This window comes from Miscanthus floridulus, chromosome 14 (genome assembly GCF_019320115.1).
Source record: "Miscanthus floridulus cultivar M001 chromosome 14, ASM1932011v1, whole genome shotgun sequence".
Classification (NCBI taxonomy): domain Eukaryota; kingdom Viridiplantae; phylum Streptophyta; class Magnoliopsida; order Poales; family Poaceae; genus Miscanthus; species Miscanthus floridulus.
Window position 1 is genome coordinate 69,656,207 of NC_089593.1, and position 107,972 is coordinate 69,764,178.

At 48.0% G+C, this 107,972-nt stretch overlaps 1 protein-coding gene and 3 pseudogenes across 1 annotated transcript; all 4 read right to left on the reverse strand.

Annotated features, from left to right (window-relative positions):
- Positions 1-11,192: 11,192 nt before the first annotated feature.
- LOC136505456 (G-type lectin S-receptor-like serine/threonine-protein kinase At2g19130) lies at positions 11,193-13,835 on the reverse strand. Its single transcript, XM_066500609.1, has one exon. It carries the CDS (start codon positions 13,806-13,808, stop codon positions 11,325-11,327), a length of 2,484 nt encoding a protein of 827 aa, XP_066356706.1. The 5' UTR covers positions 13,809-13,835; the 3' UTR covers positions 11,193-11,324.
- A 27,801-nt stretch (positions 13,836-41,636) lies between these two features.
- Positions 41,637-56,527, reverse strand: LOC136505732 (G-type lectin S-receptor-like serine/threonine-protein kinase At2g19130; annotated as a pseudogene).
- An 8,200-nt stretch (positions 56,528-64,727) lies between these two features.
- Positions 64,728-78,246, reverse strand: LOC136503676 (uncharacterized; annotated as a pseudogene).
- Positions 78,247-80,617: 2,371 nt separating this feature from the next.
- Positions 80,618-91,996, reverse strand: LOC136503677 (G-type lectin S-receptor-like serine/threonine-protein kinase At2g19130; annotated as a pseudogene).
- Positions 91,997-107,972: the final 15,976 nt, after the last annotated feature.

Consider the following 107,972-nt stretch of genomic DNA (forward strand, 5'->3'; position numbering starts at 1 on the left):
TGCAACCTGTTTTCCCGCCAAAAAATTTCAAATTCAAATTCACAATTTCAGATGTGACTACATAATATATATAATTGAACACATTATATTCACAGGTCACAAACAACATAATGCATATATTCAGATCCATAATGTACAGAAATGACATAACCCATATATTCAAAGTCCAGAAACGACAAATCAAAACATATAATTAATCATCAGTCCAGTCCAGTCCAGTCTAATCCAGAGAGTCTGATGATAACATTACCTACACATGATTCACAAGTCCAGTCCACAAAGTCCGATAACATTAAATACACATTGTTTTCAACGACCCATGCTTAGTCTTTCCCACTCACGAAGAGCCTGGTACCGAGGTTGATGTCCTAATAGAGACTCTGGTTCATGGTACAAACCTTTGACGTGTACAAGCTGGTCCATTATGAAGCTGCAAATGTCCCCGACGAGCTCCAGAGGTTATCAGGGTCGAGTGGTGTTGCTCTAATTCATTTTTCTTGAGGCCACTATAAGAAAACTATGTTAGGTTTTGAATTTCAAAACATATGAAGGGCCACTGCGAGTGATGTAGTTCTAACTTACCTTATAGGGGTGTCTCCTGTATGCACCGATGTTACTCATGGTAGTGCACACGTAATATCCATAGTGTACACTCCTAGACTCCTGCTTGTGGCACTGTTCGCATATGAAATTGTTAAGTAATGGTTGTGTTAGCAACGTAATAGAAATACTAAAGTTACACTTACCAACCACTTTGTTTTGATGTATAGGTTACTTTTCCTATCTGAATGATGCATGCCTCCAAGAGTGTTAACGTAGTACCTGTACGCCGTGTTCGAATGAATTTAACATATGCAAGTTGTTAGTATCCAAAGGTCAATGTTACAATTATATATACAAATATATAAGGTAATGAGGATGGTTGAAATGTGTACGTCTTGAGAATGCTTATGAAGTCTTTGTATCTCGTCTCGTCGATATCCAATGGATCCATGACCCATGCCATGCCTAGCGTGAGATCGACGCCTATACAAATCCAGTGGATGTTGCACGTATTTAATCATAGAAATAGATAAGCTCTTTCGCATCTACCAAAATAATGTGCATTTTTTAATTTAAAGGACATAGTGGAACTTACTCGAAGTTGTAGGGAAGATATATAGGACTTTTGTCTTGCATTCTAAAGAAAGCTCTTGAAAGGTATGCTGCCACCTTATAGGACTTGTCCCTTATTCTTTTTTGCCAGATTTTCTCTTTCTCCTCAATGGTCTCTCCGGCGGCTAGGTTTTCGTCATCCAGTTTCCACTTGTTGGGGTAAGTAAACAATGTATGGGCTATTAATTGAGGGTCTAAGTACCCCGATCGCGCACTTGGCATTTGATTTGAAATGTGCACTTGCATTCTACAAATCAAGCTGTGGGTTAGTTATAAAGATGACAAGGACTTGCATTCTACGAATCAAATCAAGATGATAAGGACTTATAGGAACCATGTTTTGATAAGATTGGTTTCCATTTCTCCGAGGTGAAACATTGTCTGGATGTCATCAAATTTAAAGGCAATTTTTCCTTTTGGTCCTCCAAATGTCTTGCTAGGGTACCTTGCTTCAATGACTTCTATGTCTGTTTAGAGAGCACGCAAGTACCAATCATGAAACCTTCTCATTCCAAGTGGTAGGTACTGGATCGACCGGTAGGGTAGGAAAGGTTTGCCTCTTTCATATTCTTTCGGGCAATCCATTGGCCATTTGATGCACTCAACATTTACATACTTGACTTTGCTTGGTGCCTTGGCTTGAACTGGTTGCTGTTTGCTGGTGATGGCCTTCTCAGATCCTGCGACTTGAGTGACTCAGTTCTCAGGCTTGAACTGGTCATGGGCAAACCACTTGGCCGCATTCGTGACGTCTAGGATCGGCACATAGGGTCGCCTTTTGTACATTGGATGCAATTTTTGAATTTCTGGCTCCTTGCGGGCACCTTCTTGTGCATGAACTTCTTCTGCAGGCACTTTTTGTTGTCATGAGGCCTCTTGTTGTGCATGTGTCGGTTCTGCTTGTAGTGAAGATTGTCGCACCTCATCATGCACATGCTCGCAACGAGGCGGTGATGATTGTGCCATCTCATGCACATGCTCGCTACGAGGCGACGAGGATTGTGGCATCTCATGCACATGCTTGCTACGAGGCGGTGAAGACTTTGGCATCTCAGGCACCAGCTTAGTACAAGCGGTGAAGACCATGGCATCTCAGGCAAATGGTGGTCAAATATCTCCCCCTCCTTAACAACTCCCTCCAAATGTAACTGTAGTGCCACAGGCGGCGTACGAGCAGTCAATATGATGTCCCGTTTGTGCCAGAGGATGAACTGATTCATTACTTCTCCAAGTAACTCCAGTCCCTCATGAGTTACGTGGTCTATCTTCCACTTTATGAATTCAGGCATCACGGTATGCACCTCGACCCTAGTGTAGTCCATCGGGATCCTATTATTGTGATGCAAGCCACCAGGAGGATGTGCCACACCCATTGCCACCTCCATCGTAGTGTTTTGCCTACCGATGAGAACCACCAAGGTGCAACTAGTTGGTTCCCGTATGCGATCGACGGAGATTGTGGCTGTAGTGGAACCTTGGCAGCTGGGAACTTCCGGAGGGCAGTCAACTATTGCCAATTGTCCCGGTGGCGCCATTACTATCCGTGGCTTCATAGACAGTCCTTGCTCCTCCAACGCCTTCACAACTAGAGCCTTCACTTGGAGCTCCAGATTAGACTCTTGGTCTCTGCCATGTTTCTTGTACATGTCTCTGTCCTCTTCGAATCCATACTTCGATGTCGTTCTTTTCCCCATCCCCTTGACGCAGCCTGTGTACTCGGGGTTTCCCAAGGCAAGGCTAAGCTCGTCCCTCTCTCTGGAAGGCTTGAATGAGCCCTGCAGTTTCTCTTCACCATATTTTGCCTGTTTGGTCTGCGGGTTATCAAACTTAAGCGCATTTGATGCTTCTAGATTCCTTCCTAGGATCCAGTGCTTTGCGCGCTTCGAAACCCCCTTCAAGTTGTATACCCTGGATTCGGCGGCCTCTTCCAGTATCTTCCTAAACTCAGCTTCCTTCCTACAGTAACCACCTGGACCTAGATGATGGTGGTGCATGTTCCTCTTCGCCAGCTCCTTGTTACGGGCACTGAGGGCCAATGCCTCCGGTAAAGTCTTCTGAGCCACAAGATCCGCCCACATTCCATGAGTTATCTTGTTGTACTCATGAAAGGGAGTTAACCCCTTTTGAATGTATTTGACGTTGAGTTCCGACTTCCAACGTCGGAATGACTTCCACTACTAATTTTTGACCCTATCGCATCGCTTCGTCTTGCATCAAACGCAATTTTGATGCAATAGGTGGCTGCTATTGCATCAATTTTGCAAATCTGATGCAATAGGTGGTCATTATTGCATCGAGATGGAGTTGCATACGAGACCATTTTCACTAAATTTAAACAAAATTACCAATTTTTTCAATAACCACGAGACAATTTGCACTAAAGCATTATTATTAATTTGACTAAAATTTTCTGAATTTTTTATTTTGTACGACATTAGGGGAAAATCCAAATTGGACATGAAAACGAGAAAAAGTTCGTACATTTGTCAGATTACAAGAGAAAATTTGTGTTAAAATGATGCACCAGGCTGCACGGAGGTCTAGCTTCGCCCCTCGACGGGCTCCTCTATCCGATCCTCCTATCGCGCTCGCGCGACGACCACGCACGCAACGCAACGCAACGCAAAGGAATCGTACGTGAATCCTAGCTGGTGACCTCTCAGGACCCATTCGCATAATTAATGGCATGTATATATCGTGCCATCGTCGTGACACCTCGTTTCATAGTCATGGTCCTCCTTGTCCTTACATTGCACGACGACCCTGACTGACGAGAGATTAGAGGTGGAGACACGCCACACCAACACATGCATGATGCGACAGACGGGGGGATGTACGGGAGCAACGCATGAAACACCGTTTCGGTCTACTCGCGTAGTGTGTGTTCCCTTGTAATTTTTTGCGTGGATGGAGCAACAAAGTATAGGAGCACCAACTTCGTAAGCTGTTCAGCTAATGGTTTTTGCGGCTGATAAGCCGGCTCATGCTGTTTTGTTGTGAGAGAAAAACACGGTATCATAGTTGATAAGTTCAAACGATGTTACCTTAGCTATCTCAGTTTGCCTCACTGAATATGATTGCTATCTGCATTCTGCCTCACTGAATGTAAACTCTGCCATTGGATAACGGCTATCTGAATCCGAATCATGCAGTGTGAAAATAGCCCTCTAAATGTGAATAATGCAGTGGTGGAAATAGCTCTCTGAAATGTGTTCACGTGTGAAAGCTTCATCTACTCGTTTCAAAAAAAATTAAATTTTCGTTTTGAAAGCTTCATTTACAATGTTAAACAGCTCTGAAATGTGTCCATTTCATATCCTGTGAATATTGAAGATAATTAAAATATTTCCATCTACAGTTTAATTTGCCATGTGACAATTCTAGTATAATACTAATATATATAATATCAAATGGCTACATAGTTCCATGACATACTTGATCACAACAAAGTACAGAAATTAAATGCTACAGCTAGCAAGCCTATGGAACAGTGAAATAAAACTGTACATTGACAGTGCTTGTTTCATACTCGGTTTCTGTTAATTAGTGTCACATCTTAGAAACAATGAGATGAAACTGGCCTTACAACAAAGGATCTAAGGACTCTTTTCTTTGGTCATGGTTGGGAATATGGAATCGGTGGTTTTGTTTGAAAGAAGAAAAAAACACTCTATCGTATAAGCATGGTGTATTTTAATAATTCCTTAAAAACGCAAGGTCAGGCTCCGTAAACTTGACGACGATTAGTTGAATCACGTGCTTGTCCATGGTACAAAAGTAGTATTAGTTATAATACTATATTACAATCATCTAAAATACTTTTAAGAATGATGATCTTGTAACAAGGGTGTGGCTAGCATCCGAACGTCCGGACGCCTGCGCCTGACCCGCCCTTGCGCCCACCCTGCATGTTTGTTGAGTCTGACCGTATGCTGCACCTGCCTCGCCTGTCCTGAATGCAGCTGCAACTGTGTGCCTGCCCCCACATGCTGCTGCACGTATGCACGCCAGCCCGTGCCTGTTGCTGTGCATTTCGCTTCGCTTCTATGTTGCGCGCCCGTGCCTGTGCATGCAGGTGGGGACCACCTACACCTGTGCCCCTCGCCTGCTGCTGCGCCTGCTAATAAAAACACTCACAATATAAAGCACTTGCTACGACATATGTCTGAAATAGGTGAAACATTTGAAATATACACTTGCAACATAAGTGTATATCTGCTGCAACATATGCAACATCCAGATAATACACTTGCAACATACGTTTGAAATAGATGAAACATTTGAAACATACACTTGCAACATACGTGTATAGCCATTACAACATATGCAATATACAGATAAAAACACTTGCAACATACGTCTGAAACAGATAAAACATTTTAAAACATACACTTGCAACATACGTGTATAGCCAATGCAACATCCAAATGAAACGACAGATGCAACATCCAAATGAAACACATGCAACATACATCTAAAACACATGAAACATACATAGTTCGATGCCATGGAGTGGCGGAAAAATTTGGGCCAACACTCAGCTGCAAACAGTCAACCGTCTCGAAAGCAGCAAATGGCGTATGCAGATGTGGGCCCGCGCTCGTCTCACAAACAGGCAAGCGGCCTAGCCGGCCCTACAACTGGCTAAGCTGGTCAACCAAAGCAGCAACGTGGCAGGTAGCATGGGGCAGGGGCAGCTTGGGCTGGGCACAGACAACACAGAGGGAGAAAAAAGCATGACAGCAAGAACAGCAAGGCAGCAGCGGATAGGGAGGCTTGCGACCCTGGGCGCGTGCGGCTAGGGGCTGGCAGGCTGGTCCAGTCAGCAGCGGACGGAGCAGAGAGCCAATCCTCTCTATGTGGTCACGCGCATGCACTGTTCCCTACACGCCACATGCACCTCAAACGAGTAGCCGCACACGCTCCTATGCGCTGCTCGCAGAAAGGACGGGTGCGGGCCCGCATGACTGTAAGTGGGCACCCCTGTTTTTTTTCTTGGGTGTCACACGCGTGGGGTTGGTCCATTCGTCCATTCTTGGGTGTCTTGCCATAGGTGAAAAGTCGAAAGCATTTCATGTTTCTTCTGCTGAAAGCAAATGCTTTCGAGATATTCAGCAGAAGAATGAGCCCAGTTTGTCCCCTCGATTTTCTGAGACTTCAAAGTTTTGCCTCTGGCCCCAACGTGCCGAGACAGGATAGGAGGGCCCGGGCACCGGCGCACCTCCGATCCGGTTTCCAGATGCTGTGCCTACCGTGTTTTGTCCGGTAAGCCAAGTGACGAGTGACCTACCGAGTGACTGTCGCTGTTCTTGCTTCCCGCTCTCTCGAAGGCTCTTGTGTGTGTGTGTTTAACTCTGAATTAAATTATTATTAAAGGTGGTTCATTAGGGATTGTGTGTGTGTGTGAGCGAGTGGGTAATTAATCATGGTGTTGTAAAGAAAGTGGCCGCTTTTGAGCAGGTAAAATAAGGGGTGACGTAGCGACGTGCGTGTTAAAGCTTAGGGTGATAGCCAAGACTAAGTAAGAGAGGGTAAAATTGGGGCCAAATGGCCTAGCTAGCTAAATTGACCAGGATGGTGCCATCTCGCGCTTCTGTGGGCGTACGGAGTAGCTGTCAAGCGAGATCGCGCATCAGGTGGTGCAGTTTATTTAGCAATTAGCATAAAATTCCAGCAGCGACAAAAAGAACTGAGGTCGTGAAACCGACACGCTGTTTGGAGTTTTTGCGGTGGATTGGTTGAGTTCAGTTGATTCTTTTCACCACGCTTGGCGCGTGGACGTACGTACGTGAGATCAGTAGGATTTTGCACCTACTCTCTCGCTGGCGTGTGCACGAATTTTTCCGTCGCGAAGGGGTAAAAATGAGTACATGAATTCATCCGACGTTTTTTCTGTACTTTTTTCTCTGATGGAGGGAGAAAAGATTACATTAGACAAGTCAACTGTCAATAGGCAAGTGCAATGCAAGTAGCACTCCCGCCGCACTCAGACCCCGTTTCGTAGGAATTAATTCTGGACAGCTCCACAAAGATGTTTTCTAGCTTTCCCTACCAAACGGTGACTTTGAAAACTGCTTCAACCTTGAAGTCCCCTAAACCCCGCTCTCGCAGCCGAAGGACCACCAGTGAAGCTAGAAAAACCAGCTTGACCTAGCTTCTTCTGACACTTGTGGGGATGAGCGTGGCCATGGGCTCTTTTGTCCCTAGTTGGGCGGAGTTGCCGGTGGGCGGGATGGCCAAACGAGGCACGATGACAGTGGAGGGGAGGGGAGCGTGGCGTGGCGCTCGGCGACAGGTGTGGGGGGGGGGGGGGGGGGGCTGTGGCGGGTCAGCTGTGCGGCGGTTGCGGGTGGAGGGCTGGACAAAAAACTCGTTGAGCTAGCTCGGTGGCTCGGTACAAGAGTACTCTGATTTGGAATGACTTTCGACTTCGGCTCGGCTCGTTAAGCTCAGCATGAAGTTGGGTCTTCAACAATTCAAGAGACTATGATAAATAAGATTATGCCAATTTCCAAAAAAAGCTCGAAAAAACTGCAGTTGGCTCGATATCCAGGGTGGCGTTGGTGGTGGATGGGGCGTGCGGTTGTGAGGCTGGGTCGCGCGGGGTGGGGCCAGTGGCGCACGGCGGCAGCGTGGGTGGCGCGTGGATGGAGGCGTTGGCCGTTCGAAGAAGAAGGGCTATGCGATCAAATTGTGGCGAGTGGGTTAGAAAAAAGAAAAAAAGAAGAAGGTTATTTTGGTCATCTTATGGTTGTCTACCAGAGAAGTTGTTTTAACAAGTGGTTTATAAGAACAGATTCAACCCTATCGGTAAAGCCGTTTTTTAAGCCAAATCCAATAAAAACCTATTAACTGAAGGTGAGGTGTACTCTCTCCGTCCCAAAATAAGTGACGGTTTTGACATTCAGACTATTTTTTTTACCGTTCATCTTATTATTCAAGATTTTTGTGTTTTCTTCCGGTAACTATAGTCACGCGTATCAAACATGCTGTAAGAGAGAGGTTAAAATGGAAGTTTACCTTGGTGCGCTTGGCGTAGCTGTAGCATGTAGCTGTCACGTGAGATCCCACATCAGGCGGTGTTGTTTACTACTACCATAAATTCCACTGGCTACAAAACAACTGAGGTCGGGAAACCGACACGCTGTTTGAAGTTTTGCGGTGGAGTAGATTTTTCACCACGTTCTGGCGCTTGGATTGGATGTATGTGAGATGAGTAAAAATCTCCACCTACTTTGAGCGCACGATTTTTTGCATCGCGGGCGGAGGGGTGAAAATGAATTCATGAATTTTGGTGCGCGAATCTATGCCAAGTTTACCCGTACTCATTTTTGTTTCATTTAATTTTTTTGAATTAAAAAAGAGAAGGTGACGTACGAGGCAGAAGGACCCAAGGAGAGGTACGAATACTCTAAAAGACAAGTCAACTGTCAAGAGACAAGTGCAAGTGGCTTTTCCCGCAGGCCGCACTAATTAAACGGCCGCGGTGGACGGGCCACGGGTGTTGCGGAGAGGCCCCACCGGCCATTGACGCGGCGGCCTCCTGCGAGGGTCCGGGTGGAGTCGCGTCGACTCTGTAGTAGATTGGAGCGCGCGCACACCATTCACGAACGACACATAATAAAAGGGGAGTGGGTCACGAATTTCTCTCGGCCGACACAGAGCACACTCTTCCTGTCTTGGAAACGATCGCATGCAATTCCGGTAGCGGCATGCACTGCACGCCATGCATGCACGCGCGCGTCGTGCAGCCTCGACGGCGCTCCTCTCCCTGTCGCGCGACGACCACGCACGCAACCCGCAAACGTGAATCCTGGTCACCTCAGGACCCATTGCCGTCCTTCTTCGACACGCAACAGAGAGACGGGAGTAAAGCTGAAAGCAACACCGTTCCTACTACTCGATCACGTACTACTCTTTGTTCTTGCATGAAAATTACTATGAGCACTGATTTCGAGCCACTTTGGAACTGGAAACATTTTTGAAGTCAGGGCACGTTTAGTTGGTAAAATTTTTTCGTTTTAGCTACTGTAGCACTTTCGTTTGTATTTGACAGTTAGTGTCTAATTATGGATTAATTAGGTTCGAAAGTTTCGTCTCACGATTTCTCACCGAACTGTACAATTAGTTTTGTTTTTCGTCTACATTTAGTACTCCATGCATGTGCCGCAAGATTTGATGTGATACTTTGGGGTAAAAATTTTTGGAATCTAAAAAGGGCCTCACTTTGGCTCCCCTGCCCCTGAACTTACCATAAGTCAACGGGTAGAGCAACTCCAGCAGTTCCGCGTCCAGGCCACAGCAAAAATGGACGAGCTCTGTCACAACAGCGCCCAAATGTGTTTAACCAGGGGATAGAAACTATTTCTTTTTCTGAAAAAAAATTCTAATGAGACTGCTAAAAATATACAAATCTTTAAAAACCTATTAAAAATAAAAACACATGGCTATCTATTATATAAACTATAATACTATAACCTTCACAGATGATAATAGGAATTGGATCTATTTTGTTTTTTAAAAAACTAATACTATCATGTAGATAGTCTAGCTTAATTTACCACAAAATTATTCACCACTAGCATTATAAAATACTCCCTCGATCCATTCCAAATAATAAGACGTTTTGTTTTTTTAGATACATAGCTTTTGCTACGCACTTAGATATACAATATGTCTATATACATAGTTATAGCAATGTCTATTGGATATATATAGTGGCGGCTCAAAGTGCAAGGGTGGGGTCTAAGATCGCGGCGAAGCGTTGGAGCGCTCCTAAAGGTCCTTGGCTTCATGGTCGTGACAGTCGGTCAGGCGGCCTTCTCCTGCGGGTACCTGTCCATCATCCGTCATCATAGGGACGGATCTAGCGGTGGGGCGCGGAGGGGGGAGGGGGCTCAAGCCCCCCTATTGTCGCTAATCTCACGGAGCACCCTAGAGCACCTCCAATAATTTTTACCATGGTTGCTTTAAGAAGGAGAGGCTAGAGGTTAAAGATGAGCTTTCAGCCCCCTGAACTTCCATCCCAGATCCCTCACTACATCGTCAAGTCTCGTCATCGATCAATTTACGTCATCAATTTAGCTTTCATCGATCCTGTCAATATTTGATCGAGAGCAAGTGCAGTACCATGCATGCATGGCGACTGGGAGCAGAGTTAATTTTTTATGCATGTTTGTTGATTGGTACTCTGGGAAGTGAGAAGTGAACTTATAGAAGAGAAGGGGGTATCTCTGTGAAGTTGACTTGCTTCGGAAATTCAAGTATATATAGAATGTGATTTGCTATATTTCAGATGCCTGAAATATAACTTATTTTCTGGCAACAGCTAGCAGCCACTAGATTAACATCCAACACCTACAATCTATTGATATTGGTTTACTAGTTTGTGTTCACATTTAGTCAAAACTTCGCCTGAACAGAAGCCATAATTCAGGCCGACTGACACCTAGGAAACGTGAGATAGAACTGTACCTGCATTAGCAAGCTTTAGGTTTTTATGCGTCCCTTTGCCAAATTTTCGGCTATAAATGCAATTGTATTGAACCTCTGGGATGCGCTCTCTCTCTCTCTCTCTCTCTCTCTCTCTCTCTCTCTCTCTCTCTCTCTCTCCTGTGCCATCAAAGCCATTTTTTTCTTGTTTGTCTGAATTGTTGTGATCTTCTTCTTTATTAAGACTAGTGTTTTTTAAATAATAAACAATCATTCACCGGCCGTTTAGCCATTGTTTCAACAAATGGACATACTAAACAAGGGAAATAGTCATTTAAATGGAATAAATAACCACTTAAATGGAAACAACTGCGACGCATCATTGTATAGAGTTTAAACGATATCTAAATGTGCTAAACAACTAGATAGACGAACAATGATTAATACACACTGCACAGAACACTGCTCCTGCCAGCCACTACTTTCATTTATGAAGACAAAAACAGAGAAATATCTCACCACGGATCATATGTGTCCGGACATACGAACGAGGCACAGAGGACTTCACTGTCCGTGTAGTTAGGGAGAGACGGACAAGAAAATTTCCCTGTTTAATATTATGTATACATAGGATAGGATACAAACCACAATCTTCCTCTGAATGGCTGAAAGTTTTCTTAATAATATGTTGAGGTGCATGCATGCAACTAAATGTTACTACCTCCAGGCAAATAATATTATTCACTTTGCTTGTCTGAAAGGACAAGTTCTCCTGAATCGAGATAGTACACCGACGCCGGCGACCCTCCCGTGATAGCATTGAGCAGCCTTGGCACCGAAGGCACGTCAACCTCAGAGAGTCCCTCAAGAAACTGCACCACCTCGGCCATGGCCGGCCGATCAAGCTCGCTTTCCTGAATGCACCAGCACGCAACCTTGCAAACTCTTTCAACCTCCCCAAGATCCGCTTTGCCGTGCAAATTCGCATCCACCAGGCTTCCAACCGTCTCTCCACTCTGATGAAGCCTGCGTGCAACTTGCAGAGGGAAAAATTCTGAGTAGTCGCCATCCTCAAGGTACACTTGGCTTGAGTTCCTCCTCCCAGATATCAGTTCAAACAAGACCATCCCATAGCTGTAAACGTCCACTTTCGATGTGACAGCTTCTCCGCTAATCCATTCGGGCGCAAGATATCCGATGGTTCCTCTCATCGTAGTTATTACATGGCTAAATTCTCTTCCCAAGACCTTTGCCATCCCAAAATCAGCAATCTTAGGTACGAACGACGCGTCGAGAAGTATGTTCTCTGGCTTGATGTCACAGTGTATGATACAATCCCGACAACCGGTGTGCAAGTAGGCCAAGCCTCTGGCAACTCCAACGGCTATTTGGTACCTGAGGTTCCAAGCCAAAACTATATCACTGGCCTTTTTGAACAAAAGAACATCAAGTGAGTGCTTTGGCATGTACTCGTACACAAGCATCCTCTTGTCGCCTTCGCAACAAAACCCGATCAGTTTAACTAGATTGATGTGCTGGATGATTCCGATCGAACTCACTTCTGCTCTGAATTGCTTCTCTCCTTGATGGTTGCCGTCGAGCCTCTTCACTGCCACCAAGGTGAATAAGTCACTCAGATTTAGGTACCCCTTGAACACGGAGCCGAAACTTCCTCCCCCTAACTTTTCAGAGAAGTTTTTAGTCGCACGCTGCAAATCGGCGTATCGAAATGCAGTGACCCCAATGCCGCCTTGAGCAATGCCCGGTATGCGACTGCGAGCAAACCGCTTCCCTTTTCTCCTGCAGATTATCAGAGCAAGCACCATGAGCCCGAAGACCGCAGCGCTTGAACCAATGGCAGCACCAATGTCAATTCCGCTGTTCTTCTTCTTCCTCGCCGCACTTGGATCGTCTTTTGCAGCAAGGCGGATGTAAAGCATCTCCCCATTGCCATCATCAGAACCATCAGACTGTTGTTTTACATTGGTCAATTTGCCATGCCAGACAGAGCAGCCTCCTTCCCAATAGGAATACGCGGTGCAGGAGCAGCTGCCCAAGCAGACCTGTGAGCAATGATCTCCACTCGTTGCAGCCTGCACTGTCTCTGCGCCATGGGGCAACCTGACGCGTTGCACGGCGTAGAACTTATCCGTGGGACCTGCAGTCTTGTCGTCGCCGCTTCCACAGTCTAATGGAGTGTTCCTCATGCACCCGTCTCTCCTGTCCTCCAGCTCCCAGTCCTTGGGCGAGCTAATAGAGAAACCCTTCATGCAGCTGCAGATTGGATCGGCAGTGTCGTTGCAGACCGTGAAAGGTCCACACGTCGCGTAGGTGTCACACTGATGCACAGGCTGCCTGTAATGTATCAACCAGTCCTGCAAGCCGTCCATCCACACACCCACGAAGGCCTGGCCAGACACACCCAGCTTCGTGAGCACCATTCGCGTGTTGTTATGCAGCGTGTACGTGAGGTAAACCTCCTGGTCGTTGTTGACGAACTTGAAAGTCGGCATGACTGCTCCGATCATCTCCGGTACCAAGCTGAAGTACTGCCCGGTCCACTGCCCGGTGGACACGATTTCCACGGTGGAGTTCCACACGAGGCGCCCAACCCCGTCGCGTTCGAACCCCAGAGTGTAGAGGCCGGGAGCCTGGTCGATCAGGCTCTTCCTCGAGACGAGGCGGCGGTCGAGGCCGGTCACCTTGTTCCAGCCGATCTTGGCGCCGGCGAAGAAGTGGTCCGTCGGGTAGTCGAAGCTCTGCCAGAAGACGTCGGACGAGTTGGAGGAGCTTCGGAGGACGAGGTTGCCGTCGTTGAGGAGAACGGCGACGGTGTCGTTGGTGGTGGTGATGGCGCGGGTGGACCAGATGACGGACTTGGTGGCCTGGTCCAGGATGACCAGGTTGCCGTCGCCGGAGATGGCGAGCTCGGGTGAGGAGGGGTCGACCACGGGGCTGTCGCCGTTGGCGCTCCAGAGTGGGGTCAGCTTGGGGACCTTGTTGAACCATATGCCGAGGTACGTGTTGGGGTTGCTAGTGGTGTGGCGGAAGGGTGTGCTGTCCGGCTTGAAGAAGCCCAGCGCGAACTTGCTGTTGTTGGAGACGAGCCTGCTGCTGCTGCCGACGAGCCCGTTGCCGGGTGACACCGTGTCCGTGGCGGCGGAGCAGGACGCCTGCAGGGAGAGGAGTCCAAGAAGGACGACGACGTGAAGGAGAGGCATGGTTTTGGCGAACCGAACCGAGGAATGAACGAGGGGAAGCGTGGTGATGTGTGCAGAATGGCAGGAAAAGAGTAGTTTTGGACTGTCACGACCGCTCAGCTCAGTCCAGCTCACAGGTACAGTAACGTGATGATGTGCGTGGGTGCACATCTCAATCAGTCTGCTGTTGGCGGAGCCGGACCCTATCGGCGACGTGGCCCAGCCGAAGCACCCGAGATTAGCGCCCGTCAGCGTCGGACAAGACAGAAAAAAGTCACTGCAGCTTGGCTTGTTTAATTGGGTCAAGCACAGTGGCAAAGAGACCTACTCATGCGGCTATGCAGTAACGTGCCAGTGGCACTAGCAACTAGCAGGTGATAACCCAATGTGCTAACAACTAAGAACGTTTGAGTCGATAGATTCTACACAATTGCATTCACCTAGTAGTAGCATTGTGTTTGAGTGATTGATGATTGTCTGGTATCCTTTGCTGAAGTATATGATATATGTGACTATATGGGTTCTTTCTTTCTTTCTTTCTTTTTTTGCATGTTTTTAGTTTAGGTCATGTATATATATTACTTCGCCCCAGCTAAAAAAGTTTTCTGGCTCCGTCATCAAGTCTTCTCTTGTCGTATCATCGTCGTGAAACCTCAATGTTTGGGGGAATGAGAATTTTGTCTTGTATGAGAATCTAAGCGAAAACTTTGTATTTTTTTTTCTGTATGTGCTTTTTCTGTGCTCAGGTATTTCTCTAGCCCTCAGCACTCGAATTTGACACCATTCGATCCATACGCTGGCTTCTCTGTCCCATCCGATGATGTGTCCCGGCCGCTGCATGTTGTTTTCTTTTTTATTATTATTTTGCTGTTTTGTGGGCCCTAACTGTTAATGTGGCACTACTTTTACCTGCTGGGTCTTTCAATTCGAAGCGTCTCGGTTGTCCGGCCATTTTGTATTCTGCGTCGTCGCCGATGCTACCGAGGTGAGGTCAAGCGATTTCAGGGTCGCTGCGATTTTTGCCCCATCTCTTATTTGAATCCGTGAATCTCTTCTTTGATTTGATTACGTCTGATCTGCTTTGGCTGAGTAGTTCCAAATTATATCTTATTATAGCATATTTTACTATTCATGTTTGCGGCGTAAGTTTTATGTTCAATTGGTGTAAATTGTTTGTTCATTATTGAGAATGCTCATTGGATTACATGAACAGTTATCTGTTTAATTTTTGTTGTTATTTGTTTGTATGTTTTATTTGGTTTCCTTTGAAATATTCCAATTTGGCTTCCATAGAAAAAATTGAATTTTTTGATTATTTTTTGTATTTATTTGAAATGTTTTATTTGGTTCATTAGATCTGTATCCCATGATCATGACAATCGAGTGTTTCATGGATCAGAAACACTCAATTTTTGTTTTTTTCTCAATCTGGTGTTTAGGTGGCATCCAACACTCGGGTGTTAGACGCCATTAAAACAACCAAGTGGTGAGTAGACATATTCTTTTAAATTGTCCAAACTGATGTCCAGAATAGAAAGAGAGAGTTGAGGCAGTCACTCAAAACACTGCGGCCACACCAATGCCCACGCTAGAAAAACTGGGAGCGGCACAACTACTTGCCACGGTGCTATCTTCGTTAGAAATTGTCTCTTACACCATGAGTCACAAATGCTAAGGGATGAAGACGAGGAATGAGGAGCGGGTTTACATCTTTTTTAATATATTCTACCAACCAGCTGGGGGTGACTGCCACGTGTCGCACGTCGTCCGTTGCAGCTCACACCCCCCCCCCCCGCCCGCGCTTCAGCTCGCCTGTGGATGCAGGATGGTTTCCATGTGGTAGAGAGCCGACGGTGGTGGCGCAGTCGGTTTGTAGACGGGCAGGGAAGTCACGCCCGGTGCCACCAAGCCTCGTCGGCCTGTGCTCCCACATGTTTGTCCACGGATCACGTCGCGACGCAATGCCATTTCCCCTCACGCTGTCTACATCGTAGGAGCACGGAGCACTGCCATAGGGCATGCAAGCGTGGAAGATCGCCATCCAGGGCCTCGTTGCAGTTGGGAAGGCGATGGGGCACGGGGGCTCCGCCGGTTCCTTGCTCGCCGGCCTCCAAGCCCTTCGTCATCTGTCGTACCATCTCAGGGCGGTGATGTTCCACCGGCCGTGAGATGTTCACGCTTCTAATCTGCCCGCGCGACGTGCCTTCTACACGGGGGGAGTCTAGCTATGCCCACTCTCCATTACCGGTAGTGCCGTTGTGTTCACCTCCTCTGTCGCCTATGTTGGGAGATGCTGCTCGGTGACCAGCCTCCAAGATAGTAGTCATACCGCATTCGTCGGCGATTGATGTGGCAGAGGAGGTACTGTCTCTAGCATTGGTCGTGCTTATCGGCGAAAACCGTCCTGCTATTTCACCGGCGGAGGTATGGATCGAGCCACCTCATGGATGCTACCATGCGCTAGAGGACTTTATCTGCGAGGATCTGATGGACGTTCTCCATGCTCCATCTCCGAGGTGTGGAAGCATTGGTGTTGTCAGTCCATGGCTTCCATGGGCTCGCTTTGCTTCAAGGTGCTAATCGGCATGAATGGGATCCCCTTCCAGGCTTCAAGGTGGCGGCATTGCGTCAGACCCTGTGCTGGGCCTGGGGTGAGGCCTGACCTTTTAGGAAAGTAACGGTTCAATCCTAGTTGACAAGTTCAACTGCTCGCTTTGCTACGAACATGATTCGTGGCCCAACGCAGGTAAGAGCAAGTACATTGCTACACATCAGCGGTCTCATACTCCATCTCATGCAGTGACACGTAAGATTTTTGATGATGTGGAAAAAAAGAGAGAAGGGAGAGAGAAAAAGGTCGTTGTTTCGCGAAACAACCGCCTCATGAGCTAAAATTTAGGATTACGAGACAACTATTGTACCATTGTATGAGCTGTTGTTGCCACTGTTTAGGAAAGAGAGAACGAAGAACGTCGACGGTGTCGTTGGTGGTGGTGATCGAGCGGGTGGACCAGATGACGGACTTGGTGGCCTGGTCCAGGATGACCAAGTTGCCATCGCTAAAAATGGAGAGCTCGGGTGAGGCGGAGTCGACCACGGGGCTATCGCCGTTGGCGCTCCAGAGTGGGGTCAGCTTGGGGACCCTATTGAACCATATGCCGAGGTACGTGTTGGGGTTGCTGGCGGTGTGGCGGAAGGGTGTGCTGTCCGGCTTGAAGAACTTGCTGTTGTTGGAGACGAGCCTCCTGTTGCTGCTGCCGACGAGCCCGTTGCCGGGTGACACCATGTCAGTGGCAACGGAGCAGGACGCCTGCAGGGAGTTGAGTCCAAGAAGGATGACTGCGTGAAGGAGAGGCATGGTTAGCGAACCCAATCGATCCAGGAATGAACGAGGAGAAGCGTGGTGGGTGACAAAGAATCGCAGGAACAGGATTGAATGCAATAATGCTAGTATACTGCTCCCTCCATTCCAAATTATTGGATGTTTTGGCTTTCATAGATATACACTATATCTAGATGCATAGTAAAATCAATGTATTTAGAAAAGCCAAAATGTCTTATAATTTAGAACGGATTTAGTACTAGCTGGCCCAGTTGTTTTGGAGTGTCACGACCGCTGCTCAGTCCAGCACTAAAGCTCGCAGGTCAACGTGATGATTTGCCGTGTGCGTGGGTGCACATCTCAATCAGTTTGTATCATCAAATGATATATTCTCTTGTCGTATCATCGCCGTCAAACCTCAATGACCTTTGTAGACGATGCCGAGACTATACAGTAAGAAAGGTTGTTTGCTTTTGAAGGACCGGAAACGACGACCAGAAGGAGTGGATGGGATCCTCAAATTTCTTTCAAAATATTTGGTCACTATCCCAAAATCAAATCCCAAAAGAGAACGCACACAAGAATGATATGTTCACGAGCAACTGATGGTTGAGTACATCTGGTGATGAGCAAGAAGTGCTTTGGCACAATCGAGAACCGATGGAACCAAACCCCCGAAAGAACGAGTGAAAAATAGCACACACTGTGCAGTGGCGGACTGTCCGGGCTGCGTCGGCGGACTGTCCGTAGCTTCTCTATTGGACTATCTGGGACAGGGGGTCGGACTGTCCGCCGGTCACTTGCCCGAAAACACAGTGACTGAAAATAGTTCTGGACTCGACTGTCCGCAGTCTGGGCTCAGACTGTCCGCGGTTCAAAAGACAGAAAATAGAGGCAGCAAAACAGGTTATGGACTCGAATTCACAGCGAGTTACGGACTGTCCGTAGGCTGGCAGCGGACTGTTCGCGACCTGAGCTCCGAGCAGAGTAGTCGCTCCCCTGTGCTCGGCCTCAACTCACAGCATGTTCTCGGTTCACTGGCGGACTGTCCGTGGGTCGCGTTCTAGCAACCCGAAAAATCACCTCAAACACAAGATCGCCCTGATTTGTGGCTGATTCAAAACCAACTGCCACCAAATTTGGACCAAAAGAACAGGAAGAACACCAGACACAATCTTCACAAACTGAATCTCGGAGGACACAAGGTGGTTAGGGCCACTGTTTCCCGCTGCCAAAATGAGTTCTTGCACAAATCACATGAATTTGTGGACCTCTCTCACTAGAACCCTAAGGGGGGCTAAGTGAAGGAAGGAAAATGGTAAAATGAAAGAGCTGAGGGAGATGGGGACTCCCTCATCCTATTTAACAGGGCTATTACACAATCCCCGTTTTCCCCTTAGATATTTTGAGTCGAACCACATAACCCGAGGGCGTTATGGTCCAACCCGAGGTAATCTTCATCTGACGACCACTGCATCATGAGAAAGCTTTGCCTCAACGTGAACTCCTCGATGCCGCCACGTGTCGTCCGTTCCTTCTCGGAACCTTCGCCCGGGTTTTGAGGCCCAAACCCGTAAACCCGTCCACCAATGGTTTTGAGGCCCAAACCACCAAAATGCACCGATGGTTTTGAGGACGAAACCACCAAACCCCTGATGTCGACGCGTGTCCGACCTCCGCCAAGCTTGACGCCTTCGCCTTCCTTCTTGACTTGACCCACTGGCCTCCGCCAAGTGCCACGACGCCATCATCCTCCATCTTGACTTGATCAACGCCGTCTTCATCACCCATGTACACTTGCGCTTGTCGATGTCCCAGATGTCAGCCACCGCGTCTGGTCACCCGGCCTCCTGATCCCTTGGTCCAAGCCTCACGTCCACCATTTAGTGCTCCCGGTCCGTCGACACGACATGTCTCTACTTGACCTTCACCTTGTCGTCGACCACCATCTCCGAGCTCCACACCTGCACACCACAAGCCAAGAGACATGTCGCACAACCCAACTCACGCCATGGTTAGTCACCAACTCAACCTAGGTCATGGATCATGTTGACAATCACTCATCACAAAACGAACTACAAGGGTACATATCAACCTTGTATTCACCATCTCCCCTTGATGAGTGCATTGTCAACACCAACACAAGAACAGCTTGAGCAAAAGAAAAAGAAGAAGATGAGAAAACAAAGAGCTCACCCAAATGACCAAAAGCCAAAACGGGGTCATTTGAAATGAGCAAAAACTTGGTTCCCAAAGACATGGGCAATGGCTCGACGCAACCAAGTAAAACACAACTAGCCCTCAAGCCCTTGAAGTGTGATCTCTCTCTCGAAGTTGTGTGCTATTTCTCCTCCTTGTTGACACATGCACTTATCAAGCTAAAACCCAAAGACTGCAACTCCCCTTCAAAACATGCTATGAATGCAAAAGATGCAGAAATGCAAAAGCTTCAGGAGTATATTAAGCAAATTAAAAAGATGCTCTAGCTGGTGCTGTTATGTGCGTGCAGCATCAAGTACAAGTGCAAGCAAATGCTCAAACTGATCAAGTGAAACAAAATATGGCATTGAATCAATTTTGAGCAATAGCAAGAAGGGGCTCACTACTAAAAGTAGCACATAGCAGGTATAAGCTGGAAATCAACCTAGTGCTAACAAGTGTATACAAGGTGAACTACCCCAAACAACGGTCACACATCATGTCAAAGACGAACCTAAGACTTGTGTTTTCATTAAATTTTAATTTTACTGGAGTTTGCAGCGTGACACAAGAATTAGTCAAAACATGTGTGTGCGAGAGGTTATCTGTACCGTCAGGCCTAACTTAGCAACCATGCCAAGCCTATGTCATAGACAATCAGAAGCTTAAGACAATGGTTTTGGCATCCACTACAAAGCTCAAGTTCATCCAAATGTGCAATTGGAAGCAGTCTCGATACCTTGACGTAGGATAGTACAGACCCATCTCGATCTTTTCTCATCACTTAGCTTGATTTTCAAATTTTAGCACAAGAATCTCTATGTTATCCAAGCAAGTGAGTAACTCAAAGCATGAGACATAGCAACCTAGCATATAAGTGATAGCATCGGGGATCTCAACAAGTCCTACACATGCTAGGTGCCAACTCAGCGGTGAACAATTTTCATGTTTCAACAAGTTTTAATCAAGTTCACAGTTTGGAAAACAAACTTAGCTCATAACATGCATCAATTGATCAAAAGGAGCCTAAGCCAAAAGCACCATCATGTACAAGCATTACATCCTAAATAGAGCATAACTTCAATCTAATCACTATAGTCATGAAGCTCAGAATGCACTATAATACATGAATCATTTGCACCCAAACACCCTGAAATGGCTTACCTTGGGTGGTCGTCCGAATCACAACTCATAAGAAGTGTTCTTCATGAAAGCTCGAAGGAAAATACGATTGGAAACATGGCACGAGGTGTTGATCACTTTGGCCCAATATCTCCTAGGAGTCCTATGCTCATCGAGCATCGTCCTGGCCATCTCAACAAGGGTCCGATTCTTGTGCTCAACAACACCATTTTGCTGAGGAACATAAGGAGAGGAAAACTGATGCTCGAGGCCCAAAGAAGCACAAAAGGTTTCAAAATGAGTATTATTGAATTATGTGCCATTATCACTATGAATCGCTCTCATGGCATTCTTAGGAAACTCATTTTGCAACCGAAGAATCAAATCTCAAGCATGTGAAAAAGCCTCATCCTTACTCTCCATGAAAAACACCCAAGAGTAGCGAGAAAAGTCGTCCACGATCACTAGAACGTACCACTTCCCACCATCTGACCGAACCCAAGCTAGACCAACTGTGTCCATGTAAAGTAGCTCGCCGGGTTCCTTGGTCATGACTTGGTTCACAGGTGGGTGAGAAGCGGCAACCATCTTCCCGTGATGACAAGGGTGGCAGACCAAATCCTTCTCAAATTTTAACTTGGGCAATCCTCGGATTAAGTCAAGTGAGCTCAACCTAGCTAGTAAGTCAAAGCTCAAGTGACCTAGTCTCCTATGCCACTTCCAAAGCTCAGAGGAGGATCTGGCCGCCAAACATCGAGAAGAGCCAAAGGAGTGAGAAAAATCAGCTCGAAAGACAACCAAAAGAGACAATCTGGCAAACACTCGAGACAAGTCGGTCTTAAAGCACACTTCAAAGCCATCCTAAAGGAGTTGCAAAACTAAAAGCAGATTAAAATGCAAATTCAAAACCAAAGCAACATCCCTCAAGACAAAACTCTCGTTGACCCGAATGGTCCCACGAGAAAGCACCTTACCTTTTCTATTGTCCCCGAATGTGATGTACTCCTTGCATTGCATGGGGTCAAGGCTAGAGAACTATTTTGAACTTCCGGTCATGTGGCACGAACAACCAGAATGAATGAGCCACGTGTTCTCTAGGCCTCCGTCCTGCATCAATAGAAGGACAAGGGATGAGCAAATGGCGCAACACTGGGGTTAGTAAACTGTGAAGGATACCAGTGTTGGCTCATTTACCCAGAAAAAGTATTAGGAAAAACACCAAACATGCCATGTCCCATTTGAGGAAAGCGGGCACCACGTGGGGGAAAACGTGGTCTGCTAGAGCTATGGGACTGAAAACTAAAGCCACCGCCACGGGGTCCAAAGTCATATTGACCATGATCTGAATCACGTCGGGCACGACCATCGCGTGGTTTCACAACCTGAGGCCTAGCATCTTGAGGCATTGCACCTCTTGGCCTAGCACTGTGCCTCTGAACAGGCAGCACATGTACGCCATGGGGCAGGCAGTACATGTTTTAGTTGTTCAACTCGTACTCTCACCACTCATCTCTCTTCCTCCTAAAACAGAACTCAGCAAGGTGACCATCCCTATGGCAGTAGTCACAGTGATACCTCACCTCTATCTTGGGTGGTTGTTGGCTCACTCTCTTGTGGGTATGGTTCACTCTTGGTGGTTTTTTAGCTTTAGGAAGGGGATCCTCAGAGATGTTTGGTAGAGTGTCAAGTGGGTTCTTAAGATGGTTAGGTTTTGGAACCCAAACTTGTTTCTGGGTTGGAGCTTTGGAGGTTCTTCAAACAGCCCATCTTTGACAATAGGCTCATTGGGCTTAGGTGGAGTGATTTTGATCAACTTGGGAGTAGTGAAAGGTTTCTCACTTGGGTTCAAACCACTGAACTCACCGACCTTGCCATAGACATTTTCACCCTTCCCACCTAAAGCAAAGCCTACACCCAATGCACTAGTTCCCCACCTGAACTGGCTCATCATCATGCCCAACTGGGCTCATTGCAAGACACCCATCTTCAAGATGGGCCGAAGGTATGTGTTGTCTTCCTCGGTTCTCATCTTGTCATGTCTGTAGGACTCAAGCTCCTAGCACCAAGCTCTCACAACGCGCACACTTAGCAGCATCTGTGCTATCTGAACTGGCCATCTCAAGAGCAGAGATCTTGGCATTCTTCTCTACCAGCTCAGATTGCAAGCCCGAGCAGGACTTGCACGCACCCAACAAGCCAGACCTAGACTTCAGCTCATCATTCTCATCAAGCAAAGCAACATACTTGGATTGCAAATCAGTAAGGTTGGACATGTGAACAGCACACTCATCGCACTCAACCTCATCTGACACTACTACAGCAACCTTCTTAGCTTCCTCAAGCTCCTTCAACATGATTTCTAGCTTGTCCTTAAACTCTTTCCTCTCACGAGCAGCAAGCTTTAACATCTTATCTTGGCTCATCAAAGTGTCGTTCATGATATCAAGCTCAGCAACAAGACTATCGACGGAAGGTGTTACCTCAGTAGTGTCGTCGTCGACAGGGAACCAAGTCCTTGTTGGCCTTCACCTCGGCATCGATAGCCATAGTGCAGAACCCTCCGTGAGTGGAACCGGCGATGAAGCAGAGCCCGGTCAGCTTGTCCTCGTGCTTCCTCTTGGACTCATCGTCACTCGAGGAAGAAGAGCGATCATCATCGGTGTCGTTGTCGAGGTCGCTGAGGGATGCAAGGAAGGCATGCTCTTGGGCCTTGGTCTTCTTGAAGTACTTCTTCTTGAGCACCTCCTTGTCAAATCCTTCTTTTGACTTGTGCTTGGAGGTGTACTCGCGCTTGTCCTTACGCTTGCTGGAGTCGTACTTGTCGGAGGAGTTCTTGTTCTTCTTGGGGCAGTGGGCAACAAAGTGGTTGGAGTCTCCATAGCCGTAGCATCCTTCCTTTGGACCCCAGCACGCCGATGGTTCAAGCGGTTGTTATGAAACCACGAAAACCGGCTGATGACCAACGCTAGCTCATCGTCCCCAAGAGCCTCCAACTGCTCCTCTGTGACAGACACCAAAGAAGACAAGGCAAACGATATCTGTGAAGAGTTAGCTAAATAACTTGAGCCATTACCTGATACCAAAGCCATAGTCGGTGCAGAGGGGTTCTTGATCTTCGCTTGGGTCTGGTAGTTGATCTTGGTGGACTTGAGCTTGCTGAAAAGCTCATCCACAGTGAGGGTGTCGTAGTTCGCGGACTCAATGATAGCGGACACCTTCACATCCCATACCTTCTAATATAGGGCATATAGTAACTTGAGAGCCCTCTCATGATCATCATAAGGTAACTGAGCCTTGTTTGCTCGCATCTTGTTTACAATTGGTCTAAAGCAAGAAAACATGGCATCGATGGACTCGCTATCCAACTGAGAGAAGTTCTTGTACTCACGCTTGTACGTCTCGAAGAGTTTGGTTTTGACCTGAACTGGTTCTCTCATGATAGCTTTGAAGCCTCACCTAGATCTCCCGAGCAGTCACACAATCGAAGACTCTCTCGAACTTCGAAAGAAAAAACTTGAGAAAAGAACACTATGAGCTCTACTATTTGCGTTGTGCCGATCCTTTTGTTCTTGAGTGGTATGGGCACAAGGTTCAAGCACAATGTAAGTAGTATCCTCGCAAATCTTCCTAGACAAGCCAATCGATCCCCTGAAGATGCACGGACATGCGGATCTTCCAATAGGGGTAGTTTGTTCCATCGAAGAACTGGTGGTTTGCCGGAACCACGCTCCATGCTGTCTTCGTGGATCACTGACCGATTAAGGTGGAATGATCCTTAACCTGCTCCGATACCAATTGAAGGACTGGAAACGGCGACTAGAGGGGGGTGAATGGGAGCCTCAAATTTCTTTTAATATATTTGGCCACTGTCCCAAAATCAAATCCCAAAAGCGAACGCACACAAGAACAATATGTTCACGAGCAACTGGTGGTTGAGTATCTCTAGTGATGACAAGAAGTACTTTGGAACAATCGTGAACCGATGGAAACAAACCCCCGAAAGAACGAGTGAAAAACAGCAAACACTGTGCAGTGGTGGACTGTCCGTGGCTTCTCTACTAGACTATCCGGGACAGGGGGTCGGACTGTCTGCCGGTCACTTGACCAAAAACACAGTGACTGAAAATAGTTTTGGACTCGACTGTGTCTTGAGCGGCGGACCGTCCGTAGTCTGGGCTCGAACTGTCCGCGAGGATCTGATGGACGTTCTCCATGCTCCATCTCCAAGGTGTGGAAGCGTTGGTGTTGTCAGTCCATGGCTTCCACGGGCTCGCTTTGCTTCAAGGTGCTAATCGGCATGAATGGGATCCCCTTCCAGGCTTAGGGGATTTCGATGGCGGAACGCATCCTAGGATTGTCGTGTGCGTAGCTGGCACCGACGACAATTGAGCAAGAAGACGTCAGCAAGTACTTCATCGCGGCATGGTGTATCCACCCAGACCCTAGACCTAATTCCACAAGAGAAGATCATGGCCATCCTATGAGCCGAAGGTGCCTTTCGTGATCGAGCCACCGCTGTTCTTCAGGCGCCATTAAGTGATTCATGCTGAGCTCCAGGCGCTGCGCTACTTGGTGCGGCCTCAGGTCATCAAAGTACAGGATTATATTGGCGCATGCCGCCATCATCCTCTAAAGATGAGCGGCCTAACCCCAGCGACGACAATGACTATCCGAACTAGCCAGATTGTGGCAACCGCTGCCGTTCGACGCCATGGCCGAAGAAATTCAGGTTCGGTGGCGGTGAGGGATGGGACGGCGGCGTAGGTGGCGGCGTTGCGTCAGGACCCCGTGCTGGGCCTAGGGTGAGGCCCGACCTTTTAGGAAAGTAACGGTTCAATCCTGATTGGCAAGTTCAACTGCTCGCTTCGCTACTGAACGTGATTCATGGCCCAACGCAGGTAAGAGTACATTGCTACACATCATCGGTCTCATACCTCTGTCTCATGCGGTGACACGTAAAGATTTTTGATGATGTGGAGAAAAGAGAGAAGGGAGAGAGAAAAAGGTCATTGTTTCGCGAAACAACCGCCTCATGAGCTAAAATTTAGGATTACGAGACAACTATTGTACCATTGTATGAGCTGTTGTTGCCATTGTTTAGGAAAGAGAGAACAGGAGAACGGCGACGGTGTCGTTGGTGGTGGTGATGGCGCGGGTGGACCAGATGACGGACTTGGTGGCCTGGTCCTAGGATGACCAGGTTGCCGTCGCCGGAGATGGAGAGCTCGGGTGAGGCGGGGTCGACCATGGGGCTATCGCCGTGGCGCTCCAGAGTGGGGTCATGCTTGGGGACCTTGTTGAACCATATGCCGAGGTACGTGTTGGGGTGCTGGTGGTGTGGCGGAAGGGTGTGCTGTTCGGCTTGAAGAACTTGCTGTTGTTGGAGACGAGCCTCCTGCTGCTGCTGCCACGATGGCCCATTGCCGAGTGACACCATGTCAGTGGCGGCGGAGCAGGACGTCTAGCAGGGAGACGAGTCCAAGAAGGACGACTGACGTGAAGGAGAGGCATGGTTAGCGAACCCAACCGATCCAGGAATGAACGAGGAGAAGCGTGGTGGGTGACAAAGAATCGTAGGAACAGGATTGAATGCAATAATGCTAGTATACTGCTCCCTCCATTCCAAATTATTGGATGTTTGGGCTTTTTTAGATACGTTGCATTTGCTATGCACATAGATATACACTATATCTAGATGCATAAAATCAATGTATTTAGAAAAGTCCAAAATGTCTTATAATTTAGAACGGATTTAGTACTAGCTGGCCCTAGTTGTTTTGGAGTGTCACGATCGCTGCTCAGTCCAGCACTAAAGGCTCGCAGGTCAACGTGATGATGTGCCGTGTGCGTGGGTGCACATCTCAATCAGTTTGTATCATCAAATGATATATTCTCTTGTCGTATCATCTGCCGTCAAACCTCAACGACCTTTGTAGCCGATGCTGAGACTGTACAGTAAGAAAGGTTGTTTGCTTTTGAAGGACCGGAAACGACGACCAGAAGGAGTGGATGGGATCCTCAAATTTCTTTCAAAAAATTTCAGTTATCAGCCGCCCCTGCAACCTGTTTTCCCTCCAAAAAATTTCAAATTCAAATTCACAATTTCAGATGTGACTACATAATTCATATAATTGAACACATTATATTCATAGGTCACAAACAACATAATGCATATATTCAGATCCACAATGTACACAAATGACATAACCCATATATTCAAAGTCCACAAACGACAAATCAAAACATATAATTAATCACCAGTCTAGTCCAGTCTAATCCAGAGAGTCCGATGATAACATTACATACACATGATTCACAAGTCCAGTCCACAAAGTCCGATAACATTAAATACACATTGTTTTCAACGACCCATGCTTAGTCTTTCCCACTCACGAAGAGCCTGGTACCGAGGTTGACGTCCTAATAGAGACTCTAGTTCATGGTACAAACCTTTAACGTGTACAAGCTGGTCCATTATGAAGCTGCAAAGGTCCCCGACGAGCTCCAGAGGTTATCAGGGTCGAGTGGTGTTGCTCTAATTCATTTTTCTTGAGGCCACTATAAGAAAACTATGTTAGGTTTTGAATTTCATAACATATGAAGGGCCACTGCGAGCGAAGTAGTTCTAACTTACCTCACAGGGGTGTCTCCTGTATGCACCGATGTTACTCATGGTAGTGCACACGTAATATCCACAGTGTACACTCCTAGACTCTTGCTTGTGGCACTGTTCGCATATGAAATTGTTAAGTAATGGTTGTGTTAGCAATGCAATAGAAATACTAAAGTTACACTTACCGGCCACTTTGTTTTGATGTATAGGTTACTCTTCCTATCTAAATGATGCACGCCTCCAAGAGTGTTAACGTAGTACCTGTACGCCCTGTTCGAATGAATTTAACATATGCAAGTTATTAGTATCCAAAGGTCAATGTTACAATTATATATACAAATATATAAGGTAATGAGGATGGTTGAAATGTGTACATCTTGAGAATGCTTATGAAGTCTTTGTATCTCATCTCGTCGACATCCAATGGATCCATGACCCATTCCATGCCTAGCTTGAGATCGACGCCTATACAAATCTAGTGGTTGTTGCACGTATTTACTCATAGAAATAGATAAGCTCTTTCGCATCTACCAAAATAATGTGCATTTTTAATTTAAAGGACATAGTGGAACTTACTCGAAGTTGTAGGGAAGATATATAGGACTTTTGTCTTGCATTCTAAAGAAAGCTCTTGAAAGGTATGCTGCCACCTTATAGGACTCGTCCCTTATTCTTTTTTGCCGGATTTTCTCTTTCTCCTCAATGGTCTCTCTGGCGGCTAGGTTTTCGTCATCCTAGTTTCCACTTGCTGGGGTAAGTAAACAATGTCTGGGCTATTAATTGAGGGTCTAAGTACCCCGATCGCGCACTTGGCATTTGATTTGAAATGTGCACTTGCATTCTACAAATCAAGCTGTGGGTTAGTTATAAAGATGACAAGGACTTGCATTCTACAAATCAAATCAAGATGATAAGGACTTACAGGAACCATGTTTTGATGAGATTGGTTTCCATTTCTCCGAGGTGAAACATTGTCTGGATGTCATCAAATTTAAAGGCAATTTTTTCCTTTTGGGCCTCCAAATGTCTTGCTAGGGTACCTTGCTTCAATGACTTCTATGTCTGTTTAGAGAGCACACAAGTACCAATCATGAAACCTTCTCATTCCAAGTGGTAGGTACTGGATCGACCGGTAGGGTAGGAAAGGTTTGCCTCTTTCATATTCTTTCGGGCAATCCATTGGCCATTTGATGCACTCAACATTTACATAATTGACTTTGCTTGGTGCCTTGGCTTGAACTGGTTGCCGTTTGCTGGTGATGGCCTTCTTAGATCCTGCGACTTGAGTGACTCAGTTCTCAGGCTTGAACTGGTCATGGGCAAACCACTTGGCCGCATTCGTGACGTCTAGGATCGGCACATAGGTTCGCCTTTTGTACATTGGATGCAATTTTTGAATTCTGGCTCCTTGCGGGCACCTTCTTGTGCATGAACTTCTTCTGTAGGCACTTTTTGTTGTCATGAGGCCTCTTGTTGTGCATGTGTCGGTTCCTCTTGTAGTGAAGATTGTCGCACCTCATCATGCACATGCTCGCAACGAGGCGGTGATGATTGTGGCATCTCATGCACATGCTCGCTATGAGGCGACGAGGATTGTGGCATCTCATGCACATGCTTGCTACGAGGCGGTGAAGACTATGGCATCTCAGGCACCAGCTTAGTACAAGCGGTGAAGACCATGGCATCTCAGGCAAGTGGTGGTCAAGTATCTCCCCCTCCTCAACAACTCCCTCCAAATGTAACTGTAGTGCCACAGGCGGCGTACGAGCAGTCAATATGATGTCCCGTTTGTGCTAGAGGATGAACTGAATCATTACTTCTCCGAGTAACTCCAGTCCCTCGAGAGTTACGTGGTCTATCTTCCACTGTATGAATTCAGGCATCATGGTATGCACCTCGACCCTAGTGTAGTCCGGTGGGATCCTATTATTGTGATGCAAGCCGCCAGGAGGATGTGCCACACCCATTGCCACCTCCATTGTAGTGTTTTGCCTACTAATGAGAACCACCAAGGTGCAACTAGTTGGTTCCCGTATGCGATCGACGGGGATTGTGGCTGCAGTGGAACCTTGGCAGCTGGAAACTTCCGGAGGGCAGTCAACTATTGCCAGTTGTCCCGGTGGCACCATTACTGTCCGTGGCTTTGTAGACAGTCCTTGCTCCTCCAACACCTTCACAACTAGAGCCTTCACTTGGAGCTCCAGATTAGACTCTTGGTCTCTGCCATGTTTCTTGTACATGTCTCTGTCCTCTTCGAATCCATACTTCGATGTCGTTCTTTTCCCTATCCCCTTGACGCGGCCTGTGTACTCAGGGTTTCCCAAGGCAAGGCTAAGCTCATCCGTGGCCTGTGTACTCAGGGTTTCCCAAGGCAAGGCTAAGCTCGTCCCTCTCTCTGGAAGGCTTGAATGAGCCCTGCAGTTTCTCTTCACCATATTTTGCCTGTTCGGTCTGCGGGTTATCAAACTTAAGCACATTTGATGCTTCTAGATTCCTTCCTAGGATCCAGTGCTTTGCGCGCTTCGAAACCCCCTTCAAGTTGTATACCCCGGATTCGGCGGCCTCTTCCTCTATCTTCCTAAACTCAGCTTCCATCATATAGTAACCACCTGGACCTAGATGGTGGTGGTGCATGTTCCTCTTCGCCAGCTCCCTGTTACAAGCACTGAGGGCCAATGCCTCCGGTAAAGTCTTCTGAGCCACAAGATCCGCCCACATTCCATGAGTTATCTTGTTGTACTCATGAAAGGGAGTTAACCCCTTTTGAATGTATTTGACGTTGAGTTCCGACTTCCAACGTCGGAATGACTTCTACTAATTTTTGACCCTATCGCATCGCTTCGTCTTGCATCAAACGCAATTTTGATGCAATAGGTGGCTGCTATTGCATCAATTTTGCAAATCTGATGCAATAGGTGGTCATTATTGCATCGAGATGGAGTTGGAAACGAGACCATTTTCACAAAATTTAAACAAAATTACCAATTTTTTCAATAACCACGAGACCATTTGCACTAAAGCATTATTATTAATTTGACCAAAATTTTTTGAATTTTTTATTTTGTACGACATTAGGGGAAAATCCAAATTGGACATGAAAACGAGAAAAAGTTCATACATTTGTCAGATTACATGAGAAAATTTGTGTTAAAATGATGCACCAGGCTGCACGGAGGTCTAGCTTCGCCCCTCGATGGGCTCCTCTATCCGATCCTCCTGTTGCGCTCGCGCGACGACCACGCACGCAACGCAACGCAAAGGAATCGTACGTGAATCCTACCTGGTGACCTCTCAGGACCCATTCGCATAATTAATGGCATGTATATATCGTGCCATCGTCGTGACACCTCGTTTCATAGTCATGGTCCTCCTTGTCCTTACAACTGACGAGAGATTAGAGGTGGAGACACTCCACACCAACACATGCATGATGCGACAGACGGGGGGACGTACGGGAGCAATGCGTGAAACACCGTTTCGGTCTACTCGCGTAGTGTGTGTTCCCTTGTAATTTTTTGCGTGGATGGAGTAACAAAGTATAGGAGCACCAACTTCGTAAGCTGTTCGGCTAATAGTTTTTGCGGCTGATAAGCCAGCTGATGCTGTTTTGTTGTGAGAGAAAAATACGATATCATGGCTGATAAGTTCAAACGATGTTACCTTAGCCATCTCAGTTTGCCTCACTGAATATGATTGCTATCTGCATTCTGCCTCACTGAATGTAAACTCTGCCATTGGATAACGGCTATCTGAATCCGAATCGTGCAGTGTGAAAATAGCCCTCTAAATGTGAATAATGCAGTGGTGGAAATATCTCTCTGAAATATGTTCACGTGTGAAAGCTTCATTTACTCGTTTAAAAAAATTAAATTTTCGTTTCGAAAGCTTCATTTACAATGTTAAACAGCTCTGAAATGTGTCCATTTCATATCCTGTGAATATTGAAGATAATTAAAATATTTCCATCTACAGTTTTAATTTGCCATGTGACAATTCTAGTATAATACTAATATATATAATATCAAATGGCTACATAGTTCCATGACATACTTGATCACAACAAAGTGCAGAAATTAAATGCTACAGCTAGCTAGCCTATGAAACAGTGAAATAAAACTGTACATTGACAGTGCTTGTTTCGTACTCGGCTTCTGTTAATTAGTGTCACATCTTAGAAACAATGAGATGAAACTGGCCTTACAACAAAGGATCTAAGGACTCTTTTCTTTGGTCATGGTTGGGAATATGGAATCGGTGGTTTTGTTTGAAAGAAGAAAAAAACACTCTATCGTATAAGCATGGTGTATTTTAATAATTCCTTAAAAACGCAAGGTCAGGCTCCGTAAACTTGACGACGATTAGTTGAATCACGTGCTTGTCCATGGTACAAAAGTAGTATTAGTTATAATACTATATTACAATCATCTAAAATACTTTTAAGAATGACGGTGATCTTGTAACAAGGGTGTGGCTAGCATCCGAACGTCCGGACGCCTGCGCCTGCCCCGCCCTTGCGCCCACCCCGCATGTTGCTGAGTCTGACCGTATGCTGCACCTGCCTCGCCTGTCCCGAATGCAGCTGCAACTGTGCGCCTGCCCGCCTGCCCCCACATGCTACTGCACGTACGCACACAAGCCCGTGCCTATTGCTGCGCATTTCGCTTCGCTTCTATGTTGCGCGCCCATGCCTGTGCATGCAGGTGGGGACCACCTACACCTGTGCCCCCCGCCTGCTGCTGCGCCTGCTAATGAAAACACTCACAATATAAAGCACTTGCTGCAACATACGTCTGAAACAGGTGAAACATTTAAAATATACACTTGCAACATAAGTGTATATCTACTGCATCATATGCAACATCCAGATAATACACTTGCAACATACGTTTGAAATAGATAAAACATTTGAAATATACACTTGCAACATACGTGTATAGCCATTACAATATATGCAATATACAGATAAAAACACTTGCAACATACGTCTGAAACAGATGAAACATTTTAAAGCATACACTTGCAACATACGTGTATAGCCAATGCAACATATGCAACATCCAGATGAAACGACAGATGCAACATCCAAATGAAACACATGCAACATCCAGTTGCAACATACATCTAAAACACATGAAACATACATAGTTCGATGCCATGGAGTGGCGAAAAAATTTGGGCCAACACTCAGCTGCAAACAGTCAACCGTCTCGAAAGCAGCAAACGACGTATGCAGATGTGGGACTGCGCTCGTCTCACAAACAGGCAAGCGGCCTAGCCGGCCCTACAACTGGCTAAGCTGGTCGACCAAAGCAGCAACGCGGCAGGCAGCATGGGGCAGGGGCAGCTTGGGCTGGGCACAGACAACACAGAGGGAGAAAAAAGCATGACAGCAAGAACAGCAAGGCAACAGCGGACAGGGAGGCCTGCGACCCTGGGCGCGTGCGGCTAGGGGCTGGCAGGCTGGTCCAGTCAGCAGCGGACGGAGCAGATAGCCAATCCTCTCTATGTGGTCACGCGCATGCACTGTTCCCTACACGCCACATGCACCTCAAACGGGTAGCTGCACATGCTCCTATGCGCTGCCTGCAGGAAGGATGGGTGCGGGCCCGCATGACTATAAGTGGGCACCCCTGTTTTTTTTCTTGGGTGTCACACGCGTGGGGTTGGTCCATTTGTCCTCCCTGAACTAAGCATTACCCTGGTAACAATTGACAACGTGACAAAAAAGGAAATAATATGGTAGTCCTGCTCCTCGTAGAAAAATGCCTTACGTTTTTTGTCCGAAGAAACACTAGCTACATTTCAGAGGGTTGTCTTGCCGTAGGTGAAAAGTCGAAAGCATTTCATGTTTCTTCTGCTGAAAGCAAATGCTTTCGAGATATTCAGCAGAAGAATGAGCCCAGATTGTCCCCTCGATTTTCTGAGACTTCAATGTTTTGCCTCTGGCCCCAACGAACTACGGGAGAAACGCTCTTTGCCGAGTGCTCGGCGCTTTGCCGAGTGTCGAAACACGGGCACTCGGCAAAGAGGCAGTTTGCCGAGTGCCGCACTCGGCAAAGGCCGTCTTTGTTGAGTGCCAAACACTCGGCAAATGTCCTCTTTGCTGAGTGTCAGGCATTCGGCAAAGAATAACCCTCGGCAAAATACCTCAGGCGACGCCGGTGGCCCCTCCGTCATCCTTTGCCGAGTGCTGGCCGTTAGCACTCGGCAAACGTGCTGTCTTTGCCGAGTGTCTGGCCTAGCACTCGGCAAAGAGGTTCCTTTGCCGAGTGCCAATTCCGACACTCGGCAAAGTATTTTTATTTTTTATTTATTTTTGTTTTCAAATTTTTTCTGTGGTATTTATACAGTACCTTGAAGCACATGTTCCAATTTGGAACTTTTCTATGACTTTTTGGTATATTTTTTAAATTTTTTATGTTTACTTGAATTTTTCTCGAAAAAGTAAATTTAAACTGCACATGTTTCGTGATTATACAGTACCTTGAATCACATGTGGACATGTATGGGTTTTAGGCATCGTACGTCACAACTTGCTCGAAAACTTCTAAATTTTTTACCACAGCCTCTACATGCGATGACACGACACCTCGACAAGTTTCGTGATTTTCGGACTTCGTTTGCATTTTATATAATTAAAAAACACTTTTTTAACAAGTTGGTGGTCATATTTCGTGAAACAGATGTTCGAAATTTCACGAATGTCCCTGCACACGGCCTCAAAATACACTCAAAAACATGAATACCATTTTTTGAATCACTAAATTCCAATATTTCATGCACCTGCAGTTCAAATTTACTTTTTCGAGAAAAAATCAAGTAAACATAAAAAATTTAAAAAATATACCAAAAAGTCATAGAAAAGTTTCAAATTGGAACATGCGCTTCAAGGTACTATATAAATACCACAGAAAAAATTTGAAAACAAAAATAAAAAAAATAAAAATACTTTGCCGAGTGTCGGAATTGGCACTCGGCAAAGGAACCTCTTTGCCGAGTGCCAGGCTTGCAGCACTCGGCAAAGAATATTTAGAATTTTTTTTCATCTTTCGGATTAAAAGAAACCCCCCCTGAATTTCTTTGCCGAGTGCCCGCATCTCGGCACTCGGCAAAGGGCCTGCTCCCACACTCTCCCACTCTCCCTCTCACAGCTGCGCGCCCCGGCCCCGCCCTGCCACCGCAGACCACCAGCGCCGCCGGACCTCCGCCGTGGCCGGCCCGCGCCCGGGTCTGCCCTTCCCGGCCGGTGGTGCACCGCCCCGTCGTCGCCCGACCTCCGTCGCAGCCGGCCCCGCCCTGGCCCCGCTCCGCCGCCGAACGTGGACGCGCCGGTGGTGCCTTGCCCCGGTTGCCCCCCGCCCCTGAACCGCTGGAGTGGAGGAGAGGAGGAGTAGGGGAGTAGAGGAGAGAAGGGAGGTGGAGGAGAGGAGAAGGGAGAAGGAAGAAGGAGAAGGGAGGAGAAGGAGAAGGGAGGAGGAGCCTCGGCCGTCGGCCACGCCCCTCGTCATTCGTCCCCACCGTCGTCCCCGCCTCTCGCTAGAGACGAAGGTGACCCCGGCACCGCGTCGCCCGACTCCACCGCCACCCAAGGTATAAAGCCCCCCCGGTTGTCGGCCTTCGTGCCTTGTATGTCATTGACGGCCTTCATGCCGTATGTGGATGTGTGGGCCTTCGTGCCGTACGTGGATGTGTGGGCCTTCATGCCGTATATGTGCTGTCGGCCATCGTGCCGGCTTTTTTCTTGCAGGTTTTGGAAACCTCCCCCTATAGGGGAGGTTCTGCCGAAATTTTTAACTTATAGTATTATAATTCTTCTTTTGCAGAGCAGGACCCGTCGGAGGGGACCCAGAGTACGTAGGCGACCCCGATCGTCTTCATCGGCGCTGCGGTCCTACCTGCACAGCGTCGCCTCGCCACTACCCCGCTAGCCTGACTCCACCGCCACCCTAGGTATAAATAACCTCTCTTCCTTATCGTTGTCATAGATCGGTGTAACCCAGTTAGGTGTCTCCTGTTCGAAACAGATACGGTTGGAGGTATGCGGATCTTTGCATATCTAAGACCGTATCTGTTTCAGATTGTCCACTTTTTTGGATAGCCCGCGGATGCGTAGATGGGGTAGTTTCCATGTTCTACTTCGATCCGAGACAGAGTTTTGGCACCACCTCCCTGTTGTTCTCCGGATACACACTCTCCCTTCCGAGCAGCGAGAACGAGCTCATGCGTGCCCATACGCCAACGGCCGACCGCGGTGTCGGCACTCCAGGTAAGCATTCTTGTTTCATTCGTCATTCTTTGACTTTTACATACCTTACCTATGTATTATTGAAACATTGGGGTCAAATGCTGTAGGTCCAGGTGCAGGAACTGCAGGCCGAGCGGGAGGCCAAGCGGCAGAGGCTACAGGCTTTGGAGGCCCAGTGGGAGCAAGATCAGTGGCAGATGGCCGAGATGATTAAGTTCATGCAGCAAATTGGCCAACAACAAGGTTGGGCGATCCCACAGACGCTGCTTGCTCCAGATCCACCTCCACAATGTCCTGATTCTACCCCGGTGAGTATAAGTACGAAGTTTTACTTTCTATGTTGAAACTTAGAGAAACCTAGTGAAACCTAGTGGTGGTGGTGGTGGTGGTCACGGTGTTGTGGTGGTTTGGTGGTGGTGGTCATGGTGGTGATGTGGTGGTGGTGGTGGTGTGGTGGTGGTGGTGGTGGTGAAGTGTTGGTGATGGCGGTGATGTGGCGGTGGTGGTGGTAGTGGCGGATATTTATCTTGTATATTTATCTCTTCTCTTGTCGCTCACGTGCAATCTCTTCTATTTTCTGCAGCATCAATCGGAGGCGGCGTCGAACCACCTCGGAGGGTCGCCGGGATCGCACATTGGGCCATCCCAACCCGGATCATCGCCGTGAGCTTGAAATGGCAGCCGTTGTGATATAATGCACTTGTGAACTTTGTGAACTATGCTTATGTGTTTGGACTTTGGACTTGGAAGTCGAGATTGTGATACTTGTATGCTATGTTCGTGTTTGTGGTGGATTGTGATATACATTTGTATTATATATATATTTGTGTGATATATATATATATATATAATATATATATCTTGTTTGCAACGATGGAAGACTAAAAACCAAAAAATTGATTTTTTCACTTCTTTGCCGAGTGCCATGACCATGACACTCGGCAAATCTGAGAATTTGGGACACTAAGCTTCCCAGCTTTGCCGAGTGCCATGGTCAAGGCACTCGGCAAAGAAAATTAAAAAAAAAACTCCTTTGCCAAGTGCCTACCTACAGCACTCGACAAAAAAAATCCAAGAAAAAAAAAGAAAACAAGCTTTGCCGAGTGCCAGATGCAGGCACTCGGCAAAGCATTTTTAAAAAAAAAATAAAAAACACATTTCTTTGCCGAGTGCCGACGCGTGGCACTCGGCAAAGGGGCCGTCACCGTGACCTGGCCGTCACGGCGGCTTTTCTTTGCCGAGTGCCGTCGTGGCACTCGAAAAATCCTTTGCCGAGTGCCTGACATACGGCACTCGGCAAAGAAGCCTTCGCCGTGAAGGGATATGCCGATAGCTCTTTGCCGAGTGCAAAGCCTTCTTTGCCGAGTGCAATTGCACTCGGCAAAGCACGTGTCTGCTATAGTGATGTGCCGAGACAGGATAGGAGGGCCCGGGCGCCGGCGCACCTCCGATCCGGTTTCCAGATGCTGTGCCTACCGTGTTTTGTCCGGCAAGCCAAGTGACGAGGGACCGACCGAGTGACTGTCGCTGTTCTTGCTTCCCGCTCTCTCGAAGGCCCTTTGTGTGTGTGTGTGTTTAACTCTGAATTAAATTATTATTAAAGGTGGTTCATTAGGGATTGTGTGTGTGTGAGAGCGAGTGGGTAATTAATCATGGTGTTGTTAAGAAAGTGGCCGCTTTTGAGCAGGTAAAAATAAGGGGTGACGTAGCGACGTGCGTGTTAAAGCTTAGCGTGATAGCCAAGACTAAGTAAGAGAGGGTAAAATTGGGGTCAAATGGCCTAGCTAGCTAAATTGATGTGGATGGTGCCATCTCGCGCTGCTGTGGGCGTACGGAGTAGCTGTCAAGCGAGATCGCGCATCAGTTGGTGCAGTTTAATTAGCAATTAGCATAAAATTCAAGCAGTGAGAAAAAGAACTGAGGTCGTGAAGCCGACACGCTTTTTGGAGTTTTTGCGGTGGATTGGGTGAGTTCAGTTGATTCTTTTCACCACGCTTGGCGCGTGGACGTACGTACGTGAGATCAGTAGGATTTTGCACCTCTCTCTCGCTGGCGTGTGCACGAATTTTTCCGTCGTGAAGGGGTAAAAATGAGTACATGAATCCATCCGACGTTTTTTTCTGTACTTTTTTCTTTGATAGAGGGAGAAAAGATTACATTAGACAAGTCAACTGTCAATAGGCAAGTGCAATGCAAGTAGCACTCCTGTCACACAAAGACCCCGTTTGGTAGGAATTAATTCTGGACAGTTCCACAAAGATATTTTCTAGCTTTCCCTACCAAACGGTGACTTTGAAAACTGCTTCAACCTTGAAGTCCCCTAAACCCCGCTCTCGCAGCCGAAGGACCACCAGTGAAGCTAGAAAAACCAGCTTGACCTAGCTTCTTCTGACACTAGTGGGGATGAGCGTGGCCATGGGCTCTTTTGCCCCTAGCTGGGCAGAGTTGCCGGTGGGCGGGATGGCCAAACGAGGCACGATGACAATGGAGAGGCGGGAGTGGAGGGGAGGGGAGCGTGGCGCTCGGCGACAGGTGGGGGGGGGGGGGGGGGGGGCTGTGGCGGGTCGGCTGTGCGGCGGTTGCGGGTGGAGGGCTGGACAAAAAACTCGTTGAGCTGGCTCGGTGGCTCGGTACAAAAGTACTCTGATTGGACTCGTTTTTGTTTAAAATAAAAATGACTTGATTTGGAATGACTTTCGACTTCGGCTCGGCTCGTTAAGCTCAGCATGAAGTTGGGTCTTAAACAATTCAGGAGACTATGATAAATAAGATTATGCCAATTTCCAAAAAAGCTCGAAAAAACTGCAGTTGGCTTGATATCCAGGGTGGCGTCGGTGGTGGATGGGGCGTGCGGTTGTGAGGCTGGGTCGCGCGGGGGTGGCGCCAGTGGCGCACGGCGGCAGCGTGGGTGGCGCATGGATGGAGGCGTTGGCCGTTCGAAGAAACTCTGTATTTGGTATTGTAATAATGTACTTTTCAAGAAACTCTAATGTAGGAGATAGACTTGTGTTGTAACTCGTTTTCATTATTGGGTCCTTGGGAAAAATGTGGATCTTTCGGGTTATCCCTTGGGGTGTGCCCAACGGACACCGCTCGCTGTAGTTACTTTCGAGGTGTTTAGTGTCTGATGGAAGACGAGCGCCTTCATAAGTACGCTATTTCGGATGGTTCTGCCACAGAGGCGTTGGCCGTTCGAAGAAGAAGGGCTATGCGGTCAAATTATGGTGAGTGGGTTAGAAAAAAGAAAAAAAAGGATATTTTGGTCATCTTATGGTTCTCTACCAGAGAAGTTGTTTTAACAAGTGGTTTATAAGAACAGATTCAACCCTATCGGTAAAGCTGTTTTTTAAGCCAAATCCAATAAAAACCTATTAACTGAAGGTGAGGTGTACTCTCTCCGTCTCAAAATAAGGTGAGGTGTAGCTGTAGCATGTAGCTGTCACGTGAGATCCCACATCAGGCGGTGTTGTTTACTACTACCATAAATTCCACTGGCTACAAAACAACTGAGGTTGGGAAAACCGACACGCTGTTTGGAGTTTTGCGGTGGATTGGATGTACGTGAGATGAGTAAAAATCTCCACCTACTTTGAGCGCACGATTTTTTGCATCGCGGGCAGAGGGGTGAAAATGAATTCATGAATTTTGGTGCACGAATCTATGCCAAGTTTGCCCGTACTCATTTTTGTTTCATTTAATTTTTTTGAATTAAAAAACGAGAAGGTGACGTACCAGGCAGAAGGACCCAAGGAGAGGTACGAGTACTCTAAAAGATAAGTCAACTGTCAAGAGACAAGTGCAAGTGGCTTTTCCGCCGCAGGCCGCACTAATTAAACGGCCGCGGTGGACGGGCCACGGGTGTTGCGGAGAGGCCCCACCGGCCATTGACGCGGCGGCCTCTTGCGAGGGTCCTGGTGGAGTCGCGCGCCATCTTGTCGAGTGGGTCACGAATTTCTCTCGGCCGACACAGAGCACACTCTTCTTGTCTTGGAAACGATCGCATGCAATTCCGGTTAGCGGCATGCACTGCACGCCATGCATGCACGCGCGCGTCGTGCAGCCTCGACGGCGCTCCTCTCCCTGTCGCGCGACGACCACGCACGCAACCCGCAATCGTGAATCCTGGTCACCTCAGGACCCATTGCCGTCCTTCTTCGACACGCAACAGAGAGACGGGAGTAAAGCTGAAAGCAACACCGTTCCTACTACTCGATCACGTACTACTCTTTGTTCTTGCATGAAAATTACTATGAGCACTGATTTCGAGCCACTTTGGAACTGGAAACATTTTTGAAGTCAGGGCACGTTTAGTTGGTAAATTTTTTTCGTTTTAGCTACTGTAGCACTTTCGTTTGTATTTGGCAGTTAGTGTCTAATTATGGATTAATTAAGTTCGAAAGTTTCGTCTCACGATTTCTCACCGAACTGTACAATTAGTTTTGTTTTTCGTCTACATTTAGTACTCCATGCATGTGCCGCAAGATTCGATGTGACACTTTGGGGTAAAAATTTTTAGAATCTAAAAAGGGCCTCACTTTGGCTCCCCTGCCCCTGAACTTACCATAAGTCAACGGGTAGAGCAACTCCAGCAGTTCCGCGTCCAGGCCACAGCAAAAATAGACGAGCTCTATCACAACAGCGCCCAGATGTGTTTAACCAGGGGATAGAAACTATTTCTTTTTCTGAAAAAAAAATTCTAATGAGACTGCTAAAAATATACAAATCTTTAAAAACCTATTAAAAATAAAAACACATGGCTATCTATTATATAAACTATAATACTATAACCTTCACAGATGATAATAGGAATTGGATCTATTTTGTTTTTTAAAAAACTAATACTATCATGTAGATAGTCTAGCTTAATTTACCACAAAATTATTCACCACTAGCATTATAAAATACTCCCTCGATCCATTCCAAATAATAAGACGTTTTGTTTTTTTAGATACATAGCTTTTGCTACGCACTTAGATATACAATATGTCTATATACATAGTTATAGCAATGTCTATTGGATATATATAGTGGCGGCTCAAAGTGCAAGGGTGGGGTCTAAGATCGCGGCGAAGCGTTGGAGCGCTCCTAAAGGTCCTTGGCTTCATGGTCGTGACAGTCGGTCAGGCGGCCTTCTCCTGCGGGTACCTGTCCATCATCCGTCATCATAGGGACGGATCTAGCGGTGGGGCGCGGAGGGGGGAGGGGGCTCAAGCCCCCCTATTGTCGCTAATCTCACGGAGCACCCTAGAGCACCTCCAATAATTTTTACCATGGTTGCTTTAAGAAGGAGAGGCTAGAGGTTAAAGATGAGCTTTCAGCCCCCTGAACTTCCATCCCAGATCCCTCACTACATCGTCAAGTCTCGTCATCGATCAATTTACGTCATCAATTTAGCTTTCATCGATCCTGTCAATATTTGATCGAGAGCAAGTGCAGTACCATGCATGCATGGCGACTGGGAGCAGAGTTAATTTTTTATGCATGTTTGTTGATTGGTACTCTGGGAAGTGAGAAGTGAACTTATAGAAGAGAAGGGGTATCTCTGTGAAGTTGACTTGCTTCGGAAATTCAAGTATATATAGAATGTGATTTGCTATATTTCAGATGCCTGAAATATAACTTATTTTCTGGCAACAGCTAGCAGCCACTAGATTAACATCCAACACCTACAATCTATTGATATTGGTTTACTAGTTTGTGTTCACATTTAGTCAAAACTTAGACTGAACAGAAGCCATAATTCAGGCCGACTGACACCAAGGAAACGTGAGATAGAATTGTACCTGCATTAGCAAGCTTTAGGTTTTTATGCGTCCCTTTGCCAAATTTTCGGCTATAAATGCAATTGTATTGAACCTCTGGGATGCTCTCTCTCTCTCTCTCTCTCTCTCTCTCTCTCTCTCTCTCTCTCTCTCTCTCTCTCCTGTGCCATTAAAGCCATTTTTTCTTGTTTGTTCTGAATTGTTGTGATCTTCTTCTTTATTAAGACTAGTGTTTTTTAAATAATAAACAATCATTCACCGGCCGTTTAGCCATTGTTTCAACAAATGGTCATACTAAACGAGGGAAATAGTCATTTAAATGGAATAAATAACCACTTGAATGGAAACGACTGCGACGCATCATTGTATAGAGTTTAAACGATATCTAAATGTGCTAAACAACTAGTTAGACGAACAATGATTAATACACACTGCACAGAACACAGCTCCTGCCAGCCACTGCTTTCATGAACGAAGACAAAAAGAGAGAAATATCACCACGGATCATATGTGTCCGGACATACGAACGAGACACAGAGGACTTCACTGTCCGTGTAGTTAGGGAGAGACGGACAAGAAACTTTCCCTGTTTAATATTATGTATACATCGGATAGGATACAAACCACAATCTTCCTCTGAATGGCTGAAAGTTTTCTTAATAATACGTTGAGGTGCATGCATGCAACTAAATGTTACTACCTCCAGGCAAATAATATTATTCACTTTGCTTGTCTGAAACGACAAGTTCTCCTGAATAGAGATAGTACACCGACGCCGGCGACCCTCCCGTGATAGTATTGAGCAGCCTTGGCACCGGAGGCACGTCGACCTCAGAGAGTCCCTCAAGAAACTGCACCACCTCGGCCATGGCCGGCCGATCAAGCTCGCTTTCCTGAATGCACCAGCACGCAACCTTGCAAACTCTTTCAACCTCCCCAAGATCCGCTTTGCCGTGCAAATTCGCATCCACCAGGCTTCCAACCGTCTCTCCACTCTGATGAAGCCTGCGTGCAACTTGCAGAGGGAAAAATTCTGAGTAGTCGCCATCCTCAAGGTACACTTGGCTTGAGTTCCTCCTCCCAGATATCAGTTCAAACAAGACCATCCCATAGCTGTAAACGTCCACTTTCGATGTGACAGCTTCTCCGCTAATCCATTCGGGCGCAAGATATCCGATGGTTCCTCTCATCGTAGTTATTACATGGCTAAATTCTCTTCCCAAGACCTTTGCCATCCCAAAATCAGCAATCTTAGGTACGAACGACGCGTCGAGAAGTATGTTCTCTGGCTTGATGTCACAGTGTATGATACAATCCCGACAACCGGTGTGCAAGTAGGCCAGGCCTTTGGCAACTCCAACGGCTATTTGGTACCTGAGGTTCCAAGCCAAAACTATATCACTGGCCTTTTTGAACAAAAGAACATCAAGTGAGTGCTTTGGCATGTACTCGTACACAAGCAGCCTCTTGTCTCCTTCGCAACAAAACCCGATCAGTTTAACTAGATTGATGTGCTCGATGATTCCGATCGAACTCACTTCTGCTCTGAATTGCTTCTCTCCTTGATGGTTGCCGTCGAGCCTCTTCACTGCCACCAAGGTGAATAAGTCACTCAGATTTAGGTACCCCTTGAACACGGAGCCGAAACTTCCTCCCCCTAACTTCTCAGAGAAGTTTTTAGTCGCACGCTGCAAATCGGCGTATCGAAATGCAGTGACCCCAATGCCGCCTTGAGCATTGCCCGGTATGCGACTGCGAGCAAACCACTTCCCTTTTCTCCTGCAGATTATCAGAGCAAGCACCATGAGCCCGAAGACCGCAGCGCTTGAACCAATGGCAGCACCAATGTCAATTCCGCTATTCTTCTTCTTCCTCGCCGCACTTGGATCGTCTTTTGCAGCAAGGCGGATGTAAAGCATCTCCCCATTTCCATCATCAGAACCATCAGACTGTTGTTTTACATTGGTCAATTTGCCATGCCAGACAGAGCAGCCTCCTTCCCCATAGGAATACGCGGTGCCGGAGCAGCTGCCCAAGCAGACCTGTGAGCAATGATCTCCACTCGTTGCAGCCTGCACTGTCTCTGCGCCATGGGGCAACCTGACGCGTTGCACGGCGTAGAACTTATCCTGGGACCTGCAGTCTTGTCGTCGCCGCTTCCACAGTCTAATGGAGTGTTCCTCATGCACCCGTCTCTCCTGTCCTCCAGCTCCTAGTCCTTGGGCGAGCTAATAGAGAAACCCTTCATGCAGCTGCAGATTGGATCGGCAGCGTCGTTGCAGACCGTGAAAGGTCCACACGTCGCGTAGGTGTCACACTGATGCACAGGCTGCCTGTAATGTATCAACCAGTCCTGCAGGTCGTCCATCCACACACCCACGAAGGCCTGGCCAGAGACACCCAGCTTCGTGAGCACCATTCGCGTGTTGTTATGCAGCGTGTACGTGAGGTAAACCTCCTGGTCGTTGTTGACGAACTTGAAAGTCGGCATGACTGCTCCGATCATCTCCGGTGCCAAGCTGAAGTACTGCCCGGTCCACTGCCCGGTGGACAGGATTTCCACGGTGGAGTTCCACACGAGGCGCCCAACCCCGTCGCGTTCGAACCCCAGAGTGTAGAGACCGGGAGCCTGGTCGATCAGGCTCTTCCTCGAGACGAGGCGGCGGTCGAGGCCGGTCACCTTGTTCCAGCCGATCTTGGCGCCGGCGAAGAAGTGGTCCGTCGGGTAGTCGAAGCTCTGCCAGAAGACCTCGGACGAGTTGGAGGAGATTCGGAGGACGAGGTTGCCATCGTTGAGGAGAACGGCGACGGTGTCGTTGGTGGTGGTGATGGCGCGGGTGGACCACACAACTGGAACGAGGTTCTTTGCCGAGGGCCGGATACGCTCGGCAAAGAAGCCTTTGCCCTCGGCAAAGGCTTTGCCGAGAGTTGCTCTCAGCAAAGGCCGGTCGGCACAGTACCTCACGGCAAAGGCTACTTTGCCAAGAGCCGCATCTCGGGCTCTCGGCAAAGGATTTGCCGAGGGTTAGCCGGCCGTCGGCAAAAATTTTCGCCGTGACAGCGAGAGGTCATGGTAAAGTTGATCTTTGCCGAGAGCCTTAGCAAGCTCTCGGCAAAGAATTTCTGAATTTTTTTTTCCAAAAAACTTTGCCGAGCGTCTGTCAGAAGAGCTCTCGGCAAAGAATATTGACAATTTTTTTAGACATTTTTTTGCCGAGAGCTATGGCTCAGCTCTCGGCAAAGGCTTCCTCTTTGCCGAGCGCTATGGTCATGCGCTCGGCAAAGCTGGGATTCTGCGTGTTCCAGAATTCCCAGCTTTGCCGAGGGCATGACCATAGCCCTCGGCAAAGCCACAGCCAGTTTTAATTTTTTTTTTATTTTTTGCATTTCCGGTCAACAAATAAACATATATATGACATCCACATCACAATAAGCACATCCACATATCAATAACCACATCCACATCACATAATTCACATCCACATCACATAGAAGTCTCGAAGTTCGAAGTCACAAACAAATCTCGACTCATAGACAACCACAAGTGTAAAGTTCGACAAGCAACATAAATAAGAGGCATAGGAGGCGCCAAACTGGTCATGGCGACGGTCCGGGCTGAGAAGGTGCCGCGTGTGATCCTGGGGAGTTGACAAGGAGAAGGTTAGGGTTGTTCGACGCCGCCGACTGACGCTACACAAACAAAGAAGATGCAGAACGTGTTAGACAACATAAATAGATAACCAAGCACTACATGTCCACCACCACCACGCCACCACCACACTACTACTACCACCACCAACAAGCACACCACCACGCCACCACCACCACCACCACCACGCCACCGCCACCACCACCACGCCACCACCACGCCACCACAACCACACCACTACTACCACCAACAACAACCACACCACCACGCCACCACCTCCACCAACCACACAGCCACCACCATGACCACGCCACCACCACCACCAACCACGCCGCCACCACCACCCACCACCATCACCACTAGCACTAGGTTTTACTAGGTTTCACTAGGTTTGACATTTAGAGAAACTAAAACATTTGTCATACTCACCGGAGTAGAATCAAGCTGAGGTGGAGGTGTAGCCTGTAGCTGACCGAGCAGGAACTGTGGGACCGTTCCACCTTGGGTCATCGCAAGACCCCACGTGTAGGAGAGCACCTCTGCCAGCTGCCGCTGATCCTACTCCTGCTTGGCCTCTAAAGCTACCATCCTCTGCCACTCGAGCTCCCGCTCGGCCTCGAAAGCTGCCAGCCTCTGCCGCTGCTGCTCCCGCTCGGCCTCCATCGCCTGCAGCTGTGCCTGCAACATTTGACGCCAATGTTTCAAGATTGCAGAGCTAAGGTATGTAAAAGTCAAAGAACTAGGAATGGAAGAGAACACTTACCTGGAGTGTCGACACCACAGTCGGGCGCTGGCGTATGGCCGGCATTGAGCTCGTGCTCGCTGCTCGGATCTGGTGTAGCGGAGGAACAGAGGTCGTGTCGAGGACACCATCGCCAAGCCAGAACCGCCCGTGCTTCTTGCCTTGCCCCACCCTCATCACGAGCTCTGGATCAAGCCGCTCCTCGGTGGTTGGGTCGTAGTCTGGCCCGTGGACTAACCTTACCATCTCTGTGTACGCAGAGATGCGAGGGGCAATGCTGGCGTTGGTGAACGACTTGGCAGGGACTTCCAGGGTCTAGTTGGTGGCGGCTGTCGCCTTGCCCAAGTGGGACAAGGCATATGCCTTGAGGTGACCACAAGGGCGGCCACCATGTGATGCCGACTGCGAGAAAGACAATAACATTGTTAGAGTTGTTGCAGAATTGAGTGTTAGGTTAGAGAAATTGTTTCGCCTTACCCAAGCTTCTGAGAATTCGGAGAGGTTGCGGCTGCCTTGATGGTGTGGTACTCCTTGCATCAGCAAACGGCGCTCGCGTGCTTCATCATGCTCCTTCTACCAGTCCTAGCTGAGCCACATGTCCACAATCCTCTCCCAGGCATCCGGATGCCGATTGCACCAGTTTAGAATCGCCTACAGGCCATCAAGCAAACGATATATCAGAAGATCAAATTAAGGAAACTTAATCTTCGAAGAAATCAATAGTAATGTTCCATATTTACCGCAAGGTACTCCTTGGTCAACACCAGCTGTCTTGCCTCGTCCTTTTTTATGCTACGCCCTTTGACCTTCGTGTATTGCCAAATGTGCGCCTGATGACGCACGTCGTGAATCATGTCCATGACGCGCTTCTTACAAGAAGCGACCGCCACCTGGTACGCCCTGTGCTCCTTGCCCTCCTCGATTCTAAAGAAATCCTGCATAAAGGCGCGAGGTATCAATTACTTATTAGAAGAATGCCCAATGAATACGATGTATCTGTGGCTAAAAGAATACAATGTGTGCCTGAAAGACTTACCGACAGGTCCCTGACGACCCACTCCGCCTTGTTCCTGTATCTGTGGCCACTACGATCTATGGCATCGGTGGCCAATTCGTAGTGGTCGAACTGAGTGGCCGGCTCGAACATGTCCGGGCTCACCTCCACCAGGCCAGGGTAGTGCTCCCTACACAGACCTCCTAGGATGTCATTCACTTTGTGTGCCTTGGCTCCAGTCTCCACAAGTTTCTAGTTCCTGCACAAGTGATTACAAAAAGTATTAGTTTGTATTTTGATTTTCAACATTTCAAATGAAGAAGTTTCGAGCACATCTTAAGTTACTTACCTATCCCCATAGGGTGTGATCAGCGGGCGGGCCGCTTCAGGTATTGGTCGACGCGGGAGCTTTGCGGGACCACGCAAGTACACCGTCGACACACTAGAGGAAGTGGATCCCCCTGCGGTCGCCTTGTCCCCTACAGTCGCCTCATCCCCTGAGGTGGAGGAGGACCCCCCTACATCCGCATGCTCCATTGTGGCGGCAGGCTCCTCCACAGTCGCAGGCTCCTCCACGGCCGAAGGGGTAGTCGGCTGCGTCCTGCTCGGACGCCTATGGCTCCTCCGCCTCGGCACTGGCTCCGGAGGCTAAACTGATGCCTCCGGCTCCTCCTGGCTGGCGTAAAGAGACTGGACGGACCTCCTGGGTGGCATCTCCTGCATTAAAAAAGAACAAAACAATTAGCGTATATAAACGATACATAATTAGAAAGAGATGCAAAATAAAGATAATTACATGCAAAATGAATATAATTACAAAAACAGATAATATTACATGTATTAGAAACGATCTCCACGATCGGGATTAGCTGGATTGTACATATCGTCATCGCTATCAACCATGTCCAAATCTTCATCTGCCTCCTCATCATCACTATCAACACCTAAGTGTAATCGGTCAAGGAACACTATGTCCTTTGGATTTTCCACCTCATCTCCAGAGTCCTCGTCCACAACCCTTTCGATATCTGTCTCCATTTCGACTAGCCCGGTTAAGTCTATCTCAAAGCTCCCTTGTAGCCCCTCTTCATGTTGATAGAACTCTCTGTCATGTGTTTCTGGGTTCAAGTTGTAATCTTCATTGTTTGGGAGAGGTAGTCTACCGTGCGGCGATATTGTGTGAACAACATACCAACCCTTAAGGTTTTCCTCGGTTTGGCAAGCATATGGACTATAATAGACTTGCTTGGCTTGTGTGGCCACAATCCATACATCATCACCTTCATAGACGGAATCCTGTCGAATCTCGACAAGCCCAAGATGAGGGTACTGTCTTGATACCTCAGGATGAAACCACTGGCATTTGAATATTACAGGACTAAAAGGTTCGGCTCCACAAAACTGGAGTTCGTATATTTCTTCAAGTATCCCATAATATTCCTTGCCATCAGTTCTGGGCATCATAACTCCGGTATTTGTGGTCCTTCGATGCGGCCGACTCTGCTCGTAGCTTGTTGTGTGAAAGCGATACCCATTGACATCATAAACATTACATGACATGACCCTAAAGTTGAAGCCATCAGCAACCTGCCGCAATTCGGCACTTATAGACTGAAGGGTCGAGATGGCGACTAGAGGGGGGGTGAATAGTCTTTTCTAAAAACTTAATCGCGTCGGCTAACCGATACAAATGCGGAATTAAAACTATCGGTCTAGCCAAGACTATACCCCACTATATATGTTCACTAGCACCTTGCAAAGATAACAATTATGCAACAAAGGTGCCGAGCTAGTTAGAGCTCTCCTAACCAATTCTAGAAGCAAGGTCACACAAACCTATGCCGCTAGTACTTTAAGCAACAAGGGAGCTCCTACACTTGCTAGTAAGCAAAAGCACAAAGCTAACTAAGCTCACTAGCAAGGCTCAATAACAAGGCGACCAATGCCAAATTAGAGAGCGCAATTACTTAGCTACACAAACTAAGTAATGTGACTAACAAGGTTACACAAACCAAATTAGCCACGCAAGGGAGCTACTTCTATGCTACACAAGCATGAAGGTAACTAGCAAGCTACACAAGCTAACTAATTACAAGAGCAACAACACAAGCTTAATGTATATGAATGTAAACGCAAGCTTGTGTAACGGGGATGCAAACCAACGGGAAGAACAAGGTTGACACGATGATTTTTCTCCTGAGGTTCACGTGTTTGCCAACACGCTAGTCCCCGTTGTGTCGACCGCTCACTTGGTGGTTCGGCGGCTAATTAGCATCACCCGCTAAGCCCGCACGTCGGGCGCCGCAAGAACCTACCCCTTGAGTGAGGGTAGCTCAATGACACGCTTTACTAGAGTTGCTCTTCGTGGCTCCCGCGGGGCGAGCACAATGCCCCTCACAAGCACTTCTCCGGAGCGCCGCACAAGCTTCTTGCGCGCTTCGACGGAGACCACCACCAAGCCGTCTAGGAGGTGGCAACCTCCAAGAGTAACAAGCACCACCGGCTTGCAACTCAATCACCTAGTGCCACTCGATGCAACCTCACGATGCAATCGCACTAGAATCGCTCACTCACACAATCGAATGATCGCTATCAAGTATGTGTGTGATGGAGGGCTCCCAAGCACTCACAAGCATGGACACTAAGTCCCCTGAGGTGCTCCACACCAGCCATGGCCGAAGGCCACTTCTATTTATAGCCCCAAGGGCTAAACTAGCCGTTACCCCTTCACTGGGCAACGGTCGGGTAGACCGGACGCTCCGGTCGTGTTGACCGGACGCTGGACCTCAGCGTCCGGTCGCTCGCAGACGACCACGTGTCCTGGTTCCAATGGTCATTTGACTTGACCGGACGCAGCAGCACTCAACTGACCGGACGCAGCAGCACTCAACTGACCGGACGCTGGACCCTCAGCGTCCGGTCGTTTCTAGTAAGCTCCCGAGCATGACCGGACGCGTCCGGTCGAACGTGATCGGACGCAGCCAGCGTCCGGTCACTCTCCGGCTACTGCTACACCGTACGTCAGCCTGACCGGACGCAGCCTGCCAGCGTCCAGTGCATGCAAATCCAGCGTCCGGTCAGTTGACCGACGCCAGCATCTTCGCGACCAACTCGTTTTCACTTCTAACTTCTTCACCCTTGCACCAATGTGCTAACCACCAGAATTTGCATCCGGCGCAATAGAAAATAGGCATTCCATTTTCCCGAAAGCGCCGAAGGCCACTTCTATTTATAGCCCTAAGGGCTAAACTAGCCGTTACCCCTTCACTGGGCAACGGTCGGGTAGACCGGACGCTCCAGTCGTGTTGACCGGACGCTGGACCTTAGCGTCCGGTCGCTCGTAGACGACCACGTGTCCCGGTTCCAATGGTCATTTGACTTGACCGGACGCAGCAGCACTCAACTGACCGGACGCAGCAGCACTCAACTGACCGGACGCTGGACCCTCAGCGTCCGGTCGTTTCTAGTAAGCTCCCGAGCATGACCGGACGCGTCCGGTCGAACGCGATCGGACGCAGCCAGCGTCCGGTCACTCTCCGGCTACTGCTACACCGTACGTCAGCCTGACCGGACGCAGCCTGCCAGCGTCCGGTGCATGCAGATCCAGCGTCCGGTCAGTTGACCGACGCCAGCATCTTCGCGACTAACTCGTTTTCACTTCTAACTTCTTCACCCTTGCACCAATGTGCTAACCACAAGAATTTGCATCCGGCGCAATAGAAAATAGGCATTCCGTTTTCCCGAAAGCGCCGAAGGCCACTTCTATTTATAGCCCCAAGGGCTAAACTAGCCGTTACCCCTTCACTGGGCAACAGTCGGGTAGACCGGACGCTCCGGTCGTGTTGACCGGACGCTGGACCTCAGCGTCCGGTCGCTCGCAGACGACCACATGTCCCAGTTCCAATGGTCATTTGACTTGACCGGACGCAGCAGCACTCAACTGACCAGACGCAGCAGCACTCAACTGACCGGACGCTGGACACCACCTCCTTTGTAAATGTGCCAACACCACCAAGTGTATGTGTGTTAGCATTTTCACAATCATTTCCCAAAGGATGTTAGCCACTCAACTTGCCATGCCACTCGATCCTAGTGACAATGCAAAGTTAGATCACTCGAGTGGCACTAGATGACCGATATGCAAACAAGTTTGCCCCTCTTGATAGTACAGCCATCTATCCTAAACCCGGTCATAAACTTCTCTACACACCTATGACCGGTGAAATGAAATGCCCTAGGTTATACCTTTGCCTTGCGCATTCCATTCCATCTCCTTCAATGTCGATGCAACACATGCACCAACACGATCAACAATGATATGATCCACTTCATATCATCACATGATCATATTGGTTCATCGATCTTGACTCTACTTGCTCTTCACCGTTGCCATCGTCCATCGGCGCCAAGTCTTGCTCAAGCTTCACCGCCACGCGGTCCATCACTCCAAAGCCTTCGACTTGCCCTTCACGCTTGCAACCAGTCCATCAAGCCAAGTCTTGTCTTGATCTTCTCCACCTTGATCACACGACTCAATGTCATGTCTCATGTGCAATAAGCTCCTTCATCATCACATGTGTGAGCTTTGCAACATCTCCAAGCCATTTTCACCTTCATGGCACATGTTGCTCACACACATGTACCTATGGACTAATCACCTATGTATCTCACATAAACACAATTAGTCCACCTAGGTTGTCACTCAATTACCAAAACCAAACAAGGACCTTTCATAGACGCATCCCTATAGCACTGCAAAGTCAGGCTAGAGCGTTATGTTATTCACACAAACGACCAACTTGAAATCAAGAAACAAGGGGGAAGTTGGACGGTACCTTCTTTTGGAACCAAGAAATGAAATCCTGCTCCTTAAGAATGGTATCAACTTCATGAGGGCGAGGTCGTCTTGATTGACGCCAGAATAGATTAACAAATTCCCTGTGTAGACAAGAAACATGACGGGGTTGGATGCAGAATAGTGACGGTGTAAGTAACAAGTTCGTTGAGAACTTACTCGATATACGGCGCCACTTCATCTAGGTTGGCCAACAAATATAGCATGATACTATGCCACTCTTCATTGCTCAAGGTCTTTGGGCTCAATGCACTCGCTCTTCTGAGTGACCCTTTCAAAAGGCTGAGGGTAGATTTATTTTCATCCTCATTCTAACGAGCCGGTCGATTATGCACGCTAGGAAGGTTGCCCTTATAGTATGTTGTTGTAAAGTTTGACACCTCCTCGTTAATGAACGCCTCTGCAATGGAAGCCTCAATTCTGGCTTTATTTCCACATTTCTTGCGAATAGTCTTTAGACATCTCTTGATTGGATAGCACTAGTGGTTCTGCACGGCCCCCCCATTCGTGCCTCGTACGGGAGGTGCACAATCAAATGCTGCATCGACAGGAAGAAGCCGGGTGGAAATATCTTCTCCAACTTACAGATCAACTTAGGGGCTCTTTTTTCCAAGTCAGCCACCATGTTTCGAGATAACTCCTTGGCACAAAGCTGGCGAAAGAAATAGCTCAACTCTACCAGCATGACCCAGACATGCTCAGGGATGAAGCCTCAAACCATCGACAGAAGAAGGCGCTCAATCCATATGTGGAAGTCGTGACTCTTCATCCCTAAGACTCGGCCAGTAGATGGGTTGGCCCCTCTCTTAAGATTCGCTGCAAACCCATCAGGAAACATTAAGTCCTTGATCCATTGGACTACAACCATCTTGTGCTTCTTTTCCAAGACGTAATCGCCCCTAGGCCTTCTCCATGTCTTGCCGGCTCTTGGTGGTCGCATCTCTAGGTGTGGTCTATTGCATAGCCTTGCTAGGTCCGCTCTAGCCTTCGGGTTATCCTTTGACTTGTCAGTGTCCATGAGTGTTGCCCAGAGAGCTTCGGCGACATTCTTCTCAGTGTGCATTACATCAATGTTATGTGGCAGGGCCAGGTGCTTAAAATAGGGAAGCCTCTCCAAGCCTGACTTATGAGTCCACATATGTTGAACACCATACCCCATGAAACCAACTCCGTCTTCCTTGGCGACAAGACCATCTATCTGAGCAAGAACCTCGGCGCCAGTCATCTTCTGCGGTTTAGGGTCTGTCACTACGATACCTTTCGTAAAGTTCTTAATGTCTCGTCTGAATGCATGGTCAAGAGGGAGGAATTGTCGATGTTTGTCGAACAAGGAAAACTTGCCACCACTCTTCAACCTAATGAACTACAGAGCTGCCTTGCATACCGGGCATGGGAACTTCCCGTGGACACACCAGGCGCTGAATAGACCATACGCCAAAAAGTCATGCATCGAGTAGTGGTACCAAACGTGCATTGTGAAGTTCGTCTTTATAGCACGGTCGTATGTTAGTACCCCATGATCCCATGCACTGATCAACTCATCAATCAAAGGCTCCACGAACACAACCATATGTTTCCCCGAGTGACCAGGAATTATCAGCGACAAGAATATGTTCTGACGTTCAAGAAGGACGCCGAGGGGGGAGATTGAGGGGGATAACGAAGATTGGCCAACAAGTGTATGGGGCCGCCATCATTCCAAAAGGATTGAACCCATCTGTTGCAAATGCAACACGCACATTACGAGCCTCTAGAGCTTTGTCAGCATAAATGCCATCAAATGTTTGCCATGCTTCACCATCTGATGGATGTACCATCTTGTCAAGATTGTATCAGATGCCATTTTTGTGCCATGTCATCTGTTTCGTGGACTCCTCGTGCATGAATAGCCGTTGGAGTCTTGGTATGAACGGAAGGTACCGTAGGACTTTCATGGGGATTCCAAGCTGCTTCTTCTGCCCATCACTAGATTCTACCTCCACGTACCTAGAGGACTTACACTTTGGATAGTACTTTGCTTCCGAGTGTTCTTTCCTAAAGAGGACGCACCCATTCTCACAAGTGTGTATTTGCTCATACGGCATCTTAAGAGCTTTGAGGAGCTTCACTGACTCGTACATGTTCTTCGACGGCGCGTGATCTGTCGGAAGCAGGGTCCCAAAAACTACCAGCATACTATCGAAGCAGTCTCGACTCATGTTATGCATGGACTTTAACCCCATTAAGCGTCCAATGGCATCGAGTTGAGAAACATTTGTCTTGTCATGAAGGGGCCTCTTAGCCGACTCCATCATGCGATAGAAAGCCCTTGCGGTTTCCTCTGGCTCCTGCTCCTCGGTTTTGTCCGTACATCGTTCACCGAAGTGTGCTTGGTGGAAGTCATCCATCATGTCTGGTACCCCGCCATCACTATCAAACTCCTCCAAGCGTGGCCTCAATGCCTCATCTCTAATACTATGGCCTTCACCATGGCACACAAACCGGGTATAGTCTGGCGTAAACCCAAACTTGCAAAGATGTTCCTCAATGACCTTCCTGGTTTTCCTATTCCTGTTTGCACATTCGCTACAGGGACACCACACCTCTGTCGCTGCTTGAGCACCCACACCAAATGCTTTGTCCAAGAAATCCTCAGTCTTCTATATCCATTTACGAGTGACCTGATTCTGACTACGGCGGCCCGTGTACATCCAATCACGGTTATTCATCATCTACCATATATATAACAGAGTAATATAACCATCAATAGCATATGCACCGCTTGCCTACTATCTAATAGGTAGGGATAGGTCCTAATCCCACCCGCGGATGCGTAGATGAGGTTAGTTTTCATGCTCCGCTCCAATCCAAGATAGAATTTTGGCAGCACATCCCCGCTGTTCTCCCGATACACGTCCTGGAAAAGAGAGTGTGTATTTGGAGAACAACAGGGAGGTGCTGCCGAAACCCCATCTCGGACCGGACCGAACCATACAAACTAAACCATCTACGCATCCGTGGGCTGTCCAAATAACGTGGACAATCCGAAACAGATACGGTCGTAGATATGCACAGATCCGCATACCTATGACCGTATCTCTTTCGGACGGGAGACGCCTAACTAGTTTACGCGATCTAGCTAGGGTTACGGACAAAGGGCTTATACCTAGGGTGGCAGTGGAGTGGAGAGGTGACGCGGTGCAGGCAAAACCAAAGGAAGACGCTCAGGGTACTCCAGGTCCCCTTCGTCGGGCTCCTCTCTGCAAAACAAGAAACACAATTTATAAGTTCAAAATTTCGGCAGAACCTCCCCTGTACGGGGAGGCTTCCAAAACCTGCAAGGAAAAAGACGGCACGATGGCCGACATCCACAATTTCGGCACGATGGCCGACACAGCGACATATGGCACGATGGCCAACACATCCACAAAAGGCACGAATGCCCACTAATCCAGAAATGGCACGAAGGCCAGCAACAGGCGGGAGGGGGGCTTTACCTTGGGTGGCAGTGTAGTCGGGCGACGCGGAGTCGGGATCACCCTTGTCTTCGGCTAGACGCGGGGAAAATAGCGACGACCGCTCGACATGACGCGACGACGCGGGGGCGTGACGGTCGTCGGCCTCTCCTTCTCCCCTCCTCTCTTCTCCCTTCCTCTTCTCCCCTGCTCTCCTTCTCCTCTCCCTCTCCTTCTCCTCTTCTCCCCTCCTCCTCCCTTCTCCCCTGCTCCTCTTCTTCTCCCCTTCTCCTTCTCCTCTCTTCTCCCTTCCTCCTCCAAATGCTCTCTGCACGGCCGGTAGGGGCGCACGGGGCCGGCCGGGGACGCGCTGGCCGTGGGGGTGGGCAACCGGCGGGCGTGGCCGGGGGGCGGCGGCGGTGCCCGACCACCGGGCGAGGCGGGGGACGACGCGGCCCCGACGACGACGGCGCTCGGCGGGCCGGGCTGCTGCTCCGGCGGTGCGGGGATGGGGCGGGGGCGGGCTACGGCGGCGCGGTGACGGGGCAGGGGCGGGGGAGAGGCTGCGGCGGCGCGGGGGACCGGCGGCGCCGGCGGGATGCGGGGCGAGAGGAAGGGGATGCGGGGCGCGCGGGCGAGAGGAAGGGCTGAGTGGGCCGTTAGGGTGTCTATGTGGACTGGGCCTTTGTCGAGGGCCTAGATCCGGGCTCTCGGCAAAGTGTTTTTATTTTTTTAAAAAAACTCTTTGCCGAGAGCCCTTTGAGGCTCTCGGCAAATACAAAAAAAAAATTGTTTTTTTCCCAATTTTTTTTCTGGTGGCTAACAATAATATTTAAAAGACATATTTAAAATTTGGAGTTTTTTTTATTTTATTAGCTATATTTAATAAGTTTATTTCATTTACTTGAATTCTTCCCGGTAATTCAAATTTGAACTGCAGGTGCATCGAATATTGGAATTGAGTGATTCAAAAAATCATATTCATGGTATTGCATGTGGTGTGAGACCGTATCCAGTGACAGATGCCAAATTTGGCGCATCGTTTTCACGGAACACGGCGAGGAACTTGCGTGTAAAGTATTTTTAAATTATATAAAATGGAAACGAAGTCCGAAATTCACGAAACTTGTCGAGGTGTCATTTCATCGCATGTATAGGCTGTGATAAAAAATTGAGTAGGTTTCGAATAAGTTGCGACGTCTGATGCCTAAAACCCAGACATCTCACATGCGGCCATGTTTTGCCGAGAGCCAGACCTCGGCAAAGATAAACTTTTGCCAACGGCCTTTCTTTGCCGACGGCCGGACCCTCGGCAAAGAGCCCGGTTGCCGAGAGGAATTCTTTGCCGACAGCCTGACCCTCGGTAAATATGGTATTGCCGAGAGCCCGACATTTGGCTCTCGGCAAAGAAGCTGGCTCTTGGCAACGGGCCTGTTTCCGGTAGTTCTAGATGACGGACTTGGTGGCCTGGTCCAGGATGACCAGGTTGCCGTCGCCGGAGATGACGAGCTCGGGTGAGGAGGGGTCGACCACGGGGCTGTCGGCATTGGCGCACCAGAGTGGGGTCAGCTTGGGGACCTTGTTGAACCATATGCCGAGGTACGTGTTGGGGTTGCTAGTGGTGTGGCGGAAGGGTGTGCTGTCCGACTTGAAGAAGCCCAGCGCGAACTTGCTGTTGTTGGAGACGAGCCTGCTGCTGCTGCCGACGAGCCCGTTGCCGGGTGACACCGTGTCCGTGGCGGCGGAGCAGGACGCCTGCAGGGAGAGGAGTCCAAGAAGGACGACGACGTGAAGGAGAGGCATGGTTTTGGCGAACCGAACCGAGGAATGAACGAGGGGAAGCGTGGTGATGGGTGCAGAATGGCAGGAAAAGAGTAGTTTTGGACTGTCACGACCGCTCAGCTCAGTCCAGCTCACAGGTACAGTAACGTGATGATGTGCGTGGGTGCACATCTCAATCAGTCTGCTGTTGGCGGAGCCGGACCCTATCGGCGACGTGGCCCAGCCGAAGCACCCGAGATTAGCGCCCGTCAGCGTCGGACAAGACAGAAAAAAGTCACTGCAGCTTGGCTTGTTTAATTGGGTCAAGCACAGTGGCAAAGAGACCTACTCATGCGGCTATGCAGTAACATGCCAGTGGCACTAGCAACTAGCTGGTGATAACCCAATGTGCTAACAACTAAGAACGTTTGGGTCGATAGATTCTAAACAATTGCATTCACCTAGTAGTAGCATTGTGTTTCAGTGATTGATGATTGTCTGGTATCCTTTCTGAAGTATATGATATATGTGACTATATGGGTTCTCTCTTTCTTTCTTTCTTTTTTTTGCATGTTTTTAGTTTAGGTCATGTATATATATTATTCGCCCCAGCTAAAAAAGTTTTCTGGCTCCGTCATCATGTCTTCTCTTGTCGTATATCATCGCCGTGAAACCTCAACGTTTGGGGGAAGCCGTCCTCTCAATTGCAAATTGACCGCCGTGAGAATTTTGTCTTGTACGAGAATGTAAGCGAAAACTTTGTATTTTTTTTTCTGTATGTGCTTTTTAAATCAGAAAAGCTATTCTGTGCTCAGGTATTTCTCTAGCCCTCGGCACGGTACTGGCCTCGCGGAGGCCACAATTCGCGAGCGCCCGGTTCTACAGCTGAACGGGCGACGGATGGGTCCGCGCCCGAACCGACCCGCAATCAGACGGTCCAGATCGCCTGACTGCTCGATCCGACGGCTTGCAGCTTAATGGGCGACGTGGCACGATGGTTAGCCCGCTTTTAGAAGCAAGATCAGTATATAGAGATTCGATCCATACGCTGGCTGCTCTGTCCCATCCGATGATATGTCCCTCTGCATGTTGTTTTCTTTTTTATTATTATTTTGCTGTTTTGTGGGCCCTAACTGTTAATGTGGGACTACTTTTACCTGCTGGGTCTTTCGAAGCGTCTCCGTTGTCCGGCCATTTTGTATTCTGCGTCGTCGCCGATGCTACCGAGGTGAGGTCAAGCGATTTCAGGGTCGCTGCGATTTTTGCCCCATCTCTTATTTGAATCCGTGAATCTCTTCTTTGATTTGATTACGTCTGATCTGCTTTGGCTGAGTAGTTCCAAATTATATCTTATTATAGCATATTTTACTATTCATGTTTGCGGCGTAAGTTTTATGTTTAATTGATGTAAATTGTTTGTTCATTATTGAGAATGCTCATTGGGATTACATGAACAGTTATCTGTTTATTTTTTGTTGTTTTTTTGTTTGTATGTATGTTTTATTTGGTTTCCTTTGAAATATTCCAATCTGGCTTCCATAGAAAATTTTTGATTTTTTTGGTTATTTTTTTGTATTTATTTGAATTGTTTTATTTGGTTCATTAGATCTGTATCCCATCATCATGACAATGAGTGTTTCATGGATTAGAAACACTCAATTTTTGTTTTTTTTCTCAATCTGTGGTTTAGGTGGCATCGAACACTCGGGTGTTAGACGCCATTAAAACAACCAAGTGGTGAGTAGACATATTCTTTTAAATTGTCCAAACTGATGTCCAGAATAGAAAGAGAGAGTTCAGGCGTCACTCAAAACACTGCAGCCACACCAATGCCCACGCTAGAAAAACTGGGAGCGGCACAACTACTTGCCACGGTGCTATCTTCGTTAGAAATTGTCTCTTACACCGTGAGTCCCAAATGCTAAGGGATGAAGACGAGGAATGAGGAGCGGGTTTACATCTTTTTTTAATATATTCTACCAACCAGCTTCGGGTGACTGCCACGTGTCGCACGTCGTCCGTTGCAGCTCACCCCCCGCGCTTCAGCTCGCCTGTGGATGCAAATGGTTTCCATGTGGTAGAGAGCCGACGGTGGTGGCGCAGTCGGTTTGTGGACGGGCAGGGAAGTCACGCCCGGTGCCACCAAGCCTCGTCGGCCTGTGCTCCCACTGTTTGTCCACGGATCACGTCGCGGCGCAATGCCATTTCCCCTCACGCTGTCTACATCGCAGGAGCACGGAGCACCGCCCTGGGGCATGCAAGCATGGAAGATCGCCGTCCAGGGCCTCGTTGCGTTGGGAAGGCAATGGGGCATGGGGGCTCCGCCGGTACCTTGCTCGCCGGCCTCCAAGCCCTTCGTCATCTGATCGTACCATCTCGGGGCGGTGATGTTCCACCGGCCGTGAGATGTCCGCGCCTCTAATCTGCCCGCGCGATGTGCCTTCTACGCGGGGGGAGTCCAGCTATGCCCACTCTCCATTACCGGTAGTGCCGCTGTGTTCACCTCCTCCGTCGCCTATGCTGGGAGATGCTGCTCGGTGACCAACCTCCGAGATAGTAGTCATACCGCATTCGTCGGCGATTGATGCGGCGGAGGAGGTACTGTCTCTAGCATTGGCCGCGCTTATCGGCGGAAACCGTCCTGCTATTTCACCGGCGGAGGTATGGATCGAGCCACCTCGTGGATGCTACCATGTGCCTGTAGATTCCTTCACCATCAGTCGCTATGCGCCAGAGGATCTGTGAGGATCTGATGGACGTTCTCCATGCTCCATCTCCGAGGTGTGGAAGCGTTGGTGTTGTCAGTCCGTGGCTTCCACAGGCTCGCTTTGCTTCAAGGTGCTAATCGGCATGAATGGGATCCCCTTCCAGGCTTCAAGGTGGCGGCATTACGTCAGACCCCATGCTGGGCCTAGGGTGAGGTCCGACCTTTCAGGAAAGTAACGGTTCAATCCTGATTGGCAAGTTCAACTGCTCGCTTCGCTACGAACATGATTCGTGGCCTAACGTAGGTAAGAGCAAGTACATTGCTACACATCAGCAGTCTCATACTCCATCTCATGCAGTGACACGTAAGATTTTTGATGATGTGGAGAAAAGAGAGAAGGGAGAGAGAAAAAGGTCATTGTCTCGCGAAACAACCGCCTCATGAGCTAAAATTTAGGATTACGAGACAACTATTGTACCATTGTATGAGCTGTTGTTGCCACTGTTTAGGAAAGAGAGAATGAAGAACGGCAACGGTGTCGTTGGTGGTGGTGATCGAGCGGGTGGACCAGATGACGAACTTGGTGGCCTGGTCCAGGATGACCAGGTTGCCATCGCCAAAAATGGAGAGCTCGAGTGAGGCGGAGTCGACCACGGGGCTATCGCCGTTGGCGCTCTAGAGTGGGGTCAGCTTGGGGACCTTGTTGAACCATATGCCGAGGTACGTGTTGGGGTTGCTGGCGGTGTGGTGGAAGGGTGTGCTGTCCGGCTTGAAGAACTTGCTGTTGTTGGAGACGAGCCACCTATTGCTGCTGCCGACGAGCCCGTTGCCGGGTGACACCATGTCAGTGGCGGCGGAGCAGGACGTCTGCTGGGAGTTGAGTCCAAGATGGACGACGTTGTGAAGGAGAGTCATGGTTAGCGAACCCAATCGATCCAGGAATGAACGAGGAGAAGCATGGTGGGTGACAAAGAATCGCAGGAACATGATTGAATGCAATAATGCTAGTATACTGCTCCCTCCATTCCAAATTATTGGATGTTTTGGCTTTTTTAGATACGTTGCATTTGCTATGCACATAGATATACACTATATCTAGATGCATAGTAAAATCAATGTATTTAGAAAAGCCAAAATGTCTTATAATTTAGAACGGATTTAGTACTAGCTGGCTCAGTTGTTTTGGAGTGTCACGACCGCTGCTCAGTCCAGCACTAAAGCTCGTAGGTCAACGTGATGATGTGCCGTGTGCGTGGGTGCACATCTCAATCAGTTTGTATCATCAAATGATATATTCTCTTGTCGTATCATCGCCGTCAAACCTCAACAACCTTTGTAGACGATGACGAGACTATACAGTAAGAAAGGTTGTTTGCTTTTGAAGGACCGGAAACGACGACCAGAAGGAGTGGATGGGATCCTCAAATTTCTTTCAAAATATTTGGTCACTATCCCAAAATCAAATCCCAAAAGCGAACGCACACAAGAATGATATGTTCACGAGCAACTGGTGGTTGAGTACATCTGGTGATGAGCAAGAAGTGCTTTGGAACAATCGAGAACCGATGGAAACAAACCCCCGAAAGAACGAGTGAAAAATAGCACACACTGTGCAGTGGCGGACTGTCCGGGCTGCGTCGGCGGACTGTCCGCGGCTTCTCTACTGGACTGTCCGGGACAGGGGGTCGGACTGTCCGCCGGTCACTTGCCCGAAAACACAGTGATTGAAAATAGTTCTGGACTCAACTATCCGCAGTCTGGGCTCAGACTGTCCGCGGTTCAAAAGACAGAAAACAGAAGCAACAAAACAGGTTATGGACTCGACTTCACAGCAAGTTACGGACTGTCCGTCGGCTGGCAGCGGACTGTTCGCGACCTGAGCTTCGAGCAGAGTAGTCGCTCCCCTGTGCTCGGCCTCAACTCACAGCATGTTCTTGGTTCACTGGCGGACTGTCCGTGGGTCGCGTTCCAGCAACCTAAAAATCACCTCAAACACAAGATCGCCCGATTTGTGGCTGATTCAAAACCAATTGCCACCAAATTTGGACCAAAAGAACGCAAAGAACACCAGACACAATCTTCACAAACTGAATCTCGGAGGACACAAGGTGGTTAGGGCCACGTTTCCCGCTGCCAAAACGAGTTCTTGCACAAATCACATGAATTTGTGGACCTCTCTCACTAGAACCCTAAGGGGGGCTAAGTGAAGGAAGGAAAATGGTAAAATGAAAGAGCTGAGGGAGATGGGGACTCCCTCATCCTATTTAACAGGGCTATTACACAATCCCCATTTTGCCCTTAGATATTTTGAGTCGAACCACATAACCCGAGGGCGTTATGGTCCAACCCGAGGTAATCTTCATCTGACGGCCACCGCATCATGAGAAAGCTTTGCCTCGATGTGAACTCCTCGATGCCGCCACGTATCGTTTGTTCCTTCTCGGAACCTCCACCTGGGTTTTGAGGCCCAAACCCGTAAACCCGTCCACCAATGGTTTTGAGGCCCAAACCACCAAAACACACAAAATGGTTTTGAGGACGAAACCACCAAACCCCCCGATGTCGACGCGTGTCCGACCTCCGCCAAGCTTGACGCCTTCGCCTTCCTTCTTGACTTAACCCACTGGCCTCCGCCAAGTGCCACGATGCCATCATCCTCCATCTTGACTTGATCAACGCCGTCTTCATCACCCATGTACACTTGCGCTTGTCGATGTCCCAGATGTCAGCCACCGCGGCTAGTCACCCGGCCTCCTGGTCCCTCGATCCAAGCCTCACATCTGCCATTCAGTGCTCCCGGTCTGTCGGCACGACACGTCTCTACTTGACCTTCACCTTGTCGTTGACCACCACCTCCGAGCTCCACACATGCACACCACAAGCCAACAGATATGTCGCACAACCCAACTCACGCCATGGTTAGTCACCAACTCAACCTAGGTCGTGGATCACGTTGACAATCACTCATCACAAAACGAACTACAAGGGCACATATCAACCTTGTATTCACCATCTCCCCTTGATGAGTGCATTGTCAACACCAACACAAGAACAGCTTGAGCAAAAGAAAAAGAAGAAGAAGAGAAAACAAAGAGCTCACCTAAATGACCAAAAGCCAAAACGGGGTCATTTGAAATGAGCAAAAACTTGGTTCCCAAAGACATGGGCAATGGCTCGACGCAACCAAGTAAAACATAGCTTGCCCTCAAGCCCTTGAAGTGTGATCTCTCTCTCGGAGTTGTGTGCTATTTCTCCCCCTTGTTGACACATGCACTTATCAAGCTAAAACCCAAAGACTGCAACTCCCCTTCAAAACATGCTATGAATGCAAAAGATGCAGAAATGCAAAAGCTTCAGGAGTATATTAAGAAAATTTAAAAGATGCTCTAGCTGGTGCTGTTATGTGCGTGTAGCATCAAGTACAAGTGCAAGCAAATGCTCAAACTGATCAAGTGAAACAAAATATGGCATTGAATAAATTTTGAGCAATTGCAAGAAGGGGCTCACTACTAAAAGTAGCACATAGCAGGTATAAGCTGGAAATCAACCTAGTGCTAACAAGTGTATACAAGGTGAACTACCCCAAACAACGGTCACACATCATGTCAAAGACAAACCTAGGACTTGTGTTTTCATTAAATTTTAATTTTATCGGAGTTTGCAGCGTAACACATGAATTAGTCAAAACATGTGTGTGCGAGAGGTTATCTGTACCGTTAGGACTAACTTAGCAACCATGCCAAGCCTATGTCATAGACAATCAGAAGCTTAAGACAATGGTTTTGGCATCCACTACAAAGCTCAAGTTCATCCAAATGTGCAATTGGAAGCAGTCTCGATACCTTGACGTAGGACAGTACAGACCCATCTCGATCTTTTCTCATCACTTAGCTTGATTTTAAAATTTTAGCACAAGAATCTCTATATTATCCAAGCAAGTGAGTAACTCAAAGCATGAGACATGGCAACCTAGCATATAAGTGATAGCATCAGGGATCTCAACAAGTCCTACACATGCTAGGTGCCAACTCAGCGGTGAACAATTTTCATGTTTCAACAAGTTTTAATCAAGTTCACAGTTTGGAAAACAAACTTAGCTCATAACATGCATCAATTGATCAAAAGGAGCCTAAGCCAAAAGCACCATCATGTACAAGCATTACATCCTAAATAGAGCATAACTTCAATCTAATCACTATAGTCATGAAGCTCAGAATGCACTATAATACATGATGAAGTGAAATGCAATATGCAATATGATACATAAAACAAAGCAAAAGACTAAGCTACAAAGAAAAGAAAAACTAGAGTACAACAACCTCGGGGCTTGTTTCAAACCATACAAGGCTTTATGGAGTTTAAAAATATGGTTGGGGAACTTACGATTTTCAAAGCCAAGGGGTTGCCTCACATAAACCTCTTCCTCTATGTACCCATTCAAGAAGGCACTCTTCACATCCATCTGATACAGCTTGAACCCTTTCAAAGCTGCAAATGCTAAAAGGATCCTAATGGCTTCTAGACGGGCAACAGGAGCAATGGTTTCTTCATAGTCTATTCCCTCTTTTTGGCAAAAACCCTGAGCCACCAATCTCACCTTGTTTCTCACAACCACCCCATCCTCACTCTGTTTGTTCTTGTAAATCCATTTTGTACCTATAGGGTGGCAATCTGCTGTAGGTGGAACTAAAATCCACACTTGGTTCCTCTCAAAGTTCTCTAACTTCTCGTGCATAGCATTGACCCAATCGGCATTAGATAGAGCGTGTCCAATATCTCGAGGCTTAAAAGAAGCTGCGAAAGTAGAATGAGTGAAGTGTGAAATGTGATATGACCTAGACCATGTGACTAGCTGGTCGATATCGCCGATCATAGTCTCAGGCGGGTGGCGACGCTAAATGTGCCGAGGTGCTTCTCTCGAAGAAGTCGCCTCCCCCTCAATAGTAGCTGGGGCCTCCTCATGTTCAGCCAGCGTAGGCTGAGGAGGCAGCTCATGTGGACCCCAAGTCATGGAAGAAGAGGGATATGGGCCATGAGCCAAAGTAGTCGACGCTGACTCGAGAGGGGCAGCCGATGGAGTCGACTCAAGATCACCCCAATCGATGCCTTCCTCATCTTCCTCAACAAAGATGCTCTCACCAATCTCCTGATCACCTACACATTCAAAGACAGGAGAGGAACAAGGCATGGTTTCGTCGAAAGTGACCTCACAGGTCTCCATACATTTGTTAGTTTCAAGGTTAAGTACACGATATGCATGAGAGTGAGAAGCATAACCAAGAAAAATACCATCGGAAGACCTGGACTCGAACTTGTCCAAAATACCTTGTTCAAGATGAATCATTTGCACCCAAACACCCTGAAATGGCTTACATTGGGTGGTCGTCCGAATCGCAACTCATAAGAAGTGTTCTTCATGAAAGCTTGAAGGAAAATACAATTGGAAACATGGCATGTGGTGTTGATCGCTTTGGCCCAATATCTTCTAGGAGTCCTATGCTCATCGAGCATCGTCCTGGCCATCTCAACAAGGGTTCAATTCTTGCGCTCAACAACACCATTTTGCTGAGGGACATAAGGAGAGGAAAACTGGCGCTCGAGGCCCAAAGAAGCACAAAAGGTTTCAAAATGAGTCTTCTTGAATTCTGTGCTATAATCACTGTGAATCACTCTCATGGCATTCTTAGGAAACTCATTTTGCAACCGAAGAATCAAATCTTGAGCATGTGAAAAAGCCTCATCCTTACTCTCCATGAAAAACACCCAAGAGTAGCGAGAAAAGTCGTCCACGATCACTATAACGTACCACTTCCCAGCATCTGACCGAACCCAAGCTGGACCAACTGTGTCCATGTAAAGTAGCTCACCGGGTTCCTTGGTCTTGACTTGGTTCACAGGTGGGTGAGAAGCGGCAACCATCTTCCCGTGATGACAAGGGTGGCAGAACAAATCCTTCTCAAATTTTAACTTGGGCAATCCTCGGATTAAGTCAAGTGAGCTCAACCTAGCTAGTGAGTCAAAGCTCAAGTGACCCAGTCTCCTATGCCACTTCCAAAGCTTAGAGGATGATCCGGCCACCAAACATCGAGAAGAGCCAAAGGAGTGAGAAAAATCAGCTCAAAAGACACAACCAAAAGGGACAATCTGGCAAACAAGATTTCCCTGAGAATCAAGAACTCGAGACAAGCCGGTCTTAAAGCGCACTTCAAAGCCATCCTGAAGGAGTTGTGAAACTAAAAGCAAATTGAAATGCAAATTCAAAACCAAAGCAACATCCTTCAAGACAAAACTCTCGTTGACCCGAATGGCCCCACGAGAAAGCACCTTACCTTTGCTATTGTCCCCGAATGTGATGTACTCCTTGCATTGCATGGGGTCAAGGCTGGAGAACTACTTTGAACTTCCGGTCATGTGGCGCGAACAACCAGAATCAATGAGCCATGTGTTCTCCAGGCCCCCGTCTTGCATCAATAGAAGGACAAGGGATGAGCAAATGGCGCAACACTGGGGTTAGTAAACTGTGAAGGATACCGGTGTTGGCTCATTTGCCCAGAAAAAGTATTAGGAAAAACACCAAACATGCCATGTCCCATTTGAGAAAGCGGGCACCATGTGGGGGAAAATGTGGTCCACTAGAGTTGTGGGACTGAAAACTAAAGCCACTGCCACGGGGTCCAAAGTCATATTAACCATGATCTGAATCACGCTAGGCACGACCACCGCGTGGTTTCACAACCTGAGGCCTAGCATCTTGAGGCATTACACCTCTTGGCCTAGCACTGTGCCTCTGAACAGGCAGCACATGTACGCCATGGGGCAGGCAGTACATGTTTTTGTTGTTCAACTCATACTCTCACCGCTCATCTCTCTTCCTCCTAAAACAGAACTCAACAACGTGACCATCCCTATGGCAGTAGTCACAGTGATACCTCACCTCTCTCTTGGGTGGTTGTTGGCTCACTCTCTTGTGGGTATGGTTCACTCTTGGTTGTTTTTTGGCTTTAGGAAGGGGATCCTCAGAGATGTTTGGTAGAGTGTCAAGTGGGTTCTTAAGATGGTTAGGTTTTAGAACCCAAACTTGTTTCTAGGTTGGAGCTTTGGAGGTTCTTCAAACACCCCATCTTTGACAACAGGCTCATTGGGCTTAGGTGGAGTGATTTTGATCAACTTGTGAGTAGCGAAAGGTTTCTCACTTGGGTTCAAACCACTGAACTCACCAACCTTGCCATAGACATTTTCACCCTTCCCACCTAAAGCAATGCCTACACCCGATGCACTAGTTCCCCACCTGAACTGGCTCATCATCATGCCCAACTAGGGCTCATTGCAAGACACCCATCTCAAGATGGGCCGAAGGTATGTGTTGTCTTCCTCGGTTCTCATCTTGTCATGTCTATAGGACTCAATCTCTAGCACCAAGCTCTCACAACGCGCACACTTAGCAGCATCTGTGCTATCTGAACTGGCCATCTCAAGAGCATAGATCTTGGCATTCTTCTCTACCAGCTCAAATTGGAAGCCCGAGTAGGACTTGCACGCACCCAACAAGCCAGACCTAGTCTTCAGCTCATCATTCTCATCAAGCAAAGCAACATACTTGGATTGCAAATCAGTAAGGTTGGACATGTGAACAACACACTCATCACACTCAACCTCATCTGACACTACTACAACAACCTTCTTAGCTTCCTCAAGCTCCTTCAGTGCGATTTCTAGCTTGTCCTTAAACTCTTTCCTCTCACGAGCAGCACACTTTAACATCTTATCTTGGCTCATCAAAGTGTCATGCATGATATCAAGCTCAGCAACAAGACTATCGACGGAAGGTGTTACCTCAGTAGTGTCGTCATCGACGGGAACCAAGTCCTTGTTGGCGTTCACCTCGGCATCGATAGCCATAGTGCAGAACCCTCCGTGAGTGGAACCAGCGATGAAGTAGAGCCCGGCCAGCTTGTCCTCGTGCTTCCTCTTGGACTCATCGTCACTCGAGGAAGAAGAGCAATCGTCGTCGGTGTTGTTGTTGAGGTCGCTGAGGGATGTGAGGAAGGCATGCTCTTGGGCCTTGGTCTTCTTGAAGTACTTCTTCTTGAGCACCTCCTTGTCAAATCCTTCTTTTGACTTATGCTTGGAGGTGTACTCACGCTTGTCCTTACGCTTGCTAGAGTCATACTTGTCAGAGGAGTTCTTGTTCTTCTTGGGGCAGTGGGCAACAAAGTGGTCGGAGTCTCCATAGCCGTAGCATCCTTCCTTCGGACCCCCAGCACGTCGATGGTTCAAGCAGTTGTTATGAAACCATGAAAACTGGCTGATGACCAACGCCAGCTCGTCGTACCCAAGAGCCTCCAACTGCTCCTCTGTGACAGACACCAAAGAAGACAAGGCAAACGACATCTATGAAGAGTTAGCTAAAGAACTTGAGCCGTTACCTGAGACCAAAGCCATAGTCGGTGCAGAGGGGTTCTTGATCTTTGCTTGGGTCTGGTAGTCGATCTCAGTGGACTTGAGCTTGCTAAAAAGCTCATCCATAGTGAGGGTGTCGTAGTTCGCGGACTCAATGATAGTGGACACCTTCACATTCCATACCTTCTAATATAGGGCATATAGTAACTTGAGAGCCCTCTCATGATCATCATAAGGTAACTGAGCCTTGTTTGCTCACATCTTGTTTACAATGGTCTAAAAGCAAGAAAACATGGCATCGATGGACTTGCTATCCAACTGAGAGAAGTTCTCGTACTCATGCTTATACGTCTTGAAGAGTCTGGTTTTGACCTGAACGGTTCTCTCGTGATAGCTTTGAAGCCTCACCTAGATCTCCCGACAGTCGCACAATCAGAGACTCTCTCGAACTCCGAAAGAAAAAGACTTGAGAAAAGAACACTGCGAGCTCTACTATTTGCGTTGTGCTGATCCTTTTGTTCTTGAGTGGTACGGGCATGAGGTTCAAGCACAATGTAAGTAGTATCCTCGCAAATCTTCCAGACAAGCCAATCGATCCCTGAAGATGCACAGACATGCGTATCTTCCAATAGGGGTAGTTTGTTCCATCGAAGAACGGTGGTTTGCCGGAACCACGCTCCACGTCGTCTTCGTGGATCACAGACCAATTAAGGTGGAATGATCCTTAACCTGCTCTGATACCAATTGAAGGACCGAAAACGATGACTAGAGGGGGGTGAATGGGAGCCTCAAATTTCTTTTAATATAATTGGCCACTGTCCCAAAATCAAATCCCAAAAGCGAATGCGCACAAGAACAATATGTTCACGAGCAACTGGTGGTTGAGTATCTCTAGTGATGACCAGGAAGTACTTTGGAACAATCATGAACCGATGGAAACAAACCCCCGAAAGAACAAGTGAAAAACAGCAAACACTATGCTGTGGCGGACTGTCCGTGGCTTCTCTACTAGACTATCCGGGACAGGGGGTCGAACTGTCCGCCGGTCACTTGATCGAAAACACAGTGACTGAAAATAGTTCTAGACTCGACTGTGTCTTGAGCGACGGACTGTCCGCAGTCTGGGCTCGAACTATCCACGAGGATCTGATGGACATTCTCCATGCTCCATCTCCAAGGCATGGAAGCGTTGGTGTTGTCAGTCCATGGCTTCCACAGGCTCGCTTTGCTTCAAGGTGCTAATCGGCATGAATGGGATCCCCTTCCAGGCTTAGGGGATTTCGATGGCGGAACACATCCTAGGATTGTCCTGTGCGTAGCTAGCACCGACGATAATTGAGCAAGAAGACGTCAGCAAGTATTTCATCGCGGCATGGTGTATCCACCTAGACCTAATTCCACAAGAGAAGATCATGGCCATCCATGAGCTGAAGGTGCCTTTCGTGATTGAGCCACCATTGTTCTTCAGGCACCATTAAGTGATTCATGCTGAGCTCCAGGCGCTGCACTACTTGGTGCGGCCTCAGGTCGTCAAAGTATAGGATTATATTGGCACATGCCGCCATCATCCTCTAAAGATGAGTGGCCTGACCCCAGCGACGACAATGATGATCTGAACTGGCTAGATTGTGGCAACCGCTTCAATGCCATGGACGAAGAAATTCAGGTTTGGTGGCGGCGAGGGATGGGACGGTGACTTAGGTGGCGGCATTGCGTCGGACCCCGTGCTGGGCCTGGGGTGAGGCCCGACCTTTCAGGAAAGTAACGGTTCAATCCTGATTGGCAAGTTCAACTGCTCGCTTCGCTATGAACGTGATTCGTGGCCCAACGTAGGTAAGAGTACATTACTACACATCAGCGGTCTCATACACCGTCTCATGCAGTGACACATAAGATTTTTGATGATGTGGAGAAAAGAGAGAAGGGAGAGAGAAAAAGGTCGTTGTTTCGCGAAACAACCGCCTCATGAGCTAAAATTTAGGATTACGAGACAACTATTGTACCATTGTATGAGCTGTTGTTGCCACTGTTTAGGAAAGAGAGAATGAAGAACGGCAACGGTGTCGTTGGTGGTGGTGATCGAGCGGGTGGACCAGATGACGAACTTGGTGGCCTGGTCTAGGATGACTAGGTTGCCGTCGTCGGAGATGGAGAGCTCGGGTGAGGCGGGGTCGACCATGGGGATGTCGCCATGGCACTCCAGAGTGGGGTCTGCTTGGGGACCTTGTTGATCCATATGCCGAGGTAGGTGTTGGGGTTGCTGGTGGTGTAACAACCCGGGTTTTTGGAGAAGCCAAAAATATGAACTTTTTAAAAATTTTCCTACAATGTGTGAAGCATGTAGATGCTAGGTCAAACTAAGAACAATTTATAAATAAATTGTTGCATGCATATAGAATTACTTGTAGGAGTTTGCCGGAGTTCTTTTGTTGGTTTAGTGTTTTGTGTTGGAGAGCACAAGTCCGTAGCAAATCCTTTTGATCCCTTCTAGAATATCTTAAGAACCCCTTTTCATCTCTCTCAATTCACCTTCTTGCTTTTGAACCTCATTCGAATCCCTTGATCTAATTCATAAAGTCAATCGACCTTCCTTGTAAATCAATGCCCATTGATGCCAACCCTTGACATGGACCCCACTAACCCATAGATAACCCCTAAAGGACCCCACTAGGAGCTGTCCATGTTGGCAACACATGTATACCAATTTAGGAGCTTTTGGAAGTAAATATAATAGAGGAATAAATAGATAAGGAATTAGAAAAGGGGAGAGGAAAATAGGAAAGCCAAACAGCCCAAAGCGCTAGCCCACTCGTCCTTGGCCTCAGCCCAGCCTGCCCCGCCAACCTGCTCACCCTCGGCCCGCTCGCGCGCCAATCTCTTTTCCTGGCCACGTGGCCCAACCATCGACCGGCCGGCCCAGCATGGCCATAAGCCCAGTGGCGCTCACAGGCCCCCTACGCAGCCAGCCCACGTCGCCCCCGCACCAAACCACCTTGGCCCAACCGCAAGCCGGTGCCCCACTCCAACCCTAGGCGGGAGCAAACGCTCCCAGCAGCCGCCGCCGCCCCACAAAGGCAAACCAGGAGTGCCTCTGCACTAGTGCCCTCACCTGCTCCCTCTCGGCATCCGTGCCGTTTGATGCGCGTCGCGTGCCCCTTCTCCGCACGGAAGCTGAGGATCGCCGTCCATAATGCCTGGATCCCTAGCAGGCGCGCTATAAGTACCCCCGATGCCGCCCGCTCTGGAGCTTCCCCCCTATAGCCACCGCCGCTCCATCCCTCTCCCTCCCTCCTTGCTCCGCCCTACCCTACTGCACAGCCACACCGGTCAGCCGTCGCTGGCCGTGGCCCTCCACTGCCTCCACCGCAGCCTGGGTGCTTCGCCACTCCTCCAAGCCACTGTCGTCCTCGTCGGGCATCACCGCGATGCTACAACCATGGTCTGGCCATCCCAAGCCATCCAAGATGCCACACTTCTCCAGACTCTATCGCCGCCTCAACCCTGTCCACGACCCCACCGTGCCCAAAGCCTTCTATGCCACGACCGGCAATGGCTGCACGACCATGCCACCACCGCACCAAAGGCCGGGACGCTGGAGCACACCACGACGCCGCCACGGGGAGCCACCTCACCAAAAGCCGAAGCCACCATGGGAATGCCTTCTACCATGCACTGACCATGGCCTCGCCAAGCTACGTCGCACGGAGACCTCACAGCCATGGATCCGCGTCAAGCCCCGGCACGGCCTTCACAAGTGGACGGTGAGCCTTTCCTGAACCCAAGACCCCACCTTTCGACGCATTTCAGTGACCATGCTTGACCGGCCTTTGCACTGAGTTCTGGAACTTGCAGTGACGTTGAGCACTTGGAGACCGTGGCCGCCACGGAATGTCCCTACGTCGGACCGTCACCAACTTGGGCCTTGACGTCGTCCTGAACCGTAGCCAAGAGCCACCAGCGCCACCTCCGTCCACCAAGCCCGGACAGCCACACCACGACATCGCGGCCACGATCGGAAATGCCACCACCTTGACACGATCTGCCCGCACCGAGCCCTTCCTACATCAAGCGGCCTGCCTCCATCCTCTGATGACGGTGAGCCTCCCAAAAGCCAAGCTTTCACTTTTCTTTGCACCGCAGTGGAGTTTGTGCCTAAGACTGGCCTTTGTGCCACGTTCCTTCACTTTGCAAGGAAGCAGTAGGCCTTGAAGCACCCTTCACCGACTCCGTCGCCCCTCTGGCCACCCACTGCTCTGGCCTGACCAGCCATAGCCAACCCTGGCCACCTACAGCCAGCCACGGCCATGACCAGCAAGCCACAGTTGGCCAGCAACTGGCTGTAGCCGGCTAGAGGAGGCCACAGCAAACCGTTGCCAATCGGGACGTGCTCTGGTAGGCCACCTATGGCCGTAGCGTGCCCGGACGCCATGACCAACCCCCACATCGACTATGTCAAGCCTCGAACCGAACCTCACCAAGCTACCACGTCATCCTGCTTTGCGCATCCTACCACGTCATTATTACCCTGATGCAACCCACTCTACCACGTCATCCTGCTTTGCGCATTCGCTCGCTTATATATGCTTACTTGCCTGCTTGCTTGCATAATACACCACTATACCTATTATTAACTCCACTTCGCATTATATCGGGGATGTGATGCTGGTGGTGCACCCCCCTGGGAATGGTTTGGCTATGGGTGCCGGACTTGGTGGTGTGAGAGCGTGCTGCGTGTGTCTTGGGTGCGTGGAGAGAGAGGGTTGTGTCGACCGAGCTGGAATAACGACGAACCTGGGGCGAGTCTTGCCATGTGGTGCTACCTGGGCACTTGGATATGGAATACCTGTGGCGGGTAAATGGTAATTGGAGGTGTCCTTGGGTGTGAACCTCGGAGAGGTGGAGCCCAGGGTAGAGGTGCTGTGGTGGCACGTAAAATGGAAACCCTGATGAAGACATTCTGGCTTGGTCAATCCCTAAGGACTTACTAGTACTCAGACTCACCAGGAATCCTTACATCCCACTCGCCCTATATGGTGCGGGATGGTCGGACTACTTGGTAGAGCGATGCCACTACTACTAGGCGAACGTGTGCAAGGAGGTACGGGGCGCGCGGTTTCCCCCACACCCTTCCGAGACTTTAGGAGACCTTGTGGACCTGACTCTTGACATCCGATGGGCCCCGGCTCTGTCTACAACTCACAGTATCAGCCATCCCAGACTAGACTTGGGGATGTTCCAGGGCTAAGAGGTAGGGTGGCATCGTTCTAGGCTAGCAAGCAGCCAGAATCTGCCTAGACGGGGCACCGTCGAGGATGGCTATCTTGTGGGTATGTGAAACCTCTGTAGAGTGTTTGGTTGATCGATCGATACATATGCCGACTTGTCGGCTATGGACCTTTCTTGGGTTTCGCTTAAACTAGATAGGAGATGAGTCCTTCTTTCCTCCCTCTAGGGTTTGGGGTATTTTCCGGTCGTGAGCCTTGGGGCTGCAGGCCGTTGAGACAAGGCCGAGAGGAAGTTGGCCTGTCGACCCGAGTGTGTGAGACGAGATATGGTGTGGTGGTGTGGAGATGGTTTGGGATGGATGGGTTGGTGGATGGATGTGGATGTGTGTGGTTTAGGGAATGCATTAAAACTTAATAATTATTATATTATTTATCTCTTCGCATGCGCTAAGGATGCAAACCACAGCCAAATTATAGGATCGCCAGATCCCTTGTTTTATCTTTTCCACTAAAGCTCATCGGTGCTGACCATGGCCTGCACACATCTGGCGGTGTGCAGATTTCCTGCTTCTTAGAGATGCTGACTTTAGAAGGATTAGGAGGTCTCGTGCCTACGCTCAAGTTTGGTTCGGAGATGGAGTCTACGCTGCACTACACCAACTCTGATGATGCCCGTGGAGGAGCCTTCACTCGATAGTCTTCCGCTAGATTCACTCTGTAACAGGTGTGTTCCCCAGTGAGGTAATATCTTGTATTCTTGTAATCTTACGATGTATGACTGTGACATCGATAGAAATATGATAATATGATGGAATCAGTTCTTGGTTTTATCATATTAAAATTCATTCTATGGATTTTCCCTTCAAGGAAAATAGAGGATGTTTCAGGTGGTGTGGCGGAAGGGTGTGCTGTCCGACTTGAAGAACTTGATGTTGTTGGAGATGAGCCACCTGCTGCTGCTGCCGACGAGCCCATTGCCGGGTGACACCATGTCAGTGGCGGCGGAGCAGGGCGTCTGCAGGGAGACGAGTCCAAGAAGGATGACGACGTTAAGGAGAGGCATGGTTAGCGAACCCAACCGATCCAGGAATGAATGAGGAGAAGCGTGGTGGGTGACAAAGAATCGCAGGAACAGGATTGAATGCAATAATGCTAGTATACTGCTCCCTCCGTTCCAAATTATTGGATGTTTTGGCTTTTTTAAATACGTTGCATTTGCTATGCACTTAGATATACACTATATCTAGATGCATAGTAAAATCAATGTATTTAGAAAAGCCAAAACATCTTATAATTTAGAACGAATTTAGTACTAGCTGGCCCAGTTGTTTTGGAGTGTCACGACCGCTGCTCAGTCCAGCACTAAAGCTCACAGGTCAACGTGATGATGTGCCGTGTGCGTGGGTGCACATCTCAATCAGTTTGTATCATCAAATGATATATTCTCTTGTCGTATCATCGCCGTCAAACCTTGTATAATATCTGTGCCCAGCGCTCTGAAATGCTTTTACATAGTTACTACAAGCCCCACTAGACGCTGCTGCATCTACTTGCTCCTAGCCTTGTACTATATTTCGACCCGATGAACTGTAATGCTTTGGTGTGCCTACCATACTTCGTGGTTTAGCAAACCAAATCTTTCTTCGTATATATGTAGACCCAAAAACATGTGCTACTAAACTCCTACCAAGTACTATACAATTAGCTCCATGTATAATATCTGTATAATTATGCTTGAACCGCTACTATATTAGTCCATATTATGCATGTCATGCAATGTCGAGTATACATTTCTGTGTCTTCGAATTTGTGCCCTCATTTGCGCGCGATGGCGCGTGCCCTGCCACTAGTATATATGATTGCTATCGGCATTCTAGCTCACCGAATATTGTAAACTCTGCCATTGGATAACGGCTATCCGAATGCGAATCACACTACTACAGAAAAGCACTGTAGGGGCGGCGCGGCCAGCCGCCCCTACCCTACCGACTCTACAAATCATAGATTTATAGGGGCGGTTCCCAAGCCGCCCCTACAAATCCTATTTGTAGAGGCGGCTTATAACTTAAGCCGCCCCTACAAATCCAATTTGTAGAGGTGGCTTGTAACTTGAGCCGTCCCTGTAAACGTTTTTGTAGAGGCGGCTAGTGCCGCCCCTATTAAGTTTTTTGTAGGGGAGGCTTCAGTTATCAGCCGCCCCTGCAACCCGTTTTCCCGCCAAAAATTTTCAAATTCAAATTCACAATTTCATATGTGACTACATAATTCATATAATTGAACACATTATATTCACAGGTCACAAACAACATAATGCATATATTCAGATCCACAATGTACACAAACGACATAACCCATATATTCAAAGTCCACAAACGACAAATCAAAACATATAATTAATCACCAGTCCAGTCCAGTCTAATCCAGAGAGTCCGATGATAACATTACATACACATAATTCACAAGTCCAGTCCACAAAGTCCGATAACATTAAATACACATTGTTTTCAACGACCCATGCTTAGTCTTTCCCACTCACGAAGAGCCTGGTACCGAGGTTTACGTCCTAATAGTGACTCTGGTTCATGGTACAAACCTTTGGCATGTACAATCTGGTCCATTATGAAGCTGCAAAGGTCCCCAACAAGCTCTAGAGGTTATCAGGGTCGAGTGGTGTCGCTCTAATTCATTTTTCTAGAGGCCACTATAAGAAAACTATGTTAGGTTTTGAATTTCATAACATATGAAGGGCCACTGCGAGCGAAGTAGTTCTAACTTACCTTACAGGGGTGTCTCCTGTACGCACTGGTGTTACTCATGGTAGTGCACACGTAATGTCCACAGTGTACACTCCTAGACTCCTGCTTGTGGCACTGTTCGCATATGAAATTGATAAGTAATGGTTGTGTTAGCAACGAAATAGAAATACTAAAGTTACACTTACCGGCCACTTTGTTTTGATGTATAGGTTACTCTTCCTATCTGAATGATACACGCCTCCAAGAGTGTTAACGTAGTACCTATACGCCCTGTTCGAATGAATTTAACAGATGCAAGTTGTTAGTATCCAAAGGTCAATGTTACAATTATATATACAAATATATAAGGTAATGAGGATGGTTGAAATGTGTACATCTTGAGAATGCTTATGAAGTCTTTGTATCTCGTCTCGTCGACATCCAATGGATCCATGACCCACGCCATGCCTAGCTTGAGATCGACGCCTATACAAATCCAGTGGTTACTGCACGTATTTAATCATAGAAATAGATAAGCTCTTTCGCATCTATCAAAATAATGTGCATTTTTTAATTTAAAGGACATAGTGGAACTTACTCGAAGTTGTAGGGAAGATATATAGGACTTTTGTCTTGCATTCTAAAGAAAGCTCTTGAAAGGTATGCTGCCACCTTATAGGACTCGTCCCTTATTCTTTTTTGCCAGATTTTCTCTTTCTCCTCAATGGTCTCTTCGATGGCTAGGTTTTCGTCATCCAGTTTCCACTTGTTGGGGTAAGTTAACAATGTCTGGGCTATTAATTGAGGGTCTAAGTACCCCGATCGCGCACTTGGCATTTGATTTGAAATGTGCACTTGCATTCTTCAAATCAAGTTGTGGGTTAGTTATTAAGATGACAAGGACTTGCACTCTACAAATCAAATCAAGATGATAAGGACTTACAGAAACCATGTTTTGATGAGATTGGTTTCCATTTCTCCAAGGTGAAACATTGTCTGGATGTCATCAAATGTAATGGCAATTTTTCCTTTTGGGCCTCCAAATGTCTTGCTAGGGTACCTTGCTTCAATGACTTCTATGTCTGTTTACAGAGCACGCAAGTACCAATCTTGAAACCTTCTCATTCCAAGTGGTAGGTACTCGATCGACCGGTAGGGTAGGAAAGGTTTGCCTCTTTCATATTCTTTCAGACAATCCATCGACCATTTGATGCACTCAACATTTACATACTTGACTTTGCTTGGTGCCTTGGCTTGAACTGGTTACCGTTTGCTGGTGATGGCCTTCTCAGATCCTGTGACTTGAGTGACTCAGTTCTCAGGCTTGAACTGGTCATGGGCAAACCACTTGGCTGCATTCGTGATGTCTAGGATCGGCACATAGGGTCGCCTTTTGTACATTGGATGCAATTTTTGAATTTCTGGCTCCTTGCGGGCACCTTCTTGTGCATGAACTTCTTCTACAGGCACTTTTTGTTGTCATGAGGCCTCTTGTTGTGCATGTGTCGGTTCTGCTTGTAGTGAAGATTGTCGCACCTCATTATGCACATGCTCGCAACGAGGCAGTGATGATTGTGGCATCTCATGCACATGCTCGCTACGAGGCGACGAGGACTGTGGCATCTCATGCACATGATTGCTATGAGGCAGTGAAGACTGTGGCATCTTAGGCACTAGCTTAGCACAAGGCGGTGAAGACCGTGGCATCTCAGGCAAGTGGTGGTCATGTATCCCTCCCTCCTCAACAACTCCCTCCAAATGTAACTGTAGTGCCACAGGCGGCGTACGAGCAGTCAATATGATGTCCCGTTTGTGCTAGAGGATGAACTGATTCATTACTTCTCCGAGTAACTCCAGTCCCTCGGGAGTTACGTGGTCTATTTTCCACTGTATGAATTCAAGCATCACGGTATGCACCTCGACCCTAGTGTAGTCCAGCGGGATCCTATTATTGTGATGCAAGCCACCAGGAGGATGTGCCACACCCATTTCCACCTCCATCATAGTGTTTTGCCTACCGATGAGAACCACCGAGGTGCAACTAGTTGGTTCCCGTATGCGATCGATGGGGATTGTGGCTGCAGTGGAACCTTGGCAGCTGGGAACTTTCGGAGGGCAGTCAACTATTGCCAGTTGTCCCGACGGCGCCATTACTGTCCATGGCTCCGTAGACAGTCCTTGCTCCTCCAACGCCTTCGCAACTAGAGCCTTCACTTGGAGCTCCAAATTAGACTCTTGGTCTCCGCCTTGTTTCTTGTACATGTCTCTGTCCTCTTCGAATCCATACTTCCATGTCATTCTTTTCCATATCCCCCTGACGCGGCCTATGTACTCGGGGTTTCCCAAGGCAAGGCTAAGCTCTTCCCTCTCTCTGGAAGGCTTGAATGAGCCATGTAGTTTCTCTTCACCATATTTTGCCTGTTCGGTCTACGGGTTATCAAACTTAAGCGCATTTGATGCTTCTAGATTCCTTCCTAGGATCCAGTGCTTTGCGCGCTTCGAAACCCCCTTCAAGTTGTATACCCCGGATTCGGCGGCCTCTTCCTCTATCTTCCTAAACTCAGCTTCCTTCCTATAGTAACCACCTGGACCTAGATGATGGTGGTGCATGTTCCTCTTCGCCAGCTCCCTGTTACGGGCACTGAGGGCCAATGCCTCCGGTAAAGTCTTCTGAGCCACAAGATCCGCCCACATTCCATGAGTTATCTTGTTGTACTCATGAAAGGGAGTTAACCCCTTTTGAATGTATTTGACGTTGAGTTCCGACTTCCAACGTCGGAATGACTTCCACTACTAATTTTTGACCCTATCGCATCGCTTCGTCTTGCATCAAACGCAATTTTGATGCAATAGGTGGCTGCTATTGCATCAATTTTGCAAATATTATGCAATAGGTGGTCATTATTGCATCGAGATGGAGTTGGATACGAGACCATTTTCACTAAATTTAAACAAAATTACCAATTTTTTCAATAACCACGAGACCATTTGCACTAAAGCATTATTATTAATTTGACTAAAATTTTCTGAATTTTTTATTTTGTACGACATTAGGGGAAAATCCAAATTGGACATGAAAACAAAAAAAGTTCGTACATTTGTCAGATTACATGAGAAAATTTGTGTTAAAATGATGCACCAGGCTGCACGGAGGTCTAGCTTCGCCCCTCGACGGGCTCCTCTATCCGATCCTCCTGTCGCGCTCGCACGACGACCACGCACGCAACGCAACGCAAAGGAATCGTACGTGAATCCTAGCTGGTGACCTCTCAGGACCCATTCGCATAATTAATGGCATGTATATATCGTGCCATCGTCGTGACACCTCGTTTCATAGTCATGGTCCTCCTTGTCCTTGCATTGCACGATGACCCTGACTGACGAGAGATTAGAGGTGGAGACACGCCACACCAACACATGCATGATGCGACAGACGGGGGGACGTACGGGAGCAATGCGTGAAACACCGTTTCGATCTACTCGCGTAGTGTGTTTTCCCTTTTAATTTTTTGCGTGGATGGAGTAACAAAGTATAGGAGCACCAACTTCGTAAGCTGTTCGGCTAATGGTTTTTGCGGCTGATAAGCCGACTGATGTTGTTTTGTTGTGAGAGAAAAACACGGTATCATGGCTGATAAGCCGACTGATGTTGTTTTATTGTGAGAGAAAAACACGGTAACACGGTATCCTTGGCTTCATGGTCGTGATAGTCGGTCAGGCGGTCTTCTCCTGCGGGTACCTGTCCATCATCCGTCATCATAGGGACGGATCTAGCGGTGGGGCGCGGAGTGGGGAGGGGGCTCAAGCCCCCCTATTGTCGCTAATCTCACGGAGCACCCTAGAGCACCTCCAAGAATTTTTACCATAGTTGCTTTAAGAAGGAGAGGCTAGAGGTTAAAGATGAGCTTTCAGCCCCCCCTGAACTTCCATCCCAGATCCCTCACTACATCGTCAAGTCTCATCATCGATCAATTTACGTCATCAATTTGGCTTTCATCGATCCTGTCAATATTTGATCGAGAGCAAGTGCAGTACCATGCATGCATGGCGACTGGGAGCAGAGTTAATGTTGTTGCGTGTTTGTTGATTGGTACTCTAGGAAGTGAGAAGTGAACTTATAGAAGAGAAGGGGGTATCTCTGTGAAGTTGACTTGCTTCAGAAATTCAAGTATATATAGAATGTGATTTGCTATATTTCAGATGCCTAAAATATAACTTATTTTCTGGCAACAGCTAGCAGCCACTAGATTAACATCCAACACCTACAATCTATTGATATTGGTTTACTAGTTTGTATCACATTTAGTCAAAACTTAGCCTGAACAAAAGCCATAATTCAGGCCGACTGACACCTAGGAAACGTGGGATAGAATTGTACCTGCATTAGCAAGCTTTAGGTTTTTATGCGTCTCTTTGCCAATTTTTCGGCTATAAATGCAATTGTATTGAACCTCTGGGATCCTCTCTCTCTCTCTCTCTCTCTCTCTCTCTCTCTCTCTCTCTCTCTCCTGTGCCATCAAAGCCATTTTTTTCTTGTTTGTTCTGAATTGTTGTGATCTTCTTCTTTATTAAGACTAGTGTTTTTTTAAATAATAAACAATCATTCACCGGGCGTTTAGCCATTGCTTCAACAAATGGACATACTAAACGATGGAAATAGTCATTTAAATGGAATAAATAACCCCTTAAATGGAAACGACTGCGATGCATCAATGTATAGAGTTTAAACGATATCTAAATGTGCTAAACAACTAGTTAGACGAACAATGATTAATACACACTGCACAGAACACAGCTCCTGCCAGCCACTACTTTCATGAACGAAGACAAAAAGAGAGAAATATCACCACGGATCATATGTGTCCGGACATACGAACGAGACACAGAGGACTTCACTGTCCGTGTAGTTAGGGAGAGACGGACAAGAAACTTTCCCTGTTTAATATTATGTATACATAGGATAGGATACAAACCACAATCTTCCACTGAATGGCTGAAAGTTTTCTTAATAATACGTTGAGGTGCATGCATGCAACTAAATGTTACTACCTCCAGGCAAATAATATTATTCACTTTGCTTGTCTGAAACGACAAGTTCTCCTGAATCGAGATAGTACACCGACGCCGGCAACCCTCCCGTGATAGTATTGAGCAGCCTAGGCACCGGAGGCACGTCGACCTCAGAGAGTCCCTCAAGAAACTGCACCACCTTGGCCATGGCCGGCCGATCAAGCTCGCTTTCCTGAATGCACCAGCACGCAACCTTGCAAACTCTTTCAACCTCCCCAAGATCGGCTTTGCCGTGCAAATTCGCATCCACCAGGCTTCCAACCGTCTCTCCAGTCTGATGAAACCTGCGTGCAACTTGCAGAGGGAAAAATTCTGAGTAGTCGCCATCCTCAAGGTACACTTGGCTTGAGTTCCTCCTCCCAGATATCAGTTCAAACAAGACCATCCCATAGCTGTAAACGTCCACTTTCGATGTGACAGCTTCTCCGCTAATCCATTCGGGCGCAAGATATCTGATGGTTCCTCTCATCGTAGTTATTACATGGCTAAATTCTCTTCCCAAGACCTTTGCCATCCCAAAATCAGCAATCTTAGGTACGAACGACGCGTCGAGAAGTATGTTCTCTGGCTTGATGTCACAGTGTATGATACAATCCCGACAACCGGTGTGCAAGTATGCCAGGCCTCTGGCAACTCCAACGGCTATTTGGTACCTGAGGTTCCAAGCCAAAACTATATCACTGGCCTTTTTGAACAAAAGAACATCAAGTGAGTGCTTTGGCATGTACTCGTACACAAGCAGCCTCTTGTCGCCTTCGCAACAAAACCCGATCAGTTTAACTAGATTGATGTGCTGGATGATTCCGATCGAACTCACTTCTGCTCTGAATTGCTTCTCTCCTTGATCGAACCAATGGCAGCACCAATGTCAATTCCCCTATTCATCTTCTTCCTCGCCGCACTTGGATCGTCTTTTGCAGCAAGGCGGATGTAAAGCATCTCCCCATTTCCATCATCAGAACCATCAGACTGTTGTTTTACATTGGTCAATTTGCCATGCCAGACAGAGCAGCCTCCTTCCCCATAGGAATACGCGGTGCCGGAGCAGCTGCCCAAGCAGACCTGTGAGCAATGATCTCCACTCGTTGCAGCCTGCACTGTCTCTGCGCCATGGGGCAACCTGACGCGTTGCACGGCGTAGAACTTATCCTGGGACCTGCAGTCTTGTCGTCGCCGCTTCCACAGTCTAATGGAGTGTTCCTCATGCACCCGTCTCTCCTGTCCTCCAGCTCCTAGTCCTTGGGCGAGCTAATAGAGAAACCCTTCATGCAGCTGCAGATTGGATCGGCAGCGTCGTTGCAGACCGTGAAAGGTCCACACGTCGCGTAGGTGTCACACTGATGCACAGGCTGCCTGTAATGTATCAACCAGTCCTGCAGGTCGTCCATCCACACACCCACGAAGGCCTGGCCAGAGACACCCAGCTTCGTGAGCACCATTCGCGTGTTGTTATGCAGCGTGTACGTGAGGTAAACCTCCTGGTCGTTGTTGACGAACTTGAAAGTCGGCATGACTGCTCCGATCATCTCCGGTGCCAAGCTGAAGTACTGCCCGGTCCACTGCCCGGTGGACAGGATTTCCACGGTGGAGTTCCACACGAGGCGCCCAACCCCGTCGCGTTCGAACCCCAGAGTGTAGAGACCGGGAGCCTGGTCGATCAGGCTCTTCCTCGAGACGAGGCGGCGGTCGAGGCCGGTCACCTTGTTCCAGCCGATCTTGGCGCCGGCGAAGAAGTGGTCCGTCGGGTAGTCGAAGCTCTGCCAGAAGACGTCGGACGAGTTGGAGGAGCTTCGGAGGACGAGGTTGCCATCGTTGAGGAGAACGGCGATGGTGTCGTTGGTGGTGGTGATGGCGCGGGTGGACCACACAACTGGAACGAGGTTCTTTGCCGAGGGCCGGATACGCTCGGCAAAGAAGTCTTTGCCCTCGGCAAAGGCTTTGCCGAGAGTTGCTCTCGGCAAAGGCCGGTCGGCACAGTACCTCACGGCAAAGGCTACTTTGCCAAGAGCCGCATCTCGGGCTCTCGGCAAAGGATTTGCCGAGGGTTAGCCGGCCGTCGGCAAAAATTTTCGTCGTGACGGCAAGAGGTCACGGTAAAGTTGATCTTTGCCGAGAGCCTTAGCAAGCTCTCGGCAAAGAATTTCTGAATTTTTTTTTCCAAAAAACTTTGCCGAGCGTCTGTCAGAAGAGCTCTCGGCAAAGAATATTGACAATTTTTTTAGACATTTTTTTGCCGAGAGCTATGGCTCAGCTCTCGGCAAAGGCTTCCTCTTTGCCGAGCGCTATGGTCATGCGCTCGGCAAAGCTGGGATTCTGCGTGTTCCAGAATTCCCAGCTTTGCCGAGGGCATGACCATAGCCCTCGGCAAAGCCACAGCCAGTTTTAATTTTTTTTGTTTGCATTTCCGGTCAACAAATAAACATATATATGACATATATATGACATCCACATCACAATAAGCACATCCACATATCAATAACCACATCCACATCACATAATTCACATCCACATCACATAGAAGTCTCGAAGTTCGAAGTCACAAACAAATCTCGACACATAGACAACCACAAGTGTAAAGTTCGACAAGCAACATAAACAAGAGGCATAGGAGGCGCCAAACTAGTCACGGCGACGGTCCGGGCTGAGAAGGCGCCGCGTGCGATCCTGGGGAGTTGACAAGGAGAAGGTTAGGGTTGTTCGACGCCGCCGACTGATGCTACACAAACAAAAAAGATGCAGAACGTGTTAGACAACATAAATAGATAACCAAGCACTACATGTCCACCACCACCACGCCACCACCACACTACTACTACCACCACCAACAAGCACACCACCACGCCACCACCACCACCACGCCACCACCACCACCACCACGCCACCACCACGCCACCACAACCACACCACTACTACCACCAACAACAACCACACCACCACGCCACCACCTCCACCAACCACGCAGCCACCACCATGACCACGCCACCACCACCACCAACCATGTCGCCACCACCACCCACCACCATCACCACTAGCACTAGGTTTCACTAGGTTTTACTAGGTTTCACTAGGTTTGACATTTAGGGAAACTAAAACATTTGTCATACTCACCGGAGTAGAATCAAGCTGAGGTGGAGGTGTAGCCTGCAGCTGACCGAGCAGGAACTGTGGGACTGTTCCACCTTGGGTCATCGTAAGACCCCACGCATAGGAGAGCACCTCTGCCAGCTGCCGCTGATCCTGCTCCTGCTTGGCCTCTAAAGCTGCCATCCTCTGCCACTCGAGCTCCCGCTCGGCCTCGAAAGCTGCCAGCCTCTGCCGCTGCTGCTCTCGCTTGGCCTCCATCGCCTGCAGCTGTGCCTGCAACATTTGACGCCAATGTTTCAAGATTGCGGAGCTAAGGTATGTAAAAGTCAAAGAACTAGGAATGGAAGAGAACACTTACCTAGAGTGTCGACACCATGGTCGGGCGCTGGCGTATGGCCAGCATTGAGCTCGTGCTCGCTGCTCGGATCTGGTGCAGCGGAGGAATAGAGGTCGTGTCGAGGACACCGTCGCCAAGCCAGAACCGCCCGTGCTTCTTGCCTTGCCCCACCCTCATCACGAGCTCTGGATCAAGCCGCTCCTCGGTGGTCGGGTCGTAGTCTGGCCCGTGGACTGACCTTGCCATCTCTGTGTACGCAGAGATGCGAGGGGCAATGCTGGCGTTGGTGAACGACTTGGCAGGGACTTCCGGGGTCCAGTTGGTGGCGGCCGTCGCCTTGCCCAAGTGGGACAAGGCATATGCCTTGAGGTGACCACAAGGGCGGCCACCATGTGATGCCGACTACGAGAAAGACAATAACATTGTTAGAGTTGTTGCAGAATTGAGTGTTAGGTTAGAGAAATTGTTTCGCCTTACCCAAGCTTCTGAGAATTCGGAGAGGTTGCGGCTGCCTTGATGGTGTGGTACTCCTTGCATCAGCAAACGGCGCTCGCGTGCTTCATCATGCTCCTTCTTCCAGTCCTGGCTGAGCCACATGTCCACAATCCTCTCTCAGGCATCCGGATGCTGATTGCACCAGTTTAGAATTGCATACAGGCCATCAAGCAAACGATATATCAGAAGATCAAATTAAGGAAACTTAATCTCAGAAGAAATCAATAGTAATGTTCCGTATTTACCGCAAGGTACTCCTTGGTCAACACCACCTGTCTTGCCTCGTCCTTTTTTATGCTACGCCCTTTGACCTTCGCGTATTGCCAAATGTGCGCCTGATGATGCGCGTTGTGAATCATGTCCATGACGCGCTTCTTACAAGAAGCGACCGCCACCTGGTACGCCCTGTGCTCCTTGCCCTCCTCGATTCTAAAGAAATCCTACATTAAGGCGCGAGGTATCAATTACTTATTAGAAGAATGCCCAATGAATACGATGTATCTATGGCTAAAAGAATACAATGTGTGCCTAAAAGACTTATCGACAGGTCCCTGACGACCCACTCCGCCTTGTTCCTGTATCTGTGGCCACTACGATCCATGGCATCGGCGGCTAATTCGTAGTGGTCGAACTGAGTGGCCGGCTCGAACATGTCCGGGCTCACCTCCACCAGGCCAGGGTAGTGCTCCCTGCACAGACCTCCTAGGATGTCATTCACTTTGCGTGCCTTGGCTCTAGTCTCCACAAGTTTCCAGTTCCTGCACAAGTGATTTCAAAAAGTATTACTTTGTATTTTGATTTTCAACATTTCAAATGAAGAAGTTTCAAGCACATCTTAAGTTACTTACCTATCCCCATAGGGTGTGATCAGCGGGCGGGCCGCTTCAGGTATTGGTCGACGCGGGAGCTTTGTGGGACCACGCAAGTACACCGTCGACACACCAGAGGAAGTGGATCCCCCTGTAGTCGCCTCATCCCCTACAGTCGCCTCATCCCCTGAGGTGGAGGAGGACCCCCCTACATCCGCATGCTCCATTGTGGCGGCAGGCTCCTCCACGGCCGAAGGGGTAGTCGGCTGCGTCCTGCTCGGACGCCTGCGGCTCCTCCGCCTCGGCACCGGCTCCGGAGGCTGAACCGACGCCTCCGGCTCCTCCTGTCTGGCGTAAAGAGACTAGACGGACCTCCTGGGTGGCATCTCCTGCATTAAAAAAGAACAAAACAATTAGCATATATAAACGATACATAATTAGAAAGAGATGCAAAATAAAGATAATTACATGCAAAATGAATATAATTACAAAAACAGATAATATTATATGTATTAGAAACGATCTCCACGATCGGGATTAGCTGGATTGTACATATCGTCATCGCTATCAACCATGTCCAAATCTTTATCCGCCTCCTCATCATCACTATCAACACCTAAGTGTAATCGGTCAAGGAACACTATGTCCTTTGGATTTTCCACCTCATCTCCAGAGTCCTCGTCCACAACCCTTTCGATGTATGTCTCCATTTCGACTAGCCCGGTTAAGTCTATCTCGAAGCTCCCTTGTAGCCCCTCTTCGTGTTGATAGAACTCTTAGTCATGTGTTTCTGGGTTCAAGTTGTAATCTTCATCATTTGGGAGAGGTAGTCTACCGTGCGGCGATATTGTGTGAACAACATACCAACCCTTAAGGTTTTCCTCGGTTTGGCAAGCATATGGACTATAATAGACTTGCTTGGCTTGTGTGGCCACAATCCATACATCATCACCTTCATAGACGGAATCCTATCGAGTCTCGACTAGCCCAAGATGAGGGTACTGTCTTGATACCTCAGGATCAAACCACTGGCATTTGAATATGACAGGACTAAAAGGTTCGGCTCCACAAAACTGGAGTTTGTATATTTCTTCAAGTATCCCATAATAGTCCTTGCCATCAGTTCTGGGCATCATAACTCCGGTATTTGTGGTCCTTCGATGCGGCCGACTCTGCTCGTAGCTTGTTGTGTGAAAGCGATACCCATTGACGTCATAAACGTTACATGACATGACCCTAAAGTTGAAGCCATCGGCAACCTACCGCAATTCGGCACTTATAGATGCATCCCTGTAGCACTGCAAAGTCAGGCTAGAGCGTTATGTTATTCACACAAACGACCAACTTGAAATCAAGAAACAAGGGGGAAGTTGGACGGTACCTTCTTTTGGAACCAAGAAATGAAATCCTACTCCTTAAGAATGGTATCAACTTCATGACGGCGAGGTCGCCTTGATTGACGCCAGAATAGATTAACAAATTCCCTGTGTAGACAAGAAACATGACGGGGTTGGATGCAGAATAGTGACGGTGTAAGTAACAAGTTCGTTGAGAACTTACTCGATATATGGCGCCACTTCATCTAGGTTGGCCAACAAATATAGCATGATACTGCGCCACTCTTCATTGCTCAAGGTCTTTGGGCTCAATGCACTCGCTCTTTCGAGTGACCCTTTCAAAAGGCTGAGGGTAGATTTATTTTCATCCTCATTGTAACGAGCCGGTCGATTATGCACGCTAGGAAGGTTGCCCTTATAGTATGTTGTTGTGAAGTTTGACACCTCCTCGTTAATGAACACCTCTGCCATGGAAGCCTCAGTTCTGGCTTTATTTCCACATTTCTTGCGAATAGTCTTTAGACATCTCTCGATTGGATAGCACTAGCGGTTCTAAATGGGCCCCCCATTCGTGCCTCGTACGGGAGGTGCACAATCAAATGCTGCATCGACAGGAAGAAGCCGGGTGGAAATATCTTCTCCAACTTACAGATCAACTCAGGGGCTCTTTTTTCCAAGTCAGCCACCACGTTTTGAGATAACTCCTTGGCACAAAGCTGGCGAAAGAAATAGCTCAACTCTACCAGCACGACCTAGACATGCTCAGGGACGAAGCCTCAAACCATCGATAGAAGAAGGCGCTCAATCCATATGTGGAAGTTGTGACTCTTCATCCCTAAGACTCGGCCAGTAGATGGGTTGGCCCCCCTCTTAAGGTTCGCTGCAAACCCATCAGGAAACATTAAGTCCTTGATCCATTGGACTACAACCATCGTGTGCTTCTTTTCCAAGACGTAATCGCCCCTAGGCCTTCTCCATGTCTTGCCGGCTCTTGGTGGTCGCATCTCTAGGTGTAGTCTATCGCATAGCCTTGCTAGGTCTGCTCTAGCCTTAGGGTTGTCCTTTGACTTGTCAGTGTCCATGAGTGTTGCCCAGAGAGCTTCGGCGACATTCTTCTCAGTGTGCATTACATCAATGTTATGTGGCAGGGCCAGGTGCTTAAAATAGGGAAGCCTCTCTAAGCCCGACTTATGAGTCCACATATGTTGAACACCATACCCCACGAAACCAACTCCATCTTCCTTGGCGACAAGACCATCTATCTGAGCAAGAACCTCGGCGCCAGTCATCTTCTACAGTTCAGGGTCTGTCACTACGACACCTTTCGTAAAGTTCTTAATGTCACGTCTAAATGCATGGTCAAGAGGGAGGAATTGTCGATGTTTGTCGAACAAGGAAAACTTGCCACCACTCTTCAACCTAATGAACTGCAGAGCTGCCTTGCATACCGGGCATGGGAACTTCCCGTGGACACACTAGGCGCTGAATAGACCATACGCCAGAAAGTCATGCATCGAGTAGTGGTACCAAACGTGCATTGTGAAGTTCCTCTTTATAGCACGGTCGTATGTTAGTATCCCGTGATCCCATGCACTGATCAACTCATCAATCAAAGGCTCCATGAACACACTCATATGTTTCCCCGAGTGACCAGGAATTATCAGCGACAAGAATATGTTCTGACGTTGAAGAAGGATGCCGGGGGGGAGATTGAGGGGGATAACGAAGATTGGCCAACAAGTGTATGTGGCCGCCATCATTCCAAAAGGATTGAACCCATCTGTTGCAAACGCAACACGCACATTACAAGCCTCTAGAGCTTTGTCAGCATAAATGCCATCAAATGTTTGCCATGCTTCACCATCTGATGGATGTACCATCTTGTCAAGATTGTATCGGATGCCATTTTTGTGCCATGTCATCTGTTTCGCGGACTCCTCGCGCATGAATAGCCGTTGGAGTCTCGGTATAAACGGAAGGTACCGTAGGACTTTCATGGGGATTCCAAGCTGCTTCTTCTGCCCATCACTAGATTCTACCTCCACGTACATAGAGGACTTACACTTTGGACCGTACTTTGCTTCCGAGTGTTCTTTCCTAAAGAGGACGCACCCGTTCTCACAAGTGTGTATCTGCTCATACGGCATCTTAAGAGCTTTGAGGAGCTTCACTGACTCGTACATGTTCTTCGACAACGCGTGATCTGCCGGAAGCAGGGCCCCAAAAACTACCAGCATACTACTGAAGCAGTCTCGACTCATGTTATGCATGGACTTTAACCCCATTAAGCATCCAATGGCATCGAGTTGAGAAACATTTGTCTTGTCATGAAGGGGCCTCTTAGCCGACTCCATCATGCGATAGAAAGCCCTTGCGGTTTCCTCTGGCTCCTGCTCCTCGGTTTCGTCCGTACATCGTTCACCGAAGTGTGCTTGGTGGAAGTCATCCATCATGTCTGGTACCCCGCCATCACTATCAAACTCCTCCAAGCGTGGCCTCAATGCCTCATCTCTAATACGATGGCCTTCACCATGGCACACAAACCGGGTATAGTCTGGCGTAAACCCAAACTTGCAAAGATATTCCTCAATGACCTTTCTGGTTTTCCTATTCCTGTTTGCACATTCGCTACAGGGACACCACACCTCTGTCGCTGCTTGAGCACCCACACCAAATGCTTTGTCCAAGAAATCCTCAGTCTTCTATATCCATTCACGAGTGACCTGATTCTGACTACGGCAGCCCATGTACATCCAATCACGGTTATCCATCATCTACCATATATATAACAGAGTAATATAACCATCAATAGCATATGCACCGCTTGCCTACTATCTAATAGGTAGGGATAGGTCCTAATCCCACCCGCGGATGCATAGATGAGGTTAGTTTTCATGCTCCGCTCCAATCCGAGATAGAATTTTGGTAGCACATCCCCGCTGTTCTCCCGATACACGTCCTGGAAGGGAGAGTGTGTATCCGGAGAACAACAGGGAGGTGCTGCCGAAACCCCATCTCGGACCGGACCGAACCATACAAACTAAACCATCTATGCATCCGCGGGCTGTCCAAATAACGTGGACAATCCGAAACAGACACGGTCGCAGATATGCAGAGATCCGCATACCTATGACCGTATCTCTTTCGGACGGGAGATGCCTAACTAGTTTACGCGATCTAGCTAGGGTTATGGACAAAGGGCTTATACCTAGGGTGGCGGTGGAGTGGAGAGGTGACGCGGTGCAGGCAGACCCGAAGGAAGACGCTCGGGGTACTCTGGGTCCCCTCCGTCGGGCTCTTCTCTGCAAAACAAGAAACACAATTTATAAGTTCAAAATTTCGGCAGAACCTCCCCTGTACGGGGAGGCTTCCAAAACCTGCAAGGAAAAAGATGGCACGATGGCCAACATCCACAATTTCGGCACGATGGCCGACATAGCGACATATGGCACGATGGCCAACACATCCACAAAAGGCACGAATGCCTACTAATCCAGAAATGGCACGAAGGCCAACAACAGGCGGGAGGGGGGCTTTACCTTGGGTGGCAGTGTAGTCAGGCGACGCGGAGTCGGGATCACCCTTGTCTTCGGCTAGATGCGGGGAAAATAGCGACGACCGCTCGGCGTGACGCGACGACGCGGGGGCGTGACGGTCGTCGGCCTCTCCTTCTCCCCTCCTCTCTTCTCCCTTCCTCTTCTCCCATGCTCTCCTTCTCCTCTCCCTCTCCTTCTCCTCTTCTCCCCTCCTCCTCCCTTCTCCCCTGCTCCTCTTCTTCTCCCCTTCTCCTTCTCCTCTCTTCTCCCTTCCTCCTCCAAATGCTCTCTGCACGGCCGGCAATGGCGCACGGGGCCGGCCGGGGACGCGCTGGCCGTGGGGGTGGGCCACCGGCGGGCGTGGCCGGGGGGCGGCGGCGGTGCCCGACCACCGGGCGAGGCGGGGGACGACGACGGCGCTTGGCAGGCCGGGCTGCTGCTCCGGCGGCGCGGGGATGGGGCGGGGGCGGGCTACGGCCGCGCGGTGACGGGGCAGGGGCGGGGGAGAGGCTGCGGCGGCGCGGGGGACCGGCGGCGCCGGCGGGATGCGGCGGCGAGAGGAAGGGGATGCGGGGTGCGCGGGCGACAGGAAGGGCTGAGTGGGCCGTTAGGGTGTCTATGTGGACTGGGCCTTTGCCGAGGGCCCAGATCCGGGCTCTCGGCAAAGTGTTTTTTATTTTTTTAAAAAACTCTTTGCCAAGAGCCCTTTGAGGCTCTCGGCAAATACAAAAAAAATTTGTTTTTTTCCCAATTTTTTTCTGGTGGCTAACAATAATATTTAAAAGACATATTTAAAATTTGGAGCTTTTTTTATTTTATTAGCTATATTTAATAAGTTTATTTCATTTACTTGAATTCTTCCCGGTAATTCAAATTTGAACTGCAGGTGCATCGAATATTGGAATTGAGTGATTCAAAAAATCATATTCATGGTATTGCATGTGTTGTGAGACCGTATCCAGTGACAGATGCCAAATTTGGCGCATCGTTTTCACAGAACACGGCGAGGAACTTGCGTGTAAAGTATTTTTAAATTATATAAAATAGAAACGAAGTCCGAAATTCACGAAACTTGTCGAGGTGTCATTTCATCGCATGTATAGGCTGTGATAAAAAATTGAGTAGGTTTCGAATAAGTTGCGACGACTAATGCCTAAAACCCAGACATCTCACATGCGGCCATGTTTTGCCGAGAGCCAGACCTCGGCAAAGATAAACTTTTGCCAACGGCCTTTCTTTGCCGACAGCCGGACCCTCGGCAAAGGGCCCGGTTGCCGAGAGGAATTCTTTGCCGACAGCCTGACCCTCGGTAAATATGGTATTGCCGAGAGCCCGACATTTGGCTCTCGGCAAAGAAGCTGGCTCTTGGCAACGGACCTGTTTCCGGTAGTTCCAGATGACGGACTTGGTGGCCTGGTCCAGGATGACCAGGTTGCCGTCGCCGGAGATGACGAGCTCGGGTGAGGAGGGGTCGACCACGGGGCTGTCGGCATTGGCGCACCAGAGTGGGGTCAGCTTGGGGACCTTGTTGAACCATATGCCGAGGTACGTGTTGGGGTTGCTAGTGGTGTGGCGGAAGGGTGTGCTGTCCGGCTTGAAGAAGCCCAGCGCGAACTTGCTGTTGTTGGAGACGAGCCTGCTGCTGCTGCCGACGAGCCCGTTGCCGGGTGACACCGTGTCCGTGGCGGCGGAGCAGGACGCCTGCAGGGAGAGGAGTCCAAGAAGGACGACGACGTGAAGGAGAGGCATGGTTTTGGCGAACCGAACCGAGGAATGAACGAGGGGAAGCGTGGTGATGGGTGCAGAATGGCAGGAAAAGAGTAGTTTTGGACTGTCACGACCGCTCAGCTCAGTCCAGCTCACAGGTACAGTAACGTGATGATGTGCGTGGGTGCACATCTCAATCAGTCTGCTGTTGGCGGAGCCGGACCCTATCGGCGACGTGGCCCAGCCGAAGCACCCGAGATTAGCGCCCGTCAGCGTCGGACAAGACAGAAAAAAGTTACTGCAGCTTGGCTTGTTTAATTGGGTCAAGCAGTGGCAAAGAGACCTAGTCATGCGGCTATGCTGTAACGTGCCAGTGGCACTAGCAACTAGCAGGTGATAACCCAATGTGCTAACAACTAAGAACGTTTGAGTCTATAGATTGTAAACAATTGCATTAACCTAGTAGTAGCATTGTGTTTCAGTGATTGATGATTGTCTGGTATCCTTTCTGAAGTATATGATATATGTGACTATATGGGTTCTTTCTTTCTTTTTTTTTTTTTTGCATGTTTTTAGTTTAGGTCATGTATATATATTATTCGCCCCAGCTAAAAAAGTTTTCTGGCTCCGTCATCATGTCGTCTCTTGTCGTATCGTCGCCGTGAAACCTCAACGTTTGGGGGAAGCCGTCCTCTCAATTGCAAATTGACCGCCGTGAGAATTTTGTCTTGTACGAGAATGTAAGCGAAAACTTTGTATTTTTTTTCTGTATGTGCTTTTAAATCAGAAAAGCTATTCTGTGCTCAGGTATTTCTCTAGCCCTCAGCACTCGAATTTGACACCATTCGATCCATACGCTGGCTTCTCTGTCCCATCCGATGATGTGTCCCGCTGCATGTTGTTTTCTTTTTTATTATTATTTTGGCGTTTTGTGGGCCCTAACTGTTAATGTGGCACTACTTTTACCTGCTGGGTCTTTCAATTCGAAGCGTCTCCGTTGTCCGGCCATTTTGTATTCTGCGTCGTCGCCGATGCTACCGAGGTGAGGTCAAGCGATTTCAGGGTCGCTGCGATTTTTGCCCCATCTCTTATTTGAATCCGTGAATCTCTTCTTTGATTTGATTACGTCTGATCTGCTTTGGCTGAGTAGTTCCAAATTATATCTTATTATAGCATATTTTACTATTCATGTTTGTGGCGTAAGTTTTATGTTTAATTGATGTAAATTGTTTGTTCATTATTGAGAATGCTCAGTGGATTACATGAACAGTTATCTGTTTAATTTTTGTTGTTTTTTGTTTGTATGTATGTTTTATTTGTTTTCCTTTGAAATATTCCAATTTGGCTTCCATAGAAAAAATTTGATTTTTTTGTTATTTTTTGTATTTATTTGAAATGTTTTATTTGGTTCATTAGATCTGTATCCCATGATCATGACAATCGAGTGTTTCATGGATTAGAAACACTCAATTTTTGTTTTTTTCTCAATCTGATGTTTAGGTGGCATCCAACACTCGGGTGTTAGACGCCATTAAAACAACCAAGTGGTGAGTAGACATATTCTTTTAAATTATCCAAACTGATGTCCAGAATAGAAAGAGAGAGTTGAGGCATCACTCAAAACACTGCAGCCACACCAATGCCCACGCTAGAAAAACTGGGAGCGGCACAACTACTTGCCACGGTGCTATCTTCGTTAGAAATTGTCTCTTACACCGTGAGTCCCAAATGCTAAGGGATGAAGACGAGGAATGAGGAGCGGGTTTACATCTTTTTTTAATATATTCTACCAACCAGCTGGGGGTGACTGCCACGTGTCGCACGTCGTCCGTTGCAGCTCACCCCCCGCGCTTCAGCTCGCCTGTGGATGCAAATGGTTTCCATGTGGTAGAGAGCCGACGGTGGTGGCGCAGTCGGTTTGTGGACGGGCAGGGAAGTCACGCCCGGTGCCACCAAGCCTCGTCGACCTGTGCTCCCACTGTTTGTCCACGGATCACGTCGCGGCGCAATGCCATTTCTCCTCACGCTGTCTACATCGCAGGAGCACGGAGCACCGCCCTACGGCATGCAAGCATGGAAGATCGCCGTCCAGGGCCTCGTTGCGTTGGGAAGGCAATGGGGCACGGGGGCTCCGCCGGTTCCTTGCTCGCCGGCCTCCAAGCCCTTCGTCATCTGATCGTACCATCTCGGGGCGGTGATGTTCCACCGGCTGTGAGATGTTCGCGCCTCTAATCTGCCCGCGCGACGTGCCTTCTACGCGGGGGGAGTCCAGCTATGCCCACTCTCCATTACCGGTAGTGCCGCTGTGTTCACCTCCTCCGTCGCCTATGCTGGGAGATGCTGCTCGGTGACCAGCCTCCGAGATAGTAGTCATACCGCATTCGTCGGCGATTGATGCGGCGGAGGAGGTACTGTCTCTAGCATTGGCCGCGCTTATCGGCGGAAACCGTCCTGCTATTTCATCGGCGGAGGTATGGATCGAGCCACCTCGTGGATGCTACCATGTGCCTGTAGATTCCTTCACCATCAGTCGCTATGCGCCAGAGGATCTATGAGGATCTGATGGACGTTCTCCATGCTCCATCTCCGAGGTGTGGAAGCGTTGGTGTTGTCAGTCCATGGCTTCCACGGGCTCGCTTTTGCTTCAAGGTGCTAATCGGCATGAATGGGATACCCTTCCAGGCTTAGGGGATTTCGATGGCGGAACACATCCTAGGATTGTCGTGTGCGTAGCTGGCACCGGCGACAATTGAGCAAGAAGACGTCAGCAAGTACTTCATCGCGGCATGGTGTATCCACCCAGACCTAATTCCATAAGAGAAGATCGTGGCCATCCATGAGCCGAAGGTGCCTTTCGTGATCGAGCCAGCGCTGTTCTTCAGGCGCCATTAAGTGATTCATGCTGAGCTCTAGGCGCTGCGCTACTTGGTGCAGCCTTGGGTCGTCAAAGTATAGGATTATATTGGCATATGCCGCCATCATCCACTAAAGATGAGCGGCCTAACCCCAGCGACGACAATGACGATCCGAACTAGCCAGATTGTGGCAACCGCTGCCGTTCGACGCCGTGGCCGAAGAAATTCAGGTTTGGTGGCGGCGAGGGATGGGACGGCGGTGTAGGTGGCGGCGTTGCATTGGACCCTGTGCTAGGCCTGGGGTGAGGCCCGGCCTTTTAGGAAAGTAATGGTTCAATCCTAATTGGCAAGTTCAACTGCTCGCTTCGCTACGAACATGATTCGTGGCCCAACGCAGGTAAGAGCAAGTACAATGCTACACATCAGCGGTCTCATACTCCTTCTCATGCAGTGACACGTAAGATTTTTGATGATGTGGAGAAAAGAGGGAAGGGAGAGAGAAAAAGGTCGTTTTTCGCGAAACAACCGCCTCATGAGCTAAAATTTAGGATTACGAGACAACTATTGTACCATTGTATGAGCTGTTGTTGCCATTGTTTAGGAAAGAGAGGACGGAGAACGGCGACAGTGTCATTGGTGGTGGTGATGGCGCGGGTGGACCAGATGACGGACTTGGTGGCCTGGTCCAGGATGACCAGGTCGCCGTCGCCGGAAATGGAGAGCTTGGGTGAGGCGGGGTCGACCACGAGGATATTGTCGTTGGCGCTCCAGAGTGGGGTCAGCTTGGGGACCTTGTTGAACCATATGCCGAGGTATGTGTTGGGGTTGTTGGCGGTGTGGTGGAAGGGTGTGCTGGCCGGCTTGAAGAACTTGCTGTTGTTGGAGACGATCCTCCTGCTGCTGTTGCCAATGAGCCTATTGCCTGGTGACACCATGTAAGTGGCGGCGGAGAAGGACGCCTGCAGTGAGACGAGTCCAAGAAGGACAACGACGTGAAGGAGAGGCATGGTTAGCGAACCCAACCGATCCAGGAATGAACGAGGAGAAGCGTGGTGGGTGACAAAGAATCGCAGGAACAGGATTGAATGCAATAATGCTAGTATACTGCTCCCTCTGTTCCAAATTATTGGATGTTTGGGCTTTTTTAGATACGTTGCATTTGCTATGCACATAGATATACACAATATCTAGATGCATAGTAAAATCAATGTATTTAGAAAAGCCAAAACATCTTATAATTTAGAATGGATTTAGTACTAGCTGGCGCAGTTGTTTTGGAGTGTCACGACCGCTGCTCAGTCCAGCACTAAAGCTCGCAGGTCAACGTGATGATGTGCCGTGTGCGTGGGTGCACATCTCAATCAGTTTGTATCATCAAATGACATATTCTCTTGTCGTATCATCGCCGTCAAACCTCAACGACCTTTGTAGACGATGCCGAGACTGTACAGTAAGAAAGGCTGTTTGCTTTTGAAGGACTGGAAACGATGACCAGAAGGAGTGGATGGGATCCTCAAATTTCTTTCAAAAAATTTCAGTTATCAGCCGCCCCTGCAACCTATTTTCCTGCCAAAAAATTTCAAATTCAAATTCACAACTTCAGATGTGACTACATAATTCATATAATTGAACACATTATATTCACAGGTCACAAACAATATAATGCATATATTCAGATCCACAATGCACACAAACGACATAACCCATATATTCAAAGTCCACAAATGACAAATCAAAACATATAATTAATCACCAGCCCAGTCAAGTCTAATCCAGAGAGTCTGATGATAACATTACATACACATGATTCACAAGTCCAGTCCACAAAGTCCGATAACATTAAATACACATTGTTTTCAACGACCCATGCTTAGTCTTTCCCACTCACGAAGAGCCAAGTACCAAGGTTGACGTCCTAATAGAGACTCTGGTTCATGGTACAAACCTTTGACGTGTACAAGCTGGTCCATTATGAAGCTGCAAAGGTCCCAGACGAGCTCCAGAGGTTATCAGGGTCGAGTGGTGTCGCTCTAATTCATTTTTCTTGAGGCCACTATAAGAAAACTATGTTAGGTTTTGAATTTCATAACATATGAAGGGCCACTGCGAGCGAAGTAGTTCTAACTTACCTTACAGGGGTGTCTCCTGTATGCACCGATGTTACTCATGGTAGTGCACACGTAATATCCACAGTGTACACTCCTAGACTCTGCTTGTGGCACTGTTCGCATATGAAATTGTTAAGTAATGGTTGTGTTAGCAACGTAATAGAAATACTAAAGTTACACTTACCGGCCACTTTGTTTTGATGTACAGGTTACTCTTCCTATCTGAATGATGCACGCCTCACAGAGTGTTAACGTAGTACCTGTACGCCCTGTTCGGATGAATTTAACAGATGCAAGCAGTTGTTAGTATCCAAAGGTCAATGTTACAATTATATATACAAATATATAAGGTAATGAGGATGGTTGAAATGTGTACGTCTTGAGAATGCTTATGAAGTCTTTGTATCTCGTCTCATCGACATCCAATGGATCCATGACCCATGCCATGCCTAGCTTGAGATCGACGCCTATACAAATCCAGTGGTTACTGCACGTATTTAATCATAGAAATAGATAAGCTCTTTCGCATCTATCAAAATAATGTGCATTTTTTAATTTAAAGGACATAGTGGAACTTACTCGAAGTTGTAGGGAAGATATATAGGACTTTTGTCTTGCATTCTAAAGAAAGCTCTTGAAAGGTATGCTGCCACCTTATAGGACTCGTCCCTTATTCTTTTTTGCCGGATTTTCTCTTTCTCCTCAATGGTCTCTCCGACGGCTAGGTTTTCGTCATCCAGTTTCCACTTGTTGGGGTAAGTAAACAATGTCCGGGCTATTAATTGAGGGTCTAAGTATCCCAATCGCGCACTTGGCATTTGATTTGAAATGTGCATTTGCATTCTACAAATCAAGCTGTGGGTTAGTTATAAAGATGAACAGGACTTGCATTCTACAAATCAAATCAAGATGATGAGGACTTACAGGAACCATGTTTTGATGAGATTGGTTTCCATTTCTCTGAGGTGAAACATTGTCCGGATGTCATCAAATTTAAAGGCAATTTTTCCTTTTGGGCCTCCAAATGTCTTGCTAGGGTACCTTGCTTCAATGACTTCTATGTCTGTTTAGAGAGCATGCAAGTACCAATCATGAAACCTTCTGATTCCAAGTGGTAGGTACTGGATCGACCGGTAGGGTAGGAAAGGTTTGCCTCTTTCATATTCTTTTAGGCAATCCATTGACCATTTGATGCACTCAACATTTACATACTTGACTTTGCTTGGTGCCTTGGCTTGAACAGGTTGCCGTTTGCTGGTGATGGCCTTCTCAGATCCTGCGACTTGAGTGACTCAGTTCTCAGGCTTGAATTGGTCATGGGCAAACCAGTTGGCCGCATTCGTGATGTCTAGGATCGGCACATAGGGTCGCCTTTTGTACATTGGATGCAATTTTTGAATTTCTGGCTCCTTGCGGGCACCTTCTTGTGCATGAACTTCTTATGCAGGCACTTTTTGTTGTCATGGGGCCTCTTGTTGTGCATGTGTCAGTTCCACTTGTAGTGAAGATTGTCGCACCTCATCATGCACATGCTCGCAATGAGGCGGTGATGATTGTGGCATCTCATGCACATGCTCGCTATGAGGCAACGAGGACTGTGGCATCTCATGCACATGCTTGCTACGAGGCGGTGAAGACTGTGGCATCTCAGGCACCAGCTTAGTACAAGCGGTGAAGACCATGGCATCTCAGGCAAGTGGTGGTCATGTATCTCTCCCTCCTCAACAACTCCCTCCAAATGTAACTGTAGTGCCACAGGCGGTGTACGAGCAGTCAATATGATGTCCCGTTTGTGCCAGAGGATGGACTGATTCATTACTTCTCTGAGTAACTCCAGTCCCTCGGGAGTTACATGGTCTATCTTCCATTATATGAATTCAGGCATCACGGTATGCACCTCGACCCTAGTGTAGTCCGGCGGGATCCTATTATTGTGATGCAAGCCGCCAGGAGGATTTGCCACACCCATTGCCACCTCCATCGTAGTGTTTTGCCTACCGATGAGAACCACCAAGGTGCAACTAGTTGGTTCCCGTATGCGATCGACGGGGATTGTGGCTGCAGTGGAACCTTGGCAGCTAGGAACTTCCGGAGGGCAGTCAACTATTGCTAGTTGTCTCGGCGGCGCCATTACTGTCCATGGCTTCATAGACAGTCCTTGCTCCTCCAACGCCTTCGCAACTAGAGCCTTCACTTGGAGCTCCAGATTAGACTCTTGGTCTCTGCCATGTTTCTTGTACATGTCTCTGTCCTCTTCGAATCCATACTTCCATGTCGTTCTTTTCCCTATCCCCTTGATGCGGCCTATGTAGTCGGGGTTTCCCAAGGCAAGGCTAAGCTCGTCCCTCTCTCTAGAAGGCTTGAATGAGCCCTACAGTTTCTCTTCACGATATGTTGCCTGTTCGGTCTACGGGTTATCAAACTTAAGCGCATTTGATGCTTCTAGATTCCTTCCTAGGAACAAGTGCTTTGCGCGCTTTGAAACCCCCTTCAAGTTGTATACCTCGGATTCGGCGGCCTCTTCCTCTATCTTCCTAAACTCAGCTTCCTTCCTATAGTAACCACCTGGACCTAGATGACGGTGGTGCATGTTCCTCTTCGCCAGCTCTCTGTTACGGGCACTGAGGGCCAATGCCTCCAGTAAAGTCTTCTGAGCCACGAGATCCGCCCACATTCCATGAGTTATCTTGTTGTCCTCGTGAAAGGGAGTTAACCCCTTTTGAATGTATTTGATGTTGAGTTCTGACTTCCAACGTCGGAATGACTTCCACTACTAATTTTTGACCCTATCGCATTGCTTCGTCTTGCATCAAAAGCAATTTTGATGCAATAGGTGGCTGCTATTGCATCAATTTGCAAATCTGATGCAATATGTGGTCATTATTGCATCGAGATGGAGTTGGATACGAGACCATTTTCACTAAATTTAAACAAAATTACCAATTTTTTCAATATCCACGAGACCATTTGCACTAAATCATTATTATTAATTTGACTAAAATTTTCTGAATTTTTTATTTTGTACGACATTAGGGGAAATCCAAATTGGACATGAAAACCAGAAAAAGTTCGTACATTTGTCAGATTACATGAGAAAATTTGTGTTAAAATGATGCACCAGGCTGCACGGAGGTCTAGCTTCGCCCCTCGACGGGCTCCTCTATCCGATCCTCTTGTCGCGCTCGCGCGACGACCACGCACGCAACGCAACACAAAGGAATCTTACGTGAATCCTAGCTGGTGACCTCTTAGGACCCATTCGCATAATTAATGGCATGTATATATCGTGCCATCGTCGTGACACCTCGTTTCAAAGTCATGGTCCTCCTTGTCCTTACATTGCACGACGACCCTGACTGACGAGAGATTAGAGGTGGAGACACGCCACACCAACACATGCATGATGCGACAGACGGGGGGGGGGGGGGGGGGGACGTACGGGAGCAACATGTGAAACACCGTTTCGATCTACTCGCGTAGTGTGTGTTCCCTTGTAATTTTTTGCGTGGATGGAGTAACAAAGTATAGGAGCACCAACTTCGTAAGCTGTTCGGCTAATGGTTTTTGCGGCTGATGCTGTTTTGTTGTGAGAGAAAAACACGGTATCATGGCTGATAAGTTCAAACGATGTTACCTTAGCCATCTCAGTTTGCCTCACTGAATATGATTGCTATCTGCATTCTGCCTCACTGAATGTAAACTCTGCCATTGGATAATGGCTATCTGAATCCGAATAATGCAGTGTGAAAATAGCCCTCTAAATGTGAATAATGCAGTGGTGGAAATTATTAAATTGCATGCACCGACCAGTTCAACCCAAAAGCTTAAGTTGATGGGAGAGGTGGGCAATTCACTTATATTCCAACACTCCCCCTCATGTGGAGGCTCCCTCAGGCCTCAGACGTGGAATAGGAGCGAGCAACAATTATTTCATTTAATTGCGCTAACCAGGATTCGAACTCAAGACCTCTGGCTCTGATACCATATTAAGTTGCATGCACCGACCAGTTCAACCCAAAAGCTTAAGCTGATGGGAGAGGTGGGCAATTCACTTATATTCCAACAGAAATAGCTCTCTGAAATGTGTTCACGTGTGAAAGCTTCATTTACTCGTTTCAAAAATATTTAAATTTTCGTTTCGAAAGCTTCATTTACAATGTTAAACAGCTCTGAAATGTGTCCATTTTATATCCTGTGAATATTGAAGATAATTAAAATATTTCCATCTACAGTGTTAATTTGCCATGTGACAATTCTAGTATAATACTAATATATATAATATCAAATGGCTACATAGTTCCATGACATACTTGATCACAACAAAGTGCAGAAATTAAATGCTACAGCTAGCTAGCCTATGAAACAGTGAAATAAAACTGTACATTGACCGTGCTTGTTTCGTACTCGGCTTCTGTTAATTAGTGTCACATCTTAGAAACAATGAGATGAAACTGGCCTTACAACAAAGGATCTAAGGACTCTTTTCTTTGGTCATGGTTGGGAATATGGAATCGGTGGTTTTGTTTGAAAGAAGAAAAAAACACTATCGTATAAGCATGGTGTATTTTAATAATTCCTTAAAAACGCAAGGTCAGGCTCCGTAAACTTGACGACGATTAGTTGAATCACGTGCTTGTCCATGGTACAAAAGTAGTATTAGTTATAATACTATATTACAATCATCTAAAATACTTTTAAGATTGACGGTGATCTTGTAACAAGGGTGTGGCTAGCATCCGAACGTCCGGACGCCTACACCTGCCCCGCCCTTGCGCCCACTCCACATGTTTGTTGAGTCTGACCGTATGCTGCACCTGCCTCACCTGTCCCGAATGCAGCTGCAACTGTGTGCCTGCCCGCCTGCCCCCACATGCTGCTGCACGTACGCACGCAAGCCCGTGCCTGTTGCTGTGCATTTCGCTTCGCTTCTATGTTGCGCGCCCGTGCCTGTGCATGCAGGTGGGGACCACCTACACCTGTGCCCCTCGCCTGCTGCTGCGCCTGCTAATAAAAACACTCACAATATAAAGCACTTGCTACGACATACGTCTGAAACAGGTGAAACATTTGAAATATACACTCGCAACATAAGTGTATATCTACTGTAACATATGCAACATCCAGATAATACACTTGCAACATACGTTTGAAATAGATGAAACATTTGAAACATACACTTGCAACATACGTGTATAGCCATTACAACATATGCAATATACAGATAAAAACACTTGCAACATACGTCTGAAACAGATAAAACATTTTAAAACATACACTTGCAACATACGTGTATAGCCAATGCAACATATGCAACATCCAAATGAAACACATGCAACATCCAGTTGCAACATATATCTAAAACACATGAAACATACATAGTTCGATGCCATGGAGTGGCAGAAAATTTTGGGCCAACACTCAGCTGCAAACAGTCAACCGTCTCGAAAGCAGCAAATGGCGTATGCAGATGTGGGCCCGCGCTCGTCTCACAAATAGGCAAGCGGCCTAGCCGGCCCTACAACTGGCTAAGCTGGTCAACCAAAGCAGCAACGTGGCAGGCAGCATGGGGCAGGGGCAGCTTGGGCTGGGCACAGACAACACAGAGGGAGAAAAAAGCATGACAGCAAGAACAGCAAGGCAGCAGCGGATAGGGAGGCCTGCGACCCTGGGCGCGTGCGGCTAGGGGCTGGCAGGCTGGTCCAGTCAGCAGCGGACGGAGCAGAGAGCCAATCCTCTCTATGTGGTCACGCGCATGCACTGTTCCCTACACGCCACATGCACCTCAAACGAGTAGCCGCACACGCTCCTATGCGCTGCCCGCAGAAAGGACAGGTGTGGGCCCGCATGACTATAAGTGGGCACCCCTGTTTTTTTTCTTGGGTGTCACACGCGTGGGGTTGGTCCATTCGTCCATTCTTGGGTGTCTTGCCGTAAGTGAAAAGTCGAAAGCGTTCCATGTTTCTTCTGCTGAAAGCAAATGCTTTCGAGGTATTCAGCAGAAGAATGAGCCCAGTTTGTCCCCTCGATTTTCTGAGACTTCAAAGTTTTGCCTCTGGCCCCAACGTGCCGAGACAGGATAGGAGGGCCCGGGCACCGGCGCACCTCCGATCCGGTTTCCAGATGCTGTGCCTACCGTGTTTTGTCCGGTAAGCCAAGTGACGAGTGACCGACCGAGTGACTGTCGCTGTTCTTGCTTCCCGCTCTCTCGAAGGCTCTTGTGTGTGTGTGTGTGTTTAACTCTGAATTAAATTATTATTAAAGGTGGTTCATTAGGGATTGTGTGTGTGTGTGTGAGCGAGTGGGTAATTAATCATGGTGTTGATAAGAAAGTGGCCGCTTTTGAGCAGGTAAAAATAAGGGGTGACGTAGCGACGTGCGTGTTAAAGCTTAGCGTGATAGCCAAGACTAAGTAAGAGAGGGTAAAATTGGGGCCAAATGGCCTAGCTAGCTAAATTGACCTGGATGGTGCCATCTCGCGCTTCTGTGGGCGTACGGAGTAGCTGTCAAGCGAGATTGCGCATCAGGTGGTGCAGTTTAATTAGCAATTAGCATAAAATTCCAGCAGCGACAAAAAGAACTGAGGTCGTGAAACCGACACGCTGTTTGGAGTTTTTGCGGTGGATTGGGTGACTTCAGTTGATTCTTTTCACCACGCTTGCCGCGTGGACGTACGTACGTGAGATCAGTAGGATTTTGCACCTACTCTCTCGCTGGCGTGTGCACGAATTTTTCCGTCGCGAAGGGGTAAAAATGAGTACATGAATCCATCCGACGTTTTTTTCTGTACTTTTTTCTTTGATAGAGGGAGAAAAGATTACATTAGACAAGTCAACTGTCAATAGGCAAGTGCAATGCAAGTAGCACTCCCGCCGCACTAAGACCCCATTTGGTAGGAATTAATTCAGGACAGCTCCACAAAGATGTTTTCTAGCTTTCCCTACCAAACGGTGACTTTGAAAACTGCTTCAACCTTGAAGTCCCCTAAACCCCGCTCTCGCAGCCGAAGGACCACCAGTGAAGCTGGAAAAACCAGCTTGACCTAGCTTCTTCTGACACTGGTGGTTATGAGCGTGGCCATGGGCTCTTTTTCCCCTAGCTGGGCGGAGTTGCCGGTGGGCGGGATGGCCAAACGAGGCACAATGACAGTGGAGAGGCGGGAGTGGAGGCATTAGTAGAGAAACGACCTTTGATGCAACTCGAAATTTGGCTTTAGTCCCGGTATTTTTTGCGTCCGGCACTAGAGAGACCTTTAGTCCTGGTTTGTACCTCCAACCGGGACTAAAGGTCCCTGCCCAATGGCTACTGCGGCAGGCTTTTGCTGCAGGGGACCTGTTGTCCCGGTTGGAGCTACCAACCGGCATTAAAGGTTAACTTTTACTCCCGGTTGGTACCTCAAACCGGGAGTAAAAGTCTACTCCCGGGTGGAGGCTCCGTCCGGGACTAGAAAGGGACCTTTAGTCCCGGTTTCTGTCTCCAACCAGGACTAAAGGTCCCCTCCTATATAGGCCTTCTTCCTCCCCGAGCCCGAGCCACTTCGAGCTCAGTGTTCTTGCTTCATCGCCGGCCTCTCTTCTTCGTCATCGCCGGTAATTACAAGATTTCTTCGATTCCTCCATCGATTCTCCGGTTCTAAAGGTTACCAACTTTATACTCTCATATTTCATCAGTAGCATATCTCATTTTGTGAACTAGATATATGTGGTTTTTTATGGTGGATTTTTTTATTTGTAAGCCATTTAAGCTCAAAATCACTTTAAAGTTTGCATATTTGGATGAAGGAAGGTTAAAGTAGTTATTCAAAACCAGTATTCAGCTTTCATTTCTAGCATTCATAGCACACTTCATGGTTTAGAGATATAGAGAATTTTAGAGTTATTTTAATTTTATTTGTTTATAAAAAGAGAAATTTATATTATATTAAAAATGTGTATAGAGAGTAGATGTCAACTGCTTTCGGGTCCTCGGCCTCTCATCAGGTTCCAAAGCGACTGAGGTCGGACCTCCCTCTTATTGCATGCGGCAAGTGTGAGGAGAAGATTGTGATGGAGTACCGGGTGAGGAAGGAGTGTCCCAACAAGGGCTGTATCTTCTACAAGTGTCCGGATCGCAATGTGAGTTATTTTGTCGCATTTCATGATTATGGTTAATATATACTTATTTTCATAATGATTGTGATTAAAGTTCTAATTTTTTGTTTTAATTTCAGTGGGATGACACTGAATGTTCAGGCTGGTACTGAGAGGAAGAGTATGTTGAACACGTGCAAAACTCTCTTGCACAGGCGGCTACGGCGGCTGATGAGGCAGTGATCCTGCGGAAGAAACCCATAGATGTTGAACAAACGCATGATCTGTCTGTTTTAGTTGGGATTGGTCGCGAAATCCTTATGCTGCTGAAGTGTATTTTAGCTTTAGTTTTTTAGTAGTAGTTGGGATTGTCTACATTGTAGCGAGACTTTCATAAATTAATACCTTGTGTGGTGGCATGCATGTCGTATAATTAAGTAATTATGTTCTAGGTTTCAATATAGTATGTATGTCATGTAATGCAGATGAGCCGGCATTAGATGTACAATGCTGATCGTCGCTCCCAAGAGTTCATTGAGGGCGTGCATTCTTTCTTACGTGTGGCCGAGGAAAAAAATGCGATGGTTTCATGTGCTGCCCATGTGCCATATGTAAGAATTTGAAGGAATATGCTAGCTCAAGGAGTCTTCATTCACACTTGTTGAAGTCGGATTTCATGCCAAACTATATTTGTTGAACGAAGCACGAAGAAACTGGGGTTGTAATAGAAGAAGGTGAAGAAGAACAATAGGACGATGATGACATTATTGCTGAATATGATGCCTTCAATGATACTACAATGGGGGAAGCTGAAGAAGAGGTAGTGGCAGAAGATGAGCCCGCTGATGATCTTGGTCAGGCCATTCATGACGCACAAAGAGAATGCGAAAGTGAAAAAGAGAAGATCAAGTTCGAGCGCATGCTAGAGTATCACAAGAAATTGCTATACACAACTTGTGATGCAGGACAGAAAAAGTTGGGTACCACACTGGAATTGCTGCAATGGAAGGCAAAGAATGGTGTATCTGACAAGAGATTTGGGGAGTTATTGAAAATCCAAAAGAAGATGCTTCCGAAGGATAACAAATTGCCTGTCACTACGTACGAAGCAAAATAGATAGTCTGCCCTTTGGGATTAGAAATCCAGAAGATACATGCATATCCTAATGACTGCATCCTCTATCGTGGCGAGGAGTACGAGAAGTTAGATGCATGCCCGGTATGTCATGCATCGTGGTATAAGATCAGGCGAGATGACCCTGGTGATGTTGAGGGCGAACGTCCCACGAAGAAAATCCCTGCCAAGATTATGTGGTATGCTCCTATAATACCACGCTTGAAACGTCTGTTAAGAAACAAAGACCATGCAAAGTTATTGCGATGGCACAAAGATGACTGTAAGGTAGACAATATGTTGAGACATCCTGCTGATGGGTCCCAGTGGAGAGTAATCGATAGAGAATTCCCGGAGTTTGCAAATGACGCAAGAAACTTAAGGTTTGCTTTAAGTACGGATGGTATGAATCCTTTCGGGGAGTAGAGCAGTAGTCATAGCACTTGGCCTGTTACACTATGTACCTATAACCTTCCTCCCTAGTTATGCATGAAGCGTAAGTTTATTATGATGCCAGCGCTCATCCAAGGCCCAAGGCAACCTAGCAACGACATCGATGTGTACCTGAGGCCACTAGTTAAAGAACTTCTACTTTTGTGGAACAGACCAGGTGTATGTGTGTGGGATGAGCACAAATAGGAGCACTTTGACTTGCGAGCATTGTTGTTCATAACAATCAATGATTGGCCTACTCTAAGTAATCTTTCAGGACAATCAAACAAGGGATATAATGCATGCACGCACTGTTTCGATGACATTAAAGGTACACTCTTGAAAAAATGTCAATAGGTCATGTACCTTGGCCATCGTCAATTCTTTCTGCGAATCACCCCCTAAGAAAAGAAAGGCAAGCATTTTAAAGGTAAGGCAGACCACCAGATCAAGCTGGGCAACCGAACTGGTGAGGATGTTACTCAATATGGTCAAGGATATGAAAGTAGTATATGGAAAGGCACATGGCAGCGAACCTATTCCGAACGACACCGACGGTCACGCACCCATGTGGAAGAAGAAGTCCATATTTTGGGAGCTACCCTATTGGCAAGTCTTAGAGGTCCATAGCACGATCGACGTGATGCACCTGATAAAGAATCTTTGTGTGAACCTGCTAGGCTTCATGGGTGTGTATGGGAAGCCTAAGGACGCACTTGAAGCACGACATGACATGTGATGTTTGAAAGAATGAGATAACCTACATCCAAAGAAGACAGATGTTGGACGCCATTACTTAAGTCCTGCCAGCTACACTCTTAGCAAAGAAGAGAAGGAAAGCATGTTTGAATGCCTAGCAAGCATCAAGGTACCATCTGGATTCTCTTGAATATAAAGGGTATAATAAATGTGCCAGAGAAGAAATTCCTAAACTTAAAGTCTCATGACTGTCACGTGCTCATGACGTAATTGCTTTCAGTTGCATTAAGAGGAATTCTACCTCCAAATGTACGTCTAGCCACCATGAAGCTATGTGCATTCCTCAATGCAATTTCTCAGAAGGCAATCGATCCAATGGATCTAGCTAAACTACAGAATGATGTGGTTCAATGTCTTGTCAGTTTTGAGTTGGTGTTCCCTCCTTCCTTCTTTAATATCATGACACACCTCCTAGTTTATCTGGTCAAGGAGATTAGCATTCTCGGTCCTGTGTTCCTGCACAACATGTTCCCCTTTGGGAGGTTCATGGAAGTCCTAAAGAAATATGTTCACAACCGTGCTCGGCTAGAAGGAAGCATCGCCAAGGGCTATGGAACAGAGGAGGTCATTGGGTTTTGTGTTGACTTTATTCCCAACCTTGACCCGATTGGTGTTCCTGAATCGCGACACGAGGGGAGACTAAGTGGAAAGGGGACACTAGGGAAGAAAACATATATTGGACGCATGACAATTATTTTAATAAAGCACACT

Excerpts from the sequence above, each read along its gene's own strand:
- LOC136505456 (XM_066500609.1), bottom strand. The coding sequence starts at position 13,808 with ATGCCTCTCCTTCACGTCGTCGTCCTTCTTGGACTCCTCTCCCTGCAG.